The 144179-nt window shown below is 38.1% G+C and overlaps 7 protein-coding genes across 14 annotated transcripts in view; 3 read left to right on the plus strand and 4 right to left on the minus strand.

Annotated features, from left to right (window-relative positions):
• Positions 1 to 1365: 1365 nt before the first annotated feature.
• On the minus strand, positions 1366 to 24658 carry LOC127658751 (splicing factor 3B subunit 1-like). Of its 6 annotated transcripts, XM_052148228.1 has the most exons (25): positions 24565 to 24658; positions 23526 to 23698; positions 17859 to 17960; positions 17599 to 17713; positions 15510 to 15589; positions 13804 to 13992; positions 13449 to 13698; positions 12024 to 12236; positions 11484 to 11605; positions 11182 to 11379; positions 10067 to 10168; positions 9804 to 9983; positions 9607 to 9693; positions 8755 to 9025; positions 7111 to 7256; positions 6848 to 6994; positions 6630 to 6755; positions 6318 to 6539; positions 6048 to 6230; positions 5779 to 5890; positions 3295 to 3415; positions 3071 to 3202; positions 2699 to 2971; positions 2374 to 2590; positions 1366 to 1927 (listed from the first exon to the last, which is right to left on the minus strand). In XM_052148228.1, the coding sequence occupies exons 1-25, from the start codon at positions 24590 to 24592 to the stop codon at positions 1769 to 1771; spliced, it is 3948 nt and encodes a 1315-aa protein (XP_052004188.1). In that variant the 5' UTR covers positions 24593 to 24658; the 3' UTR covers positions 1366 to 1768. The 6 variants fall into 6 exon arrangements, 5 of the variants coding, with proteins under 5 accessions (XP_052004188.1, XP_052004190.1, XP_052004189.1 ...); XM_052148230.1 differs by lacking the exons at positions 17599 to 17713; positions 17859 to 17960; positions 23526 to 23698; positions 24565 to 24658 and adding an exon at positions 15882 to 17558; XM_052148229.1 differs by lacking the exons at positions 17599 to 17713; positions 17859 to 17960; positions 23526 to 23698; positions 24565 to 24658 and adding an exon at positions 15771 to 17558.
• Positions 24659 to 29975: 5317 nt separating this feature from the next.
• Positions 29976 to 48276, plus strand: LOC127658872 (coenzyme Q-binding protein COQ10 homolog B, mitochondrial-like). The gene is made up of 5 exons (XM_052148408.1): positions 29976 to 30120; positions 33289 to 33441; positions 37461 to 37653; positions 37827 to 37928; positions 46797 to 48276. Exons 1-5 carry the CDS (start codon positions 30020 to 30022, stop codon positions 46962 to 46964), a joined length of 717 nt encoding a protein of 238 aa, XP_052004368.1. The 5' UTR covers positions 29976 to 30019; the 3' UTR covers positions 46965 to 48276.
• A 615-nt stretch (positions 48277 to 48891) lies between these two features.
• LOC127658871 (60 kDa heat shock protein, mitochondrial-like) lies at positions 48892 to 65602 on the minus strand. The gene is made up of 11 exons (XM_052148407.1): positions 65485 to 65602; positions 55616 to 55791; positions 55138 to 55473; positions 54956 to 55051; positions 54772 to 54865; positions 53422 to 53590; positions 52364 to 52463; positions 51980 to 52225; positions 51566 to 51740; positions 50288 to 50466; positions 48892 to 50002 (listed from the first exon to the last, which is right to left on the minus strand). The coding sequence occupies exons 2-11, from the start codon at positions 55787 to 55789 to the stop codon at positions 49862 to 49864; spliced, it is 1710 nt and encodes a 569-aa protein (XP_052004367.1). The 5' UTR covers positions 55790 to 55791; positions 65485 to 65602; the 3' UTR covers positions 48892 to 49861.
• A 452-nt stretch (positions 65603 to 66054) lies between these two features.
• On the plus strand, positions 66055 to 78648 carry LOC127658964 (MOB-like protein phocein). 3 transcript variants are annotated; one of them, XM_052148551.1, is made up of 9 exons: positions 66055 to 66175; positions 69273 to 69431; positions 76176 to 76238; positions 76428 to 76528; positions 76643 to 76685; positions 76860 to 76946; positions 77157 to 77236; positions 77360 to 77471; positions 78117 to 78648. In XM_052148551.1, exons 1-9 carry the CDS (start codon positions 66173 to 66175, stop codon positions 78246 to 78248), a joined length of 780 nt encoding a protein of 259 aa, XP_052004511.1. In that variant the 5' UTR covers positions 66055 to 66172; the 3' UTR covers positions 78249 to 78648. The 3 variants fall into 3 exon arrangements, with proteins under 3 accessions (XP_052004511.1, XP_052004510.1, XP_052004509.1); XM_052148549.1 differs by lacking the exons at positions 66055 to 66175; positions 69273 to 69431 and adding an exon at positions 74979 to 75083; XM_052148550.1 differs by lacking the exons at positions 76176 to 76238; positions 76428 to 76528; positions 76643 to 76685; ... (2 more) ...; positions 77360 to 77471; positions 78117 to 78648 and adding exons at positions 69522 to 69611; positions 69845 to 70727.
• On the minus strand, positions 72423 to 74699 carry LOC127658963 (THAP domain-containing protein 11-like). Its single transcript, XM_052148548.1, has 3 exons — positions 74451 to 74699; positions 74025 to 74318; positions 72423 to 73748 (listed from the first exon to the last, which is right to left on the minus strand). The coding sequence occupies exons 1-3, from the start codon at positions 74665 to 74667 to the stop codon at positions 73567 to 73569; spliced, it is 693 nt and encodes a 230-aa protein (XP_052004508.1). The 5' UTR covers positions 74668 to 74699; the 3' UTR covers positions 72423 to 73566.
• A 78-nt stretch (positions 78649 to 78726) lies between the features above and the next one.
• On the minus strand, positions 78727 to 99272 carry rftn2 (raftlin family member 2). Its single transcript, XM_052148547.1, has 9 exons — positions 98809 to 99272; positions 90093 to 90273; positions 88287 to 88395; positions 87894 to 88068; positions 84418 to 84636; positions 82134 to 82240; positions 80792 to 80895; positions 80625 to 80703; positions 78727 to 80418 (listed from the first exon to the last, which is right to left on the minus strand). The coding sequence occupies exons 1-9, from the start codon at positions 98945 to 98947 to the stop codon at positions 80221 to 80223; spliced, it is 1311 nt and encodes a 436-aa protein (XP_052004507.1). The 5' UTR covers positions 98948 to 99272; the 3' UTR covers positions 78727 to 80220.
• Positions 99273 to 110872: 11600 nt separating this feature from the next.
• LOC127658985 (inactive phospholipase C-like protein 1) overlaps positions 110873 to 144179 on the plus strand; it is a 103111-nt gene continuing 69804 nt past the window's right edge. The window contains exon 1 of the mRNA XM_052148579.1: positions 110873 to 111628. Within this exon, the coding sequence (XP_052004539.1) occupies positions 111455 to 111628 (174 nt within the window). The 5' untranslated portion in view covers positions 110873 to 111454. The remainder of the gene's footprint in view (positions 111629 to 144179) is intronic.

A 144179-nucleotide genomic window follows, 5' to 3' on the forward strand; every position in this document is an offset into this window, starting at 1 on the left:
GATCAGTTTAGGCTGGTTGTAACTAAACAGGGTAGTCCCAGCCTTGAATCTTTTTGGAGAAGACTGGTACAAACATATAGGCTTGGGCAGTCCATGATAAACCACTCTACTGTTTGACTACTTTCAAAGAATATATTTGTTATAAAGTTATATATATAAATAAAATTATAAATAATGCAGAGATTCTCTTCCCAAGTATGCCTTCAGACCTTGTTTCATACAGGGAAACTCCAGGACATACATGTTTGTGCAAGTACCACAACTGTCAATTTTTCCCTCCACCTGCACCATGTTATGTCTAAGAGGAATGTTGGATTCAACAAAAACTGAGATAACATGCATTCGAACCAAAGATTACATGAATTGTGAAAAAGTCTTGAAATATTGTAAAAAAAAAAAAACTTACCATATTTAAGTAAAATATTTAGGTTCTACAAATATCTTGCAATAATGATTTAGCTACAGTTAAAAAATAATAATCATAACGCACTGAAAAAAAAAAAAAAGAGTTCTAATTCAAAGAATTTTTTTTTTTTTTTAAATTGTTACCAACAATTCAGACTGAAATCTATTACCATATGTATGTTGTATTAGGTTTGTAAAAAATCTGATTTTATGTGGTTTATGGACTACAAACAATTAAAGGAACAATTTTTCACCCAAAAAAATAAAAAATCTTTAATTTATTCACCCTAATGTCATCCATTTAAGATGTGTGACTTTCTTCTGCAGAACACAAATTAAGATTTTTAGAAGAACATTTCATCTCTGTAGGTCCATACAATGCAAATTAATGGAGGCCAGAACTTTGAAGCTCCAAAAAGCACATAAAGGCAGCATTAACCCATACAACTCCCATTTGTTAATGTCATCTAAAGTGATCCAACCAGATTTGGGTGAGAACAGACCAAAAACATTACTAGTTTTTCAATATCTTTCCATTGCAATCTCTAGGCACTATCATGATTTAAACTTTCGATTACACTTTCTATTGCACCATCTAGTGTATGCATCAAGCACTAGTAAGTGTAATTGAGCTTGAAATCATGATTGTGCCTACTGCCTAGAGATTGCAATAGCAAGATGCACAGTGAGAAGGGAGTTAGGTTATGGTCTGCTCTCACCCAAAAATCAGATCACTTCAGAAAACATTGATCAAACTACTGGAGTCTGAAATAGTCTTCTAAAATTTGTGTTCCACACATCTGGGATGGCACGAGAGTAACTGATGAGAATTTAAATTTTTGGGTTAACTATCCTATAATATGCTGGCATACAAAAAGGTCACTGACTCTGCTACAGCATACCTAGAATCATTTATGCAGATTTGCTAAACGACCACACAAAAACCACAAAAGGTGAGCTTGATAACTTTTAATACACAAATGTTTATTCAGCCCAACTAAGCAACATTAGAAGAACAGCTGTGTGACAGACCAAAAGAGCTACTGGACAGACCAGGACACAAGTCTCGAACTTAAAAGATTTACCAAGATTTCACATTCCTCTGCAAATCTGCTACTATTTTAACTGTCACTGTGCATGGAGCCACTCTGTAAAAACAGAAAAGTCTAATCCAAAAACCTAAAAGCTTCATGTAAAGATTATTTTCAAAGTTTTTCCTGTTCTTTAATAAGAAATACATTTTAGACTACAGAATGTGTGATAGTAGTTGCAATCTACCAGAGAACATAAAAAAAATGGGCCAAGTCCTATAAACAATGAATACAACAGATATAGAAGAGTGCACATGTAAGGGTAGAAATATTCACAGGAAGTACTCCAACTCGAAGCGAACAAATGAGTTCTTCTCATCATTATAAACAAGAGGATAATGTGCGATCAGCGCATCCTGGGAACCGATATAGATGGAGTTGTAGATTTTCCAGTACACATCACGGACTTTGCGGGCAGGGTGGAACAAACCCTATTAAGAAAAAATATATAATTATACCATTAGATTATTCTTAATCTCTCAGTGGGAAAATCGTAGAAATCACAACAGCATAAAAAAGAAATATGTAAAAGCAGCAGCATTACAGGATATCCAAACAAAACTATTACATTTGCACTTTTTTAACTGTTGGTCTATAGACAAGCATCAGATGGATGACTTTGTTTTTTTAGTTAATAGTTCTGAACTTAAATACTGTACCAAATTCTGCAGACTTCAAACCACTGTATATAAAAAAAAAAAAAACACCTCAACACATTCCCTTGAGTGCCAGTGTTCCTTATAATTACATTATGAAAGTTTTGTATTCTGCAGATTTTCCCCCCAAAATAATCAATATAGAAAACGTACAAAGAAATGGGGTGGGGGTACAAACTACATGTAGGCCAAGTAATTTCCAAGTGAAACGTGTGACATACCTGCAAGCAATACTGTAGCATGCGGCACGGTCCAATCGCCACCCGCAGACCCTCAAGGGCCCCCATTACAGCTTGGATAACATGAGGAGATGTCTCAAAGACATTGGGCCACACATAGTTGAGCAAATGATTAAGGGAATCCTCACAGCCAAAGCCATATACACCAAGAGACATATGCTGCACCACAGCACTGGCTGTCTGCCTGTGCACGAGATCTCTGCCAAGGAGAGCACAAATCCAGAATTTTAAAGAGAACTATTAAAATCGAACAGAAAGTAGAGTAATATCTGTATTGTGTGACACTATAATTCATTTCCTAGCTTACCTGTCCATCAGAGCATCCTCCAAAAGAGGTGTGACGGCATAGATGTAATCTTTGCCCATTTCACCAATGTACTCAAAAAGGAAAGACAGGGACTTCAGGACACCATTCTGAACATTAAGCTCTGGAACACGGTACTCGTTCATCAGTGCAGGAAGCACGGTGAAAGGCGAACACGTCTCTGCTACGATGGCGATGGCTACCGTCGTGCACACGCGGTTCTGACGCTCCTGTACCTTCAGATTGTTGAGCAGTGTGGCCAGCACATCGTGAGGACTAGAGAGTTATAAACAATGGAAAAACATTAAACCAATTGTTTATCATTTTTACTTCAATTATATATTCTTCATTTCAGAGAAAGAATTCATCTTTTACCCAATGGCCTTGGCAATGTAGCCGAAAGTGTTTACAGTAGCTCTACGGATGGCCTTCTTGTGGGCTTTCAACAACTCCAGCAACTCAAAACAGATACGCATCCATTCCCTGGCAGATACGTACTCTGCACCCCTGGAAAGACATGACGATAAGTGTTTGAGAGGAATTATCAAAATATTCCAGGAATTAGTAGAACAAAACCAGCAATGAACTGAAGCACTGACCTGTCAGCAATTCTACCCACAAGATCAATGCAGTTCTCCTGCACCTTCTCATGTCTGTTCTTCAGGATGGGCGTCAAACGTGGAAGCAAGTCTTTGATGGGTGGTGTCATCTTGTGCATACCTGAGAATGAGACATTTAAGTTTTAATTCATGCAGTCTAAAAGCTGTAGTACATTTGTCTTTTGTAGAAACACCATGTTTGCAATATAAATCATGGATTTCTCAAACTCCACTCATTCTTTCTCTGTCAAAGGCTGGAAAGTACAGTTTGTAACAGGGACTAAAACAAAAGGATTTTCATTTTGGTTCGTTCAGAGCAAAAACAGTATGTTACTTTCCGGTTCGGAAGCTCCGTAACCTCCTTTCCAAATGGTAACCGCTTAGAAAAAAATAAAAGAATGGTTAACGTTCTTTTTAAAATGACATTACTGTTTGTTAAGGGGTGGGTGAAATACCAATCACAGTGTTGCCAGATCTCGCAAGAGAAACAAGCAACATGGTCTGGAAAAACAAGCCCAAATTTAAGTCACTTGCCTCACCAAAATAAGCAAAAATGAAAATATACTGTGAGGTGGATTAATCAGCAAATAAATCATAACAAGCATACAGTTAATAAACAGTTAAGTATAATTGTAATTACAGAGCTACTTCTCAGTCAAATCTGTATTAATGCAGACTTGGAAACAACTGCAAAATATACTTTACCTATAATAATGTTTTCCTTTTATCTGGATAAGCCATAAATATATATATGTAGTAATAATGCAGTTGTTAAAAAAGGTCTTCATTCACAAAATGCAAAATCAGCAACAGGCAATTAGGCAAAAAAAAGAAAAGATGCAGCAGTTTCCTTCAGTATCAAAGTACGTTTAATTTTTTCATGCAACAAGATGTGGTGCAGTTCAAAAAATGTTCTGTGATTAACCTTCATGAAAAAATTATCAGAGCAAAATTATACAGTTTATAACCAGTTACCGGCATATAAAAATAAAGTTTTCACTCCGGAACAATTGAAAATCACTTTGTTCCCATTTTCGGTTACACACAGCAAAAATTCTTTTGATGCAAGATCACTTCACTGATGCCTTTGATTTGACAAGCGAGACTACACTACATGGAGTGGAACACTTCAAATGCATATTTAAAACAACAACGAAAATGTATACAGTACACGTTGTCATATCATTATAAAGTAATTAATTTGTTGACTAGATGCTGCATTTGAAGAGAACAGCAGTATGTTTGCTGATAAGACTGAGAGGACACTAACATTAAAAGCTAACCTAAAGCGGTAAGAACAATGACAAAAAAACATGTAAGTCCCACCCAAATGTTTAAATGTCATGATTGTTACCATCTATTTGCATTCGTTTATATCCAGCTGGTCACATTTATGCATTCGTTAGCCAGCTAAGTAGCATATTTAAAGCTAGTGACGTGAGAAAGCAAATTAATATATTCATCCAGCCAAGAGAAACATATAAACAAATCAGAAACGCATCTGATTTCATTAAAAACATTTTATCCTCACTGTAATAGGACTTCAGCTTGATCACATTCTTGCACTAAAAACGGCTAGACACAGCACAACAAATACAATTTAACAGAAAGCAAGTGTCTCAATATACTTTTAAAGTTCTTTTTAATTAGACACATCATCTAAAAACAGCGCTCCTGCAAGAGACACTGAATAAACAAAAACAAAAAGGAAACAAATTTGTTTGTCTAGCAAACAAATGGATGGTTGCCAAAGCGTTCGGTGTGAACAGCCCCTTTTAGTTGGTGGAGGTCTTTGGCCATTGCGTCTTGCTCTCTTAGAAGTGTTTCTCAAATTAAGAAATTAGTTGTTTAAATGCTTTGTCAGGAAAGATGTTCACCCCTCATTTCACTTTTGACTTAACATTTGAGAATATGGACTGACTAAAACTTTTTAATTTACGCACATTAGTTGAAAATTAAATGCCCTTTTTAACAAATAATAATAATGGTGAATGTGGACTAAGGAAACAATGTCAATTTAAAAATCTGATGACTTTAAAATGTGAATATTAGTTCATAAATTTATATTTATTCCTTATAATTACAATACATTTTTATGGTTCAGTCAGTACTGTTCATTTTAGTAATAAAGTTCAGCACTATTTTACTTTGTTTTATATTTTCATTCAGTATAAATTTTTAAAACTATCGGTTGATTAATCGTTATCGGCAGGTAATACCCAACTTGGTTATTGGTGAAATCCACTTTGTAACTAGAAAACTAGAATTTGTAAGTGTTGTCCTTGCTCTCTGGCAGACAAAGACAAAAGTCAATGATAGTCTAGTCCCTAAATATGGATTAATTTTTTTAACATTTTATTGTCCACCAGTGAAAAATCCCAAGTCTGATAGTAATAGCACACCACTCTTTAACAAGCCACACAGTTTGCGATATTAGTGTCAAAGGTTCGTTAGCTAGCACCACTAATGAAAGGCTACACATACCGATGACATTAACAATGGCTTTAAGGGCTCCAAGGATGCTACCCAACACTTCAGGGTATTCTTCTCCCAGATACTCATACAACACCACACCCAAGTGTCCCATCAGCTTTTCCTAAAGTGGAAATGACAGAAAATAATATATTTTAGTGTGCATTATCAATATACCATTTATCTAAGATAGACTGGAAAATTGTACTAATATATATATATTAGTACAATAAATACTATATTATATATATATATATTATATATATATTTGTGTTCCTCACTTCTTGGCATGTCTTCATGACCACCGCTGTGCGAGAAATAAGGTCAGCCGCCTGTTGTCGGACTTTGGCGGATTTGTTGTTGAGACGCCACAGCACTGTACCACAGATCTGAGGCAAGTAGGGTTTAACTCTCTTACCCAGTGCATTTACCACCGTACCAAAGCCATTCAGCATAACAGAGTCCTGGAGACAGAGGCAAGATTGTGATCATTCTTAGGCCAGGATGTCCCAAACAAGGCATTTTAAAACGCAGTCAAGTCTATCACTCACCTCAGTGGTCTGTTCTTGGAAGGCATACAGGATTCCATCAATAAGCTGCTCCTCCAGTTTGTGATCAATGTCGGCGGCGCCAAGATTTCCCATGATTTTCTCTATGGTCTCCATTACCATCTTTCTGTACTGCTCTGCTTCATCCTTCAAGTCGTCTACAATACGGGAGATGATCTCTGCTGCCCCCACCTTATTGGCCAGCTCCACTGTAGTGTCCACTAACTGGTGAGTGAATGAAAAGAGAAACAGATATCAATGGTGTTGACTCTCACAAGGGATTGCGATTCCTAATTATGTGATGATTAAACATACTTGTCTGTAGTTGCGCCTGTCCAATGCCATTCTGTGCTGCCAGAAATGTTTAAAGAAAGGGGGCAATATCTCAGTTTTAATGTAATTTGCTTCCACACCATCTGTGCCACAGCACTGCTTCACCACCTAAACAAAAAGAAAAAAAGTTCAGAAACTGTTCAGAGAGATAGTAGAGGAATGTTTTAATGTTTCTAAATCATTGGTTCTTTCTAGTATACCTTGAGGACAATCTTCTTCATCTCCTCATCTGGGGACTGGAACTCTCGAATGAGGATAAGCATCACTTCTCTGGTATAGTAGTTGGCATATTCAGCATCCATAAGAGGAATCAAGTATCCAATAGCTTTCAAGAAAGCAGCAAGACCCTGAGTAGACAAACAAATATATACCATTAAACTTGAAGAGAAAGCTAAAAGTAAAACACATCTGCTTGAGGTTTTCCCATCAATCAAACCCTTTTCTAAAGCATGATTTTGCTCACCTTGCCTCTGTGCTGTCGGATACCTTTCCAAAGAGGTTTTAGCACAGAATCGAAAGACTCTATACCGTACGGTGTGGCAGCTTCAGCCAGGGCAGCGATAGCCAAAGCACTGATGGTTCGCACTTTCTGCTGCTCATCCACAAGACCTGAGAAAAAAACAACATTCATCTTGAGACTGGGACATCCTACAGCAGCCAATACATTTCTTATATGTTAACCCTGAGCTTTGACTTAACCCTGAGCTTTAGACAATTTGGGAGGCCTGGGTAGCTCAGCGAGTAAAGACGATGACTACCACCCCTGGAGTCGCGAGTTCGAATCCAGGGCATGCTGAATGACTCCAGCCAGGTCCCAAATTGGTCCGGTTGATAGGGTGGGTAGAGCCACATGGGGTAACCACCTCGTGGTCGCTATAATGTGGTTCTCGCTCTCGGTGGAGTGCAGGGTGAGTTTTTATGCTACGTCTCTGTGGTAACATACTCAACAAGCCACGTGATAAAATGCGCGGAATTGGTTTTAATGTCAGATGCGGAGGCAACTGAGATTCGTCTTCTGCCACCCGGATTGAGGAGTCACTACTCCTTTATGAAGACTTTAGAGCGCATTGGGAATGGGGATTAAAAAAATCCAAATTGTGGATAAAAAAAAAAAAAAGACAATTTGATTCAAGTACCACACGATTTATATACACTTCCAAAAAAAATACCAATGCTTGCAATGAAAGAAAAGTTAAGTAAAATGGGGGGCCTGGGTGGCTCCGTGTATTGATGCTGACTAACACCCCTGGAGTCACGAGTTCGGATCCAGGGTGTGCTCCAGCCAGTTCTCCTTAGCAGCAAAATTGGTTTGGTTGCTAGGGAGGGTAGTCACATGGGGTAACCTCCTTTTGATCACGATTAGTGGTTCTCACTCTCAATGGGGCATGTGGTAAGTTGTGTGAAGATCGCAGAGAGTAGCATGAGCCACCACATGCGGAGTCTTCACGGTGTCATGCACAACGAGCCACATGAAAAGATGAGTGAACTGGCGGTCTCAGAAGCGGAGGCAACTGAGACTTTTCCTCTGCCAGCCGGATTGAGGCGAGTAACCACAGCACCATGAGGACCAACTAATAGTGGGAATTGGGCATTTAAAATTCAGAGAAAAGCAGATAAAAATTAAGTTAAATAATTTAAGTTTAAAAAGTAAAATTACAATTCAGTATGCCAATAATTCAATCAAATAGTTGCCAGCAGTTGGTGTGTGAGAGCCAATGTGAGATTTTTAAAATTTGAAATTGAAATGTAAAAAAAAATATATATATATATATATATATATATATATATTTACATTTCAAATATTATAAATCTACATTGTCTTACACTTCAACTGCTACAACTATTGATTGAATCTCTATATATATATATATATATATATATATATATATATATATATATATATAAAAAATTACATAGCACACTAAAGGCTGAAATTATCGACAAGGTTTGAATGGATTGTGTACCCAGCGTCATTGGACCTGACTTATTTGCAGAAAACGTATTTGTAATTTCAATACAATGCTTGCCTTATAAGCAATGGAATAATTATAATGCATATATAAGTATAATGCAACCAGAATACTTCCCAACAGTATGACAAACTAACCATGTTCAATAATCTCCACCAAGCTGCGGAGATGGGGCAGGATAGCACAGCCCATGAGAATAGCAATCTGCTGTACTATCTTGATGCCTGTGTGTCGAGCCTGCCAGGATTTCTTGCTCTTACAAACAGCCTTGAGAAAAGGCAGGAGAGATGGAATGCCCAGAGCAGATGCCACTACAGCGAAAGCACGCGCTGTCGTGTTTCTCACATACTCGTCCATGTTGTCAATGTCCGGCCTCATGGTGGAGATCATGGTGGCCAGACCAGCAGCCTGCAAAGAAAAAAATGAAGGGATTCAAAAATCAAACATTTCAACACTGACATAGTACGATACACCAGTGACAAAAAAATAGGACTAGTGCTCAACCGATGTGGATGCTGATATCTAGAGTGCAGGGTGACCAATACAATGTAGTGCTAGCAAATAAAACTTACACAAAATAGTTAAAGATATTAAAATGAGCTGCAAGTGGTTACCCATATTAACTTCTGAACGACTGAAAGAATTAGACCCCCCACACAGATATGTTAGCAAACCGCAATGCTCAAAATGACTGACAAGTAGAGAGAGCTTCTGTCTTCTGTTTGGGTTTTTCTTTTGCATTTATGGAAAATGTTTAGAGACTTTGTCTGTCACAGAGTCTGGTGTGATATCTCAAGCCTTATTTTCACAGTGACATCTGTCAGGTAGTAGAGAAATTTTGTGTGCTATTCCATAAAAAAAAAGCACTATTTACTCAATTTACTTGAATACTTATTTGCTTTGTTAATTGTCCTGTTAATTACGTAAATTTGGGAACTGACACAAGGCGTAACGTTTCTGTTATTCGACTAAGGGTGCAATGGTCTTACCTTTGCCAAGTTAGAGATGATCTCTCTACCCTCTACTCTAGCATAATAATCTTCATCAATCAGCAAGGGCTCAATCACCACAAGAATCTGCAAGAAAAAAGAAACACATTTTAGCAAAGACACAGAAAAACTAATGCATTGCTCAATGAAAATGTAAAACAATATCATACTGACATCATCAGGCACAGAAGAATTACCTTGTGGACGTACGGTCGAACCAAGTCATCAAGTTTGTAGAGGATGCGATCGATGACCTTCACCAAAAGATGTCTCTCCTGGTCCTCCAGTGTAGGAGACATCAGCAGCGGCAGGATCTGGTTAAAGAGGGGCCCTGCGCCAAACTCTCTAGCCTTATCTGTGATTTGACGAAGAGCAGCCTGAAAGGAGAGACATGGTTAGGGGTATTTGTTTTTCAAGATCACGTATTACATTCCAGTAAAGTTTGAGAGAGGATATTTACCTTTCTCATGGGAGGTGTTCCATTCTTTATCTTCAGTAGAAGCTTCATGATCTTGCGTTCCTTCTGTTCTTCTGGACTAAGGGTGGACTCATCAACTTCAACCTGCAAACAGATGGGATGATCAAAATCACATAAAAAAACAAAAAAAAACAAAGCATTTGGCCCAAGGACACTTAAAACGGATAGTTCACCCAAAAAATGTAATTCGCTAATTAGCACCCGTGTGATATCCCAGGTGTGTATGACTTTCTTTCTTCACCTGAACACATTTGAAGAAGTATATCTTGGCTCAGTAGGTCCTTAATGCAAGTGGATGGTGATCCGATTTTTGAAGCTCCAAAAATCATAGACAGTCAGCATAAACAACATTGTTACGAGTCCAGCAGTTAAATTAATGTCTTCTTAAACGATACGATCCCATTTGGTGCGAAAAAAGACCAATATTTAAGTACTTTTTTTTTTAAGGACTCCAAATCATCGCTTCCCGTAAGCTTCACAAGTGTGTGGAGTTCAAGCGGTCTCTCATGTGATGTATTCGTGTCTCCATGTTACAGACCTAATCTCACGTTCTCCTCTCGGTTGAGGCATCACAGATAAGCACACAAACACACCACTGAGTAAAAAATAAATAAAAGAATAAATAAATACAGACCTAAAACTAAACTAATTAAGCTTCTGTACAGCATTACTCCTACTCACTTGTAAACAGTGCTGCCCTTCTGGCTGTGAAGCATGTGCTTCAGTTCTCATGTGTTTCAAATGCCAATGTTATTAAGTCACACGCGCTTACCGCTACAGAACGGAAGCATGTTTTAGAAAAATAAAACAAATACATAAATATTTATATTTTTCACACCAAAAGCGATAGTGTCACTTTAGAATACATTTATTTAACAGCTGGATTCGTATGGATGATGTTTATTCTGATTGTGATTTTTGTAGCTTCAAAAATCTGATCACCATCCACTAGCACTTTAAGGACCTACAGAGATAAGAAATGGTTCTACTTTCATCAAATGTGTTCACATGAAGAAGTCATCCACCTGGGATATCATGAGGGTGAAATCACAATTTAAAAATCATGAGGAAGGGCTAATGCTTTATGCTGGACTCACCAACAGTTTGTCAAAGTACTGAATGTCATCTGGCTTGAGGAAGGGCAAGTTTCCAGAGGGTTGGTCGTTGACTTGCTTCATAGATCGGTCCTCTGTTTGCATGTGGAAGCCAGTCATGCCTCCGATTGGGGTGGGGGTGGCGGCTAATTTACGGGCAGGGGTGCGGATGGGCACATAACCTGCTGGTGGGGGCAATACCTAAAGGAATTGGCAGGGGAAAATCAGCCAATATCAGAATATTGATATAATGTCAACAATTTCCAGACAGAAAACAAAATTTTTCAATGGATATTATTACGTACTTTGTATCCTTCTGGAAACATGGCATCAAGCTCCTCATCAGTCAGTGGACGGTTCCTCTCGTCAATCTCTCGCTCCCAGCGCCAAGCCTGCAGCTGTTCTGGAGTCATGCTCATCAGGTGCCCTGCAAACATTCAGAATCTTACTGCAACTGCCACATGATTAAAAAAAAGAAATCCTTGTCTAAAATCAAATAGATTGAGCCACATTTCAAGCCAGTGACAGCATAATTCTATATAAGTGTAATATTTGTAATTCAATAACACAGGGTGCATTTTTCATGGTATGTTACTTTATTAGAGGCAAAGTGTATAATTTCTGCACCACCGAATTGCAATCAGTAATAAGCGTCTCAACTGGGCTCTACATAACGCCTACAATGCATCAACCAATGCCGCAGGTTTTCGATTAATGGAAGACAGGGTAGTTCTTGAAAATATAGGTTTTGCAATTCTGTTTGATACTGCTAATGGTGTATAAATTATACCTTTAAGTAATAGAATTATATAACTGGTGCACACTCAGCTACATTGGTCCAGTACCTGGAGTGGGCGTGGCCATATTCATAGCAGGTGTGCCCAGAGGGGTCTTTCCAGGGGTGAGAATAGGTGTTGATGAGCCCATCTGACTGGCTGGTGTTTCATCCCATCTTGACTTCCTCTTGCTTGCACCCGGGGTGGGTGTCTCACCCACCGACTCATCTCCTCTATCTGTGCGTGGGGTCTCAGCCCAGCCACTGCCATGACCAGGTGTCTCTGATATATCAAATATAATGATTAAAAACCAGTAGTACTGCAACAAAATAAAATTATTGGCTCAAACTGAGATTTCTGAAGTTCAAAAAACAAAAATATGATGAAAATGATTCTTTTAATTAAACTTCTTTATAAGTGATTACACAAACACAAAAAAACACACACATTAATACTGTAACACATACCAAAACATAACATTAAACAACATACTAGATAATATTTAAAATATTGCACTTTTGCCTACAAGCAAATATTTACCATACAAGTGCTAATAAAGTACTTAAGACAAATGCATATTTCCCTATTTTAATAGTTAGGGGCCAAGCACTGAAAGTGCATAGGCACCTATTGTAATTGTTAGTGTCCTTTATATTAGTTTTGAAATTTAGCACACAGAGGACATTAACTGGAGCAAATTTGGAGTCTTTAACTCAAACCCTCTAGCACCACCAACTGCCCAAATTTCCACACGTTTATGCTAATAACATTTGTACAGATGATATTGAGAGTGCGGAAAATTAAACTTGGTTTCTCTGTCACTTACCACTCTAGTTTCAGATTATAAGAGCAAATACATGAGATTGTGAGTGGCAGGTGTCGAGCGGAATTGGGCTTGTGTTTGATTAACTAATGTAGAGTGCGGCTTGAACAGTAGGTGGGGATATTTGACCACTACGTTTACTAGTAGGGCATACTAAACAGCCTCACAGCCTCTGTCCAAGCATGCGAAAATGCTCTTTATAAATGTAACCATGGAGTGGTGGTGGCGTAGTGGCTAAAGCACAGGGCTGTTAATCAGATGGTCACAGGTTCTAACCCCACGGCCACCACCATTGTGTCCTTGAGCAAGGCACTTAACTCCAGGTTGTTCCAGGGGGATTGTCCCTGTAATAATTGCACTGTAAGTCGCTTTGGATAAAAGCGTCTGCCAAATGCATAAATGTAAATGTAAATGTAACCAATTGAGTGATCGCTTCACTTCTGGGGTTATGGACAATAATGTGCAACTAGGAAAAGCAAATACTTAAGGAATGTGCAATCTCATTTGTAATGTTACCACAGTGTGCTTCTATAACGCCACTGAGTGTTTTAGTGACGTTGCGCTCATTCGTGAGGACACACAAATACTTCAAAAATGTCAGTGCATCCCTAAAAACAAACTCCTTCCAATATCTACAGTTAGAAATGATAAAACGGAAAGAAAATAAAGACCTCTATCTGTTTTTGGCGTCTCATCCCAGCGGTTCTTGCGCACACTGGAGGACGCCCCTCCATGGCCGGGAGTGGCATGTCCAGGGGTATCTCGACCCGGCGTGGTAGCACCGGCTGGGGTGTGGCTTGGTGTGGGCTCCCACATACGGGTACTCGGTGTGGCTCCAGGAGTCTCGCTACCTTTGGGACGGCCAGGTGTTTCATCCCAACGACTGTTTGAAGGTGTGTGTCCAGGTGTGTGTCCTGGTGTCTGGATAGAGATAAGATCAAGAGCTTAAAGATTAACAGCAGTCCTGGTTGAATGAACTTGATAATGTTACAAAAAATAAAAACAACACTACTTGTTTACACTTACTTCAGCACCTGCATCTGCCTGGTCCCAGCTGGACACTTTTTTGGGTGTGGAGTTGCTGGGAGTTTGGTCGGATGTCTGGTCCCAACGGCGTTTGCGTTTGGCTCCGGCAGCCTGAGACGCAGCAGAGCCATTCACTGCTTTCAACTCTCCAGATTTTGCTTTCTCTAACATCTGCAGCCTGATCTCTCTCTGCAGAAGAGATTCATAAAGGTTTATTAAAAAAAAAAAAAAAAAAACCACTCAAGAGACGAGATAAAAGGGTCAAGAACTCGATAAACGGGGGCCTGTGTAGCTCAGCAAGCAAAGACGCTGACTGCCACACCTGGAGTCGCAAGTTCGAATCCAGGGTGTGCTGAGTTACTATAAACAGGCTTCCCAAGCAACCAATTGCAACCGGTTGATATTGTGGGTTGGGTCACATTGGGTTAACCTCCTCGTGGTCACTATAATGTGGTTCTCACTCTCGGCGGGGCACGTGGCAAGTTGTGCGTGAACATAACCTTTCCCAAGTTTCCAAGAATCGGTAATATAACTATTAAGTAGGCCTGTCACGATTATTAAATAATCGTCAGATTGGAGTTATTTATTCTAACTGCGGTTATCTGAGATGACCACGATTATTGTGCACTTCAAATTCCAAATCACATTTTAATGCCCAAATAAGGATGATTCACGCCATGAATTGTGCGTTTGTGTGTCATTCAACTGAACTCCAAAAGCCACTGCGCCGCACAGCGGACATCAACTCAGAGCAGCTGCTGTCTGGAAGAGAGTGTAAAATGCTTCTCAAACAAACTGATGCGTGCCATCAGCAGAGGCTCATGCCAAACTCCCACAAAAATCCAAGCGAACAAAGGTAAACGTTGATAGAGAACGCAAACCAGCATTCTGGTTTCACTTTAATTTAACAATCGGGTGATGGCAAATGTTCCTGGTCAAAGCGGGTTCGTTCACACATTGTTAATGACAGTGACACAGAGGTGGTGATGGACGCTTACTCCATTTCAGTGGACTGATGAAATGAAATCTCAAAGTTTTTGCTTAGTGAGAAATAAATGGCTCGAGGGTTTCATCAAAGAGCATTAAAATAACTTGTCAAAGTGATGAAATAAGGGCAGAAATATTTTACTATTACTTACAAAATAATTACTAATACTAATTTAACACCATATTCTATTGTACAATTATATATATATATATATATATATATATATATATATATATATATATATATATATATACACACACACACATACATATATATACACATATACATACATAAACACAAAAAATATTAAATGACAAAAACATTCCAAAAAGTGTAAATGTATAATTGACAAACTAATATTTAAAATATTTTGATATCCAAAAACATATTTAATGTAATTCATATAGTTAAGCCTTAAAAAGAAATCTTCAATCCAAAATGTATTATTGGATAATATATTTGATGATAAACATGTAAAAATTACTTAAGATATATGAAGCATACTTGCACCTTAAGAAATATGACAATTAATCCTGAAAGTCCTAAAAGGACAATTAATTATCATAGCCCTCAATCAGACAATTAATCATCATAATTGCAATTATTTGTTTGACAATGAATCGTCAGCCAAATTTCATAATTGTGCATAAACTATAAGACAACAAACAACGGCCAATTTCAAAGCATACAAGGTCTTGGGACAGAAGGAAATGTTTACCTCTTCTTTGGACAGATGCTGCTCCTTCATAACATCCATGTATGTCCTGACCTGCATCATGGGGTCCGGCGTTTTGCCCCCTATGCGAAAGAGCACCAACAAGATGCGAGACGGTTAGCCGAGCACGAGTCACGAACAGCATTTTCACAAACTACAACAGTCAACTGTCCCTCAATAGATGGCCTTAAATGTTTAAATTATTGTCCTCTCATAACACAAAACAGCCCTAGACAATAAAAACTAAGCACTCTTTAGTCATACATTTAGAACAGGCAGGTACAAAGAGGTTTCTGTTGCTTTTAAGTGGAGATAAGGAGAGTATATAGCCATCACTGATGCAGGGTCCTGGGCTGCGCTCTCCAGAATACGTACACTTTCAGTGCCAATGGTCCCTCTGCAGTCAGACTTCAACCGGCAGAAAAGAAGCCTAGAAAATTTCTCTTTACCATTAGTAACACTTTGGAAAAGGGTTTGAACTCACACACAATAGCATACCACCTGTTCTGCTCTTGTCACTCTTGCAGTACTCTCAACCTCTAATTGGTCCAAATTAGAATTGAAGGAAAATAAAATGAAATTACTATACGTGTTGCAGTTAGAGACACTGAACACTTTGGGGAATATTAATAGATAGATTAATCAATTCTGAAATGAAGAACTGAAAATGCACATTTTGTGTGACACTGTGGAACTAGCCTCTTTAAAATAAAATTACGATGAATAGGTTAAAACAAATTGAAATGAGAGGAAAGGGCATGAATTTGTGAAAAATTCCCTTTAAGAGGCTTTAAAATATATTTATCACATTCATAAAAGTAAAAAAATTTTGTGAAGCCATGGTGGTTTCCCCTGACAGGCCCTCTGGCCTCACACCAGGCCAAAACTTTCAACTAGTGTCTTGATTTATCTGTTAAACACGCTTCTTTCTGTTGACCATAACCTACACAGGACGAGTTGCTGCACCCTTAAGAGAGTGCAGACAGGACTGGCATAGCAGTACTGCTGTAGGAGAGAAATTAAGGACAGTTAGTATGGGCCTGTGGAATCTTGGTACACAGATTCTTCAATAGATATATCTCTATTTTAGGTTCATAAAATAGAAATATATTTTTACACAACAGTTTTTGTAAAGATTCCTCTGTCTGGGACTACATGCAAAATGCTTTGCCTGATTCAGAATCAGTTCACTCACATAATCTGATCCTGACTGATGTAGTTTTGGGAGTGTGCAGCCTGCTTAAAACACATTCTGACCTTACTAAACTCATTCCTAATTTGTTAAAGTATCTGAGCACACAGGCCAATAGGTTTCAAAATATTAAAATGGCAGGAAAAAAATTGTGAGAATGTCAGAAATATAAGCTTTAATTGGCCATTCATTTTCACCTAATTATGCTTTGGATTCAACTACAATTAGTAAGCATTCTAAATTGCAATGTTTGTCTACAGGTGGCTTTTTTTTTTTTTTTTTTTTAAAGAGTTCCACACTTGTTTGATACCAGCAATCTACTGAAACATTACTGTCTTAGCACATCATGGGTGTCTAGAAGACATGTAACTGGGTAAATAGGTAGAGGATACAAGGGAATTATAGAAAAGCGAAAAGGAAAACTTCAGGGCAAGTAACTGCACACTGGCAGTACATTATAGCCTCAGGGAGAAAAACTTGAACTTATACCTCAAAGTGTCTGTGGTGCCTGACTATTTTTTGGCTGTTTTCTGCAACACTTCAGATTTCACAAAAATGCATTACCCTTCGAACAACACACCTACCTGCAACCTATGTCCTATCGGGACAAATGACACCACCCAACTAACTGTCTCCCTAAAAAAACTAAATTACTTGGCCAGCACAGCTCACTATCCAGCTCATTTGTAATTATGCACTAATCTCATTAAATGATCAGTGGGATGCCTTACTGAGGCAGGCTAACACAAGAGATGTGAGCCCAGGGAGCAAGTTGTTGGGTGGTGTTCGAAGGGTTAAGCACTAAAAAGGCTGGTGTGGACCAGAATATCACAGGCAGAGTACATACTGACCGGTTTAGGCAGATTTAATAAACTAAAAGAACAATGGTGTGAAATTTACCATCTGCGAAAGGGTCGTGACGCTCTGGGGAGATGATCATCTTTTGTCTACGTTTCTTGTACTCATCCTCACGGTCTGAAATCTTCTGTGGTCTGTGTTCAGCAAAGGGATCATACTGCAAGAAGGGTGATAAAAAGAGCCTTGCTTCATCATAATTGTTTTCTATATATCAAACAGTAGGAAATGCAATTTGGTAACATTTATTGAAAGGTGATGCTGTACTCAAGTCATCAGAAAACAAAAAATTAAAAAACAACTACCTGCTCATCTGACTGAGGAATGGAATTGAGTATTGCAACCGGAGCATGGTAACCTGGTTTCTTCGGTCCAAGCAGACTTGTGGACGAATCCTCATCATCATCCTAAATCAAAATAGTTGAGCTCAGGAACTTTTTTTTTTTTTCAAATGCACCAAAGCCAGAGCAGACAAGCTTAAGACCCAGTTTACACCTGGTATTAAGATGTGTTAAAGGTGATTCGATCATATGGGGTCAATGCTAAATACAGGTCTAAAAGGGGTCTAAAACAAAGAACACGAATGTGGTCATAAACGTATGTAACCACATAGCATTTGAAGTGTAAATGCTAATCCGTCCTGATGTATCCCACACAGCAGCGAATCGCATACCCTCACCTGTCAATCAACGGATATGGTAAAGCAAGAGTTCAAACTTTGAGAGTGTGTTTATATAAAAAAAAATTAAAAAAAAATTTGAAAAAAAGAGTGGCTTTAAAAGAAAAGAAAAACTTCCGATCCAGTGCTCTAGACTAAAAAAAATACTAGAGCCATTGGCTCCTTACCTGAAACATTAAGGGGCCAAATGGCTTTTAGCCACCAAATCATATAATTGCTCGATTTAGATTGTTGTTCAGAAACAAGAAAGCAGAAGACAGCTGGTAACCCATTAATCGGAGATTTAATAAACAGTATATATAGTTGAGAAGATACAAGTTTGCATTCATCAACCAAAGGTTAGTCAATGAGAAGAGTCTTGGCCGACCAAGTTTTGATTGGTCAGTTTGTTGCACAAAAAATACAAAAATAAAAACAAATTTTAGCCAACCAGGGTTAGGGTTAAGCCTACACAATAAAGCAAGACACCTTGATTTTCAACTTTTAACTTATTTTAACTAAAAATTCAAATGAAACTGGTAAAAAATTAAGTGCAATTAAAATGTGTGCTGTTCAACATCTCTCTGCAAAGGACCTTTGAACAAAATATATATTGAAGTAATTAATTTAATATCATAAACATGCGACTAATGGCTTTAACTAACAACTACTAGTCGACTATGAAAATCTTTGGTCGGTGGGCAGCACTAAATAATTGTGCATGAATCCCTAAATTGTCCTAAGTGTTAAAAGCTGGATCTCATATACATACAGTGGATATAAAAAGTCTACACACCCCTGTTAAAATGCCAGGTTCTTGTGATGTAAAAGAATGAGACAAAGATAAATCATGTCAGAAATTTTTCCACCTTTAATGTGACCTATAACGTGAACAATTCAATTGAAAAATAAACTGAAATCTTTGAGGGAGAAAAATTAAAAACTCACAATAACCTGGTTGCATAAGTGTCCACACCCTTAACTCTTTCCCCGCCAGCGTTTTTAAAAAAAGTTGCCAGCCACCGCCAGGGTTTTTGACGATTTTCGCTAAACTTTAATGGCCCGCAGAATATTTTCTTCCATGAATATATGAAGATGCTATATATCAAAATAAAGATCTGAGCCTCTGCTTTTAGGCAAAAAAACCGATTTTATTTTATCTTCATTTGTTCTTTTTTTTTTATTGCCACTTGAACAGAGGTAGGTTTTGTCAAAAACAACATTTCGGACAAAAAGCTGAGAAAAAGGCATTTTTATCAAACAAGTGCTTTAGTATTAGTATGGTGTTCCACTTCACATTTGAGACGATCGCAGTCTGTTTCTTTGATCAAAGAGTTGCGTACTCTTAAAAACATGCGCGCGGGTCTTCCTTACCGTATACCACCTAAAACACGGATACCCGGAAAATTCTGTGTTTGGCGGGGAAGCGTTTTTTCATAAAACCCGGAAAATTCCGTGTTTGGCGGGGAAAGAGTTTAACTAATACTTTGTTGAAGCCCCTTTTGATTTTATTACAGCACTCAGTCTTTTTGGGTAGGAGTCCATTAGCATGGCACATCTTGACGTGACAATATTTGCCCACTCTTCTTTGCAAAAGCGCTCCAAATCTGTCAGATTGCAAGGACATCTCCTGTGCACAGCCCTGTTCAGATCACCCCACAGATGTTCAATTGGATTCAGGTCTGGGCCATTCCAAAACTTTAATCTTCTTCTGGTGAAGCCATGCTTTTGTGGATTTGGATGTGTGCTTTGGGTCGTTGTCGTGCTGAAAGGTGAATTTCCTCTTCATCTTTCTAACAGACACTTGAAGGTTTTGTGCCAAAATTGCGTAGTATTTGGAACCATTCACAAATCCCTCCACCCTGACTAAGGCCCAGTTCCAGCTGAAGTAAAACAGCCCCAAAGCATGATGCTGCCACCACCATGCTTCACTGTGGTTATGGTGTTCTTTGGGTGATGTGTAGTGTTGTTTTTGCGCCAAACATACCTTTTGGAATTATGGCCAAAAAGTTCAACCTTGGTTTTATCTTCATCAACCTTGGGAGACTTGAAGTTTTTAAGGCTTGGATGTTTTTCTTTGTAAGAAAAGGCTTTCGTCTTGCCACCCCATTCATATGAAGAATACGGGAGATTGTTGTCACATGTAGCGCACAGCGGGTACCTGCCAGAAATTCCTGCAGTTCCTTTAATGTTGCTGTAGGCCCCTTGGAAGCCTCTCTGACCAGTTTTCTTCTCATCAATTTTGGAGGGACGTCCAGTTCTTGGTAATCACTTGATGATGACAGTCTTCACTGTGTTCCATGGTATATCTAATGCTTTGGAAATTCTTTTGTACCCTTCTCCTGACTGATATCTTTCAACAATGAGATCCCTCTGATGCTTTGGAAGCTCTCTGCGGACCATGGCTTTTGCTCTGAGATGCAACTAAGAAAATGTCAGGAAAATCCTACTAGAACAGCTGAACTTTATTTGTGATTAATCAGTCACTTTAAATGATGGCAGGTTTGTAATGACTTCTATTTAACATGAGTTTGAATGTGATTGGTTAATTCTGAACATCCCCAGTTATAAGAGGGTGTGCACACTTATGCAACCAGGTTATTGTAAGGTTTTTAATTTTTCCCCACGAAGATTTCAGTTTGTTTTTCAATTGAATTGTTCCCATTATAAGGTCACATTAAAAGTTGAAAAAGTTCTGACATGATTTATCTTTGTCTCATTCTTTTACATCACAAAAACCTGGCATTTTAACAGGGGTGTGTAAACTTTTTATATCCACTGTATATACATACACACAAATTGGCTTGCACATGCAGCGCGAGTCTCATCACACTTTAATACTGTTTAGCCTGACATTCATTTGATGAAAACAAGGATTACATCAAGATGTAGATTGGAATGCAGGTGCGAAAAACTTCAAATCAATAATTCAGCCTGCTTCTCTCTCTCGCTGTTGCTTGTGTGCTAGTTATTACATGATTACAGTGACATAATGTAAGAAATATTTAAGATTCCACACAATTTTGTAATCAGTCATCAAATAAGCAAATTTGTGACATTAACTTTAACTCATAACACAAAAGGACAGGTTTTCTTTCATTAAAGCACTTTAGATGCTCTGTGAAAATTCACATGCAGGATCATGAATATATCATAATTATCGGGTTTTGCACAAAATTCACTCAAATTGTTTTGTATAATTTGTAATGAAAAATAAATGATTAAATTGGAAAAATTTTCACATATGGAAAAATCGCATACACAGTCATTGACCAGGAAAAAAAAAAAAAATGGCACTCAATGTCAAAAATGTTGCCGACCCCTGGAGTAAAAGTTTAATCATGTATCAATGTATTACTATAATGGCATCTTAATGGCATTAATCAAAGCAGATTATTGACACTCATGATAGATTACAGCCGCGCGAGGAAACCACAAGAAACCACGTGCACGTTTTTGACATATATTATCAGCATACGGCATTCGTGTCGAGCAATGTCTGTAAACGGTGCCCGTTTTATATAAATGTCTTTTGACCATCACTGTTGTAATTGACTGCAAAAAGAAAATGTTCCCAGAAAGGAGAAATGCAGGGGGCTTCTCTATCAGCATTTTCAACTACACATGCATGCAGAACAGTGACGTCATCATGTTGACCCAAGTGAAACACAGGCAGAGCGTATCCATCTACAGAACCATTCAGGTGCATTAGCGGATGTTGTAACTATGCCTGTCTGTTTGACGCTTTGTTTTCTTGACCAAAACTTGTGCTCCAGATGCGTAATTAAACTTGAGGTTAACCGACCGTGGTGCCAATGCTCCCCAAAACGTCATGTTTTTTTGAGAACCGTTACACTCCTAATGTATATACAGATAGTGGTGGAGGACTTTTAATTATAAAGAAGCCCCAAACACACTTGGGACACCTATTTTGAAATGTCTGCGATCCCAGTTGTGAACACACTTAGGAAGATAAGCCGAGAAAATGACGCAGATTCAAACTGCTAACCTGAGCTCCTGCATTCACTTCACACTCTCAATTCTTTTCAGGTGATTCATGAATGACCCAATTCAAATGAGTCAATTGGTCAAGACTCTCTCGCACTTTATGGGCTGCGAGGGGCTCGGAGCATGAACTGAACACGCAGCGCCAGCGGAGACTTGAGCCCTGATAGGTCCAGTGGGAGGGGGGTTCAAGAGGTGAAGTCTCTGACCGAATGCTTACAGCAGATGGCAATAATGCACTATTTTAGCTTGCGAGCCATTAAAAAAGAAAGACTCTCTCGCACTGGGTTTGTTGTTGCGTGCAGCAAGCTCATCACAACAGAACAGGTGAAAAGTGGCTCAAGACACATTGGTGGTGCGTGCTCTAAAGATGTATTCAATAACTGACAAGATGATATCTGTAAAAACAGCACATGAACACACACAACCCGACTGTCACCAGTGGTGACTAGATTTTAATTATTATTGCAACCAATTATTTTTGGTCCCAGTCTGGAGCCCTGCAATCGGAAAATTTTAAAAAGCGAATACAGGGGCCTGGGTAGCTCAGTGAGTAAAGACAGTGACTACCACTCCTGGAGTTGCGAGTTCAAATCCGGGGCGTGCTGAGTGACTCCAGCCAGGTCTTCTAAGCAACCAAATTGGCCTGGTTGCTAGGGAGGGTAGAGTCACACGGGGTAACCTCATTGTGGTAGCTATAATGTAGTTCTCACGCTCGGTGGGGCACGAGGTGAGTTGCGCGTGGATGCAGCGGAGAATAGCGTGAAGCCTCGATGCGTGCAACATCTCAGTGGTAACACGCTCAACAAGCCACGTGATAAGATGTGTGGATTGACAGTCTCAGATGCAGAGGCATCCAAATTGGGGAGATGGGGGGGGCGAATACAAACACTTGCACAAGAACTTCACAAAGCATCTTTAGTGCATCAAGCAAACATTTGAAGCATCTTTTAACAAGTAGTCCACTAAAATATGTGATAATTCTGCTCAAAATGTTGCGTTTGTGCCTAAATAACATTTTTAGCTGCATCTGGGAGAATACCATTTTTTTCTTACTTTGTCTTTACTGAATTTGTTGCACTTTAATGTCATGATGTAACACACTGACAAAGTGATTGATGTATGTCTTCATGAAATCACCTCGAAATCCAATCACAAGTGGTCAAAGGAGACAAAATTAAGTGACCAGGTGTAAACAGCGAAGTGTCTCTCCTGACCACATGTGATCGGATCACCCGAGACGCATCTTAATACCAGGTATAAACGAAAGGATTATGGAAACGTCTGAAAGGATTATGTCATCACTTACATCTTCTTGCTCGTTGGCAGCAATTGAAGTCACGTATCCAGCAAACCGGCTGTCACTGCCTCCATAGATCTCCTGGTCATAAAATCCAGTGGAATCAAGCCCAACCCCCTGATCTGCTCCTTCAACCAGGGCAGCTTTCCTCCCCTGGATTTCCAGGATCTGCGCCTCAATGTCTAATACAACAACAACCAGAGATTAATACTTCACTTCCCAAACATACCTTTAAAAGGCCTAGAACTATTTAATGATGGTTTGTTACAACTGGTGTTAACTGTCTGCAGGTGATCCACAATTATGTTACATATATCCTTGCATTATGTCTGTATGTAGTTTACTGCACTGCAATGTTTATCTTTTAATTAATCCTGTAGTTGACCATTAAACTCAATGGTATCTACTGATATAAACTTATAAAATCGTTAAAAGCGTGTAAACAAACTTTCATAATGTAAAGTTCTGACTGTGTAAAAAGAGTGAGAGAAGCAAAGACAAAATGGCACCACTTCATTACAGGAGCATGCAAAATAATTCGGAGATGACTGTTCTACACAATTCTACAGAGTGAGAGAAAATAACCACATGCAATTTATAACGTCTTTGTTAACAATGTACCGCTACTGGGAATCATTTAGATATCGGCAATTGTCTGCGTGTTTTGAACGCCATTTTGGGCTCAGTGTCTTACCACCGTGTTGTAACAATCAAACACTTTATTCTAAAATGTAATGCCAGAATAGTAGCATACAGACTAGTGCGTTTTTTTTTTTTGTTTTTTTGTTTCTTTTGCAATTTAACGTTATTACAATTATCTCTCGGTCTCATTTATGCTCTAAATGTTGAGTTTTTGGTTGATATTTCTCATGTGCGCCACGATCAGGTTTTATTTAACGATCAGACGCCATATTCTATCCACCGCCTCAGAGTGGCTTATTTATCTGTAATTACACTTTTTAAAACAAAGAACAATAATGACGACAACAATATAAATGAACGATAAAACGCTACGTTTTCAAGCAAATATTTGAAAAAATAAACATACCTTCGTGTGTTTTGGCGATCTCCGCCATTTCCGTGCTGCTGTGTACGCCTCAATACCGGAAGGCCTTTTCCTATACATCCGGCTTCACAGCGATGGACGCAACACGCATGCGCACTGCACATACGTTAGCCCCCTCTTAGCTTGAGGGGGGAAAGCTTGAGAAATTAATCTGTAGTAGGGTCAATGACATGACATGTATTTTTTGTGTCCAAATTCATTATTTTCCTAAAAAGAATTTGAATAAATACATGTCATATATCAAATGGATCTACAATATCTCCTTTATAAGAAACCCTTTTCATTTTATTGAAATTCAATAGATTTTTTGAGTTTTGGTGTTTGAAAGACCAAAAATGTCGAAGCAGAGAACAAAACTGAGATATAAATGTTCATTTTCTCAATCAAATTCTTAATCAAATATTTTGGCATGATTTTATATTAAATTCCTTAAAAATGAGGGGAAATAGTGTATCGGAACTATTTCAAAACTATTCTATTACTTAAAAAACTTTTGTCCGAAAAATTGACTTCTACTAATGTCAGGGAGGGCGACCAACATAAAAATGCAATTTTATGCAACGTTCCTTTAAGAAAACCATGTGGCGGCATTTGACCACACACAAGACTCCAGAGGACCCCTTTGATGCAGTAACAAGAGTAGTCACCCACCCATAAATATTAGATAATTTGACATTTTTGAGTAATGATAAGGTTGATTCAACTTATCATGTCAGGTGGTATGACCCCTGGAAAACTTTGAAAATGTGTTGTTATTATAAAAATGTGTATTTGATTTAAAAAATGTATGTATAACCTTGAGCACATGGTCAATCATTTGTATAGGCATCCAAGTTAATGCCTGTTAGATTCTAATTGAGTTTGAAATGTCAGGTGGTGCGACCAGAGTTAAAACTAAAAAAAGTCATGTTAATTCATGTTTTTGAATATATTAAATACATTTTATTAAATATATAAAGCTTTTAAGTTGTTTAAAGGTACAATCTATATTTACATTTATGCATTTGGCAGACGCTTTTATCAATTTTATTTTGGTATGAGTGACAATTTAAAGAGCACATTGTCCATCTTAAAGTCCTATTCTTCAAGAATACAGGACTGTATAATCAACATTGATACTAAAACAATTGCATCTTTAAATTAATCTATTTTAATTTGTTTTTGTAGATGCAAAACATTGAGAATGAAAATATACTTATGCTTTCTCTATGAAGAACGCTTTCTATTTTTTGTCTGTATATAGTTACAAAAAGTGAAGGTAGTGAAATATAAAACTATGACATACTCTCTGCAGAAATGCAATGTACACCTGAGTTATAAATTCACAAAAACTGCCGAAAATACTGATATGGTCCTTTCAAACCCTTTATAAACAACTTGAAACACTTTACCACAACTGGGTTGTTGTAACCCAGCAAAAAAGTATCACTACCCATAATATGTGTTAGACAATCAACCCATAGAGTTGGGTTGGTTGTACAACCCAACATGTTAGGTTAAAATAACCCACGGTTGGGTTTGTCCATATTTGACCCAGCCATGGGTTGCAAAACCACCCAAATTAGGTTATTTTCAACCCAACATTTTTTTTGTGTTTATGTATTATGTATTACCAAGTTTTGTTTTTTGTATTGACATTTTTATAAAAGATGTTCTCGTTTTTGAAATGTGTTCCCGGAGATGTTTTAATTTTTTGATTTATAGAAGCGATGATCAAATGTTATCATAACATGCAGTATTGTTTTGCACATTCTTGTTAATGAAATTTAATTATATGATTGAGATACAGTATAAATTGGTCAGAGGATTAAAATAAAAAAGCCAATTGAAACCTGAATAAAATTCATTGACATTTCTTTCTTTTTATTTTGTGAATATCAATCATTATTGATCACAATGTCAGGTGGTGCGACCGGTCATGGTCAGGTGGTGCGACCAGCAAATTTACATTTAAATGTATCAATTCCCACTGCAATTGCAAAATGAAGTAAGAAATATAACTGTAAACCTTTATATAACGTATACAAATAATTTTTACAGTTAAAAACAAAACATAAAAAGTCCTTATGGAAAAATGGGTGTTTGAACACACAGAAAAGCAGCCGTTTATATGATTTGGAATAAAAGGGCAATAAATAAAGAAATATAAAGGGAATTTACCATGTGATATGCATTTTAGACACTACAATGATTCATATTTACAAGTCTCAGTAGTGCTAAGTACATTAAATGTATATTATTTTAAATTAATATATGGTTGCACCACCTGACATTTTCTGGGTGGTAAAATCAGAAATCTTGTTTAATAATGAATTAATGCTGCCTAAAATGCTGTAAAACCAATATGAATCAACACCATAAATTTCTTTGGACATAAAAATGCATTTTAAAACTGTTTTGCTTAAAATATTTTTTTTTTCATCTTGAAAATCTTATTTGTCATTGACCCAGTAACATAGCAGGGTTTCCCATTAATTACCTAGACTGTGGCGGCCCGTTGCTTCGGCAAACCATCTCTCAATCCCAGTGGAAACTTAGAGCACCCTCGGTTGCAGACCAGGGCAAATTACTGCCCGCGATTTATAATAAACATATTTTATTAGATCTTTCATTTATCTGGCTTTGGGACCTATCCTGCATCCACAAGCTTTTAATATGTTCAGGGTTGCCAAATAATAGATGCAACACCCAAGGTGTTGGGAAGTGGGCGACATGTCTCCCGCACTCTTTAAAAAGGTGATTTTTGAGATCACAGCCCCTTACCAAATCCTTCACAGTTTTAGCAATAAATATGTTGAGTTGATATGTGTTATTAATTAAAAAAAAATATATCCTTTCTTATATACAATTTAAACTTAAAAAATTGTATATCCTTTCTTTTTTATATACTCTTATTTATTTATTTTATTGTATGTGTATTCTGTATTGTGTGTATTGTTTACTGTAAATTGTATATTATTATTGTGTTGTGTAAGTATATGTACATTTGATATGTAAATTGTGTTGTGTAAATATGTTGTTTATTGTAATTGGTATATGTCTCGCCACTGTCATCAGAATCAGCTTTATTGCCAAGTATGCTTACACATAGGCTACAAGGAATTTGTCTTGGTGACAGTCAGAAAGCTGGTAATCCTCTGACAGGTAGACATGGGAACAGGGAGTTGGTTTAACTTAGTCTGGAGAATAGCTGGGATGATTGTGTGGAAAGCCGTGCTGAAGTCCACAAAAAGGATCCTTGCGTATGTCCCTGGTCTGTCCAGATGTTGCAGGACATGATGCAATCCCATGTTGACTGCATCATCCACAGACCTGTTTGCTTGATAAGCAAAATTAAGGGGATCCAGAAAGGGTCCAGTGATGTCCTTCAGGTGGGCCAACACCAGTCTCTCAAATGACTTCATGACCACAGATATCAGGGTGACAGGTCTGTAGTCATTTAGTCCTGTGATTTTTGGTTTCTTAGGGACAGGGATAATAATTGAGCGTTTGAAGCAGCATGGGACTTCACACTGCACACATTACACAAGACTTTCTCCTGTTGCACTTGTGTACATAGGAGTGTGACAATAAAGTGATTTGATTTGATACAGCTCATTCTGATTCGTTCTGATTCTTATATGCTAAAATGAGAACTTTCCTGACCACGACAGTCTCACAGTCACCACCATTGTGTCCTTGAGCAAGGCACTTAACTCCAGGTTGCTCCGGGGGAATTGTCCCTGTAATAAGTGCACTGTAAGTTGCTTTGGATAAAAGTGTCTGCGTAAATGTATACATTTTGGATGGTTTATACATATGTTTTATTTTTTTTATAATTTTTATTTATTTTATTTATTTTTTGCCATCTTTATGATTGTATTCATACATTATTTTATCTTATTGAACATTTATATAAAAAAATGTCCACAGATTTTCCACCATGTGTGGACTTTCAGATGGTCCCTTCCACACCCTCCACGGTATTAGCACGTTTTAGCACAATGTGTGGACTTTTCAGATGGCCCCTTACCCGCTGTAGGGACATTTTCTAACTTATATCAATGTTAAATTGCCGATTTGTAACGATTTCACCGTGACGCAATCTGACCATCTTAAATAAGTCACGTATTATTTTATCTTTAAAATACGGGACGATACCGTGTTTTACGTGGGTGGCATAAGGAAATGCACTGCAGAAAAAAAACAAAAATAATGGACAATCCTTCTTTTAAGCACACATTGTAAGTGGAGTTTATATCAGTGCACGAGTCTACAATAAGTTATGCTTTTTACATTATGTTTGTGAGGTAATAGTTTGATTGGTTGTTTTTGACAATTTAAGCAGATTACTATCTGTGTGTTAAATATTTAAAGCAATTTTTTTAATATCAGCTCCTGTTTTTTTTTTTTACCTCTATGAATTCTGTATGAACTATGGGAAAAAATATAGATCTGCTGTGTTCTTAGAACATTTAGGTATTTTATTGAAGTGAATAGATGTTAGTGAACAGAAATGGCCACTGAACGGATCATTAAATGGATCTGAAGGAATTTTGGTGAATGTTGTAAAAGCACTCGAGCCACTTGGATACATTTAAATCCCACAATGCACAAGCACGGTGTAAAAAATAATAGCTTGTGCTCATTCTTTTATTGTCATGTGTGAAACAGACTCCACAAAATGCCCTTTATTTTTGCAGATAATTTTGCAATTATTTTGCAATACTTGAATCTTTAAAATACTACAAATATTAAAAGTAAATAATATGTATATATTAATATAATACTTAAATCATTCTTATATAAATATATTCTGTAATATATTAATACTACACTGTAAGTATTGGGTCTGTGCGAGCCACCTTAAAATAATAATAAAATAACAATAAAATAATAATAAAATAACTTTCAATTATTTTATTAAGTTATTTTATTATTATTTTCTTATGGGGGAGCATGCCCTCCGGACCCCCCTTGAGGATCCGAGGTCCACCCACCACAGTCTCACAAAATTCTGTGGTTAACACTGCATAATGATCTATAATGAAGACGAATCCATATAATCCCTATATATATATATATATATATATATATATATATATATATATATATATATATATATATATATATATATCGGTGCTTTTAAATGGTGTGCTCAAACAAATTTAGCTGTAACCTTTACTAACTCTCTCTGTAGGTTGCGCAGTCTGGGCAACCCAATCCTGCATCCCGTGACAATTCTGCGCACGCAAACTCTCTGCATAATAAAACACTGACGTCAGTATTTTCACCATGCGACTGACGGAAAGGTAAACCAATCAGAGGCCAGAACACCGCATCATCCAATGGAATCTTAGGCTGGTTTCATGAGAGGGCGGGTTCATGATAGGGCTGGTCTTTGAGAAGTGAAAAGCAGTTTTCGACGTGGAGGAAGCGAAAGAGAGGTGAAGTGAAGATGGCGAGAGGCTCCCGGTGTTTGAGTAGAGCAGTAGCGGAGTGTATCAGACATTTACCGTCCACAGCCAGTCGAGCGACACCGGGAAGGAATGGAGTGAGGTAATTACCGACGGGTCAATGTTTCACATTTTCTCTGTGCGAATAAATGAAGATCGAAGTGATTAGTGAAGTATCTCGCGAGCTGATAAGTTTAGGGGGACGGTAGCTTCGCACTTATACGCTGTTTTATACATTTAAGTTCAGCTTGACTAACTTGTGTTAACAACGATCTTATATGTTGTTAAATATTTCACTAACCCTTTTGACATGCTCAAGTAAGTCAGTAAAAAAGCCTATTTCATAATTTAGAGAGTGAATCACAAAACTGGTTACCAGATGCTAAACGACAGTAGCAAGGTTAAGCTATTATGTAATTGGCAAGGCATAGATTAGAAGGGCTTTTCTCATTTTTGCAGTAGCTGATCATCAACTGCATACACTCGGTGTTTATTCAGATTGTTATTTAACATAGATGCAACCGAAAAAAACTTTTGTTGGGAAAACAATAATACATCTTTTGGCACCTCTCTTGAAACCAGAGATTTATTGTGAAGGTGCGTTTTATTGACCATTAATTTAAAACACCTTTGTAGGGATGCTTCTCAGACCAGTTGTTAAAAGAGTCTGTTGCAAATGTGACGTCACATGCCGAAATGTGACGTCACATGCCGAAATGTGACGTCACATGCCGAAATGTGACGTCACATGCCGAAATGTGACGTCACATGCCGAAATGTGACGTTAGCACCAGTGATATCTTCTCAAACTGTGGCCAAGTGACGTAGTGTACCCATACCAAGTGCCATGACTACTTGGCTTAAGGCCATCTCAAGTCTGTGATGGTGACCGACCGTTCTGTCATGTGTTGCTGTTCCTACCCTGTGCTAGACAGATCTTGGCAGTGCTTCTTCCTGCATTAATTAATTTGACCACCACTCTTTCCATTGAGGATTTATTGTGCCATTTATAGACCAAAGCCTTATCCCCTTACGTTTCAGATATGTGGACATGATTGAACTACACATATCAGACACATTCTAATGAAATGAGGTGTCGCCACTGTCCTTGACCTGGTTGTAGTGACCATCCATCTCACTCTCCTGCGATTTGTGTCTGAGATGATATATGGAGGGCAGGTGGGCATGTCATGTGTATACTAGAGTGTATAATATATATATATATATATATATATATATATATATTTCTTTAACTGTGGTTTCCACCACATGATTACGCAACTCAAAATGTTTGTAGTTCATGATGCACTGTGCAAGGAGTACATCAAATTAGATTGAGCTTTATTGCCAAGTATGCTTACACATACAAATAATTTTTATTGGTGACAGAAGCTTCCAGTGCACAAACAATACAGCAACAAGACAAAAATAATAATACGTATTTAAAAAAGCCAATAGAAAATACAATTTTATGTATGTACGTACGTACGTCTGTCCACGTATGTACAAATACTGTTATAAATACAAAAATCTGTTATATACAGTGCAAGGGAATGTAATGCAGAAGAATAAACTTCCTTACACCACACGTGCCATGGACCGTTTCTGCGGTCTAATTTGTAAAAGGCGGGATGCGCATTACAATTTAAAAGCCTTTTTAAGCATTTCCAAAGCTTATCGTGAGGAACCTTTTAACAGTGGCAGATTTAGCCATGGGTGACCTCATATAGGGCGCTAAACAAGCTAAAACCGCTACTGCTTTATAGATTTATTTAGCTAGTGCATAACAATGAAGACAAAATGCAAACTTTAATGTTACATTAGTATACACAAGTGTGACACTGTTGTGTTTCAGAAAGATCCATATGGTTTATTTACATGTTCAAATTGTTTAGTAGGAAATGTCAGTGTATGGGTAGTTGATTTTATTCTTTTTCCCCTTTTACTGGGTTTAGAGCTGGGTCAAAAAAGCTATGTTCAGACTGTCAGTCCAAATCTGTAAATTTTTGGGCTTCTCCGATTGTAATCCAATCATATTTAGCAAGTCTGAATGGCAAATAATCATGAAATAAAATTTTTCCAAAACTGTTTCAAGCTACATTCATATGTGGTTTGAAACCATATTCAAATCACATGTCTGGAAATCTGTTTCCGTCTGACTGATTTGATCTCAAGTGGCTTTTTTCTGTATGTCACTTTTTCACGCTACATAAAGACACATTATACAGTATGTCACACGTTACAGGAAACATGCTGGCACTGGTGGAAGAAATAAGCTTCTCCTGCATGTTGTTTTTTTGTTTAATGACTCAATGTCTTTGCTATACCAAACAATGCAGATATTCCAGGAAATTAAGATGGCCACAGGACACTCAAATCGGATCTGATAAGTTGCGATACACAGTGTGGACAGTCAATCATAAAGATCGGATTCCCAATGGATACACAAAAAATCTGATTTGAACTGATTGACTGAACATAGCTAAAGGCTGTCCACACAGGCAGAAAAGATCCAATTTATTGGCCTATCTGACACATCCGTTTAGGTTTTTGTAATCTGAACAGGACAAAATCAGATTTTATTTTTTTTTAAGCCTTATCCAAACCACATTCATAGGTGATTTTGAATCAGATTAAAATCTGATTATTATTCTTAATGTGGATTTCATGTGTTTTGTTCCATCATTCGTTGTAGGCAAAGGGTTGTTTAGTAGTGTGTGCGTGCGTGCGTGTGCGTGCGTGTGCGCGTGCGTGCGCGTGCGCATTTGTGTGTGCGTGTCAGCCAAAATACGGGACATCCCAAATTTCCATTGTTGCAATGACAACTAATGTGGATGTGCTAGCAAAGACAACTGCAGTCTGTACAGAAAAAAAAATCTGATCTGTGCACATAAAACCTACAGTTTGAACAGTCAGTTTAAACAAAATCGGTTTTGAGAAAAACTAATCGGATTTTGCCTGCAGTGTAAATGAAGCCAAAGAGTAGTTGTTTCACAATTGTCTGAATAAAAGTCTCTATCTTGATTAAGTGCCTTGTTAATTGCAAATGGTTATCTAGGAATGTACTTCTTTGGTTCTCTCTACTTTTATCTGACAAATAGGAGTCATCTGCCCCCTAAGGCGTCCCACAAGCAGAAAAGGCCTTAATCATTGCACCAATCATTATAAGTTGGCTATACAAAGTTTTGTACACTGCCTTTCACTGTAGACTATCTCTGCTGAGGTATTGATAATTTGTTTTTGACATACTTTCACCCTGTTTTGTAAACAGATATCTATCTTCATGTGGGATTCTGATGACCAGGGTGCCGCCCCTCTTCAGGGGTGTAACGGGTCGTGCTGTCTTGGCTCCAGCCAGGAGTTTCTTCAACTTCTCTGAGTCCTTCAACAAGAAGAGAGAATATTCCGAACGACGTATTATTGGGTATGTTCCCAACCAAGTTGGAGATGATTCATGATCTGTTGCTGTTTTTATTTTTATTGATGTCCATAATAACTTTAGCCCCTATGCCCTTTAAGGATGATGTTTATGTAACAGGCCATGAGAATGTTTATTGTGTCACAGCATACTAGGGTTATTTCACTTCATCACAAGTTACTTGGGAGCTGCTTTGTCAATTAAAGCCTTAAATTTTAGAGCAGAGGGCTCGCTTGGTCCAGTTTCTGAAGATCAGCTATCCTGCAGAGTTTAGCTCCAGCACTAATGAAATGCACAAGAACCAGCTTATAAAGGTCTCATTCACTTAAAAATGACAAGCAGGTGTGTTAGAGCAGAGTTGGAACTAGCCTCTTGTCGCTAGACTTGCAGGAAAAAGTCTGGTCCAATAATCATCTATTTAGACAAGAAGGGTTTGTTTGACAAACTTGGAAAGTGACCAACCGGCGTTATTGATGTTTTAATGTGCCACTTAGGGTTGGGTTTATCAGACATATATAGATATGATAGCACGCTAATAGACAAACATGGGAAAATTTATTCAAATAATTGCACAGCAGTGGGCACTAAGGCTGGGCGATATGGCTACAAAAATTATGTCTCGATATTTTTCAGCCTATTGATGATATTCGATAATTATCGAGATGTACAGTTGAAGTCAGAAGTTTACATACACCTTAACCAAATTCATTTAAACTCAGTCTTTCACCATTCTTGACATTAAATGTTAATGATTAAATTTTAATCATATAAAACATTCCCTGACTTAGGTCAGTGAGGATCACTATTTTAAGAATGTGGAATGTCAATAATAGTAGAGAGAATTATTTATTTCAGCTTTTATTACTTTCAGCACATTCCCAGCTAGTCAGAAGTTTACTTAAACTTTGTTAGTATTTGGTAGCATTGCTTTTAAATTGTTTAACATGGGTCAAGTGATTTTGGTAGCCTTCCACAAGCTTTTCACAATAAGTTGCTGGAATTTTGGCCCATTCCTTCAGACAGAACAGGTGTTACCGAGTCAGGTTTGTAGACATCTTGCTTGCACACGCTTTTCAGTTCTGCCCACAAATTTTCTATCGTATTAAGGTCAGGGCTTTGTGATGGCCACATGGTGATATTTGTGATACCTTGACTTTGTTGTCCTTAAGCCATTTTGCCACAACTTTGGAGGTATGCTTTGGGTCATTGTCGATTTGGAAGACCTATTTGCGACCAAGCTTTAACTTCCTGGCTGATGTCTTGAGATGTTGCTTCAATATATCCAGATATATCCTTCCTCATGATGCCATTTATTTTGTGAAGTGCGCCAGTCCCTCCTGCAGCAAAGCACCCCCACAACATGATGATGCCACCCCCATGCTTCACGGTTGGTATGGTGTTCTTTGTCTTGCAAGTGTCAAAGGCCTGCGGCCTTTAATTAAAAACACTATCTTAAACCCAAATGAATTGACTGATTACAGACCTATTTCAAAATTGTCCTTTCTCTCAAAGATATTGGAGAAAACAGTTCTCAGTCAGCTGCAGTCTTTTATGAATAAGAATTGCCTTAAATATTTCAGTCTGGATTTAGGGAACATCACAGTACAGAATCTGCACTTTTAAAGGTTCTCAACGATGTTCTATTAACTGTGGATTCAGGTAATGCTGCAGTTTTGATGATACTTGATTTAAGTGCAGCATTTGACACCATAGATCACAAAATTCTTATTGCATGGCTTGAGCGTTTGGTAGGGATGCGAGGTGTGATTTTTAAATTGGTTTAAGTCCTACGTAACTAACAGAAGTTTTTCAGTTGCCATGGGTGAATTTACATCATCGTCGGCACCACTTACATGTGGGATTCCTCAAGGATCCATTTTGGGACCTATCCTGTTTTCATTATATATGCTTCCAATTGGTGCTATTTTTAAAAAACACAAAGTATTGTTCTATTGTTATGCAGATGACACACAAATGTATATGTCAGTAAAAAAGGAAGATAATTTGTTAGCGCCTCTTCTAGCATGTCTGACTTAAAAACTTTGTTGGCTGTCAATTTCCTGCATTTAAATGAATGCAAAACGGAGATTATTTTGTTCGCACCCCCTAACGTATCTGGGTCTGCCGGTTTTGATTTAGGCCCTTATATCCATTTATGGAAAACGCATGATAAATTTAGGGGTAATTATTGATGACTCCCTAAAATTTGACAAACAGATTAATGCAGTTTTCCGATCAAGCTTTTTCCAGTTAAGAACTTTGGGCAAATTCAAGCCATTTTTGTCATTTTATGATTTGGCGAGAGTGATGCACGCATTTGTGTCATCACGTTTGGACTACTATAATTCACTATATGTAGGGATTAGTCAGTCAACATTGACACGATTGCAATTTGTTCGAATTGCTGCAGCAAGATTGTATACAGGTTCTCAATGCGGGACCACATCACTCCAATTTAGTTTTCTTTACCTTGGTTGCCAATCTGGTATAGAATTGATTTTAAGATTTTGCTGTTTGTTTTTAAATCTCTAAATGTTATGGCAACACCCTATCTCACAGAAGCACTTTCCACCACTGAGGAACAGAGAATGTGTATGAATGAGAAGTCTTGAAAAGGTATTTCAAAAATTTAAAATGCTGGTATTTGCAAATACCCCATTCTTGCACTTCTTTGTGAATCAAAGGATCTATTTTGAGTGCTGCCATCATGTGGACCCATGAAGAAGTGCATATAGTTCCCTGCGCAAACCACGTATTCAGAATACATGCGGTTAGAAAATCACGGCACACGTTAACAGTATTGAGCACTCTGTTGATGATGAAATTGACATCACGCATGCTGTATGCATACGCTAAGCGTTCGTGCAAAACCTAAGTATACTTTTGCTTTTATGTTTAGGCTAGATTTGAACAAAATTCTACAGGAATTTGGATCTCCCGGGGGGTAGTGTGATGTTGTGGTTCAAGTCAACATGAAATGAAAATTTACCCCGTTTACTTTCATTAGGTTTTTTTCTGGTCTTAAAATTGTAAAACACAAAATGGTCTTTACAATCTCTTATCAAAAAGAAAAAAGTTCCTCTCCTTCTAAAACAACTTTTCTTTGGAGCAATGTGGGCTTCAGTACCAGAGTCAAAATTCCAGGATTAACTAAGTTACTTTGGATAAAAGTGTGTGCTAAATGACTACTTGTATCTCTAGAAGCAGACCTTAGTATCCATAGATCGACTGTTTTCGAAAAGGTCATAGTGCGCATAATTTTGGAACTAGATTGTGGCTTACAAGCAAACAGCAAGAAACTCGAGTCATTTCTTTGAACATTTGATCTTTTACCTTTTTATCTACCTTTTTAAGTTATCAAAATGCTTGAGCCTACAATGTGGCCACTTTCACATCTATAGAGTCACTTGTGTACACAAAATTGACTAGATAAACACCTTTTGACCTTTCTTCAGCCTTGATTGCATTCTGCAATGACATCTAGCTGCAAATCAATCCCAGACTGATATAGAGTGCAGTGATATCTGATCGGTCGACCAATAAAAACAAGTTTCAGTGACAGCACTAAGTCCATTCTCATCTTTAGCAGCACTCTTTTGTTTTTTTGGGTCACACCTGTACAGTGATTGGGTTCAGATTTGTATTGAAAGCATCCAATATCCTTTCCAATGGAGAGAGCCCATAAATGTTGAGCAGCCATGAATCCATAGTTGGATTTATAGAAAAGGTCATTGTACTGTACAGACTGCAACTGCAGAGTCAGTGAGAGGTGTGGTACAGCGACTTGAGCTCAGGAATGGTAGTTGAAAGGTTTATGAGCTATGACCATTGTACCCTTGAGCAAGGTGCTTTACCCCAGGTTACTTCACTTCAATAAGTGTGCTGCAAGTCCCTTTAAACAAAAATTACTATTTTCTTACAGAGCCCTTATCTCTTGAAGAGATCTACTGCCAGAATTTTCCTTCTCCATTGTCACTGGACCTCATTGTATTAACTTGCCTAACTGTCTTCACTGTGACATTAAGGTTCTCCATGCTGGAGATGTATGAGGTTGTGGCCAGAGTAGAAGATTACCTGCAGTTTGTCCCCTGGTGCAAATGCTCGGATGTTGTATTCCGCCGCTCTGGATTTTGTAAGGCCAAACTGACAGTGGGCTTCCCCCCTGTGGTGGAAAACTACACCTCCCTCATTACTACAGTTTGCCCTCATTTGGTCAAGGTAGGCAGTGGTGTATTGTTCACTTACTTTGACCAGCGTTGAGAATTACAGTTGTGTGTGTGTGTGTGTATATATATATATATATATAAAAATAAATGGTGATAAATGGATGAATAAAATGTATTCGCTTAATGTCATTTCTTAAAAACTGTCATTTTTGTTTTGACCTTAAGGCATCTTGCTCTGATGGGAAACTTTTCAATAACCTGGAGACGGTTTGGCGATTTAGCCCTGGGCTACCTGGATACCCCCGTACCTGCACCCTTGACTTTGCTGTGAGTACTTTAAACAAAATCTGTAGTTAGTTTCTCATCTTCATGAGAAGCTGAACTAACATTTACATTCTTGTAAAACCTTAATGTTATATGTAGAAGGAAACATATGTGGATGATACACATAAATAAAGCTCAACCTCGACTGAAGTGTATTTCAGTGTTTCCCAACCACTGTGCCGTGGCACACTAGTGTGCTGTGAAAGATTGTCAGGTGTGCTGTGGAAGATTATCATTTTATAATAATGGCCTCATAATTTATTTTAATTAAATATTACCTTATTGTTTACAAATATCAGAGACCCCAGTTATTGTACTAATTTCAATTCACCAAGAAAACGCTTGGACCTAAACAAGTTCCTTTATTATTTCTGTTATCAAAGCAACTGCAAGCTTTTTTTCCTCCCTCTTCCAAATACATGTTTTCAATGTTTATTGTGCACACCTCCCGCTTTTTAACTTGTATAATCGCCCCTCTGTGAGGCTATCTGCAACTCTTGTCATGTGAAGGGCATTGCGGCACATGACGCCGGGTTCAGCCTCAAGAACCAAATTAAAAATAATTTGTTCAAGGCAAAGATGCAAAATGTAATGACTTGCCTCAGCATAAGTCTCCCTTGATGCTTTTTATTACGCACAGGCCAGCACATGCCGAAGCAGATGTGTTTTGTTCATATTTTAATTGTATTTGTTTTTTGTAATATTGTTATAATCTATGTTATATTTTAGTGGCCTCTGCTGTCACTGGAAAAACATTAATCTGCTTCATCTGTTCTCTTCATTAATATATAAATGCATAATCTGCTATATGCTAGTCCTGTAAGTTCATGATTGAAAATAAAAAGCTATTAAATGTCTTATTTTCAATAAAATATGAAAATTAAAATGGTTAATAATAGATTGTGACAAATTTTTACGACCCTGTCCGTCTAAATGACGGACGATAAGAAAGTCTAACGCAAGCACTGTATGTGACTTGTAATGTTTGCAATTCGGCTATGCAAAAAACAAAACGCGCTACTAAGAAAAACTTGGACAAGTTCTTGAAAAGGAAAAATATGTTGGATGGTGGTGTGCCGTATAATTTTTTTTAGTCGTAAAAATTGTGCCGTGGCAGAAAAAAGGTTGGGGAAACGCTGGTGTGTATTAGGGTTGCAGCGGTATACCGGTTTCACGGTTATTAATCTCCTTTAATCCTTGTCTGCCTGTCAGAAAAGTCAACTTGCGACGCGAAGAAATGTCTGCGAGAAGCGAGGCGAGGGGGTCTGACATGAGTTTTTGTGTGAGTTAAAGCAGTGTTTCTCAACTGGTCTATTCGGACTGGGTCGCGGACAGCAGGGAAAGAACCAATAGTATCCAGCTGCAGACCCGCAGCACCACCAGTTTTAGAACCCCAGTTTCAGAACACCAGCGCCAGAACCTGAAGTGAGGGGCGGAGCTTACGTTCTAAACCGAGTAGCGCCACCTAACGTTTTGGAGAGTACTTTGCTTTTACAAAGTAAAAAAAAATTACAAACTAAACATCATACTTTATACGTATGTTATAATGATTCTTTAAGGTACAGTACAATAAGCACTTTAAAACATTGATCTTGTGTAATATAATTGTATATAGTTATCCGTTTCATTGTATTATGAGAGTTACTTCCTGATCATGATGGTGAAAAAAAATGCTTAACTTATGGGCATTTTATATAAAATATACTTTATTTCACAAGAACATGTGCAGCATGCATTTTTCTTTATGTAAAATAAAACATGTCAAAAAACTAAAAAAAGAGAAAATTCAGCATAATTTTAAAAGAAACAATAAAAATATATACAACAAATGACCAATTCACCCCTAGGCCCATTTTATCTTGACAATCCTGTATAAATTAAACTTAAAATGTATCAAATGAGGAATTCACTCTCAGGCCCATTTTGTCCTTACATTCTTGCTAAAATAACTCCATGTCATCCCTGAACACAAAATGAAATAGAAAGGGCTCTCTGGAAGCTTCTGACTGTTCCAGGAGATTGTTGCGGCCTTTTCCTTGTGGTCTTCATTCATTCGAAATGTCTGTACAAGAGATGAAAGCACCACACAATAATCTCAACGTAAAAAAAACCCCCTCAACTATAAGGTAACATTAACTCACAAACAATGCATATAACAGAGGAACGTGGAACAAACACTTTAACACCTTCACAAGATGTCTTCAAAACGTCACCGCAAGGCTCATTTACAACACGCAAAAATGTATCGAACCATCCGTAGATTTTTTTTTAATACAGTAAAGTATGACAACATATTCAAGCTTCATTAAGATGATAAAGTTATGCACAAATTAAATATTTAGCAGATAAACGCTGAACTTAATATATGCGATAATTTTTCACAACATGATGTCAAAAACGTTACACAACTCACCATGCTCTCCGCCATGCTTGTCTCATTGTCAATAACTCCGCCCCTCACTTCAGGTTCTGGCGCTGGGGTTCTGAAACTGGTGGTGCTGCGTGTCTGCAGCTGGATATGTCTCGAAAGAACAATGCCATGGGTCTCCCATTGTAGATATTTTGTGATGGACTATTTAGGACTGCCGATGCAGATTTAATGATAATCTCGCTAACAGCTAAAACAGACATGGGCAACATACGGCCCGCGGCTCATTAAGTTGGCTTGTGAGAGCCAACTTACTGAAATCCTACTTAAACTTATTATTAGTGGTGCTTGCAAAGCATCACTATTGTAATCTCACATACTTATTATTTTTATTTTTATTTTTATTTTTATATCTCTTAACAAAACTTCGGCACCTAACTCGTCCCGCACCGTTTGGCGTAGACCCACGAATGAGGTGTCAAATCGAACGGCCTATTGAGGACACGTGTGCTATGACTTTTATAAGCGATCGGGGGTACGGTATTTGCCCCAGGGGCAAAAAAGCGGCCGAAAAATCCCATTGACTTAACATTGAGACAAACTTTGACGCGTCACAGCTCCGAGCGAGGATTTCGCAGAAGCGTGTGATTTGCCACATTTGAAGAGGCTGGCAGGCTCTGTAAGAGCATACCTCAATATGGGGTAAAAGTTGCACCCTGGGGGCAGGAGCTGCCCAAAGTTGCCCCCATTGACTTACAATGGTGTAGGGCGGCCCATGAAATAGGGATTTTTTATTAAACATAGCTCTGGATCACAGTGTCATAGAGACAAGGGGCCTGCCTCATTTTACTAAGACGACCAATCAGTCTCTCAGGATCATTGCAAAGCTATCAAGCCACGCCCTAGCAACCATTTAGAGGACCTTAGCAACAAGTCCCATAGACTTCTAATGAAAGAGATCAAAGGGATATCTCCGGCTAGAAGTGTCATACCAACACAAGGGTGGTCTCGTTTGACTCGGGGCAGCAAACAGCCAATCATGAATCACCTCAACACTTCCTAGCCCCTCCCTAGCAACTATTGTCGAGCACCTTAGCAACCAAAATCCATAGAGGGATATCTTCCATTCTGAATGTCACAGAGGCATGGGAGTTGATTTATGTCATTCATACTGACAAGCAGCCTTTGCAATTTCATGATTGGCAGCTGCCAAGCCACTCCCTAGCAACTACACATAGTACCCTAGCAACCGAGTAACAAATCACATATCTCTACACCAGAAAATAGTACAGACTTCTGGGTTCATTTATTTCACTCAGGATGGCAAGGAAACTTGATTACTATCACTATGGAAACTGCCTAGCAACCAGATGGGGTTACCCTAGCAACCCAGTAACAAATCACATATCTCTGCACCAGAAAATAGTAGAGACTTCCGGGTTGACTTATTTCAATAAGGATGGCAAGGAGACTTCATTACTATCACTATGGTAACTGCCTAGCAACCAGATGGGTTTACCCTAGCAACCGAGTAACAAATCACATATCTCTGCATCAGAAAAGCGTAGAGACTTCTGGGTTGATTTATTTATGACCATAATTTTTGTTCTTTTCAAGCATGCTATTTGACGAGTTTTGCCACGGCAAGCACCACTCACATTTTCTTCAGGAAATGTACCTATCTAGTTATTCTTCACTTCTTATTCTTCTTAGCAGTGAAATTTCTGTATCTAACTCCTCCTAGAGCTTTTAAGCTACAGGCACCAAACTCGGCACAGACCTTCAGACTAATCCCGAATAGTGTGCTATATCTTTTCTAACTGATCGGACTTACGGTTTTCCTAAAAATGACGATCAAACTCGGAAAAAACTCCCATTGACTTAACATTGCGGAATGTTCAGAAATTTAAATCCCAACTGACATTTTCACACACACAGACAAAAAGGGCCTGTCAGCCCTGCATCTCTCCCTCTCTCTCTCCCTCAGAGGATTTATTTTATCAAGCAGCCAAAAAGTAATGACCTAAAATCTTCATAGCCACTAGTTAAAACATGCTAAAACAAGCTAAACATGCATGCTAGCATCATGCTAAACATCGCTTAGCAAGTGCTAAAATGCTAAAAGCGTCGTTAGCATCATGTTAACACATGTTAGCATTGCCTAGCGAGTGCTAAAAAATGCTAAAAGCGTGCTAGCATACGCCTAGCGAAGTGCAAAAAATGCTAAACGTGTTAGCATCATGCTAACACATGCTTAGCATCGCCTAGCGAAGTCTTAAAACATGCTAAAAGCGTCATTAGCATCATGCTAACACATGCTAAGCATCGCCTAGCCGAGTGCTTAAAACATGCTAAAAGCGTGCTAGCATCATGCTAACACATGCTAGCATCGCCTAGCGAAGTGCTAAAAATGCTTAAAAGCGTCTTAGCATCATGATAACACATGCTTAGCATCGCCTAGCGAAGTGCTTAAACATGCTTAAAAACGTCATAGCATCATGCTTAACACATGCTAGCATAGCCTAGCGAAGTGCTTAAAACATGCTAAAAACGCAGCATCATCTAGCACATCTGCCTAGCCTAGCGAAGTCTTAAAAGATGTTAAAAGCGTGTTAGCATCATGTTAACACATACTTAGCATAGCCTAGCTGAAGTGCTAAAACATGCTAAAAGCGTCTTAGCATCATGCTAACACATGCTAGCATCGCCTAGCGGAGTGTTAAAACATGCTAAAAGCGTCTATAGCATCATGCTTAACACATGCTAGCTTCAGCCTAGCATAGTGCTAAAACATGCTAAAAACGTGTCTATCTATGTATCTATCTGAGTGTCTGTCTATCTATCTATCTATCTAGCAACTAAGTTAAACTACAAACTAATTTAAACTACAAACTAATTTAAACTACAAACTAATTTAAACTACAAACTAATTTAAACTACAAACTACTTTAAACTATAAACTACTTTAAACTAATTTAAACTTCAAACTACTTTAAACTTCTTCAAACGTTCTGGTCCAAACTTTCACAAGCCAACTTAAAGTTTGTCTCGACAAACTTTTTTTTCTAGTTATTATTCCGCTTCTTCTTATTATTCTTCTTAGCGGTGAAATTTCTATATCTAACTCCTCCTAGAGCTTTAACTCCACATACTCCAAACTCGGCTCAGACACTCAAACTGTTCTGACTCGAGTTGCTATATCTTTTCTAACTGATCGGACTTACGGTTTTCCTAAAAATGACGAAAAAACTCCCATTGACTTAACATTGCGGAATGTTCAGAAATTTAAATCCCAACTGACATTTTCACACACACAGACAAAAAGGGCCTGTCAGCCCTGCATCTCTCCCTCTCTCTCTCCCTCAGAGGATTTATTTTATCAAGCAGCCAAAAAGTAATGACCTAAAATCTTCATAGCCACATGCTAAAACATGCTATGGTAACTGCCTAGCAACCAGATGGGGTTACCCTAGCAACCGAGTAACAAATCAAATATCTCTGCACCAGAAAATAGTACAGACTTCTGGGTTGATTTATTTCAATCAGGATGGCAAGGAGACTTGATTAGTATCACTATGGTAACTGCCTAGCAACCAGATGGGGTTACCCTAGCAACCGTGTAACAAATCACATATCTTTGCACCAGAAAATAGTAGAGACTTCCGGGTTGACTTATTTCAATCAGGATGGCAAGGAGACTTGATTAGTATAACTATGGTAACTGCCTAGCAACCAGATGGGGTTACCCTAGCAACCAAGTAACAAATCACATATCTCTGCACCAGAAAATCGTAGAGACTTCTGGGTTGATTTATTTCAATCAGGATGTAAAGGAGACTTGATAAGTATCACTATGGTAACTGCCTAGCAACCACATTGGGTTACCCTAGCAACCGAGTAACAAATCACATATCTCTTGATTTGTAGATTCAAAAGAACCGGCTCATTAGAGTAATTTGTTTGGGAATCAGACTACACTGGTCACACTGTTTCACACTGTAGATTCAAAAGAACTGGCTCATTAGAGTCATTAATGTTGTAATCAGATTACACTGGTCACACTGTATGTTTCACACTGTAGATTCAAAAGAACTGGCTCATTAGAGTCATTAATTTGGGAATCAGACTACACTGGTCACACTGTATGTTTCACACTGTAGATTCAAAAGAACTGGCTCATTAGAGTCATTAATGTTGTAATCAGATTACACTGGTCACACTGTATGTTTCACACTGTAGATTCAAAAGAACTGGCTCATTAGAGTCATTAATGTGGGAATCAGACTAGACTGGTCACACTGTATGTTTCACACTGTAGATTCAAAAGAACTGGCTCATTAGAGTCATTAATGTTGTAATCAGACTACACTGGTCACACTGTATGTTTCACACTGTAGATTCAAAAGAACCAACTTTAAAATTCAAAGTAATTTAAACTTTAGACTAATTTAAACTCTAAACTACTTTAAACTTCAAACTACTTTAAACTATAAACTACTTTAAACTTCTTCAAACTTTCTGGTCCAAACTTTTTAATCTAGTTTATCATAAAAGCGTTTTTATTTTTCATTGGATATTTCAGTTGACTTGCATTTGGACCTAACGCATGCTCAGGGTTGCCAGATAGGAGACGAAACTCCCTCCGTTTGAGATTTATTCTTGCGCAAATTGGAAATATTCCGCCTAATGTTATACTTATTTTGTGCAATCTGGCAACCATGCACGTCTCGCTTTGTCCTTTGATCAAACTTAACGATGTGTAGTGCAATATTTTGCTCACGCAAAAGTGTTATAGGGCTACTCTGTCCATTCTTGAGGCTGCTTGTGATGTTTGATGCTACTAATTGTGCAGGTAAACCTTCTCAGTGATTAAATCTAAAAGTAGATCTCGGCATCATTGACACATGTCATTGATTACCCCTCCATGCAAGCAAAAGCAAGCCAGATATGAATATGTAAATGTATTTTTTATTTGTGCAAAGTAAACTCGCATCATTGTTGCGACAAACATTAAAAGATCTATAAATTTTTATTTGTTTTGTATTATTATTAAAACTGAATAATAAATTAACAGGGAATCTCCGCCTTTATTCAGTTTTTTTAATGCCTGATAGAAAAGTATCTACTTTTGTAGAGCAATACAATACTTTAGGCAATTGCAGAATAGTCTCATTAGTCACAGATACACTTCAGAAAATTGAGTACACAAATATTTCTGGGCTTAAAAGATACAAAAACCAAATCAATGCAGAACATTGTACCTCAAAAGTAATACAATGTGCCCCCCCCCCAATGACTACTTAAAGCCAGATGTGGCCCCTTTACCAAAATAGTTAAAAATATTAATTACACACATCACCTTTACAAATTTGTTTCAGGATTTTACATGAATAAAATATACCGTTATATTTTGACAATGTTATATTTTCGTATGAAATAATCTAAAGGTAGAATCTATTAGACCTCGTTTTATATCAACAGTGGCAGTTTTAGTTCAAGTTTCAAGATGTGTTTCAGCTAGTATTTATTTTTCATAAATAAATTAATTTATTACTATTATTTAAGACTAGCACACTGACCTAACCATGGTAACGAGGAGCCTTTCCTTCGGTGTAATGTGTGTATAAATATGTAATATTAGTTAACAAACGGGTTAATAATGGGCTCATAGAAGTAAATATGCTCTTCAATTTTTAAAAGTGGGAGAGACAACTTCCTGTAGATTTTTTTACTTCAACAACAAAATGAATGTCACTTGATGCATGTCCTTGTACTGGAAATCCATGAACAAAACTATGCAACATAAAAGGAAATTGCGATCCAGGATATATTAAATACAGGTTATGTTTAATCTATGACAGGTCGACACTTGATTTCCAATGTAAAATCTGTCCTGAAGCAAAACAATTTGAGAAGCACTGAGTTAAAGGGCCAGACAGGAGCAGTATATGTTAACTGTTAATAATCATAGGACATTACTTTAAAAGCTCACACAGCTGATGTATTTTTCATTTAACATGTAAACTAACATGCTTTATTTATATTATACATGTTATAGTTACATGATATTTTTTTATGTTTATAATTCTGTTAGCTTTCATATTTTTTCTATTTATTTTATTTTCAAAAGGGAGACTTTTTTTTTTTCACACGTACTTCAATAAAATAAATGGTTTCAATTATAATAGTGTTTGCTCAAAAATAAATAAAATAACCCTTCTGTTTTCACTGATTATATTAATTATGTAATACCATATACCGTGATATCCCGTGAAAATCTCATACCGTTGCAACCCTAGTGTGTACATAGTAGTGCTTGTTAAGGCAAGCATCTTTATTATTATTGCTCATATCTGCAGTAGGGGTCTAGTATAGATTTTTACTTTCAGAATCTTTCTGCCGATCTCTGTATGAATGTCAAAGTGAGGCTGTCTTTTAATCAGTGTATCATCATCTTTTAAACTTCTACCAACATTTAATTGCCTACCTCTGTCTCTTCCTAGATTTCCTTTGAGTTCCGCTCTCTCCTGCATTCTCAGCTGGCCACCGTTTTCTTCGACGAGGTGGTGAAGCAGATGGTGTCAGCCTTCGAGCGGCGGGCGGGCAAGCTCTACGGCCCAGAGACACCGATCCCACGCGAGCTCATGTTCCATGAGGTCCACCATACGTAGTTCATTCCACTCCTTCAGACTGATGCGGCATGTGGGTGTTCAGGGAATTGGGAATTTTATTGAAAGCGTTCATTTAGAGTATTATAAGGACAGTAGAGAGAGTGGTAACTCTGTGTGCCTGGATAACATCAGTTCCTAGTCCAAACAAAATTGATTTTACACTTTACACTAGAAAAACATGTGGCTGGATCTTTTCTTTGGGGTTTGATTGTACCCCGGTGAGTCCTGCCCCACTACCTCCATTTTAACATTTTAGGACCCACTCTCCATATGGAATGGCACCTGAAACCTTATTTTTAATACGAGGACCTTGAGATTGTTTTAAAAGCAGCTGCCAAAAACAGTTATAGCTTCACGAATGGCACAAAGGTCATGGCTCTCTTTGAAAGGATGATATTTTAGACAATTTAAAGTGCATTAAGATTTCAGTGTCCAGAAAGGTTGCCATGTTAAACTGTTTGTGTTACTGTGATTTGAATGGTAAAAGTTGTATTTATTGACAAGCTTGTAGATGATCCTTTATTATTTCAAGAAAGAGATGAGGAGACACTTGAGTGCATGTGTCATGTGCAGAAGACTGACTGTTGCTGCACTGTTGGAGCCAAATTTAATCATTGTATCAAGGCTGCACATAGGACTCTGCCTGTTGTATTCTTGCATACCGGCACAAAAAACAGCTTGAAAAAAACTAATGCTAAGTGGCTAAAAAAAGAACATGTCCCTCATGTTATGCCAATTCAAGCTTGGTTGTTTAATGAGGAACAGATGTTTTTTTCCCACAATTTAGTTTTTATTCAATTCTCAAATATGGGAGTGTTAAATCTTACTTGACTTTTAGGTGTCCAGATCAAAGACTGCTTTTCTCTTCTAGAGATGTGCAATATATTTAGTTTTTTAATAGAGTGCTCACCAATCTATATCCACTGCTTTTAAAAGGGCCCAAACTGGTCATGGAGGGAGTACTAACTCTTTACCAGAGCTCTCATCTGAGTCAAAACAGGCCTTTTAAAGATTCCAGTCCACACCCTGTGTGCTTCCTTATGCTTACTGCCTTTTTAATGAGCAAGTTACATATTATTTATCATTATCTTACGAACATATATACGTCATCATCCTATTTTTATGTTGGTTATGGGTAAACGATGTGCAAATCTGACCATGGACTAAACTATTGTGCACAACTGAGCTATAAACAAAAACATTTTGCGATGGGGGGGTGGTTCTTGGTCTTTTTTTTGTTTTGAGTATGTTGTGGGTGAACACATATATCCTGCCTGCATGGTTTATAAACTATTTTTATATGTAAACCCTAGCCTTGTGTCAAGTGTGGTTCCTATGAAATGTTTTATTTGTCAGCGTCTTGTTCAGACTGGCTTTGCACTTAAAATAGTTTGATCATGTGAAGAACAATATTTTAATGCTTCCAAGTAAATCATGCTATGACCCCTAGTGGCCAGTGTCATTGACAGCTCTGGGGTTTTATTAACTAGCTCTTAATGTTTGTAATACTAGCATATTGATTGCTGCATCCTGCCTGATATTTTAACCTTTTAATTCATGGGTGTTCTGCCAAACATTATCCACGCATCACAAATGGATCTACAAAATGCCTAGTGTAATTTAAAAAGCATTTTTAATACAATTAGAAAATACTGGAGTAGACTATTTGCGGTTATACACTTTTTTTATATCAAAGAGATGGTGCAACGAATGATAGAACGGGATTCATTACTTCCATGCTGAGATTATATAGGACTCAACTGGCTGTCAAACGCATCTTGAGCTACACTTAACACATGTTTATTTTCTCTTGACACTAGAGTATATATAGACATGCAACTTACAGAATTCCTGTAGAACACCCAAAATGACAATAATATATACACACTGGTGGCCTAAAGTTTGGAATAATGTACAGATATTGCTCTTATGGAAAGAAATTGCTATTTTTATTCACAAGTGGCATTCAACTGATCACAATGTAAAGTCAGGACATTAATAAACCTGGTATGAAATCTTTTTTTATGGCAATTTCAAGCATTGTATAGCCTTCATTCCTCAAAACAATGATTGACTGACAATTTTCTAGAGAAGGTTGTTTTTTTTTTTTTTTTTTTGCCATTTTTGACCTAACATGCCAGTCTATTGCATACTGTGGCAACTCAAAAACAAATACAATGTTAAGCTTCATTTAACAAACCAAATAGCTTTCAGGCGTGTTTGATATAATGGCAAGTGACTTTCTAGTACCAAATTATCAATTTAGCACGATTACTCAAGGATAAGGTGTGAGTGATGGCTGCTGGAAAAGGGCTTGTCTAGATTTGCCAAAAATTATTTCAATTAGTAATGTGCTGTTTTACTGAAAGATGTTTATTTTTATACAAAATAATTAACAGTACAACATTTTCAACTGATCAATGAAAATACATTTTTAAATACAACTGGTCAAAGCTCACGAAAGCAGATTATTACCTAGATGACTTGATTTGAAAGCCCCTACAGATGGTCTGGTTCAGAAACAGCTATATGTACAGAGGCATACAAACAACACAATAGCATAAAAATATGCAAGGACATATTAAATGCACTTTCCTATTAGGCGTTTTTGATGACTGGATGGAAACAAAGCACAATGTCAAAGAACAAAGCAGGCAGACAGACACCCCCTGGTCACATTATTAGAGAAGAAATTGTCTTTATAGTAGAGTCATGTCTTCAGTTACGAACAAAGAGATAAGATCAGACATAGTGGTGGAAGGGAGACTTTCAAGTCCATTTCTTTGCTCCATGTTAAGACCACCGGCACGGTTTAGGCAGAGTTTTCCAAGTCAAAGGGAAGGGGCATATCATGTCTCCTGCCCACAACCCTTCGACTTAAATCAGTTCCGCATGGTTTAGAATCCCATGCCACCCATGCCGCCCATTCCTCCACCTGGCATTTCCTTCTCCTCCTTGGGCATCTCAGTGACAACAACCTCCACCGTAGACAGTAGAGACGCAACACCTGCAGCATCTAATAATGCTGTCCTGACAACCTGCAGGGGAATATGGATATAAATGATGCTCTGATTAATAATTAGAGATGGGAATAGTTATGAATGTGGTACAGATTCCTTAACGATCAAGTTTATTTAACAATTACACTAATGATATTTATGAGAAGGAAATATTAGGAGTAATATAAGGAACTGACTCATTTGTTTTCAGCATTTATTTATAATTTTTTTTTGGAAGAAAGTCATTTAGAACCGATTCTAATTTCCAAAACCTACTAATAATGCAATAAAAAAAAAGTAAAATTTCACTGGGAAATGACCAACCTTTGTGGGGTCAATAATTCCTCTCTCGACCATGTTGACATATTCTCCAAGCAGAGCGTCATATCCAATCTCTGGAGCACTTTGCAAGATCTTCTCTACCACCAGAGAGCCCTCAACTCCTGCATTCTTGGCAATGGTCATAGCAGGAATATGCAAAGTTTTGCGAATAATGTCAATACCTTAAAGAGCAAGTGAAAAAAAGAGAAGCCATGTAGTCTCTTACAGGAAATAAACGGTTCTTTTCTTAGTTCTTATGAAAATCACTTGGAAAAACATGGAGGATATCAACAATCACCAAGGGATTTTTTAGGACAGAAAAACAAATTGCGATCATTTACAATAAACGATATTGCAATTTGAACTGATATGATAAACAAAAAATAAAAACCTTGCGATTCCTTTTAATTCCAAAATTAAATCATTATATTGCCCATGCTCAACTGCTGATAGACAGATTTAATATATATTGTTGCGTTCACATAGGACGCATTCACATGGACTAAATAAAACTCAGCCCACTTTATATACTATATATCTAACCTCCCCTTCTGTCCACAGAAACATTTCAGGGGATTATTTTAGATTTGTATAGTAATTTTTAGCAGACATATGTATTTGGAATTACACAAATGTACAAATAAAGCTGAAGTATGCAACTTTTTCTGTGAAAAAAGACTTCTCCTTTCACTGCTTTCTATGTAGAGACAACTAGAAGTTTCATTCATAGCTTAATTTTCTACTGCACTTTGAAAATTGCTGTTTTTATGAGCAACCCTCTTAAGACCTGGATTATCTCTTTGGTTGACCAACGGCAGATGGGCTAATTTAGAAGGCGGTTTAAAAAAAAAAAAAAAAAAAAGGTTTATTTTTGAAGTTTCATTTGGTGGCGCAGAAATGACATACTTCAGCTTTATATTGGAGTGCTCTAAATATAATGTGCTTAGTTCATGTTAGCACACGGAACCAAACTCAGAGCACATCTGTCACTCAGGGCATAAGTTAGTATACGTGTGTGAATATCGAGCACAGAATCGATCTTGAAACACCATATTACGAGCCTCACATATATTCAAGAGTATGTAATACACGGACCCCATTAACATGCACTTGAGAAAACACTACACACTAGACAGAACAGAGCTTCGGACATAAGCGTGCCACGTTCAGGTTATTTATTTATTAAACCTTGCAGTTTGATAAAAAAAAAATAAAAATAAATCAATCATCGCACTAGGTCATACGCTGAATTTGAATGAATTTTTCAGCCCTACAACCTACCAATTTTCTGATCAGCATTGGCAGGCTTGACGTCATCCAGGGCTGGGATGCAGCGTAGGAGGGCACAGCCTCCTCCAGGAACAATTCCCTCCTCCACAGCAGCACGAGTGGCATTCAGAGCATCCGTGACACGATCTTTCTTCTCATTAACTTCAAAATCACTTGTTCCTCCAACCTAACAAAAAGTATAAAAAATTTACATGATGCTTTATCAAGAAAAATTATCTGACGTTGCTTCCTATCAATCTAACCTGCTACTTGAAAAGGTGCAATTGAACCACCTAATGTTAGGACATTTTAAATTGCAAATTTACAACTAGCAGTTCACTGAGATGCCAAATAAAGATACAGCTTTGAATGGTGCAGTGCAGTATAGCCACTCATCTGTCATCACTTCCACCTATGTTTTCATACCTTAATCACAGCCACTCCATCAGAGAGTTTGGCAAGACGCTCGTTGAGTTTCTCCTTCTCGTAGTCACTGTTTGTGCTCTCCAGCTGTTCGGCAATCTCGGTCATACGTTTCTCAATAGCTGATGAATCACCACGGCCTTTGAGGAGCATCGTGTCATCCTTTGTCACGATGACCTCGCCAACCTTACCAAAGTCATGTGCCTGGATATCCTCAAGGGCTAGGCTCATAGACTCATCACCAAACACCTGGAAACACAGTTCAGCTGTCATCTTAAATATTCTGATGTTATTAAGCCTGGGTATCAAAACAATGTGATATATTTAACACAACCCTAAATGTTTTTAATTAACATCTTGAAAGCAAATTAAGAGCTTAACACACACCGTGCCTCCAGTGGAAATTGCCATATCTTGCAGCTGGTTCTTTCGGTTGTCCCCAAATCCTGGAGCCTTGACTGCAACAACCTGCAGGCCAACCTTTAACCTGTGAATAAGATTTAGTATTGCCCTTTAACCCAAAAGCTTTAAATAACAGGGCATCCTTAAAGCCAGTAGACAATTGCTACAACTATGCAAGCTGCGGCAGATTCATATTTACCTCCACAGTCATCATTTAAGAAATAAGACAAGCAACAATATTCTAAATACATTCACTATTTAGCGAACACACATATATAAAACTTTAAAAGTATGATATTTTGCTAGTAACTAAAATGTTACCATGGTTACTTGGCTAGCAAAATCAAGATAGTGATGGGGACTTTGTTTCCCATTTATTTTTTTCACGCGTTTCTTAGGGGTTTGTAAAGATGACATTATGCTGAAATATAGGGCTGGGCAAGATAACAATAAACTTATGAGATATTTTTAATACTTAAGACTATGTTCTAAATCTAGATGATCGAATCAGGTATGTCTCACTAAAAAAAAAGCAAGCAGTTCATCCAAGTTATACACACATTTAGGTTACAGAATCACAGTCATGAAATCAGTCAGTCAGGAAGTATCAACTGGCTAGCAGCTACATAGCACTGCTGTCATGTTCACTAGTAATGAGGCTAGGTAGCTGCTAGCTAGCCATCAAGCTAATATGATAATGTTACTGTGTATCAAACAAGACAGCACTGACAATGCAATACTGCTTTTGATTGAAAACAGCAACTCCGACATCAACACCATTGCTGTTTATTTTTGTACCATTTAGATAAAAAAATATTTAACGTAACAGGCAAGAAAGTGTTTCTTCTTGTGATGTTTTCACTGTTGGCAAAACTGAGTCAAACGTCCGCTGAAGACGATGAAATTGGCAAACTTTCATTGAAAAGTAGCTTACCTTGTGGAGTTTATACTTGAACGAAATTAAACAAAATATTGTGAAAATATTTTTGGCCATTTTACCCACCCCTACTGAAATGTAAAGCTACAAAGGTTCTGCCACAAACCTGTTGAGGACCAAAGTGCTAAGTGCCTCTCCGTCCACGTCTTCAGCCACGATGACCAAAGGCTTGCGATGCTGGTTGGCGATTTCCAGTGCTGGCACGATGCTCTGTACACTGGAGATCTTCTTCTCACTCAGAAGCAGATAAGCATCCTGGAACTCACACTTTTGGCCTACGAACAGAGTGGGAACAGTAGATATCATGCCAGCATATAGATTGTATGACCTTCTATTACAGGAGTCCCCAAACTATGGCCTTTATAATTATCTTTTAGGATAGTATTTTGTATACATTGATTAAAGTCATGCTCAGCAGTTCACATTATGATACATATGCGTTGTTGTCATTTGTGTGGAAATTATTATGCTAAAGCACTCTGCATTGCTGAAGTCTCTCAGTAGAATTGTTGAGACACAAATTTTAATAAATGATAATTAGATTTTCCCCATCACGAATAACTGAATAATCTGCTTTTTCCTCCTTCAAAAGGATAAAAGACAATCAATTGGCACCATCTACTTTCACAAAATTGTAATATGCAAAAATGGCCAATGACCTAATTAATTAAAAGGTGCAATATCTATATAATTTTCACCAACGTGTGAACGGCTTTTAACACAACTTAAAAGATGAGCCCTTAAAAGATGCTACCTCATCTGTCAGCATGATGCCGGTGAATCACATTCAGTCTTTTTGTACGTTATGTCATTGTTTTGGATGCTCGCTCGCTTTTGTCCCTATGGAGTGTGCACGAGCAACAGGTAGCTGGCTGCAGTTCACTTAATGGCCACATGTGCCATTAAAACAAGGGTTTCTGAATCTTACATACAGCACCTTTAATATAAACTAATCTTTTTGGTGAACAGATTAAAGACTTGTCACTAAAATGAATAACAAAAAAAAAAATCTAAGTTCTTTGAGCCAATGGACGGATCCACTGATGTAAGATGAAGTAGGCTCTGATTTAGCATCTCTCACAGATTTGACATTTTTCTTATTAGCCTACAATAGAAAAACGTAATGCAAATTCTGTCGAAACGACTGGACCTGGACATGCACACGTCAGTGAACAGAGATAACATGTATACAATGAAAAAGTAGGCCTACCTTAAAGGAAGTTGCTAATGAATCTATACATACAATAAAGTTACCAATATTAAAATCATCTTCTGTCAATGGATTTTAATTGTAATATGAATTCAAGTAATAAAAGCAGAAGAATAATCTCTGTGACAAAAATACTGTATGCTCACTCTGGCCCCGCTTGAAAACATAGAGACCTGGCACTGGCAGTAAAAAGTTTGGGGACCCTTGTTCTATTACATAAGTGACCTTCTATTTCGAAATACTTACCTTTAGCAGTATTGATGAAGTAAGGAGAAATGTAGCCACGGTCAAACTTCATTCCCTCAATTATCTCAAGCTCATCATGAAGGGTCTTACCATCCTTTAAACAAGAAAAACAGTCATGATTTCAAGATACGCAAGAGCATTTTCAGGAACAAACCATCATCTCATCTTTACAGTAGAAGCTTACCTTTACTGTAATAACACCTTTGCGTCCTACTTTCTTCATGGCATTGGAGATGATGGTACCAACCTCAGTGTCACCATTGGCAGATATTGTGGCCACCTATACCAAAGATGGATTGAAGGGAACATGGAGCGTCAAGATTTCTGACAACTTTTAATATATTGTATGACAGGAAAATTCTTTACCTGAGCAATTTCCTCTGGTGTTGTGACCGGCTTAGAGAGTTTCTTGAGTTCATTGATGACTGCTTCTACTGCCATCATGACTCCTTTACGGATCTCCACAGGGTTGGCACCTTTGATGATGGTGTCAAATCCCTCCTTGGCAATAGCACGGGCCAGCACTGTGGCAGCTGTGGTGCCGTCTCCAGCCTCCTCATTAGTGTTGTTGGCCACATCCTGTACTAGCTTGGCCCCAATATTTTTGTATTTATCCTTCAGTTCGATACTTTTGGCCACTGTGACACCATCTTTGGTGACTTTGGGGCTTCCCCAACTCTGCTCAATGATAACGGTGCGACCCTAAGGGAAAGAGACAAGTATGAACAATCTTCCTTTATTATAATAATTATTAACCAGTGCATTGTGTTGATTCCCTTGCTACACTACAACATAATACTGTGCGAAAATTTATTACGGTCTATACTCATGGAAGTCAGCATACCTTTGGTCCCATGGTAACAGCCACAGCATCAGCCAATAGGTCAACACCCTGGAGCATGAGGGCCCGAGCCTCAGCTCCAAACTTGACATCCTTGGCATATGCACGGGTCAGGTGTGGGGCCAGCGCCCTGCACACTGGCCTCATCTGTCTCATCACACTGGGTAAACGCAGCATTTCTAAAAGAAAGCATACAAACAGACCATTTATCATCCACAAAAAATACGTTCCTCAAAAATATTAATACCAGTTAGTTTTGGTCTGTTTTTCTTATTCACATTTAAAAACCACAACGAAAACAATTTTAGTTTTGGGGCTTTTAATTCATGCTGGATAGCTTTGAGCACATCTATATGCTTGTGTGTGTTCATGACAGCTAATAAAATTAACTTTTAGCAGATATATTAAGAATCTCTCAGGCAAAAAGAGAGAAAAGAAAAAAAAGATGATATCCTGTACTCAGGGGTGTATGCAAATTTCTGACCAATAAAACAAATGGCAAAAATCCTCACTGTCTTTTCAAACACACTGTCCCTCCCTCGCCATCATTAGGAAGTATAGGTCTCTGCGGAACAACTAGACTTTTCTCAATCTGTGGATGTTCTCAAATAGGGATGGGTTTTTCAAATATCCAATAAAATTAGGTAGTCTCAGTGTAGTAATCAGTGGACGTTTCCAAACCAGGATGGGCGTTTTTCAACAATCCAATGAAATTAGAGAATCTCAATGTAGTAGTAAAATCATGTAAAAAGCGGTAAAAAAAAACAAAGAAGTCTATTCTGGTTTGAAAACGCTTGTTTTTGTTCTGCAGAGACAGGTCTCATCATTCGGGCAAATGGCTAGTCCCAAACCAATCAAACGGCATTGGTTAATACAGACACCCCCATGATTTCTGACTGGCTAACAGACGTCGGCGGCACACAGGTTTTTTTCTTTTGCTGGCTAGGGCAGCCGCTTAGCCGCTTTTTTTGTTTAAACTAACAACTAATTAGGGATATCGGTCAGATAGTAGAGGCCATTTATGTAGAGTATTTTTGAAGTCGATTGCAGCAGCTTTAAACATAAAGGAGAAATTATTTTCTCCCACCAATATATTAAGTATTCGACTTGAAATGCATCTCGATTTGCCGGTTACAGTTGAAAAGAGAGTCGTCAAGCAGGACACTCGCACCTCTCCTCGTCTGCTGAACCTACACCAGTCACGGCGGATCACGTGATGTTTGCTTTATTTGCAGATTAAGTGGAATTCAGATTTCAGACAAAAAATTACCAGAAACATTGTTCATTTAAAAAGGTTTTGTGCTGCTTCATACAGTGCCTGTCGTTTGGATAAGAAGTCCAATAAAACTCGGTATTATTTTAATATCAATGAAGTAGTCAGCATTTTTAATTTTTTCATGAATAAACATAATATTACTATGACAAACATAATGTTCAGTTATAAAAACACGGAGTAGTTAAAGTTTTCTCCGAACTGGTGGTGTGATTATAAACATCATGGTACTGGGCTGGCATTATGTCTGCCGTAGACTGACATAGCATAAGTAGTAGGAGTAGTGTGTGAAGTATGCAATTGCGTACGCAGCCCATGAAACGTGTGTAACTATTGGGAGTCTGGCCAATCGTGAATGAGCTAAATCGTCATTCAGCGCCAGTACAGCTCCTCTTGAGCAACTGCACAGGCTGCACCGGCCGACTACTCTCCAATAGCTCTCGCAGTACTTTGATGGCATACGTAATGGTGATGCGGTTGTGGAGCAAACAACGTTTCTAAACCAAAAATAAAAATATAACCGACAAAGTCCAGCGCCGATTGGTTTGCGCAGCGCTGCATGAAGTCGAACACACGTCTTGTGTCGAGGTCACATGAGAACAATTCTGGTTGGCAAAAATGTGCCTCTGCTCCTACTGGTACTTGAATGCATTACACGTAGACGTTCATTAATCTGACCCAATCCCAAAGCCTTCATTTTTCAATGTTGCAATAATGCTCTGAATACGAGTAGGAGATAATACCATTTTATCGGTTGGTTGTGCATTTACTACAGTTTAAAATGCGAAAGTTTGGATAAGTCTGATCAATCAACATACAAATTAATTAAATGCAGAAAAGAGCAGTAATTAGGCCTACACTAAACTGTTAATGTGAAAGTTTAATTCAGAGCCAGTAGTCAGCCTCTCCTTTTTTATGCTTTATTGTAACAGTTCACATAACAACAAACTAAAAGGTAAAAAACAGAAAAACACAAATAACTATATACACAAATGGGTATTAGATCATTCAAAAGCCATAGATGCAGGGTTGTCTAATATGGGTAAAAGTTCAAAGTTCCACAACAGTCTTTGTTGCTATGGTGTTCCTTACACACTGCAAAGTTCTCTTACGAGAGGTTCTCTCGTATTGCGTAAGCTAGCTTACGCTACGGGAAAGATTCATCTTTTGAGATATTGAAGCCAAAAAATTATCCTTAATTTTTGTATCCATTGTCAACGCAGTGCGGCAGCTGCAGACCTTGAGCGGGCTATCTAGCGAGCTCATAGGTTGCTCTGCGGCAACTGCTGCAGCCTATAGACGAGCTTGGGCGAACTCGCATCCAATGAGAGGCGTCCGCGAGCTCACTGCATCAAAGCCCGCCAAAATGGGCGTGACTAGAGTGCATATAGGCGTAGTTCGTAGGCTGGAACCCTGATTTTCATCTCTTCAGCGAAGCTCTTCGCATCACTGAACTGGAAGCCGCGTCGCCATTCGAGGGGCATCAAGCAAGCGTGGACAGCGCTCGAAGAAGCCAGCCGTCTTCGCCACCTTCAGCCGTCCTGCGAGCTACGCCATCCGGCGACGTATCCTTTTTAAAAGCAAGCTAGTTCTTAAGAACTTCACAAAAGAGTACGAGCGTCTTTAAGATGCCTCGCTCCACTTGCGCCTCATGCTGCGCTCCTCTCAGCACCGGAGACCGCCACATCATCTGCGCTCTCTGCCTGGGACTGGGGCATGCAGAGCTCGCCCTCGCCGACGGCGGATGCGATCTCTGCGAGGAGCTGCCGATGTCGACCCTGCGGGCTCGACTTCGGCGTTCAGGACCGACGCCACGCGCCGCCTTCCGTTCAGCAGCGCAGAAAAAGCGCCAATCTCAAAGGCTGCGGAAACAATGGTAGAAGCGATTGCCTCGCCGGAGCCCATCCCTCGAGCATCGCCTTCACCCTCCCGCCCACCGGGGCGCACAATTGCCGCCCGGCGGCTGCTCTGCTGCCACCTCGGAGGACGAGGCGGAGGATAAGGGCTGTTCCATCATGGCTCGGACAGCGAGGTGGTCAGGCTCACACGCCTCCTCCTCGGCCCAGGAATCCAGCAGGACCAGCGCCGGGTCGAGGGGAACTAACACGCCTCCTCACACAGGCCGTCGACCGCCTCGGGCTCGAGTGGTCACCGCCCTTGAGCAGGCACCCAACAGACTTGACGGCTGCTTTCTACAGAGCCGCCGCCCGCAGCACCCGCTACCGGGCCGCTCCCTTCCTGCGGAACTCCACGCCGAGCTTTCCAAATCATGGAGCACGCCTTTCTCGGCCAGGGTCCGATCCCACGTCTCCACCTCTCTTGCTCCGATGGGCGGCGCCACTGAGAAGGGCTACGCTTCCATCCCTCCGGTCGAGGATGCGGTAGCAGCACACCTTTGCCCGCCCTCCGCGAGATGGCGGTATAAACCAGTGCTCCCATCTAAGGCCTGCAGAACAACTTCCGCCTGTGTTGGCGCGCCTATTCCGCCGCCCGGCCAAGCTGCATCTGCTCTGCACTCTATGGCCGTCCTACAGATCCTCCAAGCGGACCTTCTGCGGGAGTGGGATGAGGAAAGCAGGCATCCAGAGGCGGTTGCAGACATCACGAGTGCTACGGACCTCGCCCTCCGCGCTACCAAAGCTGCAGCCCAAGCTACCCAAGCTATAGGGAAGTGCATGGCGCGCTGACTGTGACCGAGAGACATCTGTGGTTAGCGCTAGCCGACATGGGAGAAGCAGAGCTCACGTTCCTCAACGCACCGCTCTCTCCATCCGGTCTCTCGGCTCCGCGGTGAGTGGTATCATTGACCGGTTTTCAGAGGTCCAAAAGCCACACAAGCCATGAATCTCTTTCTGCCTCGTCGGCTAGCTCCTCTGCAGGCCGCTCACGTGATCAGCCTCCTGCACCGAGCCTCTTCATGGCGCCCAGCTCAACAATCTCAGACTTCTCAGCGTCGACAGGGCGGCCACCCTCGTCAGGCTCAGACAGCCGCCGCAGACCGCCGCCCCAGCGGGCCTCGATTTAAGGTAGCGCTGAAACCAGAGCAACCGAAGTCTTCCTAACTTTGTTGAACAAGCGGCGGCTCAGTCCGCCGCGGCCAGACCACCGTCAAAGCTTTGCCCCTGTCAGTCCCCTTCTCTCAGGCTACTACAGTGGTGAATTTAGCAGCCAACAAGCCGGTGACACTGCCCGCTTGCCAGCACTCAAGCGCCGTTTTCACGGCGACCCAAATAAATCTTGTAAAGAGCAAACATGTCTTATGTGTAGAAAATGTGCCCACAACCCAGTGTTCAGCCCCTACACACAAGCATAACACATCCCGTACCCCTAACAGAGCACGCTCTCATAAAGCGATTACTGAACCGCTCGAGTGTCAGAGTCAATGAAGAGCCCACAAATGCATCGTCGTGCCCATTCTCTGGCAGCTCTGTCACACCACCAGCCCTATGTGTAGAAAATGTGCCCACAATCCAGTGTTCACTTCTGCACACAAGCACTGCATGTCTCGTGTCCCCACCAGAGCACGCTCACATAAAGCGATTCACGAACCGCTCGGCGCTAGAGTCAATAAATGCGCCCACGAATACGTCGCGGCGCCCATTCTCTGCCCGCTCTGTTACACGGCCAGCAAACATTCCTCTGTGTGTAAGTCCCATGCCCATGACTATGCTTGCGCATCACGTAACAGATGTGACTCTTTCCCCATTCATTCCAATCGGAAGTCACTCACAAAACAGCCTGTTCATGCTGTCTGCGAGCAATCATGCATGAACACACTAAGCAGCGCTCACACATTTTGTTCAGCTCTGTGTGCGACAATCAGAGCGAATTGGCCATTCACCCTCTAGCGTTACGCTTCAAAGCGTGGGAAGCTATTCCAGGGATATCCAAGTGGGTGTTAAGCACAATACAACAGGGCTATTTGCTACAGTTCGATCGCCGCCCTCCTCGCTTCAGAGCTGGCTCGAAACCACTGTGAACACGAAGCTTAGCGTCCATGCTTCGTTCAGAAATAGCAAGCCTTCTGTGCAAAAGGGCCATAGAGAAAGTGCCACCCTCTCTAAGTGAGTCGGGGCTTTACAGCCGTTATTTTCTTGTTCCCAAGAAAGACGGCGGCCTCAGACCCATATTAGATCTCAGGGTTTTGAATAAGGTGCTTGCAAAAAGACCGTTCAAAATGCTTACAATCAGGAAACTCCTCGCGCATGTGCGCCAGAAGGACTGGTTTATTTCTCTCGATCTGAAAGATGCATACTTTCAGATTCAGATAAATCCCCGTCACAGGCCATTCTTGAGATTCAGCCTGACTGCCAGGATTATCAATACACCGTCCTCCCGTTCGGCCTGTCCTTAGCACCCCGTACTTTCACGAAGTGCATGGATGCGGCGCTCGCACCCCTGTGGAGTCAGGGTTTGCGAATTTTGAACTATTTGACGACTGGCTGATTATGGCACAGTCACATATGGAGCTTCTGTCTCACAGAGCAGTTCTCCTCAGCCATCTGAACAGTTTGGGTCTTGCAGTCAATGGACCAAGAGCTCACTACAGCCCAGTCAGACAATTTCCTTCCTTGGAATAGAACTAGACTCCGTGGCAATGACGGCTCGCTTATCTACACAGGGCGCGCGCCGTGTTCAGCAACTAGCCGCATCTTTTCAGATGAACAGCCTCACGCCTCTGAAGAAATTCCAGAGAGTGCTTGGAAGTTACATGGCCTCAGCCGCAGCAGTACTTCAGCTGGGTTTACTGCACATGCGCCCGCTTCAGCATTGGCTAAACACCCGCGCGTCTTGCCGGGCTTGGGCCACAGGCCGCTAGCCCATCAAGGTGACTCAGACCTGTATATCAGCTCTGCAGCCCTGGACAGTGGCCGAATGGTATCAGCGGGGAGTGACAATGGGAGCTATATCTCGACGAAAAGTCATCTCGACAGACGCGTCCAACACGTGTTGGGGCGCAGTCTGCGAGGGCTCTCCGGTTTTCGGCCTATGGTCAGTTCAGGAAAAGCTCCTTCACATAAATTGTCTTGAAATGATAGCGGTCGAGTACGCGCTCGTGCGCTTTCTCCCGGTCATTCAGGGTCACCACGTCCTGGTCCTTTCGGACAACAGATCTGTGGTATCCTACCTAAACCGTCAGGGCGGTGTCAGATCCAGGAACCTCTTCCATCTGACGAAACGCATACTGAGTTGGTCCCTCGCTGAGGGCGACGCACGTGCCAGGCCACCTGAGCGACGGCCCGGACAGACTGTCCAGAGACAATATTCCCCAGGGGAATGGTCCCTGCACGCTCAAACAGTCCAGGCGTTATGGCACCTATTCGGCAGAGCAGAGATAGACCTCTTTGCGTCCAAAGAGAACTCTCAATGCCCAATATTTTTCTCGAGCGAGGGCCAGCTGGCCCAGGACTGGCCCAGGCGCCCACTTTACGCCTTCCCTCCCGTCTCGCTATTGCCACAGGTAATGCAGAGGATCAGGAAACGGCGTCACTCGGTGCTCCTCATAGCCCGCGTTGGGAGAATCAGACATGGTTCCCGGAGCTTACGCAGCTGTCACTGACAGCGCCGTGGCCCATCCCAGTGAGAGCAGATCTCCTCTCTCAAGCTTGCGGCACAATCTGGCATCCCCACCCAGAGGCTGGGGCTGCATGCGTGGGTGATCAACGACTACCCGTCGCTCTGCCAGAAGGAGTAATAAACACCATCATACATGCTAGAGCCCCTTCCACGAGAAGACTCTATGCGTCAAAATGGTCTGTGTTCTCAAAATGGTGCACCGACAGAGACCTGGACCCGCTGGACATGTGGGGTGTCGTCGCTGGTCGTATTCCTACAAGAGCTGCTGGATAAGGGCAGATCCCCATCCACGCTCAAAGTGTATGTGGCGGCCGTTGCGGCGTTCAGCTGAACCCTGCACGGCCAGTCATGGGGTAAAAGCGAGCTGGTCATCCGGCTTCCTCAGGGGAGCTAGAAGGATGAACCCCAGCGCTCCCATCGGTTCCTATCTGGGATCTTTCTATAGTTCTCGAAACTATGAAAGCCCCCCCTTTCGAACCACTTCAATCTGTGGATTTGAAATACCTTTCACTCAAAACCATTTTTCTGAATGCCCTGTCATCAGTCAAACGTGTGGGAGACCTTCACGCGCTGTCTGTCAGCGCTGCGTGTCTTGAGTTTGGACCAAGTGACTCCAAGGTCATTTTAAAGCCTAGACACGGCTATGTTCCCAAGGTGATCGGTACTCCTTTCAGAGCACAGGTCATTTCCCTATCGGCGCCGCCAGCACCCGATAGCGAACGCGACGCCAATCTCCTTTGCCCGGTCAGAGCACTGAGATTGTATACTGCGCGCTCCGCCGCTTTCAGACGCTCTGAGCAGCTTTTTGTTTCGCTCGGAGGGCGCACCAAAGGTCTCGCTGCCTCGAAACAGACACTATCTAGATGGATAGTGGACGCTATTGCTGCTGCATACGCGTCAAAAGACCTGCCATGCCCGTTGGGCATTAGGGCTCACTCCACTAGAGGCATGGCATCCTCGTGGGCATGATCCAGCGGGATTTCCATTCACGACATATGTGTGGCAGCAGGATGGACTTCCCCCTCCACCTTTGTCAGATTTTACAATATGGAAGTGCCCGCTCTGCAGGCAAAACTACTAGCGGTTTAATACGCTACAGCTCCCCTGGTGAGCTGCACTGATGGGTCACATTCCACACAGACCGACACCGCCGCCCTGTCGTTCCCTTCCCACTATGTGCTTATGTATTACACAATCAATGACCCGCATTCTTGCCGGCCAAATATTATTTCCCCACTCATAAGGGCTCCCCCGGGTCCCCCCTTAATTCCCTGGGGCTCATACAGTGGATGCTTGGCGCGACGGCGTTGACAATGGGTTCCCGTAGCGCAAGCTAGCTTACATATCTGAGAGAACCTCTCGTAAGAGAACGTATCGGTTACCTAACGTAACCTCGGTTCTCTCTAGATGAGGGAACGAGTATTGCGTAGCCGGCCGTGCTTCAGCGCCCACGGCGACTTTTCGCTTCAGTCAATGAAAACCAGGGTTCCAGCCTCACGAACTACGCTTATATGCACTCTAGTCACGCCCATTTTGGCGGGCTTTGATGCAGTGAGCGCTGGACGCTCTCTCATTGGATGCGAGTTCGCCCAAGCTCGTCTATAGGCTGCAGCAGTTGCCGCAGAGCAACCTATGAGCTCGCTAGATAGCCCGCTCAAGGTCTGCAGCTGCCGCACTGCGTTGACAATGGATACAAAAATTAAGGATAATTTTTTGGCTTCAATATCTCAGAAAAGATGAATCTTTCCCGTAGCGTAAGCTAGCTTACGCAATACTCGTTCCCTCATCTAGAGAGAACCGAGGTTACGTTAGGTAACCGATACGTTTCAATGTACTGATAGAGCACAACCATAAATTGTCCAAAATTAGGGATTTTCTTAGACCATCTACATTTATGGATATAATATTTACTTAAAATAATAAATAGGCTAACGACATAACATTTTCTTTTCTAAGGGTTTATCATTAAAAAAAAAAAATCTAATAAAAAGTTACACCAAAACAATTTTGTACAAATACAATCAATGAAAATATGCACATTACTCTGAATGCTGAAGTTGGAAAACACAATGTTAAGTCAGTATCTTTTTTTAATCCCCTTATAACCTGATTTACAGAGTAAATGCAACGAATAATTTTAAAAGAAACATCCCTTATATCAGCCTCTCCTCTTCCCCACGTGCGCGATCAGCTCAGGGCGTCACAAGGTCAAAATCAATTCGCGTCAAGACAGGGACGCCATGATCCCTCTCATTACCGTGAGGTCCCGTTACAAAGTTCCCTGGGTATTCCTTTTGTTTGATCAAAAACCAGTACTTATGACACTGCCATAAACAACAGATTTAGTGTTCCTAGGCCTAAACATGACAATCTGTCTTGTTAGCATGTGTTCTACACATTTACATTTATGCATTTGGCAGACGCTTTTATCCAAAGCGACTTACAGTGCACTTATTAGAGGGACAATCCCCCTGGAGCAACGTGCCTTGCTCAAGGGCCCAACAGTGGCATCTTGATGGTGCTGGGGCTTGAACCCCCAACCTTCTGGTCAGTAACCCTGAGCCTCAACCACTGAGCCACCACTGCCCCGATAGATTTGCACATTGAGCCGTCCTGCTTTGTAACTTAACATATAAAGGCTGTAGTCACAACATACATTAATGACACGAATATACATTTATAGTTAACAAGCAGTGCATATGATGTGAGAAATACATTTGTTGCCCCCATGCAAGTTGATCTTTAACCGATGAGCAACCATTGCAATTGTCCTAAACAAAATTAACGCAAACTAATATGTGACAAGTTGAAACGACAACTAATTAGACACATGCAAAATATTCTTAAAGACTGCGAAGTCCAACTGACACAACGACATAGCATGTTGTTACATATAACATACAAGACACTTTAGCATCAATAATATGACTCATCTAAATATTACCAGGCCAGTAGAGAACATACTGCAAAATGGTATGTTAGTAGGCTTTTATGGCTGATAATAATGATGCAAGTAACTTACTAAACAGTGATCTGGAGGTGAATAGAGAGAAACTGGTGCCCGTCAGTTCAGCAGACTGAATGATTAAAGAAGTAGAGCCGCTAAGCTCAACTCACGTGCGTTCTTCATCCGGGTAACCTTCTCATCTGCCCCGACATCCGAATAACTACTGCTCTCAAATGATGGTTTTGCATTATAATATTTTAATGCAGAATTGCAACTCTCGTGCATTTATTTGCTTGTAAAACATATAGGTTTTCATATAGGAAAACCGGCTTAAATCGTCTACAAGTTGGTCTATTTAATAGATTACTACCTATTAAATTGATGTTATACTCGTTCCAGGGCGTAAAGTTCGAGAATTTTCCCGGATTCAATTGGAGAGAAAAAAAAGCGAGGTTAGAGGTCAAGATTGTGCAATAACCAAGTTTATTGCAACAGTTATGTACTATATATAATTTAAACATAGTGTTTCTTAACAAATATGGCTTTGAGAACAATAAATAAAACGATATAATGCCTGAGTGAACGTTTAGACTGTCGAGGAATATTCTAGACGTCTGGACGTGGTCAGTAATGGTTGTAATGTGGCGCATGCGCAGTGAAGTCTAGCTAGCTATTTCTTCACGTGGGTCACAGGAGTAAAGTAGTACGGGACGACTGTTTTATGCTGCTCTACTAGACGTGCGTGTCATAAAGATCAAATAAAATGGTAAGGTATCTAACACGATTCGTCTAGCTATACCATTGGGATGAGTTGGTTTTATAATTGTTAGATATTTATTTCTAATTCCTGTGATAACGGGCTTTGTAATCCTCAATCGATTGCAACTGAAAGGTCATATTTAGTAGCGTAGTAATGCGCCAAGTTAATTTACACTTAAATGAGGGTAGAATTGTTAAAAATGTGTGTTTAGGTGTAATCAAGATTGGTGATTTCACATATGTGGAGACTCGGTATGTAGTATGAAAGCTTAACTAGTCTTTGGCTTATAGATCGCCAAAAAGCCTACAATTGTAAATCCTAAAGTAGTGTAAAACAAAAGTGGTAGAATAATTTCATGTTTGGCTTATTTTTGCAAATGTACTTTAAGGTCAAAATGTATATGACAGTTTGTAATTAGCATTATGATTTTATGCTCCGTTCTATAAACATGCAGTCTCCATATGTTGTCCAAATAAGTTTGCATGTTAAAACACAGTTATTTTGAAAAAAATTTCATCATCATAACTTCGTAAATTAGATTGTCACAGTAACTGTGCAGGAATCAATGGAATCAAATCAGTGTATATTAACTGTGATTCATTTGTCTTGAGTTGAGGCTTTAAAATTAAACGTTTTCTTCAGTTGTTAGTGTTCTCCTCTGATAAGTCTTGTTTAAACCGTAACCAAAAGTTTGTGTCATTAACAATAGTCAATGAATTATTGTGGTATGACTCTTACTCTTGCCTTGATATGTATTATGAGGCCAAGTGATTCAATCTAGAATTTTCAGGAATTCCTCACGGGGTGGCTTTGTCCTTCCGCTAGATGGCAACCATTTACAAAACCTCCAATTTCTCTCCTCCCCCACATGAACACTGAACATATATCCCATCTACCCCACCTCACCCATGACCTTCTCTCAAGGTCACACTTACATCTGTTGTCAGACAAGCAGCTGCTCTTGTCTTTGAAATGGTTTGATACATTTAGGGTGATAAAGAAACATTATTGACCAAGTAGTCAATTTTGTTAAGGCATTTAAATAAGTAGCCTAATTCTTGCCTTGAATGGCATTTAAAGACTCAAATATTTTTTCATAAGCAGAAATTGAATGTGATTTGAAAGATTGCAGTCTAAGAAAAAAAAGTCATTGTAATCATATTATTTGGATTTCAGAATATCATGGTAACAAATGTAGTCATAGATTGACCAATTATCAAACACTTAATAGGAAAATTGGTGAATCCTGGAGAAGGATATAGCTACGGAACAAGCGCCAAAAAATGGGCAGGAGCTCCAAACTGCAAGCAAAGATATACCTAGCCCCTAACCTAAAGGCCTGGTTATACTTGGATTTTCTGTGCTCCGGATCGCACTTGCCTTTCAAAGAATACTTTTGTGTATACCGTACTCGCAAATTAATACAAATGCATCTGACACATGCATGCTGTTTTGTGATACTCTTTTAGTACAATCAACAATAGGTGCTTGCGACGACGATCCACACAGATGAAGACTGTCTGCGTGTCAAAAAAGTCCAATGTATACTTTGGTTGTCCGTGTTGCTGATCACGCACAGTGTTTCATCATTAGCACAGTCCGCGTGGCCCAGATTTTCTCGACATACAGACAGCCCTCGTCTGGTACCACGTTCATATCTACAAACAATAGTATGCAAATATAAACACCATGGGACTACACAGCCATCATACTGCTCAGGAAGGAGGCGCATTCTGTCTCCTAGAGATGAACGTAGTTTGGTGCGAAAAGTGCAAATCAATCCCAGAACAACAGCAAAGGTCCTTGTGAAGATGCTGGAGGAAACCGGTAGACAAGTATCTATATCCGCATTAAAATGAGTCCTATATGGACATAACCTGAAAGGCAGCTCAGCAAGGAAGAAGCCACTCCTCCAAAAATGACATAAAAAAGCCAGATTACAGTTTGCAAGTGCACATGGGGACAAAGATCTTGTCCCCATCCTGGGTAAATGTCATCTGGTCTAAGTATTTTTGAAACTGTTTGGCCATTATGACCGTAGATATTTTTGGAGGAAAAAGGGTAGGATTGCAAGCCGACGAACTACATCCACACTATGAAGCATGGGGGTGGCAGCATCATGTTGTGGGGGTGCTTTGCTGCAGGAGGGACTGGTGCACTTCACATAATAGATGGTATCATGAGGAAGGAAAATTATGTGGATATATTGAAGCAGCATCTCAAGACAATAGCCAGGAAATTAAAGCTCAGTCGCAAATGGGTCTTCAAAATGGACAGTAACCCCAAACATACCTCTGAAGTTGTGGTATTCAAGATATTGGAGTGGCCATCAAAAAGCCCTGCCCTCAGTCCAACAGAAAATTTGTGGACAGAACTGAAAAAGCATGTGGGAACAAGGAGACCTACAAACATGACTCGGTTACACCAGTTCTGTCTGGAGGAATGGGCCAAAATTCCAGTAACTTATTGTTAGAAGCTTGTGGAAGGCTACCCAAGATGTTTGACCCAAGTCAAGGCAATGCTACCAAATACTAACAGTGTATGTAAACTTAAGACCCACTGGGAATGTGATGAAAGAAATAAAAGCTGAAATAAATAATTCTCTCAACTTTGACATATTCTGATATTTCACATTCTTAAAATCCAACTGACCTAAGACATGGAATATTTTTTATGATTAAATTTCAGAAATTGTGAAAAACTGAGTTTAAATGTTATTTGGTTAAGGTGTATGTAAACTTCTGACTTCAACTGTATATCCTTCTCCAGGATTCACCAATTTTCCAATAAAGTTTTGCTAAAAGGTCAATCTATGACAGTGTGGACAGAATACTTTGCCTTATCCGTGGGTGAAATTGCCAACCCTTTTTGAGTTTGCCAAATCCCCATCTGGATTAACCCTGCCATCTTTTGGAGTTGAGATCTCCAGGCTGCAGCTATACCTTCTTGGAATCCTGTTGTCTTTCACTTTTCTTTTCTGTATGGACCCCTGGTGGTGCATTTGAGTTGAACGTTGCTTAACAGTGCATTCAGTTGCTTTTACAGTGTTGCTAAACACACTCCAGATCTCTACACTACTTTAAACATGTCTTTGCCACCACAGCAGGCTTTCCGGAAATTTCTTCCCATGTTTGACCGTGTATTGGTGCAGCGGCTAGCTGCAGAGTCTGTGACAAAAGGAGGTATCATGATTCCAGAAAAGTCTCAAGCCAAAGTTCTGCAGGCTGCAGTCGTAGCAGTGGGACCAGGAACTACCAACAAGGTTTTTTTTATTTCTTGTGCTTTTTAAGTTAAAAATGTTTTCTTTTTTTAATGGTTGTGTCTCAGAGTTAAAAAGTTGTCTGTCTTGCAGGATGGAAATGTAACGCCCGTCTGTGTAAAAGTTGGAGATAAAGTTTTGCTACCAGAGTATGGAGGAACTAAAGTTGTTCTTGATGATAAGGTAAGAACATTCATTGTGATCAGAATCTTGGATAATTGATCTTGCCAAACAGAGAGCTCTTTTCTAGTTCTTACTACTTGTTCAGTTAACATATATCTATTATTTAGCCCATTTTAAAGCTCTTAAATTTTGTTATTGAAGACCTGTAACAATAAGCTACATGTGTAACAACTCATACAATTGTAACTTGATTCTGCTACCATTTTAACAATGCATTTATTTTCTCTTTGTAGGACTATTTCCTGTTTCGAGATGGAGATATTCTTGGCAAATATGTAGAGTGAAGTGTGCTTGTTGTTCAACCATTTGTCATTCTGATGTTAAGAGAAAATGGTTGTTCCATGTTTGTTTTCTTCTATGTCATTCGATTGTAAATACGTATGATCATGTTTTATTACAATAAAGTGATCTTTATGTTTTGCCTTGCTTTGTTAGTAAGACATGTAGCAAAAGTTTAAATTTGAAAACGGGAGTGTTGCAACATGGATTTGGATTGTCTAAAATATGTGTATTAAGAGTTTCCATTTTAAATAGTTTATCAATCAATTAATATAAATTGTTGCATTAATTTGATTAATCATTAATTGTATCTTTGTGGAATTTTACTGTGGTGTCACATCATGGTTCTATAATTATAAGTTAACTAATTCTAGGGGTAACTAGAAGTGGAACAAGGATAAATGTTTTCTATCGATCACCTTTATTCTAATAATTTGTGCTGCAGGGGCCAGTTGCACCAGCGGTGCGTAAGGTCTCACTTAAATTGAGACGTAACATTCACATTAAGAGCTTAGTAACTACTAGTTAGTTTGTTACTAAGTCAGTGCTTAATTTGGTTTCACCACCTGTTCTTAAGGCAAGACTTAAACAGTAGTTGTAAACTCTCCATAAAGTAATGTGTAGTTGCATAATATGAAGTTTACTTGTATTTATCCAATAAGCAGCCTTCAAATTTGTATGCAGAAGTGTTAAAAAGCTGTGAATTTCAGTTTAACTTGTTACGATTGCTGTTCAAACATTGTTTGCACATGTAACTGTCTGCTGTAATAAATGATATTCCCACTGAAATATGATACTTAATAAAACAAGATTTCATTACTGGTATATTTGGCCTATGTAAATAGCAATATTCAATAACTATCTAAAATGAATAAGGGGCAATAATATGTAAATACTAATACCACAGGTTAGAAAAATAGACTTTTAATATTGTATATATTTTGTGTATTGAAACTTTCCACCAGGTGGCTTACATAATAAAGTGCACCGTTAGATCGGTTTCAGGATGAAGTACATTTTTTACATTGTTTTCTCCTGTAAATGGAAACGAGTGTAAATGTCAACACCATATATGTCGAAAGGACTGAAGCCTGTTACACAAAACATGAGCTCATTGATTTCATTAAATGATGTCATTCTAACTAAGATTAATGGTGCAACGCTCACATATTTAGTAGTGCGTAAATTGCAACTTAACGCCCATTTACAAAATAACTAGGCTAAGTTGTAACTTAAGTATAGTTGGTGCAACCGGCCCCAGCAGAGAAAGATCCACCAATCAGAGAACTGTGGCCAACAAAGCCCACCAAACAAGCCCGGAAGTGACCACCCGCTCCCATGACGCACTGTGAATGATGCAAAGGAGTCTCCCTTCACCCACTAACTACATTTATATTTGTATATATCGGAATATTTAGAAATAAAAAAACTATTCTATACTTAAAATCAACAACCTAAAATACATCGTTGTATATATTTCCATTGCTTAATATTTTATGCTTAATTATTTGCGATGCCTCATAAGATTGCAGTTCGTGCCCTCATAAAAAAAAGGTAGGCTCAGAATTTTTGTCTGATTTTTAAATACTTTGTAATATTGTGATTCACCTTGGAGCTGTTTGGTTTGATTCATGCCATAGAACACTTATGAAGGATTTTCTGAAAAGTCTGTGGAACAAATACATGGGGAAATTACTTCTGGAACCCAGGCGGTAGCAAAATGTGCATGGGCACTGTTGCTCTATTAAGTAGTAAGTAGCCTAATAGTTTTTTTTTTTTTTTTAATTCGTAAATTAGTTATTATTTTGCAAACATAAGAAAAAAAAATATTATGTACGACACAGGAGTTTCAGATCTCCATTAGTGAACGGGACAGAATTGTCTATTGCGTATCACAATTCTTGGGTTTCAGTCACGTGATTATGATGACGCGCGAAGGCGGAGCGAGCGATTTCAGATGGAGGGCAGGAAGTAAACATGGAGAATACGTCTATGGAGGAAACCGTTGCGGAGAGTCCGTATTGTACGAATTTAGAACCAGTTTCAAGAAATAGATACAAGGAGTTAGTAAACGCATATGTTGGACGTGACCCGTTCCTCATGAAGATGAGTGAGTTTTCGGTCGAACTTGAAGATTTGTCGACAGTGGAGGCTGTTGACATCACCAACTATCTGGTCCTTCAGACGAAGGCATATAAAAGTCATTTTATATATATAAAAATGAAGGCATATAAAAGTCTGAACGATCTTTTGCTCGTTCAAAGATCTTGAACTTTGGGATAATGTTATGAAACGGTATACTTCCAGAAATACTGGGACAGCAAGTTACAAACTCATGTGTAATGTAATGAAAGGATCCAGGCACTCTTGAAAGTGGGCTGTGTGATATTGCTGTTATATCAATACGGTTGTATGAGACAAGATTACATTTTGACTATTGTTATGAGTGTGGTCTTTGTGAGTTCTGTCTGTTGTATAATTTAAATGAAAAGATTAAATGCCATTGAGAAGACAGAATTATACATGGTGGTTTATTTACAAGATTAGATTTTTCAACAATTGTAATAATAAGAACATGGTGTGCAATAACAGATTAGAATCCATTTCATTACATATAATACATATAGCCAGTACAATTGGACTAGTGGATAAAAGTATTACACTTGTTGAAAACATATTAACAGACTGATATGTGTCGGGGCTCAGGTACTACTACTCCATGTCCTCTTACTTCATCATCATCAGAGCCAAGAAGCAGGGATCAGGTATTGGATACTACATGTGTGAGGGCTCAGGTACTGGACTGACTGATTATTATCCCTATCCCTCCCTCCTCCTTACTCCAATGGGACAATAGACTCCGAAAGATTAGACAAGACACAGCAAATAACCCCAATCTTGTCAATCAATGCTAGTGCCTCACCTTGTTTTGTTGCCATGTGCTCTATGGGCATAGCCCTGCTTTGCAGAATCTGATATTTTCTTCTGACTAAACCGATAACTCTCTCAACATGAATACGCAAATTCGCTATTTTTCTTGTGTCTGCCACCTCATACGCTGACAGCCGTTTTCTCCCCTTGGTAAATGCAGGTATCTGTAGTGAAGCACAGTAAAATCCCACACTATCACCAATATTGAACCCAAGGTCTGCTAGGACAATATCTCCAGGTAACAGGTTTTTTAGGAGGCCACTCTCTATTGTGATCTGTTTATCGCTGACTCTCCCTCCCCAGGCACAAGATATGTAAGTGACATAGCCTTGGGGTGCAACACCAATCAGAAATTTTACAGTATGGTGATGCTTGTAGTTTGACCACGTTTGTGCTTGGGCTAGTAAATTAGAGGGCTTCTCAATAAAAACTTCGAAACAGTCAACTATCACAGCAACTTTACATCCAAATGCCTGTCTGAATCCCATTGGCATTGTAGCTTGAAGAACATGTCACTCTGGCCACTCAATTTGAAATTCCAACCTTTCATGAAGTATGTCAATTACTTTATGCCAAATTCTAGAAGCAGTTGGCAGAGAGATCTTGAACCTGAAAGCTAAATCTTTCAGCGGGAGATTTAGTCTCAGCTTCATCAAAACTAAAATGAACTGTTCAAATTTAGACAGCACAGACATAGGACCACAGCTGATGTAGGGTTTGCATAGCTCAAAAATCTGAATTAAAACTAAGAAGTTGGGGAGCCCCGTGTAGAACATTGTCTTGTCTTTGTTTTTTTCAAAGGACTCCTTGTGTCCTGTGCTTTGGCTCGAAGATCTCCCAGCTCTGTTGTGTTTTGTCTCAGAACATCCTCCATCTTCTCAATGTCATCCATTGTCAGCTCAGTCTGGCATCCGGCATCTACATAGCCTGCAACATATCAGTGAGGAGCATAATTAGTTAATTCATGAATATGAATTATGTGAATTGTTGTGAAGTTATCTTTTTGACAACCTTTTTACAAACATGCAAGTTCTCTGGTCCAATTATACAGAGTGATTTTAGTTAATATGAATTATGTGAATTGTTGTGAAGTAATCTTTTTTACAAACATACAAGTTTTCTGGTCAACATTTGTTAACAATTAATAATTATTAATAACAATGAATAATAATGCTGGTTACACATCTTAGTACAATAATTTACCTTTATCATTTAATGTCCCATTCCCACTGATCCCCTCTGATTGTGGGTTGTTGTCAGCTGGCTGCTTCGGTTCTGAGCTTTCGGCTGTCTGCGTCAGATCCGGGCTCTCATCTGTCTGTTGGAGATCCAACATAGCATCTGCACATTCCGACCGTCTTTGTTGGTCTTCCTTGATCTTCATCCTTTGCTCTCGTTTAAGAGACGCCTCTGATTTGGGCTTAGTTTTTTGGTAACCTAGGTTGACCGTCGGAGCCCAATCTACCGACTCAACGTCACCCAAAGCGCTAGGGCAACCTAAAAAGCCCCAATGAAGTCCATATTAGACTACCGGTAACTTAATAAGCATTACTAAGTAAATGAGCATTTAATGACAACCTAATGCTATATAAACACAGACACATAAGACACGTTGGCTAGCTAACATACCTCCGACGAAGTGGTCGCTGCAGACACGGGCATTAACAGACTCTGCTCCTCCCGACCGCAGACGTACGTTAAAAATCCACTTTTTACGGCGTTGTTCTGTGAGCTTTTTACATTTCTCACCTTTATGAGTGACAATCTTCGGTACTCTATAAAAACCCTTTCCCTTTTCTCGATTAGAACGATTGGAGCAGCCGTAAACTACACAAAACATTGCCATTTTGCCAGACGGCAGATCCTCAGCTATTTCACTTCCTGCCCTCCATCTGAATTGCGCGCTCTCGCGATGCAGCAGCGTGACGTCACGTGAAACCAACCTATTGGCGGTGACACGGTCAGTTTCAGTACATTAATGTTATAAATGATGACACAAACCACCAGTATCAGTTGAAAAACAAAAATATAATCAAAAGCGTACGTGAGGACTAAACTAATAAAATCGGGACTGTCTATTCGTTTTATCGGGACGTCGTCTTTACTTTTTGTGGCCACTGTTTTCAAGTGTTTTTCATCTCACCCTGTAGTAGCCCTATTTGTCCACTGGGGGCGCTGTCAATCAAACCAAAATCTGTCGAGATGGTCATGGCGGAGGGCACAGCTGTTCTGAGGAGGAATAGACCAGGTACCAAGGCGAAGGTAAATGAGCAGCGAATAGTAATTTCACCATCCCCCACACCCCCAAAAATCTGTTTATTTTGTGTGTTGTAATGTAATATTTAAATGATACACGATTCGTTGTCTTGGAGCGGAAGCCGAAACTAAGCTCAAGAGCTAAGCTATCAGTTAGTTGAGGAAAACCTAACTACATTCAAAAATGAAAGATTTGAATGAATTCTGAGACACATTTGATCTTTTCCCTCAAAGCAAGTGAATATAGAACACTATATTATATATTATATATATCAGTGTGTGTCTGAAGCAGCAGGTTTTTATGATCTAGTTGTTTGGCTAAAGCAGTTAGCATCCCTCGTTAAAGTACCCGTATGATCGTTTATCATATACATAAAATATGAACGTTATTATAACTAGTAATTTTTTGTTATTTGGTTATGATACAGTGCTGCGTCGAGTCACTTGTGCTCCAAGTATCGATGCAGATATAGTGTAGTATAAGTAATGAAGTATAATTACAATGAATGTAGTGTACTAACAGGATCTGTAATGATATTTTGGAGCAAATTGTACATTCGTGTTTAATAATCAGTTAGGAGAGGAATGGGATCTACTTGTTGTAGTTATAGTTTAGTATTGGCAACTATGTTTTAGTACAATAACCATACCATGTTTGTTTTATTAAAGAACAACACCATTGATTTAACCACAGTAATAAGGAGCCATCCATGGTTTAACTGTGAGATTTATCGTGTTAAACTATACGTTATTACGTTTTGTGGACATGTTCATGTTATATGCATTTTATATACAATTTATAGTGCATACAAGAAGTATTTAAGGTTGTTTGTGCACTGCTTATGTTATTTACAATTGTCATGTCATACAGTCATACTCATAATGTAAAGCTATGCCCTGAAATGTTTAGCTGTATTGATTTTCATTAATAATAATAAGAATAACAAGGATGGTTATCGTGCAAAAACTATTCATATTTTTTCAAGGGAATATCTAAAGCTTGTTATTAAAGAAGACATATATTGTTGTGCACGACTGCCTAACACTATCCATGATTCTAGTGAGTGTCAGTTCTTAAAACACTGTTTGATCCATTAGGACATCTATAACTGGCCTGATGAGTCTTTTGAAGAGATGGACAGCACGCTAGCAGTGCAACAGGTGAGGGTTTATATCATCAAAAACCTATCAGACTCAGACTCTAAATTGAAAATTCTACTTTCACTCTGTCTAAAGCCTCTCAAAACTAGTCAGTCATTTTACTTCATTCTTGACCAGTTTTTTAATTGTTACATTTTAAATGTGTGCATTGTATAATGTTGCTATTGATTGTCTTTGTTGTCTTCTCAGTATATTCAGCAGAACATTCGCTCAGATTGTTCAAACATAGAAAAGATTATGGAGCCCCCCGAGGGACAGGACGAAGGGGTGTGGAAATATGAACATCTCAGGTATATTACTATTTGTAATGTCAATTCAGATGCTTTGTTGCACTGTTGTGTACTTGGTTTTATCTACAATATGCAAACTCATTGTCTGTTTTTTGTTCTTTTTGTTTTAAATAGACAGTTCTGTTTGGAGCTCAATGGCTTGGCTGTTAAACTGCAGGTCATTAATACTATATACCTCATATCACTAGTTTATTAAATTGAACCTGCATTCCACAAACAACGAAAGTCTTCTGCAATAGTAATATAAATGTAACTTAGAGATAATTGTCTCTAGTTTTTACATTTTGCTTTAAAATATGTTAATGTAGTCAAATATGCCTTTGCCCTATAGAATGAGTGTCATCCGGACACATGTACCCAGATGACTGCCACAGAACAGTGGATCTTTCTGTGTGCTGCTCATAAGACTCCCAAAGAGGTAAGTGGCTTCTAATCCTGAACTTGAATGTAGTCTGAAAAACAAAAACAAAACAAATTCCACTTCAATGTACAACAAAGACAACATGCTTTTGCTTGTATATTATTGGGAGTAATTGCTCACTCGTAAAAATGTGTGTCATGTGAATGTTTCCTGCATTGTTTTCTTTGGATCAGCAAAGTACACTTTTGTTTTTCCTGTTGATCCCAGTGCCCTGCCATTGACTACACAAGGCACACCCTTGATGGAGCTGCATGTCTTCTCAACAGCAACAAGTATTTTCCTAGCCGGTGAGTGGTTTTATTTAACATCTAATCCTTTAAAGCATATTAATTGTGTAATTATTCAAGCTCTTTCTAGCTATGAAAAGGCCATTGATGTTTCATGTGCTTTTTTTACTACTTTCTGTGTAGCGTCAGCATTAAGGAATCATCTGTGGCCAAACTGGGATCTGTTTGCCGTCGCATCTATAGGATTTTCTCCCACGCTTACTTTCACCATCGCCAGATTTTTGACAAGTATGAGGTGAGCAAAAGAGATAATTCATGTGATTTATAAACGCATGAATTTACTAAACTAGAACTGAATATTTCTTTTGTTGAACAGTGAATGCTAAGCTTGCTAATGACCAAGCAGTTAGTCAGATTGGTTGACATTTAAAATAGCATTTCTTGGAGTAGTCATTAGGAGGCATCTTTAGACCAATGGACCAAGTCGTAACCGAACACGGTACAAGAAATGTATGTTTACCTTGCATAGTCTTGTGCAAGTTTTTTATGGATAGTGCATGTCATGCAACCTGTCAGTGTTGGCGTATACTAAATTTGGCATGCTTCTACTAAATGACAGATGAATGTGCAGTGTTTGAATCCAATTGCCTTTGATGACAACAAAAAATAAGAAGCGTTTTCACCACTTTTTTAAAAGTAGACAAGCTTATTGATTTAGCTATACTAACTATATGTGATTTATATTTTTAGTTGCATTTCACTATTTAAATTTAATGTAGCACAGTTTTTTTTTCCATGCTAGCTACAACTCTATCAGAGCAAACCTGTGGCCCATTTTTAGTTCATAACCAACCAGCTGAGAACCACTGCTTTAGACTATTTCTTACACTGAACACTTTTGATAAGGACATTTATCAATAAACTCCACTTTCTCCCACAGAATGAGACTTTCTTGTGTCACCGCTTCACTCGTTTTGTGATGAAGTACAACCTCATGTCTAAGGACAACCTCATTGTGCCCATCCTGGAAGAGGAAGTCCAGAGTGCTACTGCTGGGGAGAGTGACGCCTGAGTCGTTTCTTGTGCATTTTCATAACTTTTGAGCCTCTTTTGTCCAGACAGCAGAGGCTTAAAACTTCAGTCATTTGATGTTTGTTTACTTTTCCACTCACTTATGCTTTGTTTCATCTCAATTTCATTGGTCAGCTGTAACAATCAAAATGTAACATCAACAGCTCCTTGTACATATCTCACTCTTCTATGAACTTGTGTAAATCCTGCTTAACCAGTAAGAAGTTACTCCTTTTCCTCTCGACTGCAAACAAGTCTGGTGATATTCACACTGTCTTTTCCCTCATTAAGTTATTACATGGGTGGAGGGCTCCTAACCGGCCCACTGTCTTTTTCTTTTTATGAACTAAAATGTATGGTATTTTGGTTATGTCAATTGTTAATAAAAGACTTGTACCTAGCCTACTTTTATGCATTAGCTTTTTATGTCATGTACTATTAGTATCATGATAACACACAAGATAACACTTTAATACGAGGTAAAAACCACATTTAATAAAATATTACAAAAAACAATGTAGAACTATGTATAAATCTTCCAATACTACAACTGGTAAATAATACTGAACAGTTCTGGCATATTAGAGTATAATATAAAACATCTGAGCTCAGCTTCTGGAGTGAGGCAACAATCTCATTCTGTTCTCCATGGCTTATTTAGAACATTTACAGCAGTGTGATATCTGATTTGCAAGCTAAACAAAATATGTGCATATCGTGATCTGCCATTCCTCAAAGAGGTTGAAACATTGTAAAGGCAACATAAACAGTCTCTGGAAAGTAAGTACTACACCAGGTTAACGCTTTACTCAGTTAAAATTGTACTATATAATGAATACAGTGCCACAAGCTGCACAGTCATTTTGCAGTTAAATTTAAAAAAATCACACCTGGTCAATCGTAAATTTGACCAAGTTGAGAAATACAATAAGATTATACTGTTACCTAAACAAAAAAGTACCCTGCTTGTAGTCCCCATAGCTGTTATTTAGTAATGCAATAACATTTTTACTTAAGATGCAAATCTGCCTTTCCCTTTTGAATAACACAAAATAAAAATGCACAAGTGACAATTTCAAAGAAATTCCTCAGCAGAATAACTTGGAAATTCAACTCTAGCACCATTTGATCTCCTGGCACTGATCCGACACACAAAATGACCACATTTACGTAGTTTTAGTTCTGTTTAGTATTGGCTTAGTACATCGGGTCCACTCCAGCGAAGTGTAAGCCGACTAGGCTGTAGCACTGTAGAATTACAGTGCGTGTACATTTCCACAGTGCCTGACTTTCTTCACATAAATGCTGTTTCTTCACATAAATTCCTGTTGCCATGACTCCAAGGCCTGGTGAATTTCAGCACAAATGTAAGTATGTCCCAAATCTGAAAACCAAATAAACTTCCACATCCTATAGAGGTGCTCTTTGGACACTCAGTTGCTGTGTTTTCCACCCTGAACCATTGAAGATGTTAGAACGAACAAGTGACGTGTAAAATGAAAAAAATTGTGGAACAAAACAGGAAAATGAAGAGAAAAACAAAATGAAAAGAGGATTTTCCATATCAATGTCTTGGTGATATTGTGACAAAAGTGACATGAACTGGAACTGTGCTAGTGCTGTGTTTGTGCTAGTGCTGTGAAATACTGCTGTGGTATTTGTGGTAAATAAGTGTGAATTTCAGTGACGTTTTGTGGTACTATATGTCTAAACAGGAGGATTGTGCACATTGGGCTTTCAAATAAAAAGGAATAAAAGAGTCTAATAAAACTGATCTTTACAATACATTATGGCTTTGAAAAAAAAATACAAAATCACTTGCAAGAAATTAAAAGTGCTTTGAAGTCCGACTCTAATACAGGGATACACATTTTTTCTCCCCAGGAGATGTGGTAGGGCACTTCTGCAGGTCTTAACCAATCAAAGGCTCTCCATATTAGGGTGAAGATTCTAGAAGTCTTTGAATTGGCCCATCACATACAGGTTACCTCTGCAGCGCCATCTTCAGGCTCAAATCCTCCCTCCTCTAAATGAGTGAGCACACTGGGATACCCCCCTCCAAACACGGGGAAACCGCCAATACTCCCTGAACATGGAGACGACAACTCTTTGTGTGGTTCCACCATGCCTCGACTAACAGAGTGACTGGACACCTCTCGTCGCGTAGATCCCTTGAAGAAAAAAAAAAGCAAGGTTGAGATGGTCATACAATGTCACAACTGGTCACATGTTCTTACATTCAAGAAAAAACTAACTAGTTAGTCAATTATAAGTTTATTGAAATACCTTATTTTATCACATGAAGCAGATGGATTTACTGGAAAAAATACATACTGAGTCATAGAATTTGGTGAACAAATTCTAAACATGCAAGCACCTGGTTGTGGTGTTGTACTGATTGGCCTTTGACAGGTCTTTGCAGGAATACCACTTGCTTGGTGGCGAGATTCCGTTCACTTTAAAAAAAAATGTTTAGGATACAGTTATTATGGCGTAAATAAATAATGCAGCCACAGATTGCACTGTACTGTGAGGGTCCCACACCTGTCATGGCGAATAATGGGGGTGGGCAGCACACAGGTAAGCAGCCAGCCAAACTCTGCTAATGTGTGGAGTAGAGGACCATAGTCGGTCTTGACATCTGAACCCTGTGAGACAAAAAAGAAACCATTTAAGAAAATGTGAAGCAGCATTCAATTAATTTGTAATATAGAGTATTAAGCAGGAAATAATGCAATGGTGAGGTCTGACAACAAGTCTTAACATCTTATGCAATTTTGCTACTCAAGTAAATTGATCTTGTTTCGAAGATGTTTAAGCTACGATCCTATTGGTTAAAATTATTCTCTGCCCACGTGGCCATGGTTACATCTGCAGAAAGATGTCATTTATGACAACATTTATTATTTCAAATGATGTCTACTGACTAACATGGAGCATTTATGAAAGGAATATTCCGGGTTCAATACAAGCTTAACTTGTATTGAACCCGGAACACTCCTTTAAGAAAGTAAATAGGGTCACTTTTGAAAATAATTGAAACCTTCCAAAATAACTGTATCTTGAGGAATGTTTTTTCTTGATGTTGCAAGACATAAATATACATTTGGTCATATTATACAACATTTTTATCTTGTCCTACTACATCTTTTTCCCATAAAACAAAAGATAAATAAATAAATTAAAATAATAATAAAACAAAAGCAAACAAGCAAACAAACAAACTGGTAGCAAGAACAAAAACAGGGGAGAGCCTCAGGTATTATGTTTCACACAAAGTCTGATCTTATTGGCCGAATAAATTTCAAGAATCCATTCCACAACCTCTCGAATTTATCCATTTCAAATCTACAAGTGGAAGTCAGTTTCTCCATAACGTATATATCATGCATCACATCAACCCAATTTTCCTTTCACCTTAAGCCATTTCCTAGTAATTCCCTTTTTTCCTGCTAGTAACATGATTTTAAACATTTTACAATTCAGATTCTTTTTACCTTGCATATTAAGTCTTCCCAAATAAAGTGTGTCAAAAGTGAAAGGTAGATCAATCTGTAAAATCTTGTCCATACATTGTTTGAGTTCCATCCAATATTTCACCATCGAAGGACAACTCCAAAAAATATGAACATGATTAGCACTCTTTTCCCCACATCCCCGCCAACAGATTGTATCCCGATATTTTGTCTGAGCTGGAGTTCTAAAATATCTCACTAAGTTTTTCCATCCATGTTCCCTCCAGGTTAGGGATGATGTCACTCTCCATATTTGTTGAGTGAGATCCTCCCATTCTTGAGGAATGTTTTATGATCCATCTTCACGGTTAAACATTAGGATGAACAATTCATAGTAATACAGGTGAATGTGTGTGTAAATGCAGTCATACCTCTATAACTGTCCACTGTTCCACTACAATAGTGTCATTGGCAGGTGGAGCTGTGCTTTTCTCCTCATATACAAACAGTCCCTCTAGAGACCTGGGCACTGGTTCACCTGTAAAAACAGAAAAACTAGTAATAACTCAATAGTAATTACTCGACTTTGTGGTATTTTCTCTTTTTCAGAGGTTTACTTGTCCACAAGATGAAAACCATTTTATCACTTAGCTATCATTAGGTATCATTAATGTCCGTATCTCAAGTGCAATAGCTCAGATCCCTAACCCAGAGTATGAGCAATAATAACATTAATAATGCTAATGTTAAAGCACGATTCAGATTTTAAACATAATTTATAAATGGATGTTTCTGATTTTTCACCCACTAATGTGCAGTTTTCAGTAGATCTCATTAATTCGGTACTAGAAGTGTGTCAATGACCTACAAAAGATAATGAAACTGAACTACTTAGAAGACAGCAAGACTACTCTGTGCACAAACACTTGTGAGAGGACAAAGGAAAAGTGAATAGAGCTTACATTGAGAACACTGAATATTATTACATTGTGCACTTTTGTGGCAAAATAATGCATCCTGTATGATGACATGACATCATTTGATTAACACTTTTAAATACTTACTGGAATAAAAAATAATTTGTGCATCACACTACCATTGCTCATACATAGAACTTTAAACAAATCCCTGACCCCAAGTCATAAATTAAACTTTGGCATGAAACTCGTCATACCCCATGTACGCTATGGACATAAATTATGCCACAAGTTGTGTGGCTGGGTGATGAGAGATGTGCTTTTAGGTTTAAGCGACATTTACCTCGTGGACGATAAAACATCAAAAAAGAAAAATCCCACAGACTTGCATTGAAGGACCTGAGCAGAGGGACCATAATATCGTAGAGACAAGGAGGTATAGGCTCTTTTGACTTGGGCCAGTAAGAAAATAAACAAATCACAAAGTAACCACCCAGATTGTCATAGCAATGCCCCAAAAACAAACTCAGAACTCCTGGCAACCACCCACAACACCCAAGCATTGTGGTGGCAATTTTTCCCTGCCAAGTACCACTCAAATTGTCCAATATCATTTTAAATATATTCCTTTTTAAATCTCTTCAAAAAGTCCACCTGTTCATGAAGTGCCATCAACTGAAGACATCTGATAAAAAATAAAAAGTGAATTTAAAAAATCATGCTTTAAATGTTAGTGTTCAAAAGTTTGTCCATAATGAGATAAGGGCATGAGAAGTAAGATTATATAGCTAGTGCGTAATCTGCCTCTCATGTTCCATATTCACAAACGCCAGATGTCTTCAACTCACAAATTTGATTTGATTTAGCTCTATTAGTCTGGTGCGAAAAAGGAAGCATGTTCGTGAAGTTAAGGACATGAGCTCTAAATATAGTTCTGGTGGGAGACAGAAGAAAGGAAACATGGCTTTGGTCAAAAATGATGTGATGTAGCAAAAGGAAATCTAAAAGGCTGAAGATGATGATATACCTGTACATTGCGTAGGGATGTAGTAATGAAAAACAATGTCTTTTTAAAATCAATTAGTCAGGTGGTTCCTAATCAGTCTTAAGCAATCCCTGAATAAGAAGGCTGGTTTCGAGTTCTGCTGATCCCGATCAGTTGTGTTTCTGAGGGGGTGGGAAGGTGGTATTCACATATGATGCATTTTTATGTTCAAAAACAAATGGAATCGAAAGGAATGGAATGAAGGGTTCCGGAGACATGCTATATCGGACTATACCGGAATCGAGCTATACCGGAATCGCATATATTTTGCACTGTAGATTCAAAAAGAGCCGGCTCTAGTGTCTTTAATCGAATATAAAATACACTGTTATAGCTGTGTTACACTGTACAGGGAAGCGCAGAAATGTGCTGCATAAAACACTGTCAAGAGTATTTTTAGGACAGTGTTCCAGCTGCATCAGTGGAAAATTTCAGGACAACCGTTAAAGGAGCCACAAGTCATGAAGATCATATGATTCTGGTATTTTTTAAAGAATGGAACCGGTTCTTGGTTTCCAACCATAAGTGCTAAAATATCACAACTACCTTTAGGTATAGGAAGGGGTTGACCAATGACCAGCCCTTCAGGTAGAATGCTGTGATCAACGCACCGCTTATAGGGCAAGATGTTAAGAATCACCCATGTCACAACGCAACGGATAAAAACATCCTCTGAAACCATGCGAAGTATAACAAATAAATCATATCATGCAATTACCATTCTAATTACTGCTGCAAAAACATCAACACTACCTTTTGGTGAGTCCCAGTATATGAAGGAGTCGACCAATGACCAGCCCTTGCGGTAGTACGCCGCAGTCAATTCCAGCCAATCAGCTTCCAGGGCACTTACAACCTGGCCCTTCCTGGAGACCCTCAAAGATACTGCCCCCTGGTGGTAACAGCAGGCAAGAGCATCTAGTGGTGCATAGCCCGGAGCCCAGGAGTGAAACAGCACCAACAGTGTCAGGTCTGAAAATGACATTTATAGAGGTGACATGTTTTGGATGACCTACGCACAACTGTAACAAATACATCTTTCAAATTGATGACTACAGAACCATGGATACAGATTTTTTGTTTTTGTGGTCAAAAGTTTTAACACATTTTAATAAAATAAGAAAAGCAACAATGATTGCTTTAGATGTAATTTCTTTCAAGTCAAACTAGCTGATCATCTATCATAACTAATAAGTATAACTAACGGGGCAGAAAAGTGAGGTACAGTACTTGTGTTAAGAAACTAACAGCCTCTGACTGATCTTGATTCACTATGGCAACGATTGCAGGGCCACATGTGAGATTAAGCTGTAGGTATAATGCCCAGAGGGCGAGGAGGCACTTTGGCTCCAGAGAGGATACTAACATTTGAGGGTTAAACTAAATTAAACTGACACTACAGAGAAAAAACTGAGAACATGGAAAAGCTGTGAAGAAAATAAAAGCTGTAAAGAAAATAAAACCAGTTGTCCACTTAGTCAACATGAAAAAAAAAAAAAAAAAAGAAACATAATGGATGCATTGAAAGTGTGCATTTGTTAGGGCTACCAGGTATACATCCTTTAGGTCTTAATTAAGCATCTTATTAGATGAGATGACAATTTATTTCTCACAATTTAATAGCATTAAATGTAATCTAAGAACACATTGGAGTCACATTTCACCGCAAAATCAAAATATTTGTAAAAATATTTTGCATAAAGAAAATGAAGCTTATTGTTAGGATCCAATTCTCCAATTACCATTTCTGCCAAAAAAAATTAAATAATAATAAATAAATAATAATAAAAATATATATAAAATTCCAACTTTTTTGGAATTGGGGTTGTGTATATATATATATATATATATATCCACAGATGCAAGATAAAACTTTACTTTGCAAAGTCTCAGTCTCATCTTAGATGGAAAGTAGAACAGTGGAACAGTGTTTTTTGGTCAATGAGAAAAACACAGCTGTTGTGTTCACCGTGTCAAAGAGGAAAAGGTTCAACCAAGCTGTTATCAGCATCCGGTCCAAAAGCCAGAGTCTGTATGGGCCAGGGGTGTGTCAGTGCCCATGGCATGGGTAACTCACACATCTGTGAGGGCACCATTAATGCAGACAGGTTTGTAAAAATTTTGGAGCAGCATATACTGCCATCCATCACCGTCTTTTCCAGGAGGACAACTTCAAACCATATACTGACCGAATAAGCAGAGAGTGCGGGTGCTAGATTGGCCTGCCAGCAGTCCTGACCATCTCCAATTGAGAATGTGTGGTGCATTATGAAGTGCACAATACGGCAACGAAGACCCCGTTCAGTTGTGTAGCTAACAGTGTTGGGGAGTAACGGAATACATGTAACGGGATTACATATTTAAAATACAAAATATAAGTAATTGTATTCCACTACAGTTACAATATATATCATTGGTAATTAGAATACGGTTACATTCAAAAAGTATTTTGATTACTGAAGAGATTACTTTGCATTTGATTGTTATTTGTTTCATTTAATATTTAGTCCTTTCAGATGGAAAACATTTATACATGTAAATGATGAAAAGTGCATTTGAACAGCAGTGAAACACTTTCTTATGATGTGTTGCATTCATACGAGAAGACAGAGAAGTACATTTGAAGTAAGTTTGGAGCAGAAGAAATAGCATAAAGCTGTCAATTTACACAAGATTTATTTCTAAGCTAGCCATTTTACATGCACATGTTACCTGGCACGATCATATTTTTATCAAGAAAACTCACGTTGGATCATAATTTCTTTTTTTCTAGTAAGACCGATATTAAGGTAAAAACAAATTCGTGATACATTTTTTTTTATTGTTTTCCCGTTAAAATATAAAAAAAGCCTTAAAACAAGATCTTGTTTTAGAAACAACACTGCATATGATATTTATGTTTTTTTCAGAGAATATATTTTTAACATGTGTGTTTTGTCTCACTGTACTGGCAGATTTATTATAGTCAAAACAAGTGAAAAAATCTACCAGTGCTGAAGTAATCCAATGTATTTAGAATATGTTACTGACCTTGAGTAATCTAACGCAATACGTTACAAATGACATTTTACAGCATGTATTGTGTAATCTGTAATGGAATACATTTGCAAAGTAACCCTCCCAACCCTGACAGCTTAAGACCTGCATAAAGAATGAATGGGGGAAAATTCCACTTTTTAAACTTAACAAACTTGCCTAAATGCTTAATAAGGGTTATTAGAGGGGGGCCTGGTTAGATCAGCAAGTATTGACGCTGACCACCACCCCTGAAGTTGCGAGTTCGAATCCAGGGTGTGCTGAGTGACTCCAGCCAGGTCTTCTCAGCAACCAAATTGGCCCGGTTGCTAGGGAGAGTAGAGTCACATGGGGTAATATCCTCAGGTCGCAATTAGGGGTTCTCTCTCTCAGTGGGGCGTGTGGTAAATTGTGTGTGGATTGTGGAGAGTAGCATGAGCCTCCACGGTGTCATGCACAGTGAGCCACGTGATAAGATGCGTGGATTGATTGTCTCAGAAGCGGAGGCAACTGAGACTTGTCCTCTGACACCTGGATTGAGATGAGTAACTGCACCACCATGAGTAGTGGGAATTGGGCATTCCAAATTGGGAGAAAAGGGGATAAAAAAAAATAATAATAATAATAATACATAAAAAAAAGAAGAAATAAAAGTGTTATTAGAATAAATGGTGAACACTTTACTGTTCCAACTTTTTGGAAATGTGTTGCAATCATCTGATTTGAAATGACTGTACATAAAAAAAAAATATTTAATTCACAAGATAAAACATCATATAATGTTTAGTTGTAGTACTTTCAATATATCAAAGGGTGAATATAATTAAAATCACTAATAAAAATATCTATATATTAATAATTCATTACCATATAAAAGATACACAGTATATTGTATATATAGTATATATTGTAATGATTTTAGAATATATCATTGTACAGTACATCAATTGGTAACATCTGTTGAACTGTCTTTAATTTATGATCATTTTAATAAAAATAATAATGCAAAAAATTTAATCCTATTGATTTTGGGGTTAAATATGACCTAGAAATGATATTTGTTAAATCATGCATGATTCAAAGAGTTTATATCCCATTTGTGCATTCAACCATTATTGATTGACCGTTTACTATATAAAACTGAAAACAAATCATGTTTTTGTTAGAGATTTTACACTATCCATAATGACAAAAAGATTAGACGAACATCTGACCTGGGCTGTACCCACAGCCCTCTAGATCTCCCTCAGGTGGCGTGCGAGGTGGTGTGCGGGGTGGGGAACGGCAGCCTCTTCTGGGACTGGGCACTCTACCATTACAGCCCCCTCCTCCAGCCTGCTGGAGCAGTGACCCCACAAACCTCACACCACCCCTGACATAGCTGTTTACCTGAGTAAACACACACAAAGACAGTCAATCACTGATCTGACACACTTACAGTCAGAATTTCTAAACACTATTAAAAGGGAACAAACATTTAGGCAGATACATATTTTGCAGAGAAAGATCCTAAAATGTCCTTACTAATGCTTAAAGGTGCACTGAATGCACCTTTAAACAATATGAAAAAATTTACGAAACATAACAGACGAAAGCAAGACACTGACCCGGTCTATGAACAGTCTCACTGTGTCACTGGTCAGAGATTCTCCTGGCAGTGGCCACTCTTCCACGCTTAACACTGGCACACTGTCAATCAGTGGCATTGCATGCTTACTGCAACAAAAAAAACACAATACACAATGTCAGCGATATTTTGCCGCGAGTTAGGGCTGCTCAATTAATTAATAAATAATTTAATGAACAAATAGAGAGCATGTTTATATAGTGCATGTAATTTTACCAATGTATTTTTTTATTATTTTGATTTCAGTCATTGTTTTGTTTTTTTTAATGTAATATTAGGCTGGATCCTTGCTAAATTTATATCTCATATACTGTTTATAAATTCAAAATAAAACACATTAACTAAAAAGAATAGGTCAACTCCCACTGCAAGAAAAAGCATATTTGCAACATGTTTTTTGTAACAATTTAACATTACAAGTTATTCACAGACAAGCCCGATGCTCGCTCTCGGTGTATAATTTATGCAGAATTTGATTAACCTTTTTGGTTTTCATGCTGCTAAGAGGGACAGTTCACCGTTTAGGTATTGTAAAATAATTCAGGAACACAGTTCTTAGCATTTATGGGATGTTTAGTCTACATAAATATATAAGCCCCACACAATATAAGTATTTCACTGTAAATTTTATCAATCAAATTTAATTGCAATAAAAATGTAAGGGAAACAATCGACATTTAGGATTATGGTCATAATCATGCAGCCCTGCAGTGAATTTTATACAGGAATAACCTCTGTGTAGATTATACCATAAACATTTTATTATTGCTGACATTTGCTAGCCTACACATGTCCTCCATTAGCAAAGTTTGAAATGCTGAACGGTTTAACCCTTTTGACCCCAACAGATCACATCAGCTGTTTTCTTAAAGGGTTTTGTTGCCCAGTCAGTCAATGACTTAACAGACAGCATTTCTTTAGGAAGACATCTCCTACATCAGACCAGCTTCAAAGGGGCCATAATATTATGTCTAATCATCTAGAACAAGCTTTAGACATACCCAAGTAAACATTAAAGTAGCAAAATGTTTATTTCTTAGTATAAGAAAGAAAGAATAGAAAATGTCTTAATTATTAACTTCTTTCAATTGCTTCATCAGACATCACCTTTATTCTTTCAACCAACTGTATATCACATGCACATAATTGTAGAATATCTTTGATGAAGGCATCTTGGTAGACAGGATGTTGTACAAACAATGGATTTAGGCCTGCTCTGTTGCTTTCCTACATCTGGAAACTGCCTAAAAAGGCAGCACTTCTAAGGTTTTGGACACAGCTATCATCTCCGCTAGTGATGGCATTCTACATTATACTCAAGGTGGATGCAATCAGCAAATATTGTTCATACATAGTTTGCAATTAAACAGCTCAGTGTTCTCCAAATCACAATACCAATAATAACATTCCCAGAAATGTTCTCTTGAATAATTCAATGTCACCCACAGAGAAATAGCTGAGATATGCCTCTCCTTTTCCTTCCTAGGAACAAGTCAACTTCTCATTGGTTCCTGAGAAATTACACTGTTGCCAGAGGCATCCATTAACTTTAAAATTAACCTACATCTGCACCCCAGTCTAACTTCAAACAAAGCCCGCCCACTCCAGCTAGAATGTCTTACTTCCACTACTGATTACATTAAATATTCATGCAGATCCATTAAAAGTTAACTATTTATTTGGAAGCAGATGGGCTAAGTTTAAACACCCGTTCCTGTTTTGGGTACAAGATAGGGAATGCAATGGTGCTGTACACAGTGGTTACGTCATGGTGCGCAAGCGGTACCTGGATCGTGGGCGGACCAGGATAGCCCGGTAGAGTAGGCTGCAGGGCAGGGAGCGGGTCCGGCCCACAGAAAGAATGATGGGATGCAGGGCAGCCAATACGTAGCCCTGTGTGTAGTAGGACTTCAGGGCATGAGGAAGCTCACACAGCGAGGACAGATACAGCACTGTAGGCCGACTGCCTATGGAACACAAGAGTAGAATGAAAACAATAAGACACTCAATTTTACAGAATTGCTTAGGCTTAGGCCCATTGACCAATTATTATGTGCAATTCCTTGTACTTGAAAGCATACTTGGCAATAAAGCTCATTCTGATATAGAGCACAAAAGTCGGGTTATGGATAAAAAAAAAAAACACCATTACTTTTCTCCATAGGGAAATACATTTTTTAACAACATCTTCTAAACCTTTTAATATGGACCTCTGTATGAGCTCTGAGGTTGTTTTAATATGAGCTCTGAGGTTGTTAATCGATGGTCTATACTTCTTCTGAAGCCGTCAGTCTGTGCTATTTCAACTTCAATTAAAATAAGCATGTTTAATAGCAGAATTCTAGGTGAAATTTTTACTACCCAATAACACGAAAAAAAAAAGACTGATTGTCTTGAGATGTTGCTTCAATCAGATAATTGCAGCAAACAAAGCACGCAAAAACATCCCTGAATCGATTGCCCACTCCTATGACGTGCTAAGAATAATGCAACCGAGACTACTCATAAATTTGCTAGATGAAGTCAGAAGTTTACATACACCTTAGCCAAATTAATTTAAACTCAGTTTTTCACAAATATGACATTTAATCGTAGAAAACATTCCCTGTCTTAGGTCAGTTTGGAATACTTTATTTAAAAAATGCAAAATGTCATAGTAATAGTAGAGAGTGATTTATTTCAGCTTTTCTTTCTTTCATCACATTCCCAGTGGGTCAGAAGTTTACATACACTTTGTTAGTATTTGGTAGCATTGCCTTTAAATTGTTTAACTTGGGTCAAATATTTTGGGTAGCCTTCCACAAGCTTCTCACAATAAGTTGCTGGAAGGTTTGTGGACCTCCTTGCTTGCACATGCTTTTTAATTTCTGCCCAAAATCGGATTGAGGTCAGGGCTTTGTGATAGCCACTCCAATACCTTAACTTTGTTGTCCTTAAGCCATTTTGACACATTTGCGACAGAGCTTTAACTTCCTGGCTGATTGTCTTGAGATGTTGCTTCAATATATCCACACAATTTTCCATTCTCATGATGCCATCTATTTTGTGAAGTGTACCAATCACTCCTGCAGCAAAGCACCCCACAACATGATGCTGCCACCCCATGCTTCACGGTTATGATGTTCTTCGGCTTGCAATCTTCACCCTTTTGTCCTTCAAACATAACGATGGTCATTATGGCTAAAGAGTTCAATTTTTGTTTCATAAGACCAGAGGACATTTCACTAAACATAAGATCTTTGTCCCCATGTGCACTTGCAAACTGTAGTCTAGCTTTTTATGGTGGTTTTGGAGCAGTAGCCTCTTTCTTGCTGAACAGCCTTTCAGGTTATGTTGATATAGGACTTGTTTTAATGTGGATATAGATACATGTCTACCTGTTTCCTCCAGTATCTTCACAAGGTCCTTTGCTGTTGTTCTGGGATTGATTTGCATTTCTTGCGCCAAACTACGTTCATCTCTAGGAGACAGAAAGCATCTCCTTCCTGAGCGGTATGATGGCTGAGTGGTCACATGGTGTTTATACATGCACACTTTTGTTTGTACAGATGAACATGGTACCTTCAGGCATTTGGGAATTGCTCCCAAGGATGAACCAGACCAGAAAGAGGCACTGAGTTTGAAGGTACAGTAGGTCTTAAAATACATCCACCTCCAATTCAGTTCACCTCCTATCAGAAGCTAATTGGCTAATTGCCTAAAGGCTTGACATAATTTGATTCTACTTAAATGCACAGTTAACTTAAGTCTATGTAAACTTCTGACTCATTGAAATTGTGAAATAGTCAATTAAAAGTGAAACAAGATATCCTAAACAACTTGCCAAAACTATAGTTTGGTAACATTAAATCTGCAGAGTGGTTAAAAAAATGTGTTTTAATGACTTCAACCTAAGTGTATGTAAACTTCTTACTTCAAATTTATCTGAATGTTCTGAATTAAAATTATATTGTTTCTGTACTCAAATCAACTTAAAATCAATAGTTTGACATTTTTCTCTCGTTTTTCCATTCGCTTACATAATTCGGAGTGCCTCATGGGATTGTTGCCTTTGTCTTTTTGTCTCATCTTCAATTTTTTTTTTGCTTCAAATCAAAGTTTGTAATGGTTTGATTTACCTGGTTGATTTGTCTCAGAACTCTTTTATTAAGGATTTTATTAAATCCCTAAGGATAAACCAAATGTGAATAATACTTCCAGGACCAGGATGGCAGAAAATGTTGGCTTGGCACTGTTCCACTCTATACAGTTGAAATCAAATATCTTGTTTACATGATACTAACTGCTTCAAACAAAGCATGTAAATAGCTTTTAAAGATTCAAAGATACAATCAAAACTTAAACAAATCAAGCAACAAGTCCTTCCTTGGAACTGGTCATCGTAGCAACATGGAATGGGATTGTTTCCCTGTAGGACCTATAGGCTATATATCTGTACACTCTCTTTTGCGTACATTTCATAAACCCAGTTAATCAGATTGGAGCTTGCCATTTAAAAAAGTCTCTTGCCCTGAATTACGTATCAAATGTCTATCCAAGGTTAAAATTCTGCCACAGGTAACAGTGGTTCGTCCAAGGTTACTGTCATGGGTGACAGTACTTTTAAACATGTGACGCATTCAGATTTGATACTAAATTGTTGAACTTGTTTGTGAGGTTTTGGTCTCACTTTTTCTTGAAAAGTCAGTTTCAGTCACAATATGTTTGATGTAGAATGAAAGTCTTTCATCTAGAGACTCTCTTTGGTAGTGTGCTTAGTTTACTTCTCTTCCTCCTGTCTGCAGCCTCTGATGGAGGATCACCCTGACGTCTCCCTTCTCTCTCCCCCAACCCCCCAAACTTCCTGTGTCCACAAAGAGCTGCTGTTCACAGGGATGGTTGGCCCAATGCCTCACATAATCAGCCTCACAAACACAACATTCCACCACACACAACACAAACATACACACACGCAAACATTCCGCCTTCGTTTCCCACACTGGGAATTTTAAAATTCACATGAGAGACCTCACAGCAAAAACCTTTTCCCCCAAAACTCCCTGCATTCTCCCACCACTTGAACGGTAAACAACTATAAATGAAAGCGAGTTTTCGACTCTTAGCTGAGCCTCATTTGGCTGCTGTAAACACAGTTTTGGCAAAGCTACCTGAAAGTTTCACAGTTCCAGCATCTATACTGAGGCCAAATAAAAGGCTTTGCCCAGAGTGTTTGCCCATTCGTCTAAGATATCCTGCATCACACCTGAGCTTCAGAGATGTGTCATGGACAAACCACCTCCCAGGGGCAGAGGAGAGCGGTGGCATACACAGAGACATGGACCCAAGAAAGGCCTGCAATTTGTCCCAAACCCTTCAACCATCCCCCCTTGTACCCCCCTACCAACCTCCAGTCAACCCACACACAGAATCCTCTATTCTCCACAGAGACAGAAAGAGCAACTGTGTGTTTATAAGAGGGATCCTCAAGAGATTTAATGAAAACAAAAAGAAGGGGTAAGAAAAGAGATGGAGGAAGCTGAGAAGGAAAAGAAGAGTTTGAAGGCTCTGAAGAGAAAATGGGAAAAACAGAGTGGGAAATGAGAGTAGGAGAAAGAGAAGGAGGTACAAAAAAAATGTATGGGATATTTTATTTAGGGTTTAGTGGGGGAAAAAACGTATTGTCTATGGAAGTAGATCTTTGTAGAGTGTAAAGAGGAAATGTAGAAAATTATTTTTGAACCACCCATGAAAACATGGTCACTGATTGAGTAAATCTGATTGGTCTGGCTAGATTAAACAATATTACCTGGAGCGGAAGAGTACTTGTATTTTTGCTGAGAATTGAATGTGTAAATCACTATAATCACCATAAACCCACCAACACACCAGAATGAGATTATCAGGAAGAGAGATTATTCCACACTCAACATAACCCAAATGGAGGTACTAAATTTTTTAATAGACAAGGTCTATTGACCCAATAATCAGTGTTTTGGATTATTGAATATGTCCTTACTGGAATAGAAGCAAAATCAGTCAAGTTTTATAGCATCATTCATCAGACTAGAGTAGATATTTTGTTAAACATTTCCCTTTACTTTCCACAAAGGAAAGAAAGTCATAGGTTTAACTATATCTTCAAGAACAACAGCAATCCATTAACAGACATGGGGGCCTTTGGAAAATGTCTCTCAAATGCTGATCCAAGATCAGCTGGAACCATTATTGATGCTAATCCCGTTTTTTTTTGACCCGAAAGCAGTGAAATTGATCCAAGATAGAGATTAAGGCCACTCGTTGTAAATCTGTCTGCTGGCTCTGCAACACAGGAACAGCTGGCATTCTACAACCAAACAGCCAAATAAGCATCAATCAGCCTTTGCACCTATTGCTAAAGACTCACTCATTTATATCCAGAAAAACATTGCTGTTCAGATGTACATATGACTTGTGTGTCCATCACAAGCGCCATTAAAAAAAAAAAACTATCCATATTTTGTCATTACATTTCATATAGAGAGAGCATCCAAGACAGCCACCCATTCTGAACACACCCAAGTTATGAAAAGCCTTAACATTTAGCATTGCAAACACTGTATAGAACAGACAAGACTGCTAATGTTGTTTGACAAAACCACACCATAGCCCCAGAAACCAGCTAACGGTATGTGCTTGTCCCAACATGAAACGCAGGACAAAACAGGTCTAAAAGTGAACAATTCACCCTGCAATGTAAGCGAAGTACTGTGTAAATTCTGCGGTCTCTGGACAAGCAATATTCAAGCAGGATCTACTACAAATTGTGCATCAACCCTACAGTAATTTTACAATGTTTTAAATGTTTTTATCTTTGGTAACTACACCTACTTATAAGGTCTAAATCTGAACAGGTTTAAGATGCTTTATATACAAACAGTAGCACATACACATAAACTTTGTCAAATTTAACAGAACATATTATTTTCACCCAAGATTTTAAAGCAAACTTTACATTGTTTAAAAGATTTATTGTAACTGTTTCTAAAATAGTATACAACATGTCCTAATGTGGTTCCTGCACATGTGGCTGCAAAGGAAAACCCAAAGCCCAAAGTTACTTTTGATATGCAGAAACAGCAACAAGCGATGCAGCCAGTGATATTCTGTGATGCAGATCTGTCTAAATAATTTAAGCACTCCCTTGAGCCATGTCAGACACAGTTGCTTTAGGAATGTGTACACCAGGTGTGCTCACACATGAAAGGTTGGAATAAAGGGTGGTGAACTGACAATTTATTTTTACCTTCATACTTCTGATTTGAAATTGTTTGAAGATTTTGGATTGAGATTTACTACCAAATACCTGGGCAGGTGGAGACACATATGACATTATAAAAATGCTTTACATTCCAAAACATTAATTGCATACACCACATAGATTGTACCATCGCAAACTCCAGCTTTTAACATGAATAGAGAAAACTATTATTTTACACTCAGTCCTCTGTAGTTTATAAAATGTGTTCTCTTTTAAAGAGTGTGGAACTAGACATGCCCAACATTTTGCTATATATTCTCTCTATGACAATTGTGTAATAATGTGTACTGTACAGTATATCAGACTAGCTTAGACCAAAAAATATACTACACTATTATATTAGCCTATTTTGTTCCATTTTGAGATTATCTGCATTGTCCGACAATACAACCCATGGTCGATTAAAAGACTTGCCTAATCTGCATTTGTTGAATGTGTATTTATGCCTTGCAAACTTACACATTTGGTTTTCTGTGATGTAAAATTGTTGTTGTGAATTCTTCTGAATAAACATTTTCACTAAGGTAACATTATCCCGCAGACTATCAGATGATATTTTATAGAAATTGAGAGAATGACTTAATAGCCTTAGAAGCATAAGAAAGGGTTGAAAATGATAAACTAAAAAAATTATATACGGTAGCGGTCAACTGGATTTTGCAGATACCGATAACTAAGGTGTTGGAAAAGGCCAATTACTGATTAATTGGCAGATCTTTTTTTTAAAATCAATTTTAAAGATAAAACATTTCTTAATCTTTCCTTACTATGACAGGCACAGAGATAGGCTAGATTCACACCACAGCTGAATGTGACCCAAATGTTATTTTCTGCTTAAATCTTTTTTGTTTTTTTGGAAAGTTGTTCACATGACATTTCAAATGTAGCCCATTTCTGTTACTGGTATGAACAGCCGATGCTCCTAAACTGTGTTGCATGGATTAAACTCTCTGAGTGTCCATTTAACAAACTCTGGCATGTTCATCTTTAAACTATAATTTACAAATTAAGCAGTATTTAAATTTTTTTTTAATGCAAGTGATGGTGAAAGACAGTCTTAATGGATAATTCTTTTTAAAAAATTTTTTTATAAAATTAATTTGCATTCGACTGGTGCAATTTAATTATCATCGAACCTCAAAAATGTAATATTACTTTTTAGCGAAATCAAAGTCTTCCTAGCAAGTCAGTCCTCTTTCGGCCATCTTTGGAACACTCTCAGGAGGCTTTTACCAGTCATGCCATGTAGCTCCTATCTTCTTGAATGGAGAAAGACCCATATTTCAAAAACACTTAGTCAAAATTAAGATAAAAAAACAAACAAGCTGAAGATATGCCTCGCAAAAGATGATTCACCATTGACAAATGTAAACAATAACATGAGATTTTTAAATAAACACAAGATTTTTCCAATATGCCTTCACTCTGAACAGCCAGGTCAGATTTAATGGGATTTTTGCATCAGATACGTATCAAATTTATTTCCACACATGAAAGTGGCCCAGATTTGTTTTGAAAATGTCAGATTCAATGCCCTTGACTTGTGGCTGTTCACATGAAAAAAATCTGATTTGGGTCACATTCAGCTGCAGTGTGAACATAGCATAAAAAATCTAAAAAATAACCAGATCAAAATCAGATTTTGAGCATAATGCCCAAACTACATGAGACATTTATTTTGAAATGACAGACTTGGCTCCATTCCAATGATGTATATGTACATATTTAACAAATTAAGCTTTTATAGCCTATATATATTCAACAGATGAAGAGTTTTGTTTAAATAATACACCAGATGAGGTTTATTGATGAATAATTATAATAATAATAATAAAAACTACCGGCAATAGTCATCTTAGACTTTTACTGATTTTTAATACCAGCAATAGTCATCTTAGATTTTTACTTATGTTTTTGTTTGTTCCAACAAAAACATTTATCGGCATAGATTAATTGGTAAAACCAATACATCGGTCTACCTCTAATATAGGGTCTACCACAATACTAGGGATATATCTCCATTCCAAATAAGTTGTAAATGGGCAGCACGAGTAGACTGCACATGTTCCTGTGACACCCCCTTCAAACCTGGACTTGCACGTGGTAAATGGGTTTTTCAGACAGTGGAAACTGTTGCACAGAGGGGATGTGGGTTGTCATCTCATGAAGCACATGCGAGTGTGCTGCTGTTTGTATCCAGTGCGTCTTCCAGTCTCAGACACCATCCACCCATTAATGAGTATTTCTGTACTTCCTGACCCATTTCCACATGTGATGAAGCTCCTGTGCTGTTGCTGGGTAAAACGCTATAATGATCTCACTCACTTCACACATGCCAGATTGTTCCACAATTTGTAACACTGTCCAACAACCTACTGACCTGCCTACCTATACAGCATTTTAGGCATCATAGCCACGTGCAGCTTTTTGGGAATCATGAAGCGCTTCCAGCCAACAGAACTGTTCAGCCATGACTCAAACATGGGAGACTAATTCGCCATGGGTCCCCATGGAATTTTCCAATGTGGTTTTATAATGGGAGTTTTGGATTTATGAGTATAATATGTTCTGTGGTAAACATTACATAAAGATCCTTGGAAGTTTTGTCCTACAATATGAATTATACAGAGTCATCCATCAAAATTCATTTGGAAGCTCCTGTTTTGTATCATTATGGCTTCAAAATTCACGTTTGATGTATGATGTATGACTGTGTGCAGTTTATGTTGTAGAACAAAACGTCCACATATCAAGTAATGTTTACCACAGACCTTATTTTACTCATAAATCTAAAACTGTCATTATAAAAACCTATAGTTAAATCCCGAGGGTATCCGTGGCGAATTCTCTTCCTGGTTTTTGTACTACAACCTGAACAGCTGCTGCTGTCTTGGTAGGCAGCTCACAAGCAGTTCAATCCACAGCCTATGAAAAAAGCGCATTCACGAAAGACAAAACAGAAGCCAAAACGATTAGCAGACTGAATTCAACAACCATATCGAGTCAAGTTCTTTATTCTAAAATACCAAATACAAAATACCACAGTTATAGATGTTGATCAACCTCAAACTTTGTAAGATGCTGTCAGAATCTTTCTGCCAACTTGTTAATTTTTGATGTAACAATAATTGCACTATGGTAGATTTTGTTTACTATGGTACATGTTTGTAAGGGAAACTCCACGTCATACCAAAACTTAGATTTTCTGCACTGATCTGATCTGTACCTTCCAAACTGAAGTCCAGAAGCACATACTCGTACACGGAGTCTGTTTTGGTTTCGACCTGTGGTCTTTTTAAAGTGGAGTAGATTTTCCCCGGGCTGCTGTCCTCCGGTTCCTCCAGTTTCCGTAGTCCGCATCCCATAATAGCGGGACCTCCTGTATACGCAAAGCTGGACACGGGGCGACCCAGTCGGCCACACACGCTTAGGACTCCCGCTCTTGTGCTTAGTGGTATTGCTCCATATTCCAACAGTTTAATCCTTTGGGAGTGGCACAAAACCGAGGATGATGCCTGTGTCCGATCCCCTTTAAGAAAACTGCTCAAGCCTAAATGAACAAGCAAGGATCACGAAGTCCAGCTGTGAGAAGTTTGAGACTGAAAGAACAAACACTTTCTGCAGTTTTAATTGAGAATTAAATAACCACTAAAGCCCCCTGAAAATGTCACCCCATACAGTCTCCCCAAATGGCCGCGAAATAATAAAGCAAAAGTTGTCGTGGGTTGGCAGCAGCATGTAGAATTTAATAAGGGGGGCGTGAAAGGGATAAAGGGGGCGGTGAGGGAGGGGCTTGTATTATAATGAGGGTGAGGGCTGTGAGTATATGTCCATTATAACTGTTTAATTACGTGATAAAGTTTGTCTGAATAAATATGAAAAAGTAGTTCTAAACAGAAAACTTCAGTAAAGAAAATCAGACTGTCCACAATCCAATATAAATAATGTAACTCCAAAGACTCATTATAGTTTGAAGTTTAAAAAAGTTAAAAAAGGTAAATTAAAGAAAGGAAACCAATGAAAAACATTAGCTTCTCATTGCACTGACACATTAGAATTCACTTGGTTGTTAATTTATGGCTTTGACAGAGTAATTGTTTTTTATTTATTAATTTTTTTACATTTAAACATTTATGCATTTGGCAGACGCTTCTATCCAAAGCGACTTACAGTGCACTTATTACAGGGACAATCCCCCCAGAGCAACCTGGAGTTAAATGCCTTGCTCAAGGACACAATGGTGGTGGCTGTGGGGATCAAACCACCAACTTTCTGATTACCAGTTTATAAGTTATGTGCATTAGACCACTACACCACCGCCAAAGCGCAGAAAACAAAAACAAAACATGAAACTACCTAATTAGCCTGCTATGTACCACCTGTCAACCTTACAGCTGAAAACAAAGCCCACCTGCTGGCTTTAACCACCACGCTGAACACATTAACCAACCACAAAGTGGCATTCTTTTGACAATATGGTTTGAAAGTAGCTCATTTTAGTGGCTTGGTGTGTTGCTTTATTATCTTGGCTCTTGCTTTAAACAGCACAAATGTTATGATTAAGGATATGTTTCCATAGTATTCGGAATTGATCCTTCAAAAAAAAAAATGTCTGTACTTGCTTGTTTTGATTATCCTCCCTGGAATCTATGCCCCTGTTAGGTCCCCATTGTGCCACTAAAACAGTGCCAACCTGAGATGCTATTCTTCTCAACACAATTATACAGGGTGGTTATCTGCGTTAGACTCTGTCAGCTCAAACCAGTCTGGCCATTCTCTGTTGACCTCTCTCAACAACAAGGAATTTCCGTCCACAGAACTGACATTCACTGGATGTTTTCTGATTCTGTCACCATTTGGAGTAAATTCTAGACACTGTTGTGCGTGAAAATCACAGGATATCAGCAGTTACTGAAATACTCAAACCAGCCCATCTGTCACCAACAATCATGCCATGCTCCAAATCACTGAGATCACATTTTTCCCCATTCTGATGGTTGATGTGAACATTAGCTGAAGCTCTTGACCCACATTTGCATGATTTTATGCACTGCACTGCTGCCACACAATTGGTTGATTAGATAATCACATGGATGATTGTTGCAGCCAGATGGGCTGGTTTGAGTATTTCTATAACTGCTGATATTCTGGGATTTTCACACACAACAGTCTCTAGAATTTACCTCAAATGGTGCCAAAAACTAAAAACATCCATTGAGCTGAAGTTCTGCGGATGGAAATGCCTTGTTAATGAGAGAGGTCAACAGAGAATGGCCAGACTGGTTCGAATTGACAAAGTCTACGGTAACTCAGATAATCGTTCTGTACAATTTTTGTGAGAAGTATAGCATCCCAGAATGCTATTCTGAGATGCGGGTTGGCACTGTTTTGGCAGCACGAGGAGGACCTAACCAAGTTGTTTAATATTGCGGCTGATCAGTGGAGTATGAAGAGTTTTTGTTAATCTTTTATATAAACAAACATCCTATCAGGACCTCTTACTTTGTTTCAGATGGGATGTATGTCCAAACTTTATTTATATCATGCCAGTCTGTCTAGACAGTATATAACATATCTGGTTACTGTGTGCCTCTCAGTCTAATGTTCAGAAATAACTTGACATAACAAAACCAAGTCTGGGTACTAGACTGAAAACCACTCTCATTCTGGGACCACGCCCAGAGGATACTGGGACAAAAACTTGTGCCTTCTTTAGCAGCTTAGGAAGGAAACAAATATAAAGTGTCAATGAGCACCATGTAAAACCAACCACCATTTTACGACAAAAATCCCTCGGCCATATTAACCTTCACTGAAATGGAAAGGTGAAAAACAAATAAATCATTTGTTTTTGAACTAGGAATTCTATTCACTTCTCATTTGACCTCACATTAGCCAGGACATCATTCTTTCATTCCAAAATTACTCCACATTCTAATCCCACCTCTATTCCTTTGAGATTAAACTGGCCTACATCAATTGCTCACTGACACATAATCCTGACTCTACCCTGCCTTCACCACAGCCTATTCCTCTATTCAGAGCTTTCTGGTTTTAGTTTTAAACATTCTCTGTTTCACAGTTAGAAATTGTTTTAAGTATTGTTCAAACTGGCACTCCTTATTATTGATTTTGTGATGGATTTGTTTCTTAGTCCATATTTCAAAGTACATGGCAGATGCGCAACTGGATTCTAAATGTAAAGGTAAAGGTAAAGATTACAAGTAAGTGCTGAATGATCATTTTAATAATACATATTTAAATATTAAATCTGTAAACTGGGTCTTCTCCTGTTTTCCTCATTGAGATGAAGGTCCCAAGATCAGTCAACTACAAGATTTAAAATTTGGATAATGTAAAGCCTTGGAAATGAGTGCCTCCTTTTCCTATGATTGCGACACAGCCCCATCTAGTGTTAGCCTGAACCTATTGTGGGTCCCACTAGTAAATCCAGGCCATTTCCAGCACTGTTTAAGAACAGCTGGATTTTGTTGTCAAGTTTGTTCCAGATGTTCAGATTCAGAAATTATACATTTTACCAGGCAATGGTAGCCTACTGGTTCTGTGGCAAAGACATACATTTCACTATTAACCTATAGAATATATTAAAAATACATTTAATGTCATTTAAAAATAAATGAATGGAAAGAAATCAGAAATCTAGATTTTTAAAGTATTTAACTTACCATAACTATTTTGTTTGTATTTTTTTAAAGTTATCTGCAATTTTGAAAACCTTTCAGATTACTATACATTTAGTTTCAAAATCTTTATTTCATTATTTTGCAAGGTGTACCTGAAGAGTATGATAACAAAATGCTGATCATTTGTTACTGGTTAGCACCACACCACTCAAGAAAAAGTTGAACAAATTTGTTCAAGATGCTCAAAAACATCATCATCACAAAATAGAACATTTAGAAATATTAGATAAAAATTATGAATTGTGCTCTGTGCCAAGAACCAGGTAGTCCCAAAAAGCTGAGTGATAAAACAAGCCCAAAGTCACATTAGCAGACTCTGCATTGGGCAGGCAAGGAAATAAAATCATAGGCTTATAATAATATAATAATATAACGATGGGTCAAATTAGGTGCAAGACAAGCAGGCCACCGGTAATTCTCCTGGTACTCCCTATGGCCATTCTTCATGCATCCTTTCCACTTTGATCCAGCATGAAATGAAATGCAGTTCGACTTTAAATGATGTGAAGAGATGTAGAGTGCAGATGTGAATGCATATGTGAAAGAGCCTAATTGAACTAGGTCTTAGAAAAGAGGACAGAAACAAACAGTAAAAGACTTCCAGAATAACTGGTGAGACCCTGCACTGCATTTTTACGTTACGTAAATAAATAATAATTGTTCCACATTGTGTTTCCTATCCTCTGAAAACTTTTCATGTAGGGTAAAGCATAGAGCACTTTTGTTTAACCTTTTGTATCATTTGGCAATTATCACTTGATTTGATCACACTTTACAATAAGATTCTATATACATTAATATAAATTAATGCATTAGGTATCATGTCCTAAACATTAATTGTCAATAATCAATAATAATAGTTAATATTAATTTATATATTGTTTATATTTAGTTCAGAATGTATAACTATTATCATGCAACTTTTATGCTAAAATGCATTAGCGTTAATAAAGATTTATACTGTAAAAATACTGGTCATTTTAAGTTCATATGTACTATAGTTAACAAATATTGACATGTAGAACCATATTATAAAGTGTTAACCTTGATTTTGATTTAGTCTGAAAACAGATACTACTGAGGCATTAACAAACTAAAATATGCTCCCTGCACCTGCTGTTATCTCAATCTTCACCAAACAGGGAGCAAAAAAGCATAGCTGAGAACAGAAGGACACAGTGATAGAAAACAACAAGACCCTGACACACATGTCTGTCATCTCTCACACTCGCCTGCATGAACTGCTGGAAAATAACAAGCTCTTGTTGTTGGACAGAGTGTTACATAGTTTTCTCTAAATAAGAAAAAAGTAGAAACATTGAAGAAATACTTAAACTTAGTTTAGCCAACTTGTTATTGGCTCATAAATCACAGAAGCATATAAGATTAAACACATTTACAATTTTAAAATTTAAAATGTAAAAGTATTAAATCTCTGAGATTTGAATATAAACAGTCAAAAGTTCATCTAAGTAATCCCACTGAATGGCGCTGTTGCAAGTTTCTCTGTTGAAAATGCCAAATTGCAATAGCATAGGGCTAGTGTGCTGTGCCTATTCCTAGGTATGAATTCACACGTTTTTTAATCATTATTGAGGACATAATTTCTACGATATGCATCGAAAATATGCAGTGTTATCGTTGAATTTCATGTTAATCTGATGATAAAATAGACAATATTTACACAGTTGACAGCAATCAGAAATTATAAAAGGCTTAAATATTTACAACTATATTATAACTAAATGTGTACAAATGAAAAAATCTAAGAATAAGAATCTATAATTTTTCACAAAATCCATCCTTATATTGCTAATCTGGCTAATAATGAATCAGCACTACCACATTAATTTCCATAGGCCTACATAGAATGTGGACTAATTTTTTAAAAGTGGGTTAAAGGGATAGTTCACCCAAAAATGAAAATTCTCTCATCATTCTCAGTGAATGGGTGCCAACATTTTGAAGCTCCAAAACTCACATAAGTCAGCATAAAAATAATCTATTAAACCAAGGGCGGGCCAGAAGGGTGGCAAGTGATGGCAGCTGCCATCCTTAAAATGAGCTTTGCAACCCCACTTGCCACCCCAACTCGAGTCCTGGAGACAGTGCACAACGGCTTAATCAGTCCGTGTCGCACATGGTCCAATAACGTTGATGTTAAACACAAATCAGACTTAAAATGTAGGAGTTTTCCCTGTATCTCAATAACATTGATTACATAAGTTTAATCATGTCAACATGACCCTATAAGAAAAGCTGCAAAGAGGTGCTCTAGTTTTAATTGTAAGTCTAGTGCTAATGACCCTCAGGTTCTGTCTACATTTCACAGGAGATTTCACTCAGTCACCTGACACAGCGGTGGGCTCATTAAAAGGTTTTACAATATTCCTTTAATTTGCGTTTCTATGTTATTTTCACTGAACTTATTCACATGCTTTTGTCATGTGTTCTATGCACAAATTAGCCACCTGCAGAGCAATCCAGAAACCATATAGTATAAAATGTATCACTCAAGTGTTGAAGGTATCATCTCAGTGTGGTCCTACTGGCTGTATTAAACATATAGGCAACATATAACAATGGAAAATATTCACATAGCAAAACCTACTTTAGCTGCTACACTGAAAAACCTAATAAGTTCACTTCAGTCAATTGATTGAATAAACCCATTCCCTCAATTGAATTGATTAATGGTGTCTTCAAAACTTGTGTCATTAAGTTCACTTAACTTGCTATTCATATAATATTTAAAGTAATAGATGCAATCATAAAATTACCATAATATGTCATTAGAGAATTGGGAATCATGCTAAGTTGAAATACTTCTCCGATAACAATGCTACAGTCAATATATTCTACTTTGAAGTTTCCATTCTGGGCCAGGATTTCTGTTTATGTTTTGGCCTGTGTGATCCCGCCCTCTGTCCACACACCAATAGTATTTCGACACCACTGGTTTGCCAGATTTGAACAAGTCTGCAGGCAAACAACTCTGCGTGGTGCAGCCATGGAAGCCAGCAAATGAACTGGATCAGAGATAACAGATTCCACTCGACATAAAAAGCCTCGCCATCCATCTAAATATGACTATGACCAGAAGCGTAGTAAAACAAGGATAAATACTGGAGATGCCTTAGGAAGAGGGAGACAGCTTAAACCCCAGAAATCCTTTAAAACGAATGCTGAGTTGGCTAATTTGCATGTCAACATTCCGGCAACCTGCATGAGCTTCGAGTCAGACAACTCTCCAGTATTTTGAATTTATACTGCACAACCCATTTCAAATAATTTTTGTCAATCTTACATATAGCACCTTTAAATATTGAAGTTTGTAACTGTTTCTTGGTCAGTCATCATAAGAAAAACTTATTTCTCCACACAAACAAAAGCATATATGCCTGTACTTTGTTTGCACTTGCACTTAACAGGGTCCAACTTGACCACAGGGAAAACAGATCACCCTAATGGTGACGTTGCACAAAACAACTATTTGCAACAAAACAACATTAATAATACTACAAAAGAGCTAAAACCTCTATTCTTAATAACAACAGCCCCATTTGTTCCCTTTGACTAAGATAGCAAAATTAAATAATTTAGGCACTAAGGATTTTTGGTATTGCTCATAGCCTAAAATTTGTACTCAGTAGTTTGAGGTACACCTCAATTTGGGTGTCGGAGGACAAGTCTCAGTTGCCTCCGCTTCTGAGACAGTCAATCTGCTCATCTTATCACGTAGCTCGCTGTGCATGACACTGCAGAGACTCACAACATGTGGAGGCTCATGCTATTCTCTGTGATCCACACACAATTTAGTACGTGCCTCACTGAGAGCGAGAACCACTAATCGTGATCACAAGGAAGTTACCCCATGTGACTCTACCCTCCCAAGCAACCGGGCCAATTTTGGTTGCTTAGGAGACCTGACTGGAGTCACTCAGCGCACCCAGGATTCGATACTTGCGACTCCAGGGGTGATACTCGATGAGCTACCCATGCCCTCGTAAATCTATGGATTGTTAAGAAAAATAAGTTCAAGAAACTTAGATATATGAGTTATTAGCCCAAGACTTGACATTTTAAGTACTGATTAATTTAAAGGAATTGTTCACACAAAATTTGTAATTCTCTCATCATTATTTCATTCCAGATGTGTATGACTTCCTTTCATCTGCTGATCTCAAATTAAGATTTTTAGAAGAATTTCTCAGCTTTTTTGGTCCATACAATGTAAATGCATAGGTGCCAAAATGTTGAAGCTCCAATAATCACATAAAGCATAAAAGTAATCCATATGACTCCAGTCATGTCTTCAGAAGTGATAGGATAGGTGTGGTTGAGAAACAGATCAATAACTAAGTCCTTTTATACTAGTCATTTTCCTCCCTGCTCAGGCAATCTCCACTTTAACTTTAACCTTTGCATTCTTCTTCTTGTGTTTTTGGTTATTCTCATTATTCATGCATATCAACCCCTACTGGGCAGGGAGAAGAATTTAAAGCAAAAAGGAATTACATATTGATGTGTTTCTCAGCTATCATATTTCCCAGTAAGGGTTTACAGTTTATTAAAGATACCATAATATAAAAATGATATTATATATAAAAGCTACTTTTTTTTAAAGACACTTGTTTTGTAGGGTCGGATTGGGACTGCCTTTGACATATAAAAAAACTGTCTAGACCATCATCCTATGAAATCAGTGATCTCTTGATTCTTTTGATAATAACATTTTGTTGCTTAGATTTTCAGAGCACCCCTTTGGTAGACTGCTCTACTCGCAAAAAAATAAAATAAAATAAGGAACTCGGTATGTTAGTCTATGAAATGAATTTGACAGTGTTACTTTAAATCAGATGTGTTAAAAACAACACAACATGTGTTAACTTAAAGCCAAAGTCTTTTATGTGTCACATACATAAGTATAGTGCATATGAAGAGACATTTCTGCGGATCATCCAGAACTGTGCATTCGAAAACTATACAAGCATAATTGTGGCATAATATAGAATAAAAGGTTTGGATACAATTAAATAAAATAGATTAATAAGCAGAGGTGTAGTCCTCGAGACCAACCATATTTTTTCATGGTCTTGGTCTTGTCATGGACTCGTGAGCAATTCATTGTTGCCAACTTAGCGACTTTGTCGCTATTTTTAGCGACTTTTCAGACCCCTGTAGCGACATTTTTTCAAAAAAGCGACTAGCGACGAATCTAGCGACTTTTTGGACAAACCTTAGCAACTTTCCAAATTCCAAATATGTTCAGTGAGCGGCTGAGAGGAGCAGCACATTCCGTTGACTGCACGCCAGCGGACATAGACATGAATGAGCTGCGCATGTGCACGCTGTGTTAGCAGGAACCAATCAGTGATCACATAGCAGCTGCCTTCTCCTTTGTTTTAAGTCAAAACATTTAATTTGACCGTTTTTTCTTGGCATGCGCTTATATTCACTACTAATCAGAGTTTTAGTTCATTCGGTTCGGTTTCTGAACTCTCCGACTTCAGATCGTATATTTACAGACTCTATACATTTTACTTATCCAAACACAACAATAAACCTTCTTCAAACTCATAAACATGTAACGTTAGCTAAGTTCCGTTCCGTTCCGTTGTCTAACAGAAAATATGTAATTGAGAACCGTTTTACTGGACATTCGGCTATATACTTATATAAAAACAGTATGAGCACGGTTTAGGGGAGATAACCGTTATTATAAACTGAAGTAGGCTACAGTACCGACAAATTAGGCAGAATACAAATACGACGCGATGACGTCATTAATATGCTAATGACGCATGGCGTCATCTGGATACATTTAGCTACTTTCCATTAAAAATAGTTGGCAACACTGGAGCAATTTGACTCGTACTTGAACAAGTGTAGACTCGGATTTAACCCCGAGTAGCTACTGTAGGCTAGCCTACAGTCAAGCCCCTTTTATATAAAAGCCTCGACTTATCTGACAAACATATGATTGATAATATTCGAGATTTTTACGTCATTTCAATCTGCTGAGTAGAATCAGAACTAGTGATGCCCGATTCACGAATTGAGTCAGTTCTTTTCAACAAATTGGCCAAACAGGTTAGCAAAAAGGCCTGAATCGATTGGCTATTCAGTCCTCGACTTATCTGACAAACATGATTGATAATATTCATAATATTCGAGATTTTTACGTCACCGCATTTCAATCTGCTGAGTAGAATCAGAACTAGTGATGCCCGATTCACGAATCGAGTCAGTTCTTTTCAGCAAATTGGCCAAACAGGTTAGCAAAAAGGCCTGAATCGATTGGCTATTCAGTCCGATTCGTTCGTGGATAACGTGGATATTTACCTACAGTCAACAAAAGACTGCCTTTTTTGAGAGGTAACTTTGAGGAACTTCCATTAGTGCTGTGTCTTGTTTAAAAGGGTTGCTCACACCAAACGGGTAATTTCGTCAAACTATGCCGTTTTTCAGTTTTTTTTTCAATGTAAACATGCTAAACAGATGTCTTTGAGAGTTGCATTACGTATCACCGTGTTTTAGGCGTCTTGTGCAGGAGCGCCACACATTTTTAAAGTTCTTTTGTCAAGTTAAAAAGAACATCAACTGTTAAAAACTTGTCTCGAGACACCTGTCATAGCAAAGTTTTAAGCAAATCAGTCCACTATAGGCTATCTTTGGAACACTCTCGGTAGGCTATTTCCAGTCAGCTCCTATCTACTTGAATGGAGAAAGACCAACATTTTCAAAAATGGTTTGGTCAAAATTAATATCAAATACCATATTTCATATCAGCAATAAAATCTGACAATACTGGTATCATACATTGTGATACTTTACAGCATATTACAAAAAAAAGGCTTGTATAGCTTTTACGCATGCGCGTTCTAGAGTCGATTGACACGCGATGTCTGAATCTAAAAGGCGATTGGCTCTTTTAACTGTAAGGCGGGACTTCCTTTCTACATCCGTTGACTGTTGGGGGCTCAGAGCTTCTTGGGTGAGCGCTCCAATTTCGCCCATTAATTTTAATAGAAGTGGACCATCTCTGCTAAATAATCTCTGGGTATACTATCTTCCCTGATAGCACACGTACAACACCCAGATGTCTTTTTGATGTATGTGTTTACATCTGGAAGACGTCTATTTTACTTTGTTTGCTCAATTGCAATAAGTTTATAAGACATATGCCAATAAGTATGTCTCGGATGTCAATAAGACATTTAGCAAATGAGACGTTTATGAATTAGAAATATTTGTAAATCTGATCTTTTTAAGATGTTTAGCAGATTTTAGATGCTTTCCAGATGAAAAGATCTAAAACAGACGAATCTGAATTTGTTACACTGCATTGGTCTGAACAGCCTCTAGTCTTAGAAATAATTTTGTCAGCAGGGTTGGGAGGGTTCCTTTTGAAATGTATTCCACCACAGATTACAGAACACATTCCGTAAAATTGTATTTGTAACATATTCCGTTAGATTAATCAAGGTCAGTAACATATTCTAAATACTTTGGATTACTTCTTCAGCACTGGTAGATTTTTTTCACTTGGTTTGACCATAAAAAATCTGCCAGTACAGTAAGACAAAATACACATGTTAAAAATACATTCTCTGAAAAAACATAAATATTTTATGCAGTGTTGTTTCTAAAACAAGATAAATCTAACTGATCTTAGATCTTAACTGATACTTGGAAAAAAAAATAAAAAATTATGATCCAATGTGAATTTTCTTGATAAAAAATATGATCGTGCCTGGTAATATGCGCATGTAAAATGGCTAGAAATAGCATTTTTAGGTTAGCGTAAAGCTGACAATTTACACAAGGTTTATTTCTATTTATTCGGCTCCAAACTTACTTCAAACTTACTTCTCTGTCTGCCCATATGAATGCAACACATCATAAGAAAGTGTTTCACTGCTGTTCAAATGCACTTTTCATCATTTATATGTATAAATGTTTTCCATCTGAAAGGACTAAATATTACATCATACAAATGACAATAAAATGACAAGTATTCTCTTCAGTAATCAAAATACATTTTTAATGTAACTGTAAATGGAAGTGGAATACAGTTACTTATATGTTGTATTTTAAATAAGTAATCCCATTACATGTATTCCGTTACTTCCTAACCCATACACACATAGATACATACATATATGTGATGTAGTCTACAGGAAAACTGGGAGAAAATGTATTTTATGTTTAACCTTCAATTCACGTGTGCAAAATAAAAATAAGTGATGTATTACTATTTTAATTTTCAGTTCAAAAGAATAGGCCTAACCCGTTTGACACATAACACCAAATCGTCATTATTATCTGATTATACCCATTTGTCTGTCCCAAACATTGTAAAATAAACTGTTACCCCAGCGTTTTTTCTTTCTTTCGAACATCTGGTAAACTCAAATGAGTAACATTCCTGAGTCTCATACACATGGCTCCTCCTCTGTGAAGGATGAGAGATTAAAGTTGATGGCGATTTGAGAGCTGTGATTGGTCGCCAAATCCGTCCATCAATGGTTTAAGGACACGAGGGGCGGGTTTAACTGATCTCAGAGGTGCGTGAGTCGCTGGCGTTGTCAAACCTAAACCGAGTTTCCAAACGAACACACAGTGAGATGAGGCGAGTAACATCCACAAACGATATTCTGCTGTTTGTTTTCCATCATGCCGACACAGATCAAGAAAGTAACCTGTCTGCGAGTTGAATACGCACATTTGTTTTGATACCCGATAGTAATGTGGTGACTCGCAGTTACTCTCGCGGACGTCTGAGAAAGAAAGAGCAATTTGCACGCCTAAGCAGGTTGTTTGATGCGCACGGGATCAGTGGAGAAGTTAGGAACCGGCGGAGCTTGTTAACTTGTTGCGCGGTGATGCGAGTGTCTTCTTGCGCAAGATAGTGAATTGTGAGCCCATTATTCTACATGCCATTTCTCTTCATGTCTCATCTTGACTTGAAGCTTGGTTAGGATGTACAAGAACTCATCTAACGGAACGAGATCTATCCTCAACATGAGGAACAGTACAATTAAGTTCAATTAGACCACCGGAGCTACCCAGTGGCGCATAAGTTAGACGTTCTTACATGCATCCACTTAGTACACTTTTATCTGAGTAAAAATTGTCTGACTTTCTAACTAAACAACCCTAGACATGTCGGAGTCTTATGAGGACGGGTCGTGTAGGGACGGAGCTCCAGACTTCATCCCTGCGAGAGCGACTCGTTCAGGCAGACGGAGTGGAGTCACCGTGCCGCTGGTAGAGCGTGATGAGGCGGCTGTCCTAGAGTCGGTGAAAACAGCACCGAGGAGGAGCAGCATTATTAAGGTAAGGTGCACAAAAAACACACACGAATAAGTTGTCAAGAGTTTGGTAGTAGTAATCGAACTCGAACATGTCTGTTGACATGAACCCATAAAGATTGAAGAATAGTGAGAAGCAGGAACTGACCGACAACCGCTTTAGTTCCTTATTACAGGTTCGGTCTCCTAAGGTGACTTCACACAAAAAATACATTTATCTCGTAATTTTCATATGTGTGACTTTTGTTCTTCTGCTGAACACAAACGAACATTTTTAGAAGAATATTTAAGCACAGTAGGTTCATAAAATGCAAGTGAAGGGGTACCAAATGTTTGAATCTCCAAGAAGCACAAAGGCAGCACAAAAGTAATCCATAAGACTCCAGTGGTTTAATCCAAGTCTTCAGAAGCTGTATAATTGGTATGGGTGAGAAACGGATCAATATTTAGTCCTTTTTTTTTTACTATAAATTGTCCTCCCTGCCCAGCAGGTGGTGATATACACAAAGAATATAAATCGCCAAAAACAAAAGAAGAACGCTGAAGTGAAAGTGGAAATTTATTGTAAAAAAAAGGACTTTAATATTTATCTGTTTCTCACCCACACTTATCATATTGCTTCTGAAGATATGGATTTAACCATTGGAGTGGAGTGCATTATTGATTACTTTTATGCTGCTTTTATGTGCTTTTGGAGCTTCAACATTTTGGCACCCCTTCACTTACATTGTATTGATCTACAGAGCTGAGATATGCTTTTAAATATCTGTTTGTTTAGCAGAAGAAAAAGTCATACCTAGATCTTTACCAACCTAGATCTTTAACCACTAGTCTCCCCTTCTTTGATGCTGACATTTACATTCCTACATTATATTGAATTAATGTTCAGAAATATACATTTCATTTCCAATAGTAGATAACTCTGTGCTTGTTCTGCAGCATAATGGTATTTCCAATGTGCATATGTGATTAAACTTTCAAGGGCGACAAGGGCAAATTTTCAAGAGCTGATTGGAAAATGTACACCGGTAGTAAGCAGACTAACAGCTGGAATTTAAATCCATGACATAGTGTGGGATGAGGCCTTCAACTTCATATATTTATGGTGTTTATAAAAAAAAAAAAAAAATTACTGTTGGATCCACATATCACTTGACTGTATAAATAAGCCACAAGAGAAATTCTGTCATATACTTCAGCGAAATGGTGGTATCACCTTAATGGTGCAGTGTGTAATTTGTGTACCACACTAAACCGATTACGAACGGCATGCTCAAACAAACTGAGCAATGTTTTGAAAGAGCCACAGTTTTTACACTTTTCAGGGAAATCGGTATACAAGTGAATTACTTATATTTATCTAATCTCATCAAGCTGGAACAGAGAATCATCTGCACACTTCATGTTTAAGTTGATGTTCTCATAGAAACCACAGACTTTAAAAAATAAAATCATATTTTTCCAGTTTTGTGGTCAGTTCAAGTAACTGCACACATTATTTGTGCCATTCTATGATATCCTAGTTTGAAGATGTCTACCATGGCCAAGTTGACACCTTATTCTTTCAGGTATATTTAATTTGAATTAATGTGGCAGTATCATTGAGGGTCATGATCATTAATTATCAGATATCAGGTAACCTAACCATAGTCATTTGATCCTTTTCTTTGATGTCCACATCCAAAGCCTTTTTGTCCACTTGAACACTATATACAAATGAAAAGAGCCTGAGGCAATTTTCCATACAATTGTTTTTACAGTATAAACCGTAATTGTGACCTTAATGTAGACCTGAAATAATTCCAGTCTTCAAAAATAATTCACAGACAATAAGGACCAACATCAAGACAGACAATTTATGACTACCACCTCTGGAGTTGCAAGTTCGAATCCAGGGCATGCTGAGTAACTCCAGCCAGGTCTCCTAAGCAACCAAATTGGCCTGGTTGCTAGGGAGGGTAGAGTCACATGGGGTAACCTTGTGGTCGCTATAATGTGGTTCGCTCTTTGTGGGGCACGTGGTATGTTGTGGTATGAGTTGTATGTGGATGCCGCGGAGAATAGCGTGAAGCCTCCACATGTGCTATGTCTCTGTGGTAATGTGCTCAAAGGGCAACTGATCAGATTTGCAGATTGAAGGCCTCAGCTGCGGAGGCAACTGAGATTCATCCTCCGCCACCCGGATTGAGGTGAATCACTACGCCACCACGAGGACCTAGAGCGCATTGGGAATTGGGCATTCCAAATTGGTGAGAAAAGGGTAGTCATTGATCAAGGGTTCCAGGGTTTAATGCTGCAACAACTTTACATTAGTACTTGTGAAAGTCAGCCCCATTATCTTCAACTTTATTTTATGATTCGGTGCAGCCTATCACCAAGTTCAGTGCTTAAACGTCTGAAATTTCTCTCTTAGTTCAGTAAGCAGGAAGCAACACTGTGTAATTGACAAATGGCAAAGAAGACGGTGATGTCAGTGACAGGCACTGTCGATAGAACAGATAGAAAGGGGGCAGCATTCATGTGACTCATCCCATTCCAAGATCTTAGTTCTGTTTGTTTCAGATCCAGAATGTGAGTAATGTAACCCTGTCTTCTGCCAAAGTGCCCAGCCCTTAAAGTCACTGTCCAGAGGCATCATTGTTTTTTAAATGGATACAGACCTGAGAACTTGCTCAGACTTGAGTGGGATTCTAATTAAAGGCTTTATTTTTGATTTTGTTAATATATTTCTTTCATTAAGAATTATATTAACAGTTGAAAGAAAGAAAAGCTGAATTGCAAAATTTAATTTAATTTCAGAATTAGCCTGTTTCCTGTTGTTTGTGTTCTACAGAAGTAAGACAAACTGTGATGACATGAGGGTGAGAACAATGATAAGAGAATGTTCATTTTTTTGGGCAATTATTTATTTATTATCATAACTCACAAATCTGCTTCTTTCATTAGTGACTTGGAGGAAACTGTGCAGTAATAAATATTCCTTATTCATTTAATTTCATGTCTTTTTATTCTTTTCTTTTTTTTAAATGCCAAAACTTTTGATTTCCAAGTTTGAATAAAATGTTTGATTCCAGATTGTCATTGTGGACTTTTGAACCCCACTGAATTTAATATAGACTTGAGAAATTGTTGCTAGACTGATACAGAGTGTCCTGTGTGCAATAATGTATACATATCAGCATAATAATCAAATGGATTGGAACTTGTAGCATCCCTGTGCCAGCAGTGACCTAAACCATCTAGCAGAAGTACAGTGTCATTGCCCTTGACAGAGCAGCAGTCAAATGAACTACAGCAGCAGTGCACAGTTGTGCATTGGTATAATTTAGCATTGTCCCAGATAAGAATTATATTTCATGCTCCGCACAGAGGTGAGTGTAAAAACTGATTGATATGTGTTCGCACTTTCCTTGATGAGGGGATGTCCCAAAGTTTCACAGATTTATTTTGTGTATCTGTTATTGGACCGCTAACATGGTTAAAGGTTTGAGGATATTGTATATCGTGTATATGTGTGGTGCTCTGTTGGCAATCTGGATAAAAGGCTCTTTTGTTGAGTATGTGCACTCTCATGGTTGATTATGATCTTGTGTGTTTTTTCTTGATAGAAAAAATATAATTGTGCTTTGCAACAGATGCATGTAAAAGGGCTAGAAATAGCATTTTAGCTTACCATAAAGCTAACATATTCACATGACAAGTTAAACAAGGTTAACTATTTCTGCTGCTTCAAACTTACTTTAAAACCCCACAGAGTGTACACAGTGATTTATATTCCGGATCATATCTGGATTTTCTCTAAGCTCCCAATGTTCCTCAATGACGCCATATCCACCTTTCCACCCTCTTTTTTGTTTTTATGAAAGTAACACATCTTAACCAAGTGTTTTACTACTGTTCAAGTTTGGTGAACTCTGACCTAAGAATTCATATAGTGGAAATATGTTTGATCAACAGAGCACAGCAGTTGTGTTACAGAGGTAAAAATCCCATTCATTTTCTATAGGGGAATTGATTTTTAACAATAACCTTTTAAAGCCTTTTTTAAATACATAAATGAGCTCTGAGGTTGTTAATGAAGGGTACATAAATAAATGTTTTAAAAACATTTAACAAAGTATGTCTTAACAGAGTTCCTGAAAAATTACCCTACCCATTGCCCTGAAGAGGAAACTCAGAGAATTGTGTCTAAAGAGCTCTGGAGTGACCTCCCAATGAGAATTACATAACAGAGTCGGTCTCCGTACACTCTCAAACTACTTGTATATATCTAGTATTTTGCAATAAACTTAAAATAAATGGTTTCTGTCTTTTACAACCAACAACTTGAAATCAGTAGTTTTATATTTTCCATCGTTTTAAATTCGATGATGTCATTCACAATGCTTCATGGCCCAGGGGACTGTAGTTCATTCCCAAGACGAAGTCTTGTGTATTTTTGTCAGTTTTTCAAATAATGTTTTGCTTGTGATTTTGCTTATGATGACGTGATTCACCTCAGAGCTAGTTGATCTGGTTCATATTCTAGAACTCTTTTAATAAAGAGTAAAACAATGGAGAAATAGGTCTGGAACAAAGAGCGGCTGAAAAGTGGGTGGGCTCTTTAGAGGATCTTAATGTCACACATTTACCTCTTGGCACAATACAAACTTCAAAGCAGCATGGTTTGTATTATTATAGATACTTTTGCATGCTCAAAGCCTAGTCTTATCATATCTTAAAGGGATAGTTCACCCAAACATTTTAATTCTCTCATCATTGAATCACCCTCATGACATCCCAGATGTGTTTGACTTTCTTCAGCAGAACAACAATTAAGGTATTTAGAAGAATATTTCAGCTCTGTAGATTCTCACAATGCATGTAAATGGAGGCCAACATTTTTCAACTCAAAAATCCACATAAAGGGCGCATAAAATAATGCAGCAGCACATCTGGTATTTAATGAACCAAAGAGAGTGCATGTTACACCACTCCTTGGCTGCCAGTTGATGCACAAATTAAAGACTCTAATACTGGCATACAGAACAGTCACTGGGTCTGCTCCAGTGTACCTAAAATCATTTCTGCAGAGCTATGTTCCCACTAGAAGTCTGCAGTTGGCTAATGAGCAGTCTTTTGGTTTCACTGCACAACATTGGTGGAACGACCTTCCCAATTCCATCCGTGAAGCAGACTCATTCTCGGTCTTCAAAAAATGGCTAAAACACATATTTTCCATGAGCACATAAACATGCAATCATAAAAAATAAAGTATATTCTTGTTGCACTCTAATATGTCTTGGATGTTACTATTCTGATGCTATTGAAACTTTGTAAAGCAGCACTCTTCATACCACAGTCTCCTTAAGATGAATCACTTATGATGTAATATTCCTCTTTTGTAAGTCTCTTTGGATAAAGCCGTCTGCCAAATGAATAAATGTAAAAGTAATCTATATGATTTCAGTGGTTAAATCCATGTGTTCAGACACAATATGATCAGTATGGGTGAGAAAGCGATCAATATTTAAGTAATTTTTTATCATACATTTTCCTCCCTGACCTTTAGGGGCGATATACAAGAAGGCTGTGAATCACCAAAAACCGAAGAAGGAGAATGTGGACGTGAAAGTAAAGTGGAAATTGAAGAGCAGGGAAAATAATTTATAGCCTTGTAAAAAGTACTTAAATATTGTAAATCTGTTTCTCACCCACACCTATCTTACCTAGTTTCTGAATTTATGGATGTAACCATAAATTCTGAGTCCTCTGGAGTACCTTATGTTGCCCTTATTTGGATGTTGGAGCTTCAAAATTTTGGCACCCATTCACTTACATTGTATGGACCTACAGAGCTGAAATATTCCTCTAAAGAGTGAGTAAATGATGAGAAAAGTTTCATTTTTGGGTGAACTAAAGCTGTAAACAAGGGGGAACATGGCTGCACTTTGAAATTAGCATGATATACACCCTTTCCTCACAACCTCACCTGTCCAGCCATTTGACACTCTCTGCAAATGTATCCTTATAACATCTTTCTTTAGCAGTGAAGTGTGCCATTCTCAAAACCAGTTGAAACACAATAAACAGTGTTTTACTGTATAGGCCTGCTCTGTGTGACTTTTTTTTTTTTATCTGGGATATGGTCTGTTTTATGCAGACCATATCCCAGATCAAGCTATTTTTGTTCTCAAGTAAGATTTATTTAAACTGTGTATATATAATAATATTACAACAACCATGTTCCACTTTAAGGCTACCAAAGTCATTTTTGGAGTATACATGTTTTGGGTTGGTTCTAAATGCATCCTAAATTTAGCAAATTAAGTGCAAACCTACACACAAAATGTCCATAATTTTAATGGTAAATGACTGTAAAAATGCTACAGTAAAAAAAAACGTAAATCTGATAACGAGTAGTGTGTTTTTTTTTTTTTTTTTTTTTTTTTTAAATACATTTAAAAAGACAATATATGCATTATTAAAAAAATTACATTTTACAATATTGTATTTTTTTTAGTTTCTTCTTATTTTTAATATCCGTTATGCACATTGGGGTGCTCTGTGTTATATTGGATGTAGTTTAGTTTATTGCATAATTTTAATTTCTCATATGTCACCATGATGTTGTTTAGTGTTTGTATGATTGACACTGAGCACCGTCACATGTTTATTGGTCATTGCTCCTGGAGGGGCCAATATTTATGATCTTCATGTCATCATGTGCCCTGCCGTAATTACTACGGTGATTAACAATAAATTATAAAGTGAAAAGGAGATTTTTAAATTTTCAGAAGGTCAATATATCAAGTTTATCATTTAATAATATAAATTACAGTACTGCACTGTAAAATCTACAGTAAAAACAACAGTTTTAAACTGTCAAATTTACAGGTTGTTCTGTATGAAAAAAAAATTGCACATAGGTTTCACAAAAAAATACGTATGCACAGTGAATTTTGTATTCGAGTGATTGTCATGAGGAAGGGAATAAGAAGCCATGAATTTCTCTCTCACATTTCCTCTTATTTGCTGTTTCAAGATACTCTCTTATTTCCTTTTTCTTTCTGCCAATCTCTGTCCCTTTTTTTTTTTTTTTTTACACTGTTTTCCCTGTGGCCCCACAGCTCTTTCACTCAAACACACACAATATCTCATCTCACTCATTCATATTTCTGCTTCATGAATGAAAGTGAATAAACATCAGTCAATTAATTACATTTTTGTCAAAGCAAAATCTGATTTCTATTGTGAGACTTTTTTTTTTTTTAATCCCCCCTTTCTCCCTAATTTGGAAAGCCCAATTCCCACTACTTAGTAGGTCCTCGTGGTGCGAGAATCACTAATCGCGACCACGAGGAGGTTACCCCATGTGACTCTATCCTCCCTAGCAACCGGGCCAATTTGGTTGCTTAGGAGACCTGGCTGGAGTCACTCAGTATCTATTGTGAGACTTAAATTTTTTTTTAAAAGACTGCTGTGAGGAAACCCTTAGGCCACAATCATTAGATTGTTTGTTGATTTAGTAATTTGCATTAAACTGTTTTTTGATCAAAGTCAACTTTGTTCTGCAGCGCTGTGCTCTGTTCCGGACAATGATTGTTTAGAAAGTGCTACTGGCTGCTGGTCAAGAACAATTACAATGTAGCTGCTGTGACTCTATGTGTGACTTTGTGGTTAAATGTGCTTGTGTTTGTGTGAGTTGGTGTCCTGAAGGCAGACTTGTGGTCTCTGTGCTTTAGTGTCACTCTGCTACTGGTGCCACAGTCCACTGAATGGTGTTATCATTCCTATCTAACACAATCTGAGTCATTGATCTGAGTCACTTTGGCCTCATGTATGATCATGGAGCATATGCTGCCTTTTAAGTACACCTGGAAAGCTTCTACGATTGAGTTGGGCAGTTGTTATTACGACATGTCACACATTCAAGTCAGAAACAAAATATGGCCATAGTCAAAACAAAACAAACCAAACTATTTAGGCTATAATAAAACAAACAGGACTGTGAACATTTATGATCAAAAGATTGTTTAATTAGAACTCATTACATAGTGCATAATAACAGTTCAAATGAATGCACAGATAAGTAAAAATTCATAGCATAGCATACTCCTTAAATATTTGTATTTTGTGTATCATATCAAACATTCTTTCCATTCTGAACATTTCAGTTCTTACCTGCTTATCTGAAATGCCTGCTTGTACTTGCTTGTTTTTATTTTTTGGGGTTACCTTTCCCCCATCCCCCCTCAGAATCTATGGCACTGACTGCATCATTTTTACACTTCCTGATGTTTTATTTACACATGACAACAAACAATTCATTCATTTGCCTAAAGCACACCATTGACGTAGGCCATTAGCTTTATATTAGTTGACCTTTAGCTTGACTATAATGTTATATAAAAAAAAAATCATATTACAGAAATACAGCAGTGAAATTGGAAAAACTTCACAATACACTTTAATGTGGGCATGCCACTTCCAACATCATAGCTCAGCAACTTCAGAGAAGTCCTAGTTCCCACTGGTAAATACAACTTTTCTTAGTTTTTCATGTGCACATAGCTCAGAATTATGATATTTCTGACAACACTTGAAGGCTGCAGTCTGTTTTGTGTATGTGTGTCATTTACCTTTGTTGTGATAAAAGATGGTTCATGATCGTTTAGGATCTACATGAAAATGAGTGCGGCTCCCACTAAAGGTGTTTTATCACTGCCTGTGTGTCAGTGACGAAAGTAGACACATTTTTCTATGAGTGGATGCAAATGATTACATTTTCATAACCCTCTTCCTGTGTTCGTTTTAGAGAATTTGGCTATTTCCCAGCAGTACGTCGGGGTTTGCCTGCATCCTGAAGACTTTTGTATCATAATCTTTGTTGTTATATTCTCATTTATTTTCCTCTCATGGATTTCAGTCCCAGTTGACAACTGTACAGCAATGCTGCCTTGTTTGGCCACTCTGTGTGAGTCAGGGTTTGTGAATAAAAGACAAACTAGTGCCAAACTGTGTTTTGAAGACAAATTGCCCAAAGCAGAAGACTATTGTAAAGTTTAGAATGGCATTGCCAAACTTTTCGGCCGCTAGGGCCCTTTTCATAGCTGCAGTGATTGCTGTGTCAGTGCTTGATTGTTAAAGTAGCATTTCTTGGTTATCATTATCCATTGGAATGGAGACAGATGGAATGCATAGAAGTTAAGAGGGGATACAGAACAAGAGAGAGTATTTCTGAGGTGAAAAAGGGAGATACCAGAAGGGGCTGTGTCTGCTTATGGCTTCCTGTTTAGAAACACCCTACCCACAAGTGGTTGTAGGGCTTGCTTGGTGAACACATTTACTCGTGATCACCTACTTCAGAATTACTCTATGTGTGCAAGAAGTATGTAGTCAGTGTATACCACTTCCTTATTAATGGGTATGGCCAGTAAAAACAAATATTAAAGGAATAATTCACCCAAAAATTTAAATTCTCACATAATTTACCCTCATGCCATCACAGATGTGTGTGACTTTCTTTCAGATTTTTAGAAGGATCTCTCAGCTCCTTTGGTCCATACATTGCAAGTGAATGGGTGCCAAAATGTTTTGAAGCACCAAAATCCACAAAAGGGCAACATAAAAGTACTCCAGATGACTCAAGTGTTTAAATTATTGTCTTTAGAAGCAATGTGATAGGTGTGGGTGAGAAACAGATCAATATTGAAGTCATTTTTTACTGTGAATTCTCATTCCTGCTCAGTCAATCTCCACTATCCCTTTAATTTTATCCTCCTCCTGTGTTTGGTGATTCCCATTCTTCATACATATCATCCCCTACTTGGTGGGGAGAAGAATTTATGATAAAAATGACTTGAATATTTATCTGTTATCTGTATCAGCAACAAGTCAGGTTTGTAGGCTTCCTTGCTCCCACACGCGTTTTCAGTTCTGCTCACACATTTTCTATCGGATTGAGGTCAGGACTTTCTAATGGCCACTCCAATACCTTGACTTTGTTTTACCATCATTTTGGAGGTATGCTTGGGGTCATTGTCCATTTGGAAGACCCATTTGTGACCAAGCTTTAACTTCCTGGCTGATGGCTTGAGATGTTGCTTCAATATTTCCACAAAATGTTCCTTCTTCATGATGCCATCTATTTTGTGAAGTGCACCAGTCCCTCCTGCAGCAAAGCACCCCTCAAAGTGATGCTGTCACCCCCATGCTTAACGGTTGGGATGGTGTTCTTCGGCTTGCAATCTTCACCCTTTTTCCTCCAAACATAACGATGGGCATTATAGCCAAACTTTAAAATTTTTGTTTACTCCGAACAGAGGACATTTCTCAAAGGTCTTTGTACCAATGTCCACTTGCAAATTTCTCCCATGGTTGAACCAGTTTTGTGGAGGTTCACAGTTGTTTTTCTGAGGTCTTGTCTTATTTCCTTTGATTTTCCCATGATGTCAAGCAAAGAGTTTGAAGGTTGGCCTTAAAATACATCCACAGGTACACCTCCAATTGACTCCAATTTTTTAAGCTGCTTAAAGGTTAACTAAGTGTATGTAAACTTCTGACTTCAACTGTAGCTGTTGTATTTCTGTATGTGTTGGTATTTCTCTGAGAACTGGAAGCTTCTGTTCTGAGGCCAAAATGCTTGTGTGAGCACTGCTATCTGATGGTATCAGATGGTAAAAACCATGGTGCTTTTGAAATACAATTACCATATTTATGTACCCTTCTGTTAATGGTGCTTCTATGTTTGCATGTATGGTTACCATATAAATATATTATTGTATTTACTTGGTGCTACAAGGTAATTCAAAGAATCAACCAGAGGTTTTTAAGGTTAATGCTCTATCGATCACATACACACAACGTACCTCCCCACCCTAAATCTTCAACTTAAGCAATAGTGTAATAAAAAGAAAACATGAGAGAAAAAGTTATTCTGTTTTGTTTGACAACATTGTTCAAAAAGGGTCACACAGAGTGACTCAGAATAGCAGTGAATAGGCAAGTCATGTGTGCTTAGGCGGAGACAGGAAATACAGTATAACCGAGATATACAAAAGTGTGAAAATATGAGAGCGGAATGAGTGGCTATTCTACGGAAGGAGGCTGTCTGAAATGGATGGTTGGCAAATTTGGTCTACTTGTCACAGGAGCAAATGTTTTACTTCAGGGTGGAGCTTATCATGTGCCTGCTGAACTGAGATCAGCAGAGTAGGAGCTACTCTCCTGGTAGACCACAGCCCAGAGGGAAACTGTCTTGGGTTGTGGGGGATGTTTGCCTAGTGTTAGACATAGACACATGCTCACAAACACTGTCTTCCATGATAGATGATAAACAAATGAGAGATGAGATGACTTGAAAAGGATACGTATCTGTTCAGGTTCTTTACAGCGTTGTGTGTCTTGGATAAAGCAACATGTCAGGGCAAAATTTACGCAACTCTAATATTCCAGCCTGCAGTTTGTCATAGAAGTTTCCCAGCCATTGCTAAGCCTGGCAAAAAGGGCACATCTCTCTTTCCAAATATATATGACATAATGGCCCCATTTACACCTTGCATTAACATACATTTTGGTGATTGGATCGCTATCAGATAGCACTTGACCACTTTAAACGACAGGTGTAAAGGCACCCAAGATGCATTGTGATCGGATTGTGATTTGATTGTGAAACACTTGACAGACACTGCCATCTTGCAATCTTGTTACCTGAACAATTAACAAAATCCCATCAACTTTTCCATTGGAATACACTTGAAATATCTTGTCTCTCTTCTCAAATCCCTTCTCGCTCACATCTCTCTCCTGTTTTCTAACCCCTATGTGGCTTACAAAACTCACCTGAAACCAGACTTCACTCGTGTGTTTCAGATGAGAAGTGTATTTATCACTTAGAAGGTGTTGGACATGAGATGGATTTCATACAATTTGCTTTGATGACCTGAAATTTAGCTTTGGTGGCTGCCAAAACATTTTTAATTAAGGAAACACCCTGCCTATCAATTATTATACAGTAATATATAAGTAGCGTTTTCCGTTTTGCACAGGTAACTTTGATCTGATCTCCATCCGATCACAGTGTAGATGCATTTGACTGCAAGGTCTAAATTGTGCCAATTTATAATTTACTATTTGAATGAATAACCTCAGCCAAGGAAGTGTTGAATACATGTCACCTGTATTTCAGAGTATGTATGAGCCACAATGCAGAGGCCAATTGTGGTCCGATTAACGTGTATACTGTACATGTTGTACAAAGCCGAGGTACAATTGTATTATCTAGGTCTGATAGTCCAACTTAGCAAAAATTGGACAGAATTGTTTACATGACTTGTGGTCAACCAATATATCGCCGATATTCTGACATTTTATATTATCGCATCTGCCGCTAAATTTTCCTTTTTAGCCAATTTGCTTCTTGAGGGCGCAGGTAATCACCTGCTTGCATGTGAAGAAACTGAGAGATGTAAACGACCAGTCACAGTTCATTTTGTTACGTGCCATCATGTTACTACAATAATAGACCAGTGTGCAACGTAGTGTCATTCAAACGGTCCACATATCAGAGCATATACTTTTGAGCTCAGTGTTAAAGTGCTCGCCTATTTCATTCTCCCTCTCTCTCCTTAACAGTTTTCTGTAACTTTTAACTGTCTTGTCTAATGATAAAAAGACAAATATCAATAAAACTTTTACTATATACGGTACCATTTGCAAATATGGAGATGTCTTGTTTAAACAGATGTAATAAACCAACCTCCCAAAACTTGAGCATATCCAGCATCCATCATTTATTTACCTCTATGTATTCAATCAGCCTCTACACAGCAGTTCCCTTTAACTTTAAACTTTCTTTTCTAATGATAAAAGGCAAACATCAATAAAACTTCTACTATATAGTGTACCGTTTGCAAATATGGAGATATCTTGTTTAAACAGATGTAATTCACAAACCTCACGAAAGTCCAGGGGTTTCTTCCTGTCGAGCACTCATCTAATATCTTCCTCTGAATCATGTATTCTATCAGTCAGAATCATAAAATAAGGATCAAAAGTTCCTCTGATTCACAAATCACGACGGACACTCAGTGATAATCCAAGCAGGTGATCCAGGCCGTTTAATTGTGAGGAGATTGCTGTTCACACTGGAAATGTGAGGAGAATGCTGTTCACACTGGATCTGCACAATCATGTCAGTGTAATTTCAAAGAAAAAGCACTTTACGTGTGCCATAAGTAAATGTTTTATTCACTATGCACTGTATGCACAATTGGTTTGATTCAATATTTTTGGAGAAAATGCAATTGTTAACGTGGCTATGCTGTCAATGGTTGCTGGACTACTGTGTGTACTGTTATTTCCTTCTTCCTAAATCATAATATATTAATCATTTCTTCATGTGCAAAAAAATTATATTTTATGACTAAAAAGAAATCAGAAGAAACTGCTGTCTACCATTTAAAACACAATATCATTTTTTAGATTCTTTTTTACAAAGTGTGAAATTGAGTATAAATAGTGCTAAATAAGAGTTTAATGATATTTAAGCAAGTTTATGTTATTTACTATATTAAATTGTGTGATATATCGGCATTATATCGATCTAAACCTAATGAAAGTTGTTTGCTGTTGCTTTATGGACTTATAAACTGATTGATGTGTTTGGTGCAGGTGTAGTTTTTGTACAAGATGTTTAGGCAGATGTGTGTGTGTCCAGTAATATAAAGAGAAAGCCAGCAAGAATGAAATTTTGGATTCTGTATTGCAATGATTTCACTACAACTCGCCATGGAAATGGCTGGCGACCCATTGTGCTACCATGGCAACCGATGGGCCTCACACAATCCACCATAGTGTTCATTGACATACAGTAAGCGGGTTTGTAGTCTGGGGTGTGGTCAGAACTGTGTCAGTTGAGGTTTACCCAACATGCACTTATGTTCTCTTTCCTCTCACTTTGAGCAAGGCCCGACATGGTCTCTTGTGAATGTCTGTGGCAGTGTGATATTTTTTCCTCATCTAGCTGTGAATAAGAGCAGACAAAGAGATTGTCCACACAACACAAACACACACACAGAATTCCTATTTTAATTTCGAATTAAGTTTCCTCCTTTTGCAGATAAAAGTGAACTTTTTGTCCTTTGACATTCGAGAGAGTCTTTTTAGTTGGTGCTAAAGAGGCGTGCTGTGAGAGGCAATTCCTGGACGCAGTCTCTGTAACAGAATTACGCTTCTAATCGTCTCCTCATCCACTCAGCGCCTCTGAGCAGACACTGTTCTCAGATAAGAGGAAGAGAGAGAGAACGAGAGGGGGGCACATTAACACTTTTATACACTCATATTTGCAACATTAAAAGTGTCATCATAAATCACAATAACAGAGTGTAATCCGTGCATATTATAGCCGAATATAGTGTGTTAGCGCATTAGCGTCATCGGTGTTGGGTGTAACACATTACTGTAATCTAATTACATTTTGCTGTAATACAGTAATGTAATGCGTTTACTTTTAATAATTAAGTATTTTAATAATTAATAATTAGATTACTGATATAGACATGAATAAAACTAAGTAACTTGGATTACACATTTATTGCTAAAACAATAATATTAAGTAGAATGTATTTTAAAATGTATTACGTTGCTATGTTGGTAATTATATGTGTGTTGCTATGTCAGCTAATGAGCATGCACTCTAAAAAACCACCATGGCATTGAGGACAGTATCGAAAGGATGTCAGATGAGTGAGCTGTGTTAATATGGATGCAGTGGAGTGGAGTTTTTTTTTTAATTGAAAATGAAAGTGAAGCGTTTCAAGATTTCATGCACTCACAATCAATCTCAGCAAGCTCTGTGTCAGCGTACTCCCAGCCCTGGCTGAGGGACGCAAGGCTGGGCCGGCAACAAGCCCTCCTTAAACCTCCGCGCTCTACCCCATTCTTACGTGCCTCCCTCGTGTGTCCCTCTGTAGCTGCTGTGGGAGTAGAGGGTATCGTTTTCTGGTATATATGGAAAACAGCACTCATTCCCATCTGACAGAGGGATATATTGCTCACAAGGTGGGAGCATTTGTGGAACGGCGTCATGAAAATTATTCGCTAAGCAAACTGCTCTTATGTTCTTTATAGACTGTACACAATAAAACACAAACACAATGCAATAGTGTTACAGATGTGCAAGTGATAAATGATACTCAATTCGTCCGAGCACTAGCAGGGAGGTAGAAATAATCCACTCGCTGTAAAGTTGTGTATACACATGCTGCACATGTACACACACAAACAGACATACTTACATGCACACATACATGATGCAACACACAAGCAAACCTGTATATTCACACTATAGATAAGCATTAAATACACAGTGGATTTACTATGAAAGCTGTCTGCAAATGTGTTTTCAGAAATGTTTTCAGTTCATTAATATTCTTTTTATGTCTTTCACACAAACACAGGAAAACAAGCTTACTGTACACATACATGCCACACACAGCTAAGAAGGTTGTAGATATCGGACACACACAAAAACACACACACCTGAAGATACTACTGCAGAAAGTTAAGTTGCATATTTAGAAATGCATTGGATTTCTTTAGCCAAGTTGCTGTCTTTGTCATTTTGCTGTAAATTAGTTATTGTTTTCAGTCAATATTAAAGTATTAAATGTTTTTTTTTGTGTTCATTTATATGAATCAATAAAAATGTGTTAATCTGAAATATTAAAGTACTAAAAGAGCTATTAGTGTCACATTTGTTTTTTTGCAGGTTTGATTGTTTTTAGAAAGTAACTTCAAAGTAATTAGTAATCTGATTACTTTACCAATGGAGCAAGCTATAAAGTAATTAGACTATGATGTTTATAGAAATAATCAGTAATCAGTAGTGGATTGCTTTTTGAATGTAACTTGCCCACTGAGAGTCATTAATTCAGAATTTAAACAAGACAAATTAAAAATGTTCTACTGTGTGTGTATATATACTTTAATCATCATTGAGTGGATAAAACAGCAATTCAGTTATCTGTGCCAGGAGTACAAATGAAAACATGCAATATCAAAACGGGACTTCATACCTTTGTTATGAAAACACGATCACCAGATTAATACAGTTCACCACAAAGGTCAATTGTCCATGACAAGCATTTATTGAAAAACATCCAATAGCACTTGATAAAAGTGATAAATCTGAGAAATATTGATATATTCTCCATTGTTTACATGAGATCTACTAGAATTACCCTTCATCATCATTCATTAACAAACTTTGCAAGATTTTTAAAAGAGTATTTTAGCTCTGTAGGCCAACATTTTGATGGTCCAAAAAGCACATAAAGGCAGTATAAAAGTACTCCATAAGAAGTGATATGATAGGTGTGAGTGAGAAACAGTTCAATATTGGTCATTTTTTGCTAGACAGCAGTAAGCGATATGCAGAGAAGAATGTGAATCACCAAAAACACAAGAAGATTGTGAAAGTGATCTGTTTCTCATCCACACCATTCACATCACTTCTGAAGATACTGATTTAACCACTAGAGTCTTATGGATTATTTTTATGCTGACTTGTGTTTGTTTGTTTAGCTTTAAAATGTTAAGTAATTCTTCTAAATATCTTCATTTAAGTTCAGCAGAAGAAAGTCATACACATCTGGGGTTGCATGAGTTTTTGTGTGAACTATCACATTTAAGGGCTTTTGTCAGATCTGGATTTGTCAATAAGACGAGAGGTTTGGAAACATTTCTAGTAATTGGGGAGTTTACTGCGTCCTTCACTCCTGCAGTGTTTTATTTCATGCTGAATGTAGTAAATAACTTTTTGACAAATCATTACTGGATTAAAATAACATATAGAGAGACATACAGATACATTTTAAAATGTACTCTTTTTTTTTTTTTTTTGATCAAATGTGTTTACTCTTTATATTAACACGCAGTATATATTAAAAATGACAAACAAAATGAAGATTTATTGTATAAATATATTATTTAATAAGCACACTGATATGTTGCTGCACTGATTTAAAAATATACACTTAAAAACTGATGTAATAAGAGCCCAGTTACAGAATCACCCTGAAAATGACCATCTCATTACACAGAAAAGCCCACGTTAGAATTAGAGACTAAATTTACCTCCGCGTGCTGCCTGAAGTTGGAGCTGTGACTTTAATCTTGAAATATCAGCTTGTCTTGGTGTTAAATGAAGGCATTGCATAACGGAACTATTCATTTTTTTCACTGTGTGGAGCAAAGAAAGTGCTTCACTTTGAAGAGTTTGATGCTGCTGCACTAATGACTTCAGTGACAGTCTCATCTCTCAAGCAGAAGCGTCTCATCACGTGCAGCTGTGAACTTCCGCTCTCATAAAAGTCCCATTCAATAGTCTCTCAATAAATTACACATTAATTCAAATTAAACCCAGTAATGTAACGACAGTAACGCCACACATTGTAAAGAAGTAAAAGTAACAAAAATGTATTTACATGAGTGAGAGTAAAAAGTACCCACTTTTAAACCTACTCTATAAGTAAAGTTTTCCCCAAAATGAGTAAATGACCCAGTTACTACCCACCTCTGCCTTCCAGCCCACTTGGGGTTCTTCTATTGTAAATGTACAGCAGGCCACAGATGCTGTCAATAGACATTTTGAATTTAACCTGAAATACTCCATTGCAGGTTTTGGGTTTAAAGGAGAGTTAAATGCAAAGTGTGACGCAAAGTATTGTCTTAACTGAGGCAACTGATGAAATAAATAAATGACAGTAAAGCATATGGAAAATGTGACTCGGCAAAAGTGCAACCAGTTTTTTTGAGTTCTGAAAGTATGTTGTCATCTAACTCGTTTTTTACCTGTTTGTCTTTAATTCATTCCATCTCTTTCCAGACTTCCAGCTCAAAACCTCATGAAAAACCCTGTTACAAACAAGTCCTTGTATCCAAAACAAAACTGTGTTGACTATTCTAACTGATTAACCATAATGCCACGGTTCTCGTACAGTCTGATTTTGGCACGAGGCTTTGAATTGGCTCTTTGAATAGGTTTTCCGTATTGAGGCAGTTTTTCTGCCCTCATTTTTCCATGATTTGTTCTGTTTTGGCTGAGATTAATTCATACAATTTCATATTTATTCCACCTCTTTCTCTTTCTCACTGATGTTTGCCTGACACCGAGTAAGCATGCTGCACCAGGATTGAAAGTTCCAGTGACCCTGTGATCTTTTACTCTTCTTAAAAGTGCCAGGTTGGGTGGTTTCCATAGTAATAAATGAGAAATATTGGCTTTTTCTATCTCTTTGAGTCTCAGTCTGTGCTGTGTCTCTATTGCCTTATCTCCATCTCTGCATGCTCTTTGCTGTCCAAATCCATTCCTATGAGAACTGCCATTTTGACACGTTACAAATTGCTGCTGTCAAGTTTTCTCTCTCTCTTTCTGTCTCATTTTCTCCATCTCTTGCTCTAATTTTCTGTCTGTCTTTATCTGCTCTCTCTTGCGTCATATTATCAGGAGGAACGCAGACAAATGGACAAACAAACAGGATGAGACAAAAACAGACACGGCACAGAGGATCAAACCTGCAGGCAGACAGAGATTTGCCAGATGAAGTGGAGAAACGTTGAAAGATAGACACCGTAGAATTTACGAAACAGTTGTATTTCTTTTGCAAGCTGGTGCAAAACCAAAGCAAAAACAGCTCTGGGCCTGCATTCAAATGCAAATGGGGACCAATTAAAAAAATGAGTGTTTTGGTAGCGTAAAGAGATCTCTGAAGAGATGTCTCTTCGGTTTTGTGGTTTTGCTGCTGGCGTTGTTATCGGGACCTTTTCATTACTTCTTCCATCCAATGGACCATTTTAACTCTAGTGCTATGTTGAAGCCATGACACAGTGCTCCATCTCTTTCATTTTAACACTGTCCTTTCTAGTGAAATCACAATGTAATCAAATGCATAACCATTACTCTCTGTTGACCAACAAATGCAATTTTAATATATTTATAAAGGTTATCAGTTGAGCACGATCCAAACTGACAACCGTACACACTTAAGAAATAATCCTGAGCCACATCAGCTCTTGTATAGAAGGCTGAGCTCCATAAAGGCCTCGATATACTTCCTGCGAAATTGAAGAACGAATGGGTGTGACATCATTTAGAACAAAATCAGGTGTTTTTGCTTTCGTTTTGGTGGTTCGTATCAGCTTGCTGGGGTAAATGTAATGAACTTTTAGGAAAAAATCTTACCGGCTGCAAAGCACCTTCTTACTGTCATTGGTCCACGTCATCGTTTGGTGACCTAGAGCCCCATCTACCTTGGCTGACAGGTAATTTTGTTTACGTTGTTCAAGTCAGCCAAAATCAGTCAACAGGAGAACATCGGCGTATAGATATTTTTAGATAAGATATTCGATTTCTAAAAAACTAGAGAAAGACCCCATAGTAAAATAAGAAAAGTCTTTCTCTCTGTCTCTCTCTCAACTTAACTGTTTATTCATAAATGGCTTTTTAGAGGAGACTGTGGTTTCTGGCTATAATTATATGAATTATATTCAATAAAGAAGCTTTTTTTCCAAAGTGACTTACAAATGAGGAATGCTACTGAAAAAGAGATCATGCTATAACACAAAATCACAGATTGTGCAAATGTATGTATGTATGTATGATCTATCTATCTATCTATCTATCTATCTATCTATCTATCTATCTATCTATCTATCTTATCTATCTTATCTATCTATCTATCTATCTATCTATCTATCTATCTATCTATCTATCTATCTATCTATCTATCTATCTATCTATCTATCTATCTATCTATCTATCTATCTATCTATCTATCTATCTATCTATCTATCTATCTATCTATCTATCTATCTATCTATCTATCTATCTATCTATCTATCTATCTATCTATCTATCTATCTATCTATCTATCTATCTATCTACACTGTAAAAAAAAAAAACGTAAAAAACTGTAATTTTCTGGCAGCAGGGGCGCCAGAAAATGTCTGTTTAAAAACAGAAAAATACTGTCATGAAAAAAACAGCGATACACTGTAATTTGCACCCAATTACACAACAGGCATATTCACCATGTGCTTCATTTGTGTGTATTTTTTTATGATTTGCATATCCTTTCACTGTTTACGTAGAAATGCCACATATAGGACATGTGAAAGCATTTAGAACGCTTGCCATATTGCAAACTTACTTTAATATAATGTTTGAGCTAGAAGACTTCTGACTGATCTCAATTCCAGAAGTTCCAGATGTCCCAATTCCTGGTATTGCATCAAAAAACTGAGGGGGAAAAGAAAGAAAGAAAAGAAGTTTGCATAATGTTTGTGCAAAATTACATTACATTAAATTGTAACACAGCAACATTGATTTTCTTTATTTACTTGAGTCACAGATTCAGATTCAGTCACAAAAAAAATCAGTAAATCAGGCATCTCTGAAACAGTCACTCCGTTTTAAGCCTTTACAAATTGAAATAAAGTGTGTTTCTTTCTTAAACCTTTACAATGTGACCATTTAGTACCACACTACGAGTATTTACCTTATGTCATTTTAGCTGTAAATCAATTACACTAAATTTGCTGACATTATTTTTTGAGAACAATCGTGGATGCTTTTGCCAGAAAGCCACACAGGGCTGTCACCAAAGAGACTGCTGTTAGTGTACCATTTGAAACCAAAGTCAACGTTGACTTATCTCTTTAACCCAAACAATTATCTTTTACTAACGCTTTTGATGATGTTTTGGGCCAATTAATGCGCTTAACAAGTGCGCAGCATATTTGAAAGCTGTTGCTAGCAGTGGTCAACTTTAGTTAGCAAGCCACGTGCCACACAGACACGGCCACAAAAATACAAGCTAACACAAATATAATGTTCTTATAAATGCAACGTTAAACGGCGTTTAGGTAACGTTAACACAAAGCTAAAATGTATCTGCAACCTATGTAACATCTGACATACATTACTTGTTTTGTTTTCGGTCGTCAATCTTAAATGTATACTTTAGCTATGTGTCGGTATTGCGTTGAATTTTTGAATGTGTCAGTAAATATTTTTGACGTTACCTCTCACACGTGTTGGTTCCTCGAAAACAGCAGAATAGTTCACCAGCGCGCCACCGTCTTCATCCTTCATGTCGCGCGCTTCTTTCTGCGTGCACCCACTTAGCAGAGGTGTCAATTCTGATTGGCTTAAATAATTATTGCCCTGAAAATGATTTGCTGAACACAGAGGTTTGTGATTTTTCTTTTGCATTGGTTTTCAGTAGCTTATTATTTAAATTGCAACGGCCTTTTTTTTAAACAGCAAAACTTGTTTTATTGAAAGTAAATATACTTTCAATATCTCTCTTTAACAGATCTCTGATAATCTGTGACAAGCTAAGGGGTGTCAGAAATGGACACAGTTGTTACAGTATTTCATGTGTTAAAAGAGGCCAGCAGGTTAATAAAAAAAACTTTATTTTTACGGTTAGTTTTGTTAAAATTATCATTGAAAATCTGTTAAAAAACAGATATGTAGTGTATTCCATTTATACATAGTTTCTCTGTTAAATTATGTTACACATGTCAATTAACAGTTTTTTGTTGTAATTGTAATAAAACATTTCTGTCATTTTTTTTTTCTATCTATCTATCTATCTATCTATCTATCTATCTATCTATCTATCTATCTATCTATCTATCTATCTATCTATCTATCTATCTATCTATCTATCTATCTATCTATCTATCTATCTATCTATCTATCTATCAATCATTATATTTAAATGTTTCCATGAAGAACGCAATTTGCAGTGTAGATAAATCCTTCGCTTTAACAGAATTCTAATCTTGTTATTTATAATCCAACTGAAGCACTACAACAAAGAGAGATTAGCACCAGTATCCGGGCTAAAGCAGAGCAGTTGTTGTAATTTGCATTAAAGTTTGATGAATATTTCTCTGTGCAATTCGAATGTGAAGTAATAGAAGCACTCTCATTTTAGAGTAGGTTTGTAAAATACATATATCTATATGCAGAGAGAGAGAAAGAGAGAGAGAGGTAGTACTGTCTATATATAATTAAGTATCTGTTTATCGACCTGCTTTCCTACCTGTCTATTTATCTATCTAGGCTACTATTACCACATAATAAATTATTCAGAAATTCGAGCTGGAAGTGGGTTTGGGTCAGTGCAACTAAGCTGACCTGTAAATGAGCACAGCAGGGCCAGCTTCCCCTTTCACCTGCTCTGCACTGATCTCAAATCAGATTAATGTTATAGCCTTAAATTGAGGACTTCCTATCTACTTCTGTATTCTCTTTGTTGAGTTCCTCTGCAAGAGTAAATCTAGTTGATTGCTGGAGTGTTCTGGGTGGTTGCTAGGTAGTTGTTTACTAGTCTAAGTCAAAACAGCACATCCCCAAGTCTCTGATATGTTGGTCTTATTCATGGTATGGGATGAGTTGTGCATCAAATGCTTGGTACTTTAGTACAAAATGTAGTACCCACATAGTGCCCAAGTATGAGCAATAATAATAGTTATACTTGTCTTTGCAAACATCTTTTACAAGGCACATCTGACTCCCTTATTTTTCAGATATTTGCATAGGACCCCCTTTCCACACTTCGGCGTTTCTATGGTTACCCAGTATGTCTGTCAAAGAGACATAAATTGTAACAGAAGAGTAGCATGTCTGTATCTATGGTTACTACACCAGTCAGTCACCCTCTCACTATGAGCCTCCACACAGGGGTAGAATTGCCGGAAGAGCTCAGAGTAAAAAGTAGGGCAGGTGTAATTGGCTGTTTTGTTGTGGCTCCTTCTACAGGATCTGGCATGGTTTCAGGTTCAGACAGGAGCCTTCTGGAAACCATAATCAGCCATAAGTTCTACAATACCTGTAACCATAAGGAATAATTATATACTGTATTACCTTGGGCCCAGTGTATCATTTGACTCGATGTACAATGAAAACTGCATTTATTTGGTTGTTATGAGTATAGTTTGTACCCTCCTTACGATTTTAATTAAACAATAACCTTTGATAGATTTGACAATCTTGCAGTATTTTTTTTTATTTTTTACTGGTTTCCTAGGAAAACACACACAGACACACACACACACACACACACACACACACACACACACACACACACACACACACACACACACGTTGGTCTACCTATCATTATGAGGACTTTCCATAGACATAATGACTTTTATACTGTACAAACTATAGATTCTATCCTCTAAACGTAACACAACCCCTAAACCTAACCCTCACAGAAAACCTTCTGCATTTTTACATTTTCAATAAAACATTGTTTAGTATGATTTTTAAGCGATTTGAATTATGGGGACACTAGAGATGTCCTCATAAATCACATTTATAGCATAATAACCTTGTAATTACCAGTTTGTAACTTACAAAATTGTCCTCGTAAATCACAAAAACACGACGCACGCACACACACACACACACACACACACACACACACACACGCACACACTGATAGCGCTGTTTATTTGTATGTGCTGCCTGTGTTGTTTTAGTGCCCAGTTCTAAGGAAGTATGCAAATCAGGTAGCTGCAACATGCCCATAAAATTATTTTGCTCTGTGCTAATTAACATGAAAACAAAAACAACTAAACTGTTTGCCAATAGTTTTAAAATAAAAACTTTATTCAAGTTTGTTTCTTTGGCAAAAGTTTTTTTTTCCCTTCTTGTTTTAAGCATAAGCATAACTATATTTTGTGACTATTCTCAAGTAAACGTAGAGTTTATTTTCCTTCTTTTTTTTGTTTTAAGGATGTGAAGATATTTTTACTGGACAAGATCAAAACAATGAGTAGGAAAATGTATTTTGTGTTTTTGTTATCACTTGCTACTTTGTATTTGTTTTATGTGCCTGATGATTAAGAGTGTGTGTGTGTGTGTGTGTGTTTATTTCTATGCAAGTGTGTATATTAGTGATCAACCAATCTGTTTTTATGTATATATATTTATTAGGACTGTCAATTTATAAAAACATTTCATCAAAATAATTATATGGTATGCCGATTAATCAGTGGTAAATTCTCAGAGCCAGGAAAGCCTTCTCTGCTGGCCTAACATGCCAAATAAACACATATTTTTCTTCCTTTAATTCTCAATCACCTTTTTGCCTATGTATTTTTTAATTGTTTTCCACTCTTAATTAATCTACAAACAAATAGTGAAAAATGAAAAGTTACTCCAGTCAGAATTTATTCCTTGATGCTTACAAGCAAAGTGTGACAACTGTTTCACAAAAATTTGCATGCCCGATGCCCAGCTCGTGAGTTTGAGCTCCACCCCCTCAGTCCTTCAGAATGCAAATGAATGGGCAGCTAAAGTCAGATTGTCAGATTCATCAGCCAATCAGATTTATATATTTGTTCTTGGTGGGTGTGATCTTTAGGATATGTCCTGGTCGAGGCCTTCTAGCTGGCCTTGAGTGACGCAATCACGCTTTAAGTGATGTACGTAATTTGAAAGCGAAGAGCGCAAGATCTTGCTGACGAGTTGACTCATCACTGCCGCTATTGCCATTGAGAAAGATATCCTTATGGATTTACAAACCTGAGATGTTCTGCATGACCATGTGATTTGCTTAATTGATTAATTATGAAAGGACTGATTTTCACTTCTAGCAAGTTGGTAAGTGCTTTTTGCATTATTATAGCAACATCAGGAGTTTTCTAACTGTAAATTAGGCTGCTGGAGTATTCAGTGTCGGATCAAGTTTTGAAAAGTAGTGCTGCATTCCATTCAACTCAAAGTCGGATTTTACAACTTCCTACTTGGAAAAGTGCAATGGAATGCATCTTGAAGTCAAAATTACAATTTGTAGGCTCGTGCAGAAATTCTCAACTCTGATTTCGCCGAGATGCAGGGACAGGATGTCACACAAATATGTCGACACTCAGGAAGATATACAAAGTAAGTGATAAACATTCACTTCATTAAGTAATATTGATAAAAATTATATTAAAGCTTGTTTAACAAAAGCTTGCAGAAACGGGTGTATAAAACATTATAATCTCTTTTGATAATCATACACCTGAAGCACAAATGCAAGCACTGCATTGTTTATCAGTTGGGTTGTTAGGAGACATCTCTAATGGGCGTCAAACCCCTGCTAATCTAACGGGAGCTTTGCAGTTCTGAATATCGGGGAATGGAATGCATTTTTGGATATCAAGTAGGAATATTCCTCATCCAACTTGAATGGAATGCAGCTTAACCATGTACCCTGATGAAACACAATTTATTGCAAGCAACATTTAAATCGCAAATATTATTAGATTTATTTTTCCAGGGATTGTACACCTCCTCGGTAGATTCATATGAAACATTAGGATTTTTGAATGTCTGTTCGGGAGACGTTCATTTCACAAAACAGTCATGCTGCAGTTAAAATTAGGCTTGCTAGAGCGTTAAGTATCGTTTCTGGCTTTTGTGCGTGGACGTGTTTTAAAATGTCAATTGGTATGATTATTAGTTAGCTGTGACAATGTATGATGCCCAAAGGCATAGGGTGTCTTATTCATTGTGAAACTGAGTTTTCATAATGGCATGAATCACACTGAAGGCCTATACTTTAAATGCATGACCCGCCACTGCGATGAATTAATGTAATTATATAAATATCTGCTAAGAAATCCTCTCAAATAACAATAATTAAATATATAACGATTAAGTAATTTTAAATAGTTACATTTAAATAATTATAAATAAAATATATATACATTATAAAAAAAGAATAATTTAGAAAATTAAAATGCATTACATTATTGTGGCAGGCGAGTAAAGCATTGAGAAGACAAAAAGTGTCTTTTAGAATCCAATATATTGTTTATTTCCATATTATTGAACATAAGCCAATCATTGGCTACCAGTTCACAGCAATCCATTTTGCAATTGAATTAGTCAATCTGTCCGAGAAAGATATTTCTGTGGCTTTTCTAAGAATGCGTCTATGTACATCATCAGACGGACGCTTTTGGAGTGTCTCACTTTGGCTGCTTCGCATCATAAACACATAGTTTTTAGGTTGCTGTGCTCTCAAGTTACATCTTGAGATCCATCTTGCTTTCAGATTTGTGCTTCGTCATGTTGTGTTTGAACATAAGAACGAGACTCATCTTGTTGCTGTCTGCTGTGGGTAAGTGTGGTACAGCTGCGCGTTAGCTCAACATTAGACAATGTTACAGTGCTGATATTTAGAGGGCTTCCACACTGGCTGTTTAGTCCAAAAAAGAGCATGGTTTGCATTAAAAAAATGGTAATATGAAAGCTTTTTTGTTGACCGTGGTACCACACCTTAGATTACCTGTAGGAAGTGATCTGAACATGGCTGCAGTGGAACTTTGGCACAGTTTGCATAAGTGAGAAAGCAACCTGTTCTCGGGTCCACACTTGTTTAGGAAAGTAAAATAACTTGCGGATGTGTTTTTTACGATTTAAGCATGACGACATCATCAGATGCACAAAAACAAACACACAAATTGCACCATGAGTGGCAGGGGAGCATGAGCAGCTCTGCAAATACATTGCTCGCTGCCAGCTGACTCCTCAAAAAAGACCATTTGCGAGCCTCAGATTTTTGTTTGCCTTCTCCTGGACATGCATAAGTGTTCATCCTGGTGCGCATAATTACACCAAATTCATAACCCCCCCCCCCCTCCCCTCCACAAAGATAGGGACCCTCATTGTGTTTCCATCATGTGCACATTTGTGATGATGCAAGTTGATAAAGCACCGGGGTTCAACAGAATCTAAAAGAGTCTGCAGGGGGCACCAAGAAACATTGCACTCGGATTTGAACAGCAGCAAACCTGCCCAGTATGAAAACCACTGTAGTATAACAGCACAGGTACTCAATATTAACTTTTTGTTTAGAGAATATTTGATTAGATTGTATAAAAGCAACATCACACTCACAACCAGGTATTAAAAACAAAATGTTATAATTTCTGTTCATTATGAGCAAAAACTGTAAGTTTTATTCCGGTTCGGAAATTCCGCAGCCTCCTTTCCAAATTGTTACCAGTTAGAACAATGTTGAATGATCTCGCAAGAGAAACAAGCAACCTGGGCCTCGTTTTCCAATAACAATTGATCTTAGCGGTTAAGAGCATTTTCTACAAGCGATTTTACGAACGTTTATCATAGTTACGATGCTCTTAACGCTGTACGACTACTCCAGAGCACTCCTTGATCTCATAGCATTTTCAAGACTACTTAAATTACGATGCTTTTGGGAAATGGGGTGCAAAACTAAGGTGAATCGTATATAGATTCTATGATCTGCTTAGGCTTAAGATGCTTTTGGGAAACGAGGCCCTAGTCTGGAAAAATAAGCCCAAAAAAGATCTGCTTCTTAGTCAAAACCTGGCAGCATCAAATCTGTAATGCATCATATCTAACAATAATTCAGTAAAGACATGGAAACAAAGAGAAATAAAAATTTTACCTCATTTTACTACATTTCATTGTATCTGAATTAACCGTGCATATACAGTATACTGTATGCAGTAATTATACATAGTTGTTAAATGGTCTTCATTCACAGAATGTGATATCGACAATGGGCAATTAAGCAAAGAAATGTGTGATGCAGTAGTTTCCTTCAGGATCAAAGCACATGTTCAATTTTTTGGGGGCAACATGAAGTGGTAGAAAAAAAATGACTGTTATAAACCCTTTAGCCTTTGGTTTCATGAAAAAATTGTTGGAACGGGCTTAACCGGTTATAACCGGTTACCAACATTTTAAAATAACGTTTTCATTCCGAAACAGTTGAAAATCCATTTGTTCCTGTTTTTGGTTATGCACAATCAGTTTCTCTTTCTCAGCTCTTCTCTATCCTTCCCTCTTTCCATCCGTCCGTCCGTTCATCCGTCTTTGCATCTACGTTTGGCCACGCGACCCCCCCCCCTCCTCCTCTCAGATCCACATCTGTCCCTCACTTCTGTTTGAAAATGGTTTCACACTTAAGTCATGTGTCTTCAATCCATGAGTGAGTCTGTGCACTCTCCTGTCATCCATCTCTCTTTCTGTCGCACTTTCTCTTGTCACTTCGTCCCCACTTGCCATTCCCACATGTCTGTTTCTCTGCATCCTCTTTGATGTGTCTTTCCTTCCTCCTCCTCTTCCTGTTTCCTTGTATCATTGAGCTGTCTCCCACCTGTCCATCCATCTCTCTCTCTCTCTCTCTCTCTCTGTCTTGTTCTCATTTTCTTTCACTTTCCTTCTCATTTTCACACACTCCCACCATTCCCTTCATCCTTGGCCTCATTAATTTTTTTTTCTCACTGAGTCACTGTCCTTATGGCCTCTTACTTAATATTATCTGAGAAATTGTCATCACAATCCTACCCATCATCTGGTTAGTTGTATAAAACTTAATGTCTATTGACAGCCTCTCTGGTATGCCGTCAATTACCATGATAAAATCATTTGTTCCTCAGGGGACAAAACAGTTGCACCAATTTAGCTTGCAGTATTTTAGTGCAATATCCTGCATCTCACTCAGTTTAACCCATTTTGAGTAAGCTATTTAACCCTCCTGCTAAGTTCGGGACATTTTTGACCCCTTTAAAAATTAGAAGTGGTGAAAAAATAATTTTTAGCTTGTATTTGGTTTCTTGGCAAAAATACACAAGTTTGTATGACATTTTTACGATACTATTATAATCAAAAGGGAGCTATCAACTGCACTCTTCCGGGTCTTTTTTGACCTGAAAAGAAAAGTTTTTATGAATTTTATCACAAAACAGAATGGTTCAATTAAATCTTAGTCATTATTTTCAGCACACAAATACCTCGGAAGTATATTAGGTTTATTAGATTGTGCCTTATTCATAAAACTTGGCACAATTTGCATGGCTCAATTAGTGGAGTGGTGCTGTACATTTCCATTAAAGTATGTCTGATCAAGGTAGTCTGCTGCATCCTTCACAACACTTACACTGAGAACTGACCTGCAAGATGACCAGTTGTACTGTGCACAGTGCATTCAGCACAAATTTAACAGGCGCCGTTACCTGATTTGTATAATCCCTTTAGCGAATTGGGTGCTGAAACAACACAGGCAAAGCATGGAAATAAATGGTTCTTTTCTACGTAAAATTCCCACTCAGTTTGTAAAAACAAATAAGAAACATGTTCTGCATTTTAACCTGATTCTGAAGGGATTTTTCTAAAAACTGATTGGATTCGGAGCAGATCGGATCAGAGGAGCAGAGTGCTTTATGGGACGTTTATAAAAGAAAAGACATTTGTACTCTTTGAATGGGTTTCTTGAACTTAAAGGGATAGTTCACACAAAATGTTATTGTCATCAAAGCTCAACAAGCAAAATATCACCCACAAGTGCAACACTGTCATGAAATGCGAACACTAGCAGTAGTGGTGTGGCCTAATGCGGTCAGCAGCATCCAGTTTTAACAGTTTAAAGTTTTTAGAAACTTGTAACAAGTCAGTCAAACATGTGTGGATGCGTGAGACAAAAAGAGTATGTTCCAAAAATTATAGAAATTCTTTTTTTCCAATGTATTAAATTTAATGGAAATTTGTACTGTTTATATAAAAGTTATAAAAAGTATAGAGGTGCAAGCACAAAGTATAGAAAAGCAAGTAATTTTAATGTTTTATTTTTATTTTATGTAAGTGCTGTCATAAAGGGGAGAACAAGATGACGGGGCTTTCCTGTTATCTTTCCAGAATTTTTCTTCTTTTACAGCATAAAAAAAAAAATAATAATTCTGCATAATCCTTCCAGGTTTCCTTGTAGAAAGCGAAAGTAACAGGGTTAATTTTTTTTTTTTTTTGTCAGAATTGAATATACCTTGGAGACTTTGTAGCTCACCGAGTATTGACGCTGACTACCACCCCCTGAGTCACAAGTTCCAATCCAGGGTGTGCTTAGTGACTCCAGCCAGGTCTCCTAAGTAACCAAATTGGCCCGGTTGCTAGGAAGGGTAGAGTCACATGGGGTAACCTCCTCTTGGTCACTATAATATGTGGTTCTCGCTCACGGTGGGGCACGTGGTGAGTTGTACGTGTATGCCAGCGGAGAATAATGTGGGCCTCCACGTGCGCTTCATCTCCGCGGTAATGTGCACAACAAGCCACGTGATGAGATGCGCTGATTGACGGTCTCCGGCGTGGAGGCAAATGAGATTCGTCCTCCGCCACCCGGATTGAGGCGAGTCTCTACGCCACCACGAGGACTTAGAGCGCATTGGTAATTGGGCATTCCAAATTAGGGAGAAAAGGGGAGAAAAAAAATGTATGAATGAAAAAACATTTTAATATACCTTTTAAACAGTGCTTAAGTACAGAGCAATAAACCTTTATGCTTGATACACTGTAGATATCCAAAACTCAATACAAGTAAGACAAATTTATATATATTCTCTTGATTGTTCCCTGCTTTTGCCCCAGCTCTGCACTTTCCCCTCTAGTCCTTCTCCAGCCACCCTGTGACTGGGTCTGATTACTTATTAATGTCAATTGGACTGTGCAGCCCACTGTACTAAAGGATGCCTGGAGCATCGGCAAAGAGTAGGTCAACATTTGTTCTTGGAGGTTATATATGAGCACATATTCTTTGTCTAGAGGTGTGCATAAATGTGTAGCAACTAGCAAGCAACCATAGTATCACACACACACACACACACACACACACACACACACACACACACACACACACACTACATACACACAAAGCTGGAGTGTTCATTTGTGTACATTCTGTTTGTGTGTCCAGAATTCAGTTTTGAATTGTGGGAGGCTGTGCATGTTTGCGTGTATACAAGCGATAACCATAAGCATAACAATGCAAATACTGTCCCACTGTGACATTACATCAAATTTGCCTTTGATAACATTGTCTGAATGCAACATCAATGTTAAAGCAACACAGTGCATGCTGCCAGTTGTCAAACTGTACATTAGCATCAGCACTTAAATGTCATGATGTCATTGTTGCAGTGCCATCTGAACCCTCGTGATCCTCTGTTTGGCTCAAGAATCTTTAAAAGTTCTTTCATGTGTCCTTTCAAAGGGAAGTTCTGTGTCATGCATAAAATGTTTTTCTTGTTTATGTGCTTCTCAGAAAACAATTTTATAGGCTGCTTACAGTTCACTTAATGCTGGTTCAGTCTTCCGGGAGCATTAACATTCAGTTGAGTGCTTTTCCCTAAGGGTTACAATGGTGAGAGAGGATATCTAATTCTCCTGTTAATTCATCACCCTACTTGTAACTTGAAAATCTTGACATCTGCCCTAGCTCTCCTTGGTGTGTTCATTAGTTCATAGCGATGTTCCAACAAGTAATTCTTCTGAACTGGATCTTTTCAATTGAATGGTTCATCCAGTTCACAAAGCTGGTCTTAATGATTCCTTCACAATTATTCGTTCAGATTTCTTCTTTCTTGGGTGAACTTTTCACAATGTCAAAAAGACCTTATCACTTCTTTTCTACTGCCCTCTAGATCATCATCTTTTCTATTTCATGTCATTCACCTCATTATGTCAGCCTGCCTCAAATCAATCATTCCCATCTTCCATTTTCTGTTCTTTAACTCCAGTTCTGTTCTGGACCCTCTTAAATAAGCCACTGTTTTTTTCAGACTTGTTTCATACCTCATTGGCAACTGTGCGGCAACATTATGCTGCCTTTTTGATTTCGGTAAAAAATTAGGGTTTGGCTGCAAGAAACTCCTTAAGTTAAGAAGACTCTTATTGACCATCGCCTTGAAATTATAACTAAGGGTTTCTTGAACCTAAAGGGATAGTTAATCATGCCATGCAAGATGTTTATAACTTTATTTCTTCTGCAGAAGACAAGCAGAGATTTTTCGAATCTCAGCTCTGCAGGTCCATACAATGCAAGTGAATGGTGACCTAGAAATGTAAAGGTCTAAAAAGTATATAAAGGCAGCATGAGAGTAATCCAAATGACTCTAGTGGTTAAATCCATATATTCTGAAGCGATATGATAAGTGTGGGTGAGAAACGGATAAATATTTAAGTACTTTCATTCTTCATGCAAATCGCCACCTACTTGGCAAGGAGGAGAATTTATAGTTAAACAGGACTTTAAATATTGATTTGTTTCTCACCCACACCTATAACTTAGCTTCTGAAGACATGGATTTAACCACTGGAGTCATATGGATTATTTTTATGCTGTCTTTATGTGTATTCTGGACATTAAAAAATCTGGCCACCATTCACTTGACTTAAAGATCTGAGATATTTTTCTAAAAAATGTTATTTGTGTTAAGCAAGAAAGTCCTACACATCTGGGATGTCATGAGGGTGAGTAAATGAAGAGAATGAACCCCTATAAGGGGTTTCTTGCAAACAGACAAGGTGTCTTAGAAGGAAGCATAATCTTGAGCCTACAAGATTATGACTATCAATTTGTTATTTTAACAATATGCTAACTTCAGATTCTAATGGAATTAACTGTAAGCATTAGTTTAGTCTAGAGCATCATGCCCATTCAAACTAAACATGTGTCCCCTCAGATTTTTGTGTCTAGCAGATTTTG

The sequence above is a fragment of the Xyrauchen texanus genome, chromosome 18, assembly GCF_025860055.1.
Source record: "Xyrauchen texanus isolate HMW12.3.18 chromosome 18, RBS_HiC_50CHRs, whole genome shotgun sequence".
NCBI lineage: Eukaryota > Metazoa > Chordata > Actinopteri > Cypriniformes > Catostomidae > Xyrauchen > Xyrauchen texanus.

What these genes read in the sequence shown, in the direction of transcription:
- LOC127658964 (XM_052148551.1), top strand. An exon ending in GCTTGGCTGTTAAACTGCAG is followed by an intron (nt 76,686 to 76,859) that starts GTCATTAATACT and finishes TTTGCCCTATAG; the next exon opens with AATGAGTGTCATCCGGACAC. An exon ending in CTCATAAGACTCCCAAAGAG is followed by an intron (nt 76,947 to 77,156) that starts GTAAGTGGCTTC and finishes TGTTGATCCCAG; the next exon opens with TGCCCTGCCATTGACTACAC.
- rftn2 (XM_052148547.1), bottom strand. Translation starts at nt 98,947, where the DNA reads ATGGGATGCGGACTACGGAAACTGGAGGAACCGGAGGACAGCAGCCCG. An exon ending in TGAGACTGTTCATAGACCGG is followed by an intron (nt 88,069 to 88,286) that starts GTCAGTGTCTTG and finishes GTGTTTACTCAG; the next exon opens with GTAAACAGCTATGTCAGGGG. An exon ending in CCCATTATTCGCCATGACAG is followed by an intron (nt 80,704 to 80,791) that starts GTGTGGGACCCT and finishes TTTTTTTTAAAG; the next exon opens with TGAACGGAATCTCGCCACCA.
- LOC127658751 (XM_052148228.1), bottom strand. Translation starts at nt 24,592, where the DNA reads ATGGCGGAGATCGCCAAAACACACGAAG. An exon ending in GATCGCCAAAACACACGAAG is followed by an intron (nt 23,699 to 24,564) that starts GTATGTTTATTT and finishes TTGTTGTATTAG; the next exon opens with ACATTGAGGCGCAGATCCTG. An exon ending in TCACGACCCTTTCGCAGATG is followed by an intron (nt 15,590 to 17,598) that starts GTAAATTTCACA and finishes TCTTTCGCATAG; the next exon opens with GGGGCAAAACGCCGGACCCC.
- LOC127658872 (XM_052148408.1), top strand. Translation starts at nt 30,020, where the DNA reads ATGGCGAGAGGCTCCCGGTGTTTGAGTAGAGCAGTAGCGGAGTGTATC. An exon ending in CCGGGAAGGAATGGAGTGAG is followed by an intron (nt 30,121 to 33,288) that starts GTAATTACCGAC and finishes TTTTGTAAACAG; the next exon opens with ATATCTATCTTCATGTGGGA. An exon ending in TCCGAACGACGTATTATTGG is followed by an intron (nt 33,442 to 37,460) that starts GTATGTTCCCAA and finishes TGTGACATTAAG; the next exon opens with GTTCTCCATGCTGGAGATGT.
- LOC127658963 (XM_052148548.1), bottom strand. Translation starts at nt 74,667, where the DNA reads ATGGCAATGTTTTGTGTAGTTTACGGCTGCTCCAATCGTTCTAATCGA. An exon ending in CAGCGACCACTTCGTCGGAG is followed by an intron (nt 74,319 to 74,450) that starts GTATGTTAGCTA and finishes GGGGCTTTTTAG; the next exon opens with GTTGCCCTAGCGCTTTGGGT. An exon ending in TGGGACATTAAATGATAAAG is followed by an intron (nt 73,749 to 74,024) that starts GTAAATTATTGT and finishes GATATGTTGCAG; the next exon opens with GCTATGTAGATGCCGGATGC.
- LOC127658871 (XM_052148407.1), bottom strand. Translation starts at nt 55,789, where the DNA reads ATGCTGCGTTTACCCAGTGTGATGAGACAGATGAGGCCAGTGTGCAGG. An exon ending in CTTCATCAATACTGCTAAAG is followed by an intron (nt 53,591 to 54,771) that starts GTAAGTATTTCG and finishes CTCTGTTCGTAG; the next exon opens with GCCAAAAGTGTGAGTTCCAG. An exon ending in GAATTATTGACCCCACAAAG is followed by an intron (nt 50,003 to 50,287) that starts GTTGGTCATTTC and finishes ATTCCCCTGCAG; the next exon opens with GTTGTCAGGACAGCATTATT.